The sequence below is a fragment of the Bos grunniens genome, chromosome 27 (assembly GCF_055505025.1).
Source record: "Bos grunniens cultivar Pamir isolate PY7600 chromosome 27, Bosgru_T2T1.0, whole genome shotgun sequence".
In the NCBI taxonomy this organism is placed as follows: Eukaryota; Metazoa; Chordata; class Mammalia; order Artiodactyla; family Bovidae; genus Bos; species Bos grunniens.
The window spans coordinates 43,716,187-43,858,371 of record NC_141191.1 but is presented as its reverse complement, the minus strand read 5'-3'; the positions used below and the strand labels follow the sequence as shown (position 1 = coordinate 43,858,371).

The following is a 142,185-nucleotide window of genomic DNA, read 5'->3' as shown; positions in this document are numbered from 1 at the left end:
TGTTGATTCAATGTCTTTAATAAATATAAGCCTATTCAGAGTGTCTATTTCTTCTTGTGTGAGTTTTGGCAAGTTGCCTCTTTCAAGGAACTGATTGATTTCATCCAGGTTATCTAATTTGCAGGCATAGAGTTGTTCATACTATTCTCAGTCTTTTAGTGTCCATGAGATCTGTAGTGATGTTTCATTTCTCACATTAGTAATTTGTGTGCTTCCTCTCTCTCTGTCTTTGTTAGCCTGATTAGAAACTTATGATTTTTTTTTTTATCTTTTCAAAGAACCAGCTTCTGGCTTCATTGATTTTCTCTATTGATTTCCTTTTTTAAATTTAATTGATTTCTGCTCTAATTTTTGTTATTTCTTTTCTTTGGCTAACTTTGGATTTAACTTGCCTTTCTTCTGCTTTCCTAAAACAGAAGCTTATATAACGGATTTTAAATCGTCTTCTTTTCTAATATATGCATTCAACGCTATACATTTTCTTCTAAGCACGGCTTTTGCTGGATTCCACACAACTTGATAAGTTGTATTTCTTTGAAATTTCTCTTGAGATCGCTTCTTTGACCTACATGTCCCTTAGAAGTGTGTTGTTTAATCCCTAAATACTTGGGAATTTTCCAGCTCTTTTTCTGTTGCTGATCTCTAATGTAATTCCACTGTGGTCTGGGAGCAAACATCATGTGGCTTCCGTTTGTTAAAATTTGGCAAGGTGTATTTTCAGGGCAAAACGCGGCAGATATTGGTGTCTGCTCCAAGTGAGCTTTGGGAAAAAATGTGTATTCTGCGGTCGTTGGATGAAGTAGTCTAGAGGGGTGTGTGTGTGTGTGCTCGTGCTCAGTCGCTCAGTCGTGTCCAACTGGAGACCCCATGGTCTATAGCCAGGCTCTTCTGTCCATGGGATTTTACCTGCAAGAATACTGGAGTGGGTTGCCATTTCCTCCTCTGGGGGAATCTTCCCAACCCAGGGATCAAAGTCACGTCTCCTGCACCAGCAGGCAAGTTCTTTACCACTGAGCCGCCTGGGAAGCCCATAGCTGTCAGGGTATCCAGTCAATTAATGGTGTGTTGAGTTCACATATTTTAGTTTTTACAAAGAGAATATATTCATGTATTTCATGTCTTATTCCTGTAAAGTACCAGTGCAATCAAACAGAAACAACAAATGACGTTTTTGAAAGGCAGCAATGAGCCAGGCAGAATGTGTTTGTTGGGAGTGACATTGTGATCATTGGCACTCAGTCTGCCAGTCTTGCCAGTCCAAATAGGGGTATGGTGGTGCTGACGACCCAAGACCTCAGAGCTGCCACACTGACCAGAGCTGGGGCGGGGGAGTCCCCAGGGGTGGGCTTGGGCTCAGTCTAAGAACTGCTCTCAAACACGAGCTGCCGAAGTCCAGCCAAGCCTATTCATCTGTGATCATAACAAAAGTCATGACATTTATGTTCACACTCCAGCCTCGTTTATAGGATTAAGCAATTGAAGGTGAACGTCATATTTGTCTTGTACTTTGGATCAGACACTAAGCATGCCAGCTCACAGAACTGAAGGGACCTACCTGCGAGAAGGCAGATATCACAGATGAAATTGCATTTCCAGCCTTCTCTTAGGCAACTCTCATTGAATGTGCAACATTTCTTTGAGGTATTTAACTTGTTATTACTCCTCCTTTCCTAACGGACATTAACTGCAAGAAATCTCCAGTTCAACAGGAAACCATATCAACCAAAAACTGTCTAGTAAATAAACAGGGAGAGCCGAATGTACATCACCTAACACCGATGCAAGAGGTTCTACCCAGCGTTCTGTCCGAGTTCTTTCCTCTGTCCCTTTCTTTATGTTCCTCTAGGGGCTCAGATGGTAAAGAACCAGCGTGCAGTGGGGGAGACCCTAGTTCAATCCCTGGCTTGAAAAGATCCCCTGGAGAAGGGCATGGCAACCCACTCCAGTATTCTTGCCTGGAGAATTAATTCCATGGACAGAGGAGCCTGCTGGGCTACAGTCCGTGGGGTTGCAAAGGGCGGGACACAACTGAGCGACTGACACACATCCTTCAGATGGAAGAAGCCCACTTAGAAGGAAGGTCTCAGTGACCTACAAAAGTAGAGAGCCAGGTGCAGCACAAGGCAGAAACGCTGCCTTCCCAGAGTTGACGTGTTCATCTGATGGCATCATTGTTCATCCGATTTTATCAAAATTAGTTCCCAGATACCAACCACAGAGAAACTTGACTTTTATCAATGCAGCAAGCATGAGAAGTTAACTAAACAAGCGGTGCAGAGGAAAAAGGTGTAGGCACATATGTTTCCACAGATCTCTAAAGATTCGTGATGAAATTTCCATGGTCTTACTCAGAGGTGGTTAGAAGTACAGTGAATCAGATGAGACTTCTTTCTCTTGTTTTTAAGTCTTTATTGAATTTGCTACAATATTGCTCCCGTTTTATGTTTTGGTTTTTGGCCACAAGGCATGTGGGATCTTAGCTTCCAACCAGCTATCTGACCCTCACACTCTGCATTGGAAGGCAAAGTCTTAACTACTGGGCCACCAGGGAGTCCCCAGACAAGATTTCTTAATCATTCATTTTTAAAGTTAGAATCATCTAGAATACTCTTAAACCCTTTCAGCCCTACATGAGACTGATTGTGAGAGAAAGAGTAAGTGATTGCTGCAGTGAGTATGTGTGACTTTTTGGAAAATATGTTAGTTTACTGTGGAGACAATGATGTCATGGGTAAAAACAAAGCTATCAAAAAATTCAATATACATACTTTTTTTGTAATACACTCATGGTTCATAGGGAACAAAAATGTTTCATAAATCAGCCCAAGTGTTGTATACAAATTACAGTATTTGGAGGAATAATGACTTTTATTATAGTTATACGACACTTCTCAGCAAATAAATTTCTCTAATCGCTCCTAAATCAAAGAACTTTCAACTTCTGTTTTCAAAAGCAATTTCCTTATTTCTTACTAATTCTGCCAACCATTCAACTGTTAAAAGTTCAAACTTTTATGTAATTGTGCTAGAGATGACCAGCATTTTTAGAAATGTTTCATATGAGATATAGTTGTTTTGTGAACCTACATATAAGTTAGAAAATATAATTTTCCTTTGAAATTGCTTTCCAAAGCCTAGAGAAAATTAATGTGCATAATGACACCTTCCAATGAGCCATAAATTTACAGTCTTTCCAAACACATTTGCCTGGATCTCAAACATAACTAGTTAGGGGTAGGGGGCTAAATTAGGAGTTTGAGATGAACATATACACAATACGGTATATAAAATAGATGATCAACAGAGACCTACTGTATACCACAGGAGCTATACTCAATACTTGGTAATAACCTGTAAGGGAAAATAATATGAAATATATACATAGTTGTTGTTGCTCAGTCTCTCAGTCGTGTCCAACTCTCTGCGAGTGCATGGACTGCAGCGCGCCAGACCTCCCTGTCCATCTCCAACTCCCGGAGCTTAGTCAAACTCATGTCCATTGAGTCGGTGATGCCGTCCAACCATCTCACCCTCTGTTGCCCCCTTCTCATGCCCTCAATCTTTCCCAGCATCAGGGTCTTTTCCAGTGAGTCAGCTCTTCAAATCAGGTGGCCAAAGTATTGGAGCTTCAGCTTCAGCATCGGTCCTTCCAGTGAATACTCAGGATTGATTTCCTTTAGGATTGATTGGTTTAATCTCCTTGCTACCCATGAAATATATATATATATATATATGTACATGAAAGTGATGTCGCTCAGTGGTGTCTGACTCTGCGACCCCATGGACTGTAGCCTACCATGCTCCTCTGTCCATGGGTTTTTCCAGGCAAGAATACTGGAGTGGGCTGCCATTTCCTTCTCCAGAGGATCTTCCCGATCCAGGGATTGAACCTGGGTCTCCCGCATTGTAGGCAGACACTTTACCATCTGAGCTACCAGGGAAGTACATATGTATGTATAAAAAATAGACTTCTTTGCTGCACACCTGAAACAAATAACATTATAAATCAACTATACTCCAATAAAAAGTGGAAAAAAAAAAAACATGAAGTCAGCCAAAAAACGAAAACCTGTAACTAGTTAACTTTTATTTCTCCTCTCACTCCTGTGGCCAGGTGCTTGCTTGGGGCCACTGAAGATCAGAGGACGCACTTGATACATCCTTAAATCAATCCCCTATATTCACTGGAGGAACTGATGCTGAAGCCGAAACTCCAGTACTTTGTCCACCTGATTCGAAGAGCCGACTCATTAGAAAAGACCCTGATGCTGGGAAAGATTGAAGGCAAGAGAAGAAGCGGACGACAGAGGATGAGACGGTTGGATGGCATCACTGACTCGATGCACATGAGTTTGAGTAAACTCCAGGAGTTGGTGATGGACAGGGAGGCCTGGTGTGCTGCAGTCCATGGGGTCGCAAAGAATTGGACACAACTGAGCGACTAAAGGACAAAAGTCCCTACATGTATCCGGATCTACAGGGGCAAGTTACAGGATTCCAAATTTTACTTCCGGTAGTGCCACAGCGCTTCTCTGGGGAGAAGTGTTGCTTTTCCTGGTGTCCTCCTACAAGCGCAAATATGCCTGAGAGCAGGTCCTCCCAGCCCGCTGGCCTCAGTGAATTCTAGGATGAAGAATGGACAGGCCAAGGCTGCTCCATGGATGACTATCAGTGAAAGAAGGAGAAAAGGGAGACCTTGTCTTACGGATCCATGAGGGTGAGATTCAGGTGCATGAAACAGAACAAAATAAGAATGGCTTAGACATGCTAGAAGCCTAGTTCTTCCTTCCACAAAGGCAGTCATTCGAAGCTGGTGGGATGTGGACTCCATATGCATTCTGGAACTGCAGCCCTGCACCTGGCCTCCATCCTCAGGGTTGCCTCGGGGTCCCAGACAGGCTGCCAGAAGAAGAGAAGTAAATGCAAAAGGAGACGCCACCCTGCCAAGTCAGTTCCCTTTAGACCGCCTTCTGGGAAGTCCCACAGACTGCATCACATTGCCAGAGGCAAATCACAAGGACACAGCTGACAAATCGGTACTTCACTCTGGGTCACAATGTGCCCAGTTAAAAATAGGGGCAAACAAAGAGGAAGTGAGGAGTGAGCGGAGCAGGAATGCTGGGGGCGGCGGTCAGCCTGTCTCTGCATTTGGCAAGACGTAAAGGTCACGACTGGCCTTGCAAGATCTGGTCTGACGTTGTTCTCGGCTCTCTTAAGAATGCTTGCTTCCTTTAGGCCTCTCCTGGGTGGGGGACCATCCTAAGGACTGGAAGAGCCCAGTCCTGGCAAGTGTGGTTATTTGTCCAGAAGAGTCAGACATCAAGTCCCACCATATCCTTCCCCCTGGTGGCTCAGATGGGAAAGAATCTGCCTGCTGTTACGGGAGACTGGGGTTTGATTCCTGGGTTGGGAAGATCCCCTGGAGAAAGGAATAGCTACCCACTCCAGTATTCTCGCCTAGAGAATTCCATGGACAGAGGAGCCTGGTGGGCTACAGTCTATGAGGTTGCAAAGAGTTGGACACGACTAAGCATGCATGTCAGGCTGAAGAAAAGACACATGTGCAGAGACCCACTGAGCATGTTGCACGCAGCCCACAGGGGTGCAGTAACGGTCCCTGCGGGCCCAGGAGGCGGGACGCCCTTCCCCAAGTGGCTGTCCGATGGGAAGGCAGCTCGGGACATTGATAGAGACGTGGCTTGCTTCCAGCCCCTAGCGGACTAGCATGGGCTCCTGTCGTGACGACCACAGGAGTTCAACACCCAGCCGAGTGTCCTCCTTGCTGGAGAAGACCCTCAGCACACACGCCTGTGGGTCGCAGTGTCGGCTCTCTGTAAACGTGCTCCGTGTGTGTCTGTTCTGTCTGGGGAGAGCTGGGGGTCGGATCATCCTGCTGATACGGGCAAGTCCATAGAGACAGACTGCTTACACCTTGGTAGGTTTTTATTTTCTTTTAAAACAATGCTTAGGGGCCTTCCCTGGGGGTCCAGTGGTTAAGAGTCCACCTGCCAGTGGAGGGGACACGGGCTCAGTGCCCAGCCTGGGAAGACCCCACACGCTGCGGGGCAACAGATCCCCACCGCCACAAGTAGGGAGGCCGTGTGCTGCAGTTCCCGAAGCCTGCGTGCTCAAGAGCCCGCGCTCGGCACCGAGAGGCCACCTCCCTGAAAAGCCTGCCCACCACCACGGGGAGTGGCCCCTGCTCACCACAAGTGGAGACAGCCCGCGCAGCAGCAGAGACCCAGTGTGGCCAAAAAGAAAGAAAATGAAATTTAAAAAAATAAAACGATGATTGAGATGAGTGGATAAAGAAGGTACGGAATATATATATACACAAAGGCGTGCTGGTCACGTGCTCAGTTGCTCAGTCGTGTCCTGCTTGTTTCGACCCCGTGGACTGTAGCCCGCAAGGCTCTTCTGTCCATAGAATTCTCCAGGCAAGAACACTGGAGTGGGTTGCCACTTCCTTTTCCAGGAGATCTTCCCGACCCAGGGATCGAACCTGAGTCTCCTAGATTGCAGGTGGATTCTTTACCATCCGAGGTACCAGGGAAGCCCGTACAATGGAGCACTGCTGCTGCTGCCAAGTCGCTCAGTCGTGTCCGACTCTGTGCGAGCCCATGGACTGCAGCCCACCAGGCTCCTCCGTCCATGGGATTTTCCAGGCAAGAGTACTGGAGTGGGTGCCATTGCCTTCTCCAATGCAGGAAAGTGAAAAGTGAAAGTGAAGTCGCTCAGTTGTGTCCGACTCTGTGCGACCCCATGGACTGCAGCCCACCAGGCTCCTCCATCCATGGGATTTTCCAGGCAAGAGGACTGGAGTGGGTTGTCATTGCCTTCTCCGACAATGGAGTATTAGTGAGTCTTAAAAAAAGAACCACACTTTGCCCCTTGAAGCAACCTGGATGGACTCAGAGGGCATCATGCTAAGTGAAGTAGGTCAGACAGAAAGAGACAAACACTGTGTGGTCTCACAGCAACAAAACAGTGAAAGTAGCAAATAAGAAGCAGGCGTAGAGCCACCAAGAGCAAACCGGTGGCTTCCAGCGAGGAGAGGGAAGGCGTGCGCTGCCCGAGGAGGAGGCACTCACCAGATGCTCTCTCCATCGCTGCCACCTGCCTGGCCCCACATCCGACACTGGCCTCACCGTTTCTCTGTCTTGGGTCCGAAGGGAACCCCCTTCCAGCTCACCGCACGGTCTTCCTGGCCTTTCCTCAGCTTAGCCGAGCATTACTTTTAAACCCTCATTCTGATCTTTGTTTTGTGTTTACAGAAGTAGATTCCTTTTATTCCTTTCCCCAGACAGGCCTAATCCCTTTGGAATTCGAGCTTTTAAAGAGCAGCTCCTTGGTTATGGAAAGGCAGCCCGCCACCCTGCTGCAGAGAGGAAACACGCCCCACCCCTTCACCGCCCCGGGCAAAGGCACCCTGGCTCCCCCTTCCCTCAGCTTCCCTCCCATTTCTTGTTGGGTTGGCACCAAGGGCAACCTGGAAAAAGAGGAGGGAGGGGTAGGGGGTGCAGGGGGACAGAGAGGCGGAAGCAGGTGGCTCACCCTGGACCCTGAGGCCTGACCGCACCCTGCTGGGGGATCGTCATCGAAGGAAGGGACGCAGTGCCACCACCCCAGCCACCCAGCTGCCAGGAAGGGGGCAGGCAGCCGGGCGTGGCTGCCACAACGGGGAGCCACTGCCACCGGGGCCCTGCCAGGGCGGCCCCACGCAAGAACCAAGGGCGGCAGAGGGCACCTGATGACGCCTCTCACTCCTCCTGCAGCTGCAGGTCCCGAGGGTGCTCCCTGATAAACAGCTGTTCACGAAGCCTCTGAGTTCACTTCCCGGGGAGACCGAGCTGGGAAGCAGAGACCGTTGGCGCAACAGGTGAACACCCTAACACCCGAGAAGACAGTGCGCTACGGTTGTCCTTTCAGGGGACAATGATGAAGTCACTGTTCCATGTGGAGTTGGAGCACACGGCATCAGTGAGTTCCCTTGGGCCTGCATGCACGGCTCCATGTCCATCATGCAGAGATTAAAAGTCCTGAGAGGTGGTTACTCTGTTCCCCCATTTTACAGATGAGGCGACCGAGGACCAGGGAGAACACAGTCCTCGCCCAGGGCACCGCGGCTCGTGGCTGCGCTGCGGCTGACCCTGGAGGCTCATTGCAGAGTCTGTGTTCCCACACCAGGCGCCTCCTCCTCCCCTGCCAATGGGCTAGGTTCTCCTCCAGGGCTAGTCCTCCTCCAGGGCTAGTCCTCCTCCTGGGCTAGTCCTCCTCCAGGGCTAGTCCTCCTCCCGGGCTAGTCCTCCTCCAGGGCTAGTCCTCCTCCGGGGCTAGTCCTCCTCCCGGGCTAGTCCTCCTCCTGGGCTAGTCCTCCTCCAGGGCTAGTCCTCCTCCGGGGCTAGTCCTCCTCCTCCCCTGCCAACGGGCTAGGTCTTCCTCTGGGGCTAGGGCAGGTGGTCTGGTCTCGGTCCCTGCCAGGGACAGGAAGGCAACAAAGAAGGATAGGAAGATGAGACAACGGAAGAGCAGAGCTTGAATAGAAATGCAAATCTCAAAAGACATTCTTTTTTTTTTAGTTAAAAGCGTGTCTCTCGGAGGTCGCTGGTGGGCCAGTGGTTACGAATCCACCTGACAATGCAGGGGACACCGGTTTGATCCCAGGTCTGGGAAGATCCCACACGCCCTGGAACAACTAAGCCCACGGCCCATCTCCTGAAGCCTGTGCCCCAGAGCCTGAGCTCTGCAACGAGAGACACGGATAGGAAACCTGAGCCCCACAAGTGGAGAGCAGTCCCACTCCAGGCAACCGACACGCATGAGCAGCACCAAAGACCCAGCACAACCAAAAATAAGGAAATTAACTATTTTTTGAAATAGCATGACTCAGGTAGAAATATAAAATGAGCATATACCAGACCTCTGTTGAACTGATTGTATTAGTTTTCTAGGGTTAATGTAACAAATTACTACTTAGCAGATGGTTTAAACCAGTATGAAGGTGTTCTCCCCAGTTTTGGGGGCCAGAAGGCCCAGTGAGGGTCCGCAGTGTGGCACCACCTGCCCCCACATCTAGCCTCTAAAGGACAGCCTTCCTCCCAGTCTCGCCTGTCCTCCGCAACGCTACTCATCACTGGATTTCTTTTTCTCTTTTTCTTTTTTTGCTGCAACAGGCCACATGAGGACTCTCAAGCTCTTCAACCAGGGATTGAAACCGCACCCCTGCAGTAGAAGCTTGGAGTCTTCATCTCTGTACGGCCAGGGAAGCCCCCCTCATCACTGGATTAAAGGCCCAAGCGAGGAACCCAGGTCTGTGTGTGGGCTGGAAAAGAATTTCCAGACATGAGGCAGAATGAGAGGAGAATAGAGTTTATCAGAGCGGGAGACGCTGTTAGAACAGCAGGCAGCCTCAAGGGAGAGTCAATGCTTTGGGGGGTTGGAGCCAATTTCTTTTATAGCCGCAAGACAAAGAAAACTCCTGCTGGAAGGATGGCATTAGGCGATGGGCTAGGGGGCTATAGCGTGGGTCACAGGGTGGCTATTTTTACCTAATATGGGGTCGGGGGGCTCATGGCAACGGTTGCTATGGAGCTTGGTCAGTGCCGGAGATGACCTTGGTACAGGGTTACACCTGTGGCCTTGGGACAGGGCCTTCACCTGCCACCATTCAATCCACTAAGCCTGTTAATGATGGAGCCAGCAGGAGAATGAGTTCTTTCAAAGGAAAATTTGAGAAACAGAGGTTTAACCTAGTCAGTTAGCTAAGGTGCATGAAAGAACTTTGCTAACTTAGGGATGAACCGAACGGTTCATATCTCACAGGAAAATAAAACTGGAACCTTGGGGGTTGTCGTTTCCTACAGACGGAAATCTATTTGGACAAGCATGTTCAAGTTAGCATGTGACTCACAAGTTCAGTAGTGAATGGAAAATTAAGCAAAGTTCATCCCTTAGACCATCGTTATCCAATAGAACTTTCTGCAGTGATGGCATATTCCGTATCTGGCTGTCCAGCCCAGTAGCCACATGGGCTACTTGAAATGCCGCCACTATGGCTGAGAAACTGAATTTTGAATACTAGTGGATTGTAATTAAAGTTTAAATAGAAAGCCACCAGTGGCAGTGGGCTGGTGCAGCCCTAAAGAATTCAATAACCACTCACAGGACCTCTAGACAATGGAATATTGAAAGGATACACCGTTATCGCTTATATATAGAATCTAAAACAATGGTACAAATAATTTATTTTTCTACTCAATACTCTGTAATTACCTACATGGGAAAAGCATCTTAAAAAGCATATATACACACACACACACACATATATATATGTCTGACTCATTTTGCTGTACACTTGAAACTTACACAATTTTGTAAATCCACTATATTCCAATGGGCTTCCCAGGTGGCTCAGTGAGTAAAGAATCCATTTGCAATGCAGGAGACTCGGGTTCAATTCCTGGGCTTGGAAGATCCCCTGGATGAGGGCATGGCAATCCATTCCAGTATTCTTGCTTGGAGAATCCTACGGACAGAGGAGCCTGGTGGGCTACAGTCTATAGAGTCACAGAGAGTTGGACACAACTGAAGCGACTGAGCACGCATGCACTATAATACAATAAAAATTAATTTTTAAATAAAGGATATACTGTTGGCTTTTTTTCCAAGTTGGTATCATCTTTCTTACAACGTTAAATGGCAGAACTCAGACCAGGCCAACCACAGGAGGGGTGGGACTTGGGGCGGAATTGGCGGTGGAGTGTCCATGGAGTCAGAAGAGCACTTTTATTTGGTTCTGATCAATCACTGTCCTGTTGCCAGAATTATAGAACATTTGGGGAGGGGCCAGACATGTGGGTATTTATGCAAAATCTCTCAGTGTTTCTTGGTATTCAGAGATTAGCCAGTAGGTGATCTCTGCCCCGGGGAATCAGCCCACATTCATTGTCCTCCCACAACGTGCTTTATTTTTAGTTGCCTTTGTTACAAGGCCATCCAGCTCTAGGCTTCACACGTGTTGGACCCCCTTCCCCGCACCCCAAGCGGTGCAATTCATTTCAGCTCAACAAACATTTACTGAGCACCTACTATCTACAAGGACTGGCCAAAAAGCAGGAAGACTGAACTAAGGAATTCCCTGAAACGAGATGAAAAGCGTAAAAGAAAAGTTGGGAATGTGAAAGAGACTGTCACGTGCTTCCCACGTCCACCTGAACACGTTTCAGAAGGAGGACAGAGTGGATAAATGGGATCAAATATCTCAAAAGAAGAAAAATGTCCAGAGTTAATGAAATGCACGAGTCCTCTGAACAACAGTGCCCCAAAGACCAAAATAGGAGAAAGAAAAGATGCCATGTGCTTAGTGGTGACATTGTAGTGAGATTTCAGAATACTAGGGACAAAGCCTTGATCTCCCTGAGGAAAAAGGAAAAAGCAGATGATTTTTTTTTAATAAAAATAAAACACTATGGTGGGTGGGGGGAAGGAGTATCACCTTGACCTCACACTTCTCATCAATAACAGCTGATGCGAGAAGACAATGAAGCTGCATCTTTAAAATTCTAACGGAAAAGACTTATGAACATTGATTTCAAGTGAAAATATTCTCGTAGGGAAAAGATGAGCTTCCCAGGTGGCACAGTGGTAAAGAACCCACCAGCCAATGCAGGAGATGCAGGAGACACAGGTTCGATCCCTGGGTTGGGAAGATCCCCTGAAGGAGGGCATGGTAACCCACTCTAGCATTCCTGCCTGGAGAATCCCGTGGGCAGAGGAGCCTGGTGGGCTACAGTCCCTGGGGTCACATTGAGACGGACACACTGAAGCGACTCCGCATGCAGGCGTGTAAGAAAAAATGGAGGCATTTCAGACAAGTGAGAACTCAGAAAAGATACCATTCACAGGACCCGTTTAAAAGGATCGCTGGAGATTGTACTCTACAAAACAACAAAAAGGAATTTAGGAAGAGCGAGACTCTAGAGAAACAATCAGGAGCTAAAGAGAAAATAACTGTTAAAGTGTCATGTTAAGAAAAACAAGTATTCATAAGGAGTTCCATCTATGTTTTAAAAATATTTATTTATGTATTTGGCTACATCTGGTCTCAGTTGGCATGTAGGGTCTAGTTCCCTGACCAGGAATTGAACCCAGGCCCCCTGCATTGGGAGTGAGGAGTCTTAGCCCCTGACCACCAGGGAAATCCCCAGGAGTTCCATCTATTGAACACATTTAACTTGTGTCACAAATAGGAAGTTTGCTTACCATCAACTTCAAAGAGTCAAGCCTGCAAACGTTTCTGTAACATCTTACGGAACCTTGCTGGGCACTGGTGCATGCAGAGAGACAGGTCCACCGCAGCCAAGAGGGTGACTGGGTTGATGCGGTGTGACACCAGGGTCCCGCCGGAGCTCCAGACCCGGGGACTTGTCCACTTGGCCCAACAGCCTTCGTGCATTGCCAGGCCATCCTGCACAACACGGTCTCACTGGTCCATATTCTGTCTTCTGAAACCACAGATTTTCTTATTTTCTAAAATAAGAGTGTTTGACTCAAAATGAATTTGTATAATTTGCCCTTCTGGTCTTTCTATTAGAGCGCTTAAATGACTCCACGGAGACCTGCCAAAAGCTTTCAAACCTTTAGCATTGAGTGGGAAGTGAAATTGAATAACAAATGAGCTGGAGTCAGGGGGGAAAGTCTTGTTTGAAAAGAGAGGATGCAGCTGCTTTTGAACCTTTTGCTTCATCCCCCCCCCACCCCTCCCCCATTTATAACACCTCTTTCAGAAGTTTAAAACTGTTTGCTTTTCTCCATGAGTCTGAGCCTCAACCAGGGCCAGCAGGAGGGTGGCCGGCTTTGTGTCCATGGGTGAAGACAGCGGATTTTTTGTTTCCGTATCAGGATCTTCAGTGTCTCCCTCTCCTGAGGGATTAGAGCTCGTTAATTACTTTCTGTGAAAGAGGGAGCCTCAGGCCTGCGGGCTGGCAGGTTGGCTAAAAATAGCAGCTGTAGGTTATTTTTAAAAACCCTCAAGGAGGGATCCGTGACCATGAGTCACGTTTATCTGGAGTTTGCCTGCTGAGGGAAAACCACAGCAGCCACGTCTGCAGGACAGTCACCCCAGCTCACCTGGCAGGAAATAGAGAAGAACGTGAACGCGTGGAAATTGGAAGACCCACTTTAGTGGAGAATAAATATTCCATTTCCAAAGGATGTGCGCTATTTTCTCAGCGCTGGCTCTTAACTGGGGTTTGTCAGCTTCTGTACAACTCTTTCTACTGTTTTCTTTTTTTTCCTTCCCCAGGACTGTTCGTAATCTATTCTCTGAGGAGGAATTCCATGGCATGTGAGGTATCCGTCTTCTCTGAGACGTCCATTTCACTTGCTTACAGAACATTAAAACGAAATTTTAAGTGATAAATGCATTAATCTACAGCTACTTATGATTAGGCTGTTCGGGCTAAAGTGGAATACATTATCTGTGAGACATCTTTCATACTCCCAAGGCACTTTAAAATAATGAAAACATATAAAATAATATCTAAGTAATTAAAGTAATGGCAAATAAAAGCGTAGCATTATACAGAATTGGGGTAATCCATCTCTTTTTATAAGCCCTTTGTGACATTGCTATTAATTTTTAAGTAACAAAATGTTGCTCTTGAACCCAAAATGGGCTCTTAACTAATATGTGCACTATTAATTGCTTTGCAAATGCAAAGTGCTACGTTCTACTTTGTAAAAATAAGCCTTGGAGGTTATCTAATAAAATCTGTACACAGGGCCCACTTCTGAGTCATCTGTGCCTCGAAGGAGACTCCCCATGGCGAAGCCTTAAAAATAACTTCATCAGACCCTATGGCTCTTCTCAGAGCTGATCCGTGAGTGCTGAGAAACCTGAGGACTCAGCTACTAATTCACCTGTCTCCTTTCAGCTAACGGGCTTTAGCTGAGACAAGGACACTTCTTAAAGTGGTGTCGCCTTCTTTCTCTGTCCCCAGACCAGCTGCTCTCCACCATCACGCCGTCTCTAGATGCTCCTGGGTCCCAGGGAGTAGGCCCGACGGCCTGACTTTCCTCTGTTCACCGGAGTGGGATTGACGCAGCACATCCTGAACTGCCCAGTCCCAGGGGCCTCGTGTGTTCTCCCAGGACCACGTTCAATGGCCCCGTGGATGCCTCCCACCCCTCAGAGGCAGGTGAGGGGCCGCAGGGCAGGGTTTCGGGAGGCACTCACACTTGGGCTTGGCCTCTGGCAGCCCAGCTTCCTGCCCTGACGTATCCGGCCGGCTTCTCCAGCCTCCCAAGTTACAAGAAGGATCCGCTAGAAATAACTGGCAACGGGCAGCAAGGGCAGCTAGGGCAGCTAGAAAGGATCATCACTTCAAAGCGGGTCCCGGGCCCCCTTTTCCTCGACTCCCCATTCCACCATTCCCCGCAAGGAACTGGCCTGTTTCTGGGCAACTGGAACTGCTCTAGCGGGCTCCCCAGTTTGTGAAACAAACTGCGTGTCACCCGGTGACCTGCTTCTTACCAGCTCTGCTGTAAACCCTTTCGAGGGAAAACACATGCGTAGAAAATCACGAAAATTTCTAAATGTCACAGGTCACGTCTTTTCCTCTTAAGAGATTCTCGACGTAAACGAATATATTAAAGGTTCTGAGAATTCTTGCAAGAGAGAAAAACAGTTGTTTAAATTTGTTTCAAGCACCCTTCAACCACAGAGCCCCTCCCTGAGGGGGCAAGGGGTGGCATCTATTAATATCTTAGGAAACAGGGGTTCTGAGGAAGCCGAGAGGGAGGGGCTCGGGAAGACGGGGTTGGAAGCCTCAGGAGTAAGGGGACCCTGCGCTCTACTTACCTGTTCGCGGGTCTGTAGAGTGAGTAGGGAGCAGTGGTACATGCAAGGGTCCTGTGGCTCATCCCTTCTCTCCTTCCCTAGTGACCACCCTCCCTTGGTGGGTGCCTGGGAAAAGGGATCTTGGTCTACCAGTATGCCAGTCCCAAGCGGGCACTCGCCATCCTGCTGCTGGAGAATAAACTTTGAAGGGGTATTTCAGGAGAACTCAGGGTAGCAGTCTCAGGCCAGAAATTTGCTCTCCTTAAATAGGTCAGAAACACCAAAGGCAAGAATCAGACAGTGGGGTCCCTGAGCAGAGCCACTCACTCAGCTAGCTCAGAGGCTGACAACAAACACAGACAAGAAAGGCCCATCAATGCTGCAAACCCCAAACCTTTCCGTCATTTTGATAAGGCTCGGGCTTTTGACTCTGTGGCAGAGTTTACTGACTCCAGTTAATTCCAGCTTCAAGTAAACCTTAGATGTTGATACTGATTAATTGTCAGCCTAATCTTTATTCAAATACATCAATACGTTTAAGGCCAACATAAAAAGGCAAATATTTGCCCCTTGTGCGAAAGTAACCAGCTTTTAAATAATAGACTTTGCTGGAATCACTAGCAACCATTCTTTATCTTTTTCTCTCACGTTCCAAGCAATCTGGCCTAGCAAACTATATTTACCAAGTAATTAATTTGTTTCCCCTTAAAAAAAATAAATAAATCCAAACATGTGTCATTTGGCTGTCTTCCCAGATGAAAGCAAAGATACTTGGTATCTGAGTTATATTTAGTCGCTCGGTTTTAATTTGGCATTGATTCTGTCTCACTGTGGTTTATATTTAAGTAGATGCAGAGAACTGTGATCCTGCTGACCCAACTACCTAAAGAATACAAGCGAATGCTGCTGCTGCTCACAGGTCTTGAAGGACTGGAATTGGAGCACGTTTTCACTCATTCACTCGCTTGGTTTTCAGTGGACAATTCTGGGACCTCTCCTCTGGAGAACTGGCGTCCCACTGGAATTTCCTATCCTCCATGTAATAAAACTGTCACCAAGCTCATAAATAGATGCAGATTCATGATGGTTCCGATGACCCCTCCCTACGTGGGGCTCCCCGAGAATGGCTCCCTTCCCCACTCCATCCCTTCCTCCCCAGAACCGGCCCCTCCCCACTCCCCCGGTCCCCTCCGGCAGCGAGGGTGCAGTTGGGAGCCCTCTGGGATTCAGGGTTTCCCATATAAGGCACCAGACCCTGGTTTACTTCGTCCGAAATTCACCAAGGATACACGCAGAGATGCAGACGCAGTCCCAGCTTCCTGGGTGCCCAGCCCTTGGAGCAGAAGGAAACCAGTGAGTTTCATCACGTGGGAGCGGGGGAGCCCTTCTGAGGGGTCCTCTACCCGTTCCTAGTCCGGGCTTCCCTGCCCCCCTCCCACCCCCCAGCACCAGCTCCTGGCCCCAGCAGAGGGCGGTGCCTCAGAGCAGGAGCGTTCCCTGCTTCACCTCCAGGAGCCAGCAAAACGTCTGTAGGAGCGACATGTTCCAGCTGATCCTTGAGGAAAGGAAATTCCTGCAGCTGGAAACAGCAGAGATCTGTGGGCGGGGGCGCTGGAGCGAGAAGCCGCCTGCCTGCCTCCTAGCAGGAGCCGGAAGAGGCCTGAGAGACCCGAGTCGGGTGGGCACCAGCTTCCCTGGGGCCCACACAGGGGGTCAGACTTGGGGGGGGTCCTCCTGCGTGTCTCTGAGGTTCATGCCCCTGACATGTCACAGACACGGCAGATTGAGCTTCCCCTGCCCAGCACAGGACCCGGGTTGCTGGGGGTACAGCTCTGTGCCCTGGGGGTGACCAGGAGAGGCAGCCCCTGGGAACCCCCCACTGTGCCTTGCAGGCTGCCTGTGGCCCTCAGGAAGGCCAAAACTGATTCAGGTTCAGGTTCCAGCACTCTAGGGAGAGTGGAAACTTAAATCAGAGATTAGTGAATCTTCTATAAATTGGGGCTTCCCTGGTGGCTCAGACGGTAAAGAATCTACCTGCAATGCGGGAGACCAGGGTTCCATGTCTGGATCGGGAAGACCCCTGGAGGAGGGAATGGCTACCCACTCCAATGTTCTTGTCTGGAGAATTCCATGGATGGGGATCCTGGCGGACTCTACTCTGTGATATAGCAAAGAGTAGGACACAACTGAGCGGCTGACACACTTTGACTTTTTCAAGTGAGCTGTGTTTGTTTCCCACCAGTTCCCGGCTGCGATTGCATCCACAGCTGGAGCTGGAGGTGAGGGGAAGGGGCCTTGCTTGCTGCCCCCGGAGTACACGCAGGTCCCGTGGGGCCCAGATGCAGAGGCCCCTAGCCCCTTCTCACCACCCACTCCTCCTCCTCCCTACCCATCACTCCAGACTGGGGAAACCCTCGTCTCCTGAGGACCCCATGCTGCCTTCCCCAGCGCCAGGAGCCACTGTCTCAGGGGGTCAATGTGCACCTGTACCTGGGGCTTCGGACAAAGGCTGGCTGGTCTGATGCCAAGGACTTCATGTCAAAGCCGTGAGGCGGGCCAGAAGGGGAGGACCACATTTCTCGTGAGGAGGGCCAGAAGGGGAGGACCACATTTCTCGTGAGGAGGACCACATTTCTCGTGAGGCGGGCCAGAAGGGGAGGACCACATTTCTCGTGAGGCGGGCCAGAAGGGGAGGACCACATTACTCGTGAGGCGGGCCAGAAGGGGAGGACCACGTTTCTGAGCCTGGGCACGCTGTTTGGGTGTGCGTAGTCATGGTGATAGCTGGAGGGGAAGAAAGGCAGATGGCAGAATCTTGTGGCTTTGCCATTCGCCCAGATTCCTAATCTTTTGTTTGTTTTTTCAAGTTTCCAGTGGCAGCAAATTGAGGGTGATACGGACAAAAGATGATGCAGCCCTCAAGCCCATAGCCACTGCAGTTGCCCGCCCCCTTTCCCCAGCTGTGCACCCTGAGGGGATTCACGACAGAGAGAAACAGGATTCTGGCCCTAGATAGCTAAGGTGCATATCGAAGAGTGATTTCAGTGAGCCCAGACTCTTGCATCTTTCCAGAGCTAGAAAAGCTCTGACTTCATTAACTTGGGTTATCTGGTTTTCTTTAACAGAAATCTTTTGTAATCAGTCCTAAAGGAAATCAACCCTGAATATTCATTGGAAGGACTGATGTTGAAGCTGAAGCTCCAGTACTTTGGCCACCTGCTGCGAAGAGCCGACTCATTGGAAAAGACCCTGATGCTGGGAAGACAAAAGGAGAAGGGAGAGGCAGAGGATGAGATGGTTAGATAGCATTGTCGACTCAATGGACGTGAGTTTGAGCAAACTCCAGGAGATGGTGAAGGACAGGGAAGCCTGGTGTGCTGCAGTCAATGTCGTTGCAAAGAGTTGGACACGACTTAGCGACTGAGCAACAGCAAAATCTTTTGATATTCTGATTACCTGATTTTTGTTGCAAAAGCTTGTGTATGTCTTAGCTCCTCCCTTACCTCTTCAGAGCAGTGGATCAGCGCCATCTGGCAAGCCATGTCCCGGGCTTAAACCCTCACAAAGTCCACGAAATAAAACATGATTCTCCACCTCCAGGTGGTGTATTTTTTCCAGTTGATAGTGAGAAGAAAGGCTTAATTTGTCCCACCTTTGAACACATGACCCACCCTAGCCTACAACCTTGATAAGAATTAAGCATACACACCCACCCTGATAAAACTGCAGAGCTGCAGAGGTGAAGCTCCACTTTTTACAAAAATGGGAAACGGAATCCTCAATTAATACTACAGTTTCACCAACCCTGATGGCTCAGTTGGTAAAGAATCTGCCTGCAATGCAGGTGACCCCGGTTTGATTCCTGGTCAGGAAGATCTGCTAGAGAAGGGAAAGGCTGCCCACTCCAGTGTTCTGGCCTGGAGAATTCCGTGGACTGTATAGTCCATGGGGCTGTAAAGAGCTGAGCAACTTTCACTTCACTTCACTTCTTCACTAAAATCCAGTACTCCACAGACAGATTTTGGTAGATTGCTTTTCTTTGGAAAGAAAAGAATGCTTAAAACTCAGAGGTCTTAAACTTAAGCTTTCAGAAACAGAAACACAGGAGAGAACAACGTCATAGACACCAAGGGGGAAAGCGGGGAGCATGAATTGGGAGATTGGGATTGACACCCAGATGCGCCTCTGTATGAAGAACCTCCTGCACAGCACAGGGACCTCTACTCAGCGCTCAGCAGTGACCTAAATGGGAAGGAAATCCAAAAAGAAAAAGGAGAAATATGTATATGCACAGCTGATTCACTTTGCTGTACAGCAGAAAATAATGCAACATTGTAAAGCCACTATACTCCAATTAAAAAAAAAAATTTGCCCTTGTCTGCCTCATCTCTTAGCTGTGTCCGATAGCCACCAACAGTTAAGAGACCAAAGCCAAGAAATGAAGACAAATGAGGTAGAAATGGTGAGATCCGGGGCAACTCTGCCGTGAACTGTCGAGTTGCCCGTCTCCTTGCCTTCGCAAGAGTTTCTCCGGCAGGTCCCAGCTCGGATACCTGTCCTCTCGTTTCCTTTTCTTACACCAGCCTTCTCATCTGAACCAGGTCCCACTTGCCTCAAGTCATTTAAAGTTGGGAAACTTCCTTCCAACTCTCAATAGCCCACCTAAGGAATAACAAACTGTGTGCGTGGAAGCCGGGGATAAGCCACATAATTAATTCAGGTTAGCAGCCAAATAACCAATTCATTTTAGCCTTTCTTCACTGGAAGATTCAAGAACTGCTGAAACATCAGAAACAAATGACTGACCATAGGTTCCCTCCTCACAGCCTGCTGCCTGGGGAAGGCGCCCGCGGGGAGCAGGAACCTCAGGGAGCAGAGTGGAGGTATGGGCCATGGGCCGCTGGGCAGGCACAGGGGGATCGGGCTGGCTTAGACTTGCAGTCAAGTCTGGTCTGGGTTTCATCTCTCCAGGCTTCATCAGTCATTAGAAGTGACAATTAGTGGGACTCCCATGGTGGCTCAGTGGATAAGAATCCGCCTGCCAATGCAGGGGACACGGGTTTGATCCCTGGTCCCGGAAGATCCCAGTGAAGAGTAGCCCCTGCTCACCACAAGGAGAGAAAGCCTGGCCCAGCAACGAAGACCCACTGCAGCCAAAGAATTTTTTAAAAACGACAGAGTCTTCCAGAAAGTATTTCCCTGCTGCCCTCCCCCGTCCTCTCCATTGGTTCCCCCCGCCTGCCTTCCATCCCGCCCCCCAGCAGCAGGGCTGCACGCTTCCAGAGTGCCAGTCACCCCGCAGTTGTACACTGGAATGCCAGGGACCTGAGAGTGGGTGTGGAATTGCCAGTGTTTCTGCCAAGACGTAGAACTCTGGGCCCCTGGTGAACTCCAGAAGGAAAGGACAGCTCACAGTTGGCATCATTTGTCTCTGTTGGGAACTACTATTACTAAACGTCCTTAAATACCTAGAACGCTTGCTCTGACTCCATCTGAGAGCTGAACTTTGTCTCTTTCAATGTGGTCCCTGAAGAATGAGCAGAGTGAAACCATTTTTCAATAAGCAGTTTCTTTAAAAAAAAAAAAAAAGCTCCCTATCCATGAGCAAGAACTTTAAATATAAATTTCTTCACAGGACATAAGTTGAAAGGTTTAAAACCTAAGTAAGTCAGAAAACGCAGAACTAATAATGCATGTAAGAAGCATTTGGAGATTTTGCTCTAGATGTAACAAGTGGAATAATAAGAGATTTGCCTTACTGTGAATCTGTTTCTGTTTTGTAAATAAGTTCATTAGCACCACTTTTTTAGATCCCACCTAAAAGTGATACATTTTATTTGTCTTTCTGTGTCTGGCTTACGTCACTAAGTACGATCATCTCTAGGTCCATTCATATTGCTGAAAATGGCATTCTTTTCTTTCCTTTCTTCCTTAACTAAGTTTTATATGTTTGCCCAGCTTGCAAATGTTTTCCGTGTTTTTCAGATGCAGCATTTCATAACGAATAAGGACTGGGGGGAGAGGCAGAGAAATATAGAAAAGCCCATATTTTCCTCAAGAAAAACCCTTATTTTGATTTCCAGGTATCTGTTTTGATTTCCACCCTAGCACTTTATTATCAGCACCTGTAACTTTGAAAATGTGTTAGAGTGATCTTTTTTGCTTAAGTCAAATACATTTTTCGCTAGAGCGTTGACATAAGAAAAAAATAAGCAATCCTGTCCAGTTTTAGAAGGTGAAGCAATGTTAGTGACTGATTCGTACTCTGAGTGCCTTTTACCCAAATAACATTAAAACCGTTAACTATAAGATACTTGCCTGCTGAAATAAAGGCGAAATGTGGGTGGTATTTGCCTGTCGCTACCAACTAATAGAGTTAGAATGAGGGTCTAGGACACGCAGCGCCGGAAACTCAGGGCCACCACCCAGCAGAACCGGAAATCAAGTCCTCCCACCTCCCACATCCAGCCCATTCCATTCGGTTCTCTGCCTCTACTCCCAGTCCTTATTCGTTATGAAATGCTGCATCTGAAAAACACGGAAAACATTTGCAAGCTGGGTAAACATATAAAACTTAGTTAAGGAAGAAAGGAAAGAAAAGAATGCCATTTTCAGCAACATGAATGGACCTAGAGATGATTGTACTTAGTGACGTAAGCCAGACACAGAAAGACAAATAAAATGTATCGCTTTTAGGTGGGATCTAAAAAAGTGGTGCTAATGAACTTATTTACAAGACAGAAACAGACTCACAGACATAGAAAACAAACTTATGGATAACACAGCGGAAAGGGGAGGAGGGATAGATGAGGAGTTTGGGATGAACAGATGCACTCTACTGTACATAAAATGGATAATCAACAGGACCTGGAGTATAGCACAGGGAGCTCCGCTCAGGATTTGGTAATAATCTACAAGGAAAAAGAATCTGAAAAAGAATATATATATATATATGTATTCTGAGTTGCTATGCTGTACACCTGAAACTAACACAATGTTGTAAGTCAACTATACTCCAATAAAAAAATAAATACAATTTTTAAAAAGAAGGAAATGTCAACTAAAAAGGTGCACAATGTGAGAGTCGCAAGTTAAGCTTTATTGGGGGCAAAGCGAGGACTGCAGCCTGGGAGACAGCACCTCAGAAAGCCCTGACAGTCCGCTCCAAAGAGGTTGTAGGGGAAGGTCGGTATGTAGGATTTCGGTGAAGGGGGAGTTCAGTGCAATCAAGAGCTTACGTTACGAAAGGTTTTCTGCTAGTCACAAGGAGCTGATGTCACCACAAAGGGATTTAGTGCCTTTCTAGGTATGAAGAGATGCAAGGACTGGGATCCTGAAATCAGTTCCTGAAAATATCTAACCATCTGAAGACCTGTCCCACCAGTTTCCCTGGGGCACAGGGTGCCTCACTCTCCACCCTGAATTCCCCTCAGGGGGTGTCGAAGGTCAGCAGCTGCAGCAGCTCAGGGTTCAATCTCAGCAGAGGCGGGAGGCAAATGCCCTTGGCAAGCTCCAATTTGTAGCTGACAGAAGGGAGAAAGAACGCAGACAGCAGAGCAGAAAAAACTCAGCATCAGAGTCAAGGACCCCCTGCGAATCCTGGCCCCGCCTTCCAGCTGCGTGGCCCTGAACAGGCCCCAAAGCGCTTGCAGTGCTAGCTTCCTGCTGTGGAAAATGGAGGCATGTCATTCACCCCACTGGGTTCACTGTGAAAAGTCCAGTGAGATGATGTATATAAAACACGTAGTTGGTGCTCAGTCAACGGTTTTTCCTAATTAGCTCACAGAAGTTATGGTTTAATCGCTGAATAAGCTGTCACTTTTCAGGGGTAATTTTTGCTTTCGCGTTTTTATAAGACTCCGTGATGCGTGAACTCGAAAAAGGAAGCGCCATGGGAATTTCCCACCTTGTGGCAGACCAGTTGAGAAAGACACGCCTGAGACGGAGAGCTTAACCAGTTACGACATGAAGATACCTTTTCCGGCCTTTTTAAAGAGATCCACCCTGAATCCAGGGCTGTCTGAGCAAGTGAGGAACTCCTGGCTCCTCTGTCTCGGTGGGCGGCATCATCTGTGCTGTTGTCGGGCAGGCGGTGGCCTGGGCTCTGGCACGCGGGGATGAGGTCCCCCGGGGTAAGTGCCACGCTTTCCTTCTAACACCCTCCAGGGGGAGTGGAGGGGACTGGGGGTCCATATCCGCCCAGGACATGCCAGGCTACCCCCGTGTAGTCCCTGAATCATTACTAATAGAAGCTCCCTTTCCACTTTTAAAATCATCCCAAGGAGGGTGATAAACGGTATAGTGACCTTGGTCAGAGTCATGCACACATGAGTGAGGACCGTAAGTAACAAAAGGGAAAACGATGATGCACACGAGTTCATAGACTCCAGGACGCTTAGCCCGCATCAGTGTTAAGATCCACCACTATGCCACGCACCGTTGAGAAAGAAAAAGCCCACTGTATTCAAATGCGAAGGCTGCCGTCACCAAGAACCACAGACCAGGTGGCTTAAACAACAGCCCTACTGTCTCCCAGTCCTGAGGCTGGAGGTTCAAGATCAAGGTGTCAGCTGGGCTCTTCTGCAGGCCTCGCTCCTTGTTCGCAGATGGCCGACTTCTCCCTGTGCCTCCACAGGCTTGGGCTTTGCTACGTGTCTGTGTCTGAATCTCCTCTTGTTATAAGAAGCACCAGTCATATCAGAGCAAGACCCACCCTGAAGGCTTTATTTTTAACTTTGTCACTTCTTTTTTTTTTTTTTTAAGATCTCTTTATTATGTATTTGGTTTTCTGCTCTGATGTGTACAGATGTGACTTTTTAACATATGGTACAAGCATTACCCCATCCATTTATCTGTTCTTTTGCTTTTTGGCCAGACGGCATGTGGAATCCTATTTCCTCGACCAGGACTCAGACCCGTACCCCCTGCATCTGCAAGCTCGGAATCTTAACCACTGGACCACCGGGGAAGTTCCAACTTCATTACCTCTTTAGAGGCCTTACCTGCAAATACAGACACATTGTTTTTTATTGAAGTAGATTTATCACGAGTTAGTTTCTGCTGCAGGGTAAGGTGGCTCAGTTACATATGTATCCTTTTGCACTCCGGTTTATCACAGGAAGTTGATAGTTCCCTGTGCTATACTGAGGGACCCCGTTGTTTATCCATTCTACTTATAACAGTTTGCGTCTGCTAACCCCAAACTCCTCCCCCGCACCTTAGGAATACAAATACAGACATATTCCGAGGTGCTGGGGGTTAGGGCTTAAACAGAAGAACTGTGTGGGACATAATTTAGCCCATAACAAACACCAATTAAACTCCAGCATGCCGTGGGTCATTTGATGTATCCTAGCATCAGAGATGTTAAAGTGTAAACTGCAGTGCATGTCAGAGCTGCATGGGTTGCAAGGGGAAGAGCCGCTTCAGGCTGCAAGCCTTGCTGACGGTGAGCATCACCTCCTCCTTTGAAACCGTCGCTTTCCCCAGCAGCGTCCTGAGGGACCCAGGAGAGGAAGGGAGAGCGAAGCCACCCAGATTGTGATCTTGATTGCTTCCCCTCCACGGAGCCTCACTTCCTGCCGATTCTTCTTGTGTCACTGAACCTGTGACAGCCCCTTCCTCTCTCCCCACCCACACCGCACCAGGCTTTCCACGGACCAGTCTGCCCACACACACCCCCTTTGGCCTCCTAATCCACCCTGACACAGGCCCCAATCTGCAGCATGACTTGCAAAACTGCAGGCCCGGTCACACCACGCCCCAGGTAGAAAGCCTTCGCTGGTCCTTCATTCCTGAAGAATGAAGAAAGGATACATAGATGCATTAATTATGAGGGCTTCCCAGGTGGCGCTGGTGGTAAAGAACTGTCTGCCAGTGAAGGAGACATAAGAGACACAGGTTCGATCCCCAGGTCAGGAAGATCCCCTGGGGGAAGGCATGGCAACCCACTCCAGTATTCTTGCCTGGAGAATCCCAAGGACAGAGGAGCCTGGCAGGATATAGTCTTTAAGATCGCAAAGAGTCAGACATGATTGAAGTGACTTAGCACGCATGCAGGCACGCATTAATATACATACAACGGAAGCACTTTCTGTATACCTGACGCTAACACAGTGCTGTTAACCAAGTGTACTCCGGGGGCTTCCCTGGTGGCCCAGTGGCTAAGACTCCACACTCCCAGTCAGGGGACCTGGGTTCAGTCCCTGGTCAGGAAACTAGATTGCGCATGTCACAACTAAGAGTTGTGATGAATATGATCCCACATGCTACAGCTAAGACCTGGTCCAGTCAAATAAATAAATATTCTTGTTAAAAAACCTATATTCCAATATATTTTAATTTTTAAATAAATAAATGTAATTATTGCACGTTATTTATGTCTGACTTTCCAACTAGCAGTCATCCAAACACTCAAGCCTGTAGCGTTCTCCATCAGCCATCCTGGCTGAGAAAGGACTCCTTTCTCCTTGACTCCCCCAGAAAGAATGAAAGGTGTTTCCCCACCCTCTTCACCTGCATCCCTGCAGAGAAGGTAACCAGCCTTTGAACCTGGAACTCTGACTTCCCCGAGCCCCAGAGGAAAAACACAGCCTTTTCCTGTGTTTTCTGTGGGAAAAAGGGAAGCTGTTTGGTGCAATTGCCTCCCCCTATGTTTTCTGAGGTTGAGGCCACAAGTTGAAATTGGAGGCCCAGAAAATCCTTATTTGGCCTTGAAGAATTTAATATGAATTTTAAACATGCATTGCAATGTTCAAACAGTGGGAGATTTCTTATGAAAATCTAAATTTCTGGGTTCTCTTGGAAAACACAAAGATGGAGCACCTCTGGTCCCCTACGTTCACGTGGCAAAAATGGGCAAAATCCAAGTCGCGTGATCCCCTTTAGACAGATCATGTGCTCCCTGGCCTGCGGCAATCCCACCATTCCCTAAGGTCTCATACTGTAAATAGACAGGTTAGGGGTCCCCAGGGAAAGAGAACGAGGCATGGATTTCTTGACCTAAGAGAAGCCGTTTTGGCCTAGGCCTGGTCACTGTGCTTATCCCTTAACAGCTCTCCATAAATAACGATCTTAAAGGAACAAAGGAATGAAGGGACAGAGAAGAGGCAGTCCGAGCACAGTGCAATGATAAAGCAAGTCCTGCTTCCTCCTCAGGGGGAAGGTATTATTATTATTATATCAAACATAATAGTACCTTTGAGTTCTACAGGAACTGAGGGCCCCACCCAAGAGGAGGGTGGGTGATGGTGTTGACCTTGGTGGCTTCCATCAACTAAAACCTGGAGTCTGTCGACCTTTGCCCCAGTTCTATGCTGGATTCTCCTCTGCTCAAGCCCCTTCATGAATATGCATGTACTCATAGTTTAAAACTTTCCCAATTTTGTTGTTCCTGGAGACGCTGTTTTGGGAAAGATCCCTGGTGTTCTCCTTACTGGCTGCAAGTAATAAATTCTCTCTTCTCCCGATCTTTGGCGTGATTGTGTCTTTTGGCTCCGCACTCACCAAGACACACATCCAGTTTGGGGGTAACAATGTCACTGTATCTTTCATTTATGTACGGGCCAGTTTTGGTGAGGGTCTGCATTTTCGTAGCATGCCTAGGCCCACTAAGGGGATTAATCTGAAATATTTGAGGCAAAGGAGATGGTGGCTGTGAGCTTCAAGAGTGGAAGAGAGCATGGTGGCTCTGCAGGCCTTAGAACCTGGGCCTGTTCTAACACCCCTGCCTGAGGGGCAGGACCAGGCATAGAGATGGCTGGGCAGGTGCCCGGGAGGACTGAGCTGTACCTGACTGCACCTTGAGAGTGTTGGTGAAGAGCGCCATTTCTGAGCTTGGGCCTGAAAGAGTGGAGTCACCCTCAGAGCTGCCTGCAGAGATATCCAGCTTCAAACAGACACGGGCAAGGCTCTCCAAGGCCCAGATCTGGGGCTTCCCAGGTGGAACGAGTGGTTAAGAACTTGCCTGCCCATGCAGGACACAGAAGAGACGCAGGTTCCGTCCCTGGGTGAGCCAGATCCTCTGGAGGAGGAAATGCAACCCACTCCAGTATTCTTGCCTGGGAAATCCCGTAGCAAGAATCCCTGTTGGTCTACAGTCCATGGGGTCGCAATGAGTCGGACACAACTGAACGACTGAGCGTGCACGCAAGAAAGAAACGCATCAGGCATCGCATGAAACAGAAGCCTGGCATACTTCTGTTGCAGGAAGAAAATGGGGCAGGAGGAGGCTCACAGCCCAGTCGCAGGAGAGTCCCTGGCACGGGAGGCCAAGCGAGGGTCCCTGGCTTCCTGCAGGAAGGAATGCGAGAGCAAGCGGAAGTGGAGTGGAAGCAGAGTTATCCAGGGAGACACCCCCCCATAGACTGGTTGCAGGCCATTTCAGAGCTAGAGGCCCCACCGAACGGGGTGGTCAGCTTTTATGGACTGGGTAAATTTCATCAGGTGCTGAGTGGGAAGATTATCCCAACTACTTGGGAGAAGGGGTGGAGTTTCCAGGAAGTGGGCCACCACCCGCTTTTGGCCTTTCCTGGTTGGCCTCAGACGGTACTGGTGCCTCTGAGGGTGTCACTCGGATGCTGATGAGTTTCAGTTAGCATGTAATGAGGCTCAAGGTCCACTGGAAGTTGAATCTTTGGCCATCGTGGGCCGGGTCGGTTCTAAGCAGTTTGTTAGGTCCTCAACAGCTACTCATTCTTTTCAAGGCTGTGCCCTGCCGCTTCCCTCGAGTCTCACCTCTGCCTAGCATAAGGCCCACGGTTCTTGCATAACTAACTGGGCATGGAGGGCATCACTTTACAACTCCAGAAAGGGCCACAGCCTGGACTAACTCCCCCCGTGGTTGTCACTGCATATACAGTGACCCTGGCTGGGGATAGTGGTGGTGCACGCGTGTGTCCTCTCAAAAATGACCAGTTTGGACTCTTCACCAACTTCGATGCTGAGGGCCAGAACGTGAACTCAATTTTAAAAAGTGTAACACATCTTGGTCATCATGTGTGGTTTAGCAATTGAATTCTATAACAAAAAAAGAAATACTTTTCACAGAAAGTGTGGTTTAATTCTATGTTCCTCCACAGTGTTTTGCAAAATAAATGTGCTGTCTCGGACTAAGGGTCTCAGCATTGGGTTTCTGTCCCGGTAAAATGTAAATTTCCCATTTTCATGGGTAACCAATCCTGGGCAAAATTGGCTTATGCCCAAACTCACTTGAGGCTCACATGTTCTACAAGGAAGAATCTAATTAGTGAGTGAGTTTCCGCTTATAGAGTCCAGTCTGTGTGTAATATTTTGAAGAGGGAGTTTGAACAAAGCTCTCTGCCATCAACTCTCTGTCCACAGCCTTAAAATTTTGAATCACTTTGATCAGAAATTTCATTTCTAAGAAAATCATCATGAAATGTGAGCCAAGATTCATGGGCTGTTGTAATATTAATTATAGCAGCAATAAAAAAGGACAAGCTAAATGTTCAACCACTGGGGAGTGATGAAATTCACTGGAGCACATTTATGGGATGGGTTACCAGGTAGACTCTGAAAATAGTGTGTTCAGGGTATTGAATGAAATGAGGGCATGGTCACCATATATGTAAGATCTCCGAACACTTCTAAATATGTTAACGTTGGAACATGTGTGGCTATTGTTAAAAATATTCACTCTCCTTCTTTTCCTCGACTGTGGGTTCAGCTGTGAGGTGTGCTTTGACCACAGGGATACAAGTAAATGAGATGCTGGAGGGGATTCCGAAGCACTGGCAGGGTTTGGGTGCCTCTCTTGAGCCAATGCCTTTGCCTGAGAACAACCTAGGTGAGCCCCCTGGTTCTAGAAGAGGACGGCAGATGTGTGCAGCTAAACCAGACCTTCCTTCCAGCTGAACACAGCCTGGTTCAACCCACCCCCAGCAAACCCACAGATCCCTAGGAATAACGTACCGCACACCTACTGGTGGGAGCTTCATCATCCAGCCCTTTTCTGACATCGTTGGCTAATAGAGGAAGAAGGTCTGCTCCGATTCTAGAAAGATCTTTTCTCCAAAGATCCACCATTGGGGGGAATTCCTTAGAGGACCAATGGTTAGGACTCACTGCTTTCACTCACAGGGCCTGAGTGTGATCCCTGCTCGGCGAACTAAGATCCCACAAAACGCATGGCCAAAAAAAATAAAGTGAAAACAAAATTTAAATTCAAAGATACAGCATTTGGGACTTCGCTGGTGGTCCAGCGGTTAAGACTTCACCTTCCAATGCAGGGCGTCCAGGTTGATGCCTGGTCAGGGAGCTCACATCCCATGCTTAATGGCCAAAAAAACCAAAACCTAAAACAGAGACAATCCTGTAACAAATTCAATAAAGATTTTAAAAACGGGGACTTCCTTGGTGGTCTAGTGGTTAAGAATCTGCCTACCAGTGGAGGGGACACAAATTCAATCCCCGGTTTGGGACAATCCCACGTGCGTCTGATCAACTCAGCCTGTGCGACACAACTATAGAGCCTGTGCTCTAGAACCCGAGCTCTGCAGCAGGAGAAGGCACCGCGGTGAGGAGTCCAGGCACCGCAGCTAGAGAGTAGCCCCGCGCTCTGCAACTCGGGAAAGCCCGCACACAGCAATGAAGACCCCAGCGCAGCCAAACATAAATAAACACATATTTTTAAAAAGACTTTAAAAATGGCCCACCTTAAAAAAAAAATCTTAGGAAAAAAAGATACAGCATTTGAAAACTTGCGCAAACGGTCCTTGACTTTCGCCTTCACATGCGGGTTTGATCCATACCGAGTCCTCGCAGGTTCAAGCGGAGGGACCGAAACTCCATTTCTCAATAGGAAGAACACCCAGGTCACACTGTAAGAAGAACATGTAGGACTGAAGATATTTTATGGCCTTTTGGGGAAGATGTAACCCACTGTATAAAATTCTCAGAGCACTGCTTTATAAGCACTATCCGTGAGTTAGCTATTTCCCTTCAGTACGCGTTTACTGAACGCCTATGATGCACCAGCTGCTGTGCTGGGAAGGCAACATCACAGGGGAGGTCCCTGTGTTGGAGGGCTAAGCAAAGGAAAGACGCAGGCTCAGACCCGTTGGAAGAGCTCCCTTAGAAACAGACCAGACCAGCCCAAGAGAATCAGAAAATATCCCTGGCTGGCTCTAGAAGCATTTCGCTGCGGTTGTGTCCATTGTGATGGAAGCTTTCTTGGCAGCTTCTCTGAGTGCCGAATGAGGAGGCCAGAGCTCTCAAAGGGCTTAGAGTCCAATTGCATTTCACTCAAGCCATTCCTATAGCTTTAATGCGAAGCAGGTGCCAGGGCTGTTAAAGAGGAGCTAAAGGCACTGGTTCGGCAGTGTGGCAGCTTGGAACTCAGGGTGGGCTCTTGGCACAGAGCTTGGTCATGTGTCGCCTGCCTCCCCTGGGAGGTTTACAGAAATGCAAGATCTCGAGCCCCACTCCTAAAGTGCTGAATCAGAATCTGCCTATTTTTAAAATGTATTTATTTATTTAAGAATTGTTCTGGCCACCCTGGGTCTTCGTTGCCGCGCGGGGCTCCTCTCGTTGGAGGGAGTGAGGGCCGCTCTCCAGTCATGCCCAGGCTTCTCTCGTTGCCGAGCGCAGGCTCTCGGTGCACAGGCTCAGGAGTTGTGGTGCATGGGCTTAGTTGCCCTGAGCGTCCTGTGGGATCTTCCTGGACCACGGATCAAACCCGTGTCCCCTGCACTGGCAGGCGGATTCCTGGCCACTGGACCACCAGGGAAATCCAAAATCTGGATTTTTTTAAAGAACTTTTAATGTAGTAAAAATACACATCTAAAGTCTTCCCTCTCGGCGATTTCTGAGACTATAATTGAGACCTCCCTGGTGATCCAGTGGTCAGGACTCCCGCTTCCACATGGTCAGTTGGTGGACAGGGAACTAAGATCCCCACGTGCCTCAAGGCCAAAAAAGTAACAGAAGAGTTCAGTGAGATGAAGCCTTTTCACACTGCTGTGCAACTGCCACCACCGCCTCCAGAACTCTGTTCATCTTGCAAAACTGACTCTGCCCACGTTAAAAACTGACTCCCCATTCCTGCCTGCCCAGTCCCTGGCAACCGCCATTCTCCTTCTGTCGTGATGAGCTAGACACTCAGGGACCCCAGAGAGAGAAGCACACACTATCTGTCCTTTGGTGACATCAGGTCTTCGAGGCTCGTCCACGCTGCAGAAGAACCTGCCGGCTCTCCTACGACTAGGCTGAGATGGGGAGACAGCATGTCCAGGGCAGGCCTGCGGAAACTCAGGCTTTCTCTGCTCCCCTCCGCAGCCCCCTCTGCGGTCACCTCCAGGGCCACATGTGCCAAAGCCGACGTGGATTCTCGTGAGCGATCGCACAGGCTCCCCCAGCTGCCAACATACAAACAGCTAGACTGGCCTCTGGGTGTAACGCGAACATCACTCCCACTGCAGCAGGGGCAGGGATGTGTCTGTGGCTGGACTGCTGCTGGGGTTCACACTTGTTGAACTGCACACACTTACACAGTGCTGTCTGTGGTTCCAAATGGTTATCAAGCTTCAGCATCTTTAAAGGGTGGGGGAGAATGAAAAAAAATAAAATAAAATAAAGGGTGGGGGAGGAAAAAAAGCTTCAACAGCTTTAACTCCCATAGTTATCCTAGGAATAGGAGCTAGTATGATCCCCACTTAACTGACAGGGAAACTGAGGCACAGATGGATTAAAGTCCCACGGTCATAGGGCTGGTAAACTGTCCCCTTCCCTCCCCCATACTCCCTCTCCCCTCCCCCATACTCTTCCTTCCCCTCCCCTCCCCATACTCTCTTCCCTTCCACCATACTCCTCTCGCCTCCCCCTGTTCACTCTCTCACCCCCTCCTCACTAAACTCAGTTGCTCTCTTGGCTTCCAAGCAGATAAACCCCAAATTCATGTTGCTCACTGGGATCCTTCTTCCTGTTTCTAGATCATATCTAATTGCTTCCTGGCATCTCTGTGAAAATGTCACACCAGGATTTCAAATGCAGGAGAGGCGGGTTTGATCCCTGGGTTGGGAAGATCCCCTGGAGGAGGAAATGGCAACCCACTCGGGTATCCTTGCCTGGAGAATCCCATGGACAGAGAAGCCTGGAGGGCTCAGAGAGTCAGACTGGACTTAGTGACTCAACCACCACACTGCAGACCCAATGCCTTGCAACTTCAGCACACTTTTCCACATGACATCCTACATGGAGCCCAACCCTTTGAAGAGTTAGGAAATTAACCTGATACATTGCTGCCATGTAACCCTCAAGCCCCATTCAAGTCTTAACAACTAGCTTGAAAACATCCTTTTCCCAGCAGAGGGATCCAATTCAGAGTCACCCATGCGTAGGTCGTCCTGCCTCTCCTGGCTGCTTCATTCTGGAGCAGCTCATTTCCCCTTGTTTTTTATGCCCTTGACACTTTTGAAGATGATGGTGCAGACTTGTATAGAATGTCCCTCCTTTTGGGTTTGATTCGAGGTTTCCCCTGGACTAGACTTGGGAAGGAAGAATGCTTCTTTGGCAGGAATGTTGCGGAGTGAGGCTGCGTTCTCCGAGTCCTGCTGTGTGGGGCGTGGTCTCAGTTTGCCCCGTGCTGGTGACGTTCTGTTGGTCTGCTTGTTTGTTGCCCTGGAGTATCACTGCTTTACAATGTTGTGGTAGCCTCTGCTGTAGGACCCCACCAATCAGCGTAAGTGTACATTTACCCCCTCTCTCTTGCGTCTCCCTCCTACCTCCTGCATCTAGGTCATCACAGAGCTCTGAGTCCAGCGCCCTGCCTTATTCAGCAGCTTCCCACTAGCTATCAGTTTTATACAAGCCATATGCCAGTCTTTCGGTTCTTTGATGGTGTTTCCCAGGCTCCTCAAAAGTGATTCTCTCCTCTTTCATCAGTATTCTGTGGACACCATTGAAACCATGTAAATACTTCATTTCTCATCAAACTTGCAATTGAGTCATTTATTTATTTATATCAGTAGGGACTTGTAGTTTCCTATTTTATTCACTGTTATGTATAACGTTACCATCATGGCTTTTCTGCCCCCTCTCATCCCACACCAAGCACCTGTATAAGGAAGTTTTTAGCTGCATTTCCGGCCGTGGAGCCCTGTGTTTATCAAAACCATGTGCCTCATGCCTACACGGGATATGGTTGTTATTTGAGAATTTGTTGCCCAAGTACCTACAGTTATGACTTGCTTAAGAAGCAAAAGTTGTCGTAAGGTGAAACTCTGTGCTCATGGACCATAACACAGTCTCTCCCTGTTTCACACCAGCAGCCACCCCCACCCATCACATCGACACTTGTGTGGTTTGTAGCAACATCCAAAATTACAATTCAAATTCAATGCAAATCAGTTCATCAGGTGAAATTGCAAATCTTGCAGAGTCTCCGGGTTTCCTGAAGTCGCTGAAACTCACTTAGCAGGCCTGTGAACGACCACCATGACTGAGGCCAGTTAACAATTACCAAAGGGAAAACCCAGAAATAAGACAAGATAGTAGAAATATCAAGGATTCAGGAAAGGCCTTAAAAATTGACCAGGCCTTCAAATATTTTTGTGGGGGGAGGAGGGAAGTACTCCTCTATGAATGTGACATGCCAGTCAAAAATGCAGTAAAGAAGACTATAGTTTTATCAGAAAAAAAGGTTCAGAGTTTTTTGTTGTTCTCAGAATGAGGGCACAGCTGAGACTACACTCTCAGTTTTGTTAGAGGGTAAAGTTGTTTTCATTTGGCCACCTCATGTGAAGAGTTGACTCATTGGAGAAGACTCTGATGCTGGGAGGGACTGGGGGCAGGAGGATAAGGGGACGACAGAGGATGAGATGGCTGGATGGCATCACTGACTCGATGGATGTGAGTCTGAGTGAACTCCGGGAGTTGGTGATGGACAGCGAGGCCTGGTGTGCTGCAATTCATGGGATCGCAAAGAGTCGGACATGACTGAGCGATTGAACTGAACTGAACTGAAAGTTGTTTTCATACTTTTGTGTTTTGTTGTTGTTGCTGTTTTGTTTTGTTTTTTTTTCTTTGGCTCTACCACTTGGCTTGCAGGATCTCGGTTTCCCGATGAGGGATCCGTGAGTGAAAGCTTGGTGTCCTAACCACTGGACCACGAGGGAATAGCCTCTTTTCTTTGGCGAGATAAAATGCCAATCAAGTCTGTTCCTCTCTTCACTGTAAAGTCTCGGTCCCTTGCCTGAATGGCCCCTTAACGCTCTGTTCCAGTTCTCTGGGCCGGGGCCCCTCCTGCACACTCCGCAGGGGACTCAGACTCACCCAGCGCGTGAGTCTCTGCCCCCACGATGCTTCTGGCAATGTGTCACCGGCCAAGTGAAGTGAAAGTCGCTCAGTCATATCCAACTCCTTATGACCCCATGGACAGTAGCCCACCAGTCCCCTCTGTTCATGTAATTCTCCAGGCAAGAATACTGCAGTTGGTTGCCATGTCCTCATCCAGGGGATCTTCCCAATCCAGGAATCAAACCTGGGTCTCCTGCATTGCAGGCAGACTCTTTACCACCTGCGCCACCAGGGAAGCCCTCCCGACCCCAAATCTCCTCTTTCTCACTCCATGACCTCCCCAGCCCCCAGGCTTGTGTTTTCACTTTCTGGTCTTACTTTCCTCCTTCAGCCAAAGAAGAAAATATCTTCAAAAGAAGAAAATGACTTAACGGGGTTATTACAGTCAAATGAGTTCACAGATCCTAACAGCAGTCGCCAACTTGTATTGAAACTTTATTCCACATCTGACCATGAGCTAAGAACTTCATATGATGTGTGTGCACACTCAGTCACTAAATCGCATCTGACCCCTTTTTGCCAACCCCATGGACTGTATTCTGCCAGGCTCCTCTGTCCATGGGATTCTCCAAGCAAGAATGCTGGAGAGGGTTGCCATCTCCTTCTATAAGGGCATCTTCCTGACCCAGGGATAGAACCTGTGTCTAACACGTTGGCAGGTGCATTGTTTTCTGCTGAGTCACCTGGGGAAGCTTTCAAGAGTCTCACATGGACTACTGCAATGAACTTTCTCTGAAACTGAGATCAGAGGCCATATCCTCTTGGAGGTTACAGATAAGCAAATGGAGGCTCCAGGAGGATAATTTATTGAGGTTTCCTCAGTGGAGGAGTGAAGATCTGAGTCCAGTAGCTCAAGTTCTGAACTGCAAGGCTTTACCCTCTGTATAAAAGGGTTCTAGCCTGTGGTTGCCAAGGGGTGGTGGTGGGGAGAGGAAGGGCTGGGAGTCTGGAACTAGCAGATGCATACGATCGAATATTATATCAAGAATGCATAAACAACAAGGTCCCGCTGGATAGTACAGGGAACCGTATTCAATCTCCTGGGGTAGACTACAACAGAAACGCACGTGAAGAAGAATATTTACGTGCGTAACTGAGTCACTTTGCTGTACAGCAGAAAGTAACTATTGAAAGTCAACTACACTTCAATAAAATAAATCATTAAAAATTTTTTTTAATGTCCTGGGGGTCCAGTGGTTAGGACTCCATGCTCTCACTGCCGAAGGCCTGGGTTCAACCCCTGGTCAGGGAACCAGGATCCCGCAAACCTCACAGCACAGCCAAAAAGAAGGAGGGAGCTTCTGAGAACTGAACGAGGCTCCCTGAGTATAGGCATCATGGTCATCGTGGTTATTACGCTTCCCTGTGTATGATCTGATCCCCGAAGACGTCGAATGATAGACATCATGCTTCCTCGTGTGTGTGACAGGTTGTTTAGCCCCCAGAACACTCCACGAGTGGCACCCAGTGGCACCCACCGGCATTGCTTAACCCCACCCAGACCCATGACCCTGACCCATCAGCCTTGGGACACCCGTTTGGCTGTGAGTAGTAAAGTAGAAGCAGACCAGCTCACCCCGAAGGACACTGCGCAGACCCCAGTCCCGCCCAGAGCAGCTCCTCGGGGTCTAATCTTGGCCACTGTGCCCTGGCTTTCCCAGGTCTGAGATGGGCGGGACCAGGCAGAGGGACCCAAAAGGAAGTTTGGTTTCTGTCAGATAACAGAGTCATCAAGATCCTTGTGGAGCTCTGTACTGGCACTAGAATTTGCTATCATTACATGTAAACAGGTGTGTTAAATGCCCACCTATGGGATCTGTATGAATCCATCTGCCCCTCAGGGGCTCCCGGGGCCAGCGGGGGAAGTTGGGGTGTCAGTGTGGCGTCCTGCCCTCCCCTACAGAAAACCCCTGTTTCATGGTCCTCCCTCTGCCCAGCCAGCGAGTGCCCGACCCCACCGGACAGAAGTCCCACTGCTCTGCTTTGCATCCTGCCTCTTCCGGCCCCAGCTTTGTAGGGCCCGTTGGTGAGTGGGCGCCGATTTGCCTAACAGGCAGAAAGGCAGGGTTGTGTGTCATCAGCACAGAGGCGAAGGGAAGTAACACCCCGAGGACGCCCTGGAGCTGCGGGATCTGACTAAGGCAGTAAAACCACGAGGTTCACACATCTGAGGGACGGGGGCCAGCAGGTAGGAGAAAGACTTGCTTCTGCTGATACTGGCTCTGGAAGGCTGGGAGGAAAGCAGAGACCCCCAAACCGCCAGACCTCCTCCCAATCAGGGCTTTGGGTGGGAGGGGGGAGCGTTGGGGAGGGTCCTCCTGTCCCGCAGGGGCCTCCCTGGTGGCTCAGACAGTAAAGAATCCGCCTGCAATGCAGGAGACCCAGGTTTGATCCATGGATCGGGAAGATCCCCTGGAGGAGGGAAAGGCCACCCACTCCAGTATTCTGGCCTGGGAAATCCCATGGACAGAGGAGCCTGGTGGGCTACAGTCCACAGGGTTGCACAGAGTCAGACACGATTGAGCTACTGACACTTTCACTTTCATTTTCTCGTCCCCCTGGGGAGGTTGAGACCCAGAAAAGCATCAGGACAGGAACAGGAAGGCTTAGATGCTTAAGGACAGAACCAGCAACCGAGCCAGGTCTGGCCCGGTCTCCAGCACGCCCCCACCATGGGTTAACCTCACACATTCAAGGCTGAACAAACACGAAGCTGTACAATGAATACTGTGTATGGCCTCGTGCAGAAGCCATAGCTTAAGCCTGTCAGATAAGGACCCTCGGGGGAAGGAGCTCTTCTAAGATGTCTTGGCTGGTTGTCAGGACATCTGCCTACCCAACGGGGCCGCCAAATACAGCTGTTCAGGTGTTGCACTGTGCAAGAGTGTCCGGCTGAGGAGGCCAGTGGGCTGATACCTGGCTTTATCACCACCCACTCAACCTTGTGTCCTGGGCCTGGAGTGGCTTTCCGCCCAAAGGAAGTTGGGTGCCATCAGCCCCCTAAATGGTGGGCGCACCAAGCTGCATTAGCTCACAGGGGGTGCCAGCTGTGGTTCACAAGGGCTCCCATGGAGGGTAGCTACAGTGCTCTGCAGCCATTCACCCTTCTTCTGAAAGGTTTTTTTCTCTGTAGAAACCTCAACCTAAATTCAGTCCTCGGGTTTCGTGGAGCGGACTTCATTCCCATCTCCAGGAATGGACCAGGGACCCACAGCTGTGATCAGTTTAAGGTCGTGCGCCTCACTCAATGAGAGTGTATTCCAGAATCAATCCCGGAAGTCTTGGCAGGGCTTTCCCAGTGGCTCAGTAGGTAAGAATCCGCCTGCCAATGCAGGGAACGTGGGTTTGATTCCTGATCCTGGAAAATCCCACATACCGAGGAGCAATTAAGCCTAGGCAGCGCAGCTACTGAAGTCCATGCTCCAGAGCCTGGAGCCTCAACAAGAGACGCCACTGCTGTGAGAACCCCGCACACCACACCTAGAGACCAGCCCCCACTCATCAAAACTAGAAAGAAGCCTTCGCAGTAATGAAGACCCAGCACAGGGAATAAATAAACAAATAAAATTACAAAAATAAATACATAACATTTAAAAATTTTAATAAATCTTTTTTGAAAAGGAAGTATCCCAGGCAGCCCTTTGATTGGAGTTGTTCTTCTTGGCAGAGTCAAGGGAAGAAAGAAAGCAAATGGCACTGTTTGGTGCTTCAGAATCAACTGTGTCTGGCCAGATTCGCTCTCTTAAACGTCCCAGGTCTAGGAACCAACTCTCTTCTCTGCTTAGGCTGGGTTGTACTGCGTTGTGTCTCTGGCAGAGTCCCGACCACTGGAGTGACTGTCAGAGTTTCACCTTCCAGGGAGGCTCCTGTTGCCTCCTCCACTGGGTCAGTCAAGCCTGAGCCAGTGATCACAGGCACCCCGCCCGCCTGCTTGTTAGGAAGACTGGGCAGTGGGCACGCGTCAGCTCACACCTGTCACTCTGCCCTTCCTCTCCTGGTTCTGGGAGAGGCGGCTGCACTGACTTCTCACGTCACTAACAGGACTGTCAAGCAAAGGCCTGAAATTGAAATTCCATTTAAGCTCTTTCTGCAGAGCTGGGTAACCAAATGAGACAGCCGTGGAAAATATATGACTTTCATTTGACGTGGAAAGCAGAGCTGTCTAATTGCTTTTGTCCACTGGTGTATAAAGATTGAGACCAGATGTGTTAAAAAAATAAATAAATAAAAGGGTGGCAGCGAGCAGGGGAAAGAAAGAAAGAAAGAAGAAGGTTTCTGCTGGCTGTTGCTTGGAACAGTGCAGCCCGATTTCCTCTGTCTCTCTCTTTCTGTCTCTCTCTCTCCGTCTGTCTGTCGTCTCTTTCTGGGTCTCTGGCTCTCTCTGTTTCCCTCTCTAAGGCAAGGGCCACACGTTAAGTCTTCTAACCGCTTGTAAGTTTTCAGAGCCTCGTTGATTTTGCTTTTCACAGAAGATAAAATTGTGACATTGGCCTCAAAAACTTTATTTTCACTTTCCTCAATTCAAAGGGACGCCTGTGGGAGGAAAGGGCTGCGCCGAGGTCGGCCGCCTGCCCCTCTCGGGGGCGGCCCCGCCAAGCGCGGGGGAGGAGCGGTCCCCGCCCGCCCGGCTCAGCGCCAGGAATACAGGCTTCACGTGTAGCTCCACGGGAACGGTGAGATGGTGATCGCCTTTAAATAGAACCACCCAGGGCTCAGCTTTGGGTTTCATTTTGCAGAAGAGCCCTTAAATCTGCTTCCACATTTTTTTTTTTTTAACCTCTCCGGTTATTTATAGCACCTGCAGCCACAGAGCCCAGCAGGCCTGCTGAGGCCCTAGTGACGTCCTGAGTTGGACGGGTGGAGTTCATATCCTTCGCCAAAGATGCATCTGAAGCATTAAAAAAAAAATGTGCAGACTCCAGAGAGAGGTGATGGAGGCCCAGGGTGCACAGCCCTGCTGCTTCTGTGTCTGGTGAGGGCAGCCCACCAAAAATGGAGTTCATTTCATTATTACCTTGTTATTTCCAAAATTAATTATTTTCCTGAAAATGAAGACTGCGTGGGGGTATTGGGAAAAGAGAAGTCTTCCCAAGTGTCATTTCCTGAAGGTCACCGTGAACCTCGCCTGGGAGGAAGGAGAGGCAGACTCCGCCATAAAACCTCCAGGGGCTCCCCCAGCCTCTTCCCGGGCAGTCATCCTATTTCTTGCCTGGCAAAGGCGCCCCTTCCCATTTCTGCATCTGACTCCGTGTAGTTTCATCTCCAAACACAAACAGGGATGTCAGAGCTGCCAGGGGTCCTTCCTGTGCTCTGCTAGAGTCCCCCACCGTTAATCCCTGGCTGGGGGAAGATAAATAACTTTGATTAATTTCCTTCACAAGATATACAGGCATCCAGCCCTCAGTGATCATACTGGAAGAGAAAGAAAAGATGGAGGCAAAGAGGCTGAGGTTCCCAAGGCTTGTGCTGGGGCCGGCGGAGCCCCCACTTCCAGGAGGGCCGGTCCTCTACCCTCACTCCCCTCCACAGGCCTATGATCGTGCCAGATCCGAGCGCCGCAGAATTCAGGCGTCTTTCCTAACAGGGCACCCTTGTGCATGTGTGCTACATCGCTTCAATCGAGTCCGACTCTTTGCAACCCCATGGACTGTAGGCCCTCAGGCTCCTCTGTCCATGGGATTCTCCAGGCAAGAATACTGGGGTGGGTTGCCATGCCCTTCTCCAGGGGATCTTCCCGACTCAGGGATCGAACCCACGTCTCCTGCGTCTCCTGCATTGGCAGGCGGACTCTTTACCGCTAGCGCCACCTGGGAAGCCCATGGCACCCTTGGCGTTAAATTAACGCCAAGCTGATTTCCAAAGGGAGTGACTAATGTGTGGCGTTAACGAAAGCAGTCATTGCTGAGAAGAAGGTGATGGGATGCTGAGAAGAAGGTGATGGGATGCTGAGAAGAAGGTGATGGGATGCTGAGAAGAAGGCGGCAGACTCGTCTGGCTCTGTACTTGGCAGCCAGGTGACCTCGGGCAAGTCATTGAGCGGTTCTAGGCCTCCGTGTCCTCGATGGCTCCATGGGGTTGGGGCAGGGCTGGGGACTCCTGTGCAGTTTTGTTGCAAAACTTCAATGAGAAACGAGAGGGATGATGAATCAGTGGGAGGGCTGCTCTGATTACATCATTACCAGAGCCCCCCTTATAACGTGACCTCAGGATTCAGGCTGACATCTTCCCCAAAACGTGTCTCCCTGTAAAAAGGAGTTTGGCACTTCAACGAATGGAGCTCAGCCCCAGGTACAGTGCGGAACCCAGGATTCCACCATGTTCTCCTCCAAGGGCCCATGCAAGAGCTGTCTACCCAAATACCACGCCACCCCCTCTTAAGGAGATGCTCTCCACCCCCTCAAGGAGCAGGCCTGGGGGACCCTTTCAGAGTCACATGTTTCTGCCATCCCCGCCCCACAGGGCCCTAGGTGACCAGTCCAAGGAAAAGCACTTGAGCCAAGATCAGGCTGTCCCGGGCTGGCCAGCGCCTGTCAACACTTGGGAATCTGAAGGGGAAACCTGAAGGCCCTGGGTGAAGCAGGGGATCCAAAGCTGAGGGTCGGGAAGCTGGCAGGGGGGCGGCGGGGGGCGGGGGTTGCGGGGAGCATGGTGGGAACTGGGAGCATCCAGAGGAATGGAGCATCCAGGCAAGTGGTTCTCAGGCCCCTTTCCCCCCGCTGGTCCCCGACCACGGAGCGCCCTTCTCCCGGGGCAGAGAGGGGAGGCGCACCCCACGCCTGGGGCAGTGGCTGACCTGGGCTCCAGGGAAGACAGGGCCACCTCTTAACGCCTGGAAACTGTGAACGCAACCTTATTTGTGATGGATTAATAATTAAGGAACTGGCCGTGACATCACCTTGGATCATATGGGTGGACCCTAAATGCAGTGACAAGTGTCTTTCCAGGAGACAGAAAAGAAGACATACAGAGAGACACGCAGGGGAAGGCAAGGCCTGGAATTCTGCCCCTAGGAGACAGGGCGGCCTGGAGCACACCCCCTCCCAGGCTGGGGGCGGGCCATGGAGATGCCCCCCTCGAGCCCCTGGAGGTGGGCAGGGCTGCCCACATGTCTATTTCTGACTTCTAGCCTGTCACATTTCTGTTTCCTTTTTTTGATCATTGAGTTTTATTTTTTAATTTAATTTTTATTTCAGGTTGGACTAGAGTTGATGTAAGTGAATCATATAAATATATATATATAACTGAATCACTTAGCCGTACACCTGAAACTAACACATTGTAAATGAACTATACTCCAACATAAAATGAAAATTAAATTAAAAAAATGAAACTCAGTGATGAAAAAAAAAAAGAAACAGAAGTGTGTTCTCTCAGTTCTAGAAGCTAGCAAGCTCCAGGAGCTGGTGATGGACAGGGAGGCCTGGCGTTCTGCAGTCCACGGGGTCGCAACAAGTCAGACACGACTGAACAACAACAAAATCTTTTTTTTCTTCAGGTTCTTTTCCCATACAGACCATTAGAGAATCCTGAGTAGAGTTCCCTCTGCTATCTATAGGTCCTTGTTGATCACCTACTTTATGTACAGTAGTGTGTGTATGTTAATCCCAAAGTCCTTATTGATCCTGCCCACCCCATCACATTTCCCCTTCTGTAACACATCTCTGTTGCTTTGAGTCACCACATTTGCGGTGATCTGTACCAGAGGTCACAGGAAGCTAAAACATCTTGTGAACCAAAACCATCTGACTACAGCTGATGTGTCAGAACTCAGGGACAGTTTCCCTTTGAGGAGCCATGCCCTAAACACCTCCTTAGTTTTCATCCCTAAATTTTGCGTCCTGCTGCAGCTGCAAGAAAATAACAGAAATGGCTCCCATGCACCGAGCACGCATTAGGTACCAGGAAACGTAATGTGTTTTATCCTTAACCCTCACCAAAAGCCTTTTTCTTTAACCCTGCCCTCATGCCATTCCCGTTTCACAGGTAAGGAGATGGAGGTTTGGAGAAGAGAGGGAACCAGGGCTGGAAGCCAGAGGAAGCCCTCCAGCCCCAAGGCCGGGTGTGTTCTCTGCTCCCACTTCTTGGGGCAGAGGAGGAGAGGGAAAGAGGGAGAGGTCCTGGTAGGCTATGCTGACTCATCAGATCGGGTACACGTGCCGGCCCCCTGGCAGCTGGAAAGAAGTTGGTCTGAATCGGGTCCCTCTTCTCCTTCCTGGCTGAGGGATCTCTGGCCACCACTCACCCTCTCAGAGCCTCTGTCCCCTCCTGAGCGATGAGATTAGAAAGCTCCTCATCTGGCGTTAGGATTAAGGCAGAACTCTGTTCAGCAGGGTGCAGAGGTCCAGCGAGGCTTGTATGAGCAAGCAGAAAGCCTCAGGGCCCAGGCTGCTCTGAGACGTGTTAACAGTCTCTCTCCGGGATTTCCCCCTTTGCCTTTAAAACTATGCGTTTCAAGTATTGCTTAGCAGAGTTCTCTGAGCCAAAGACTCACAGGGAGGCTTGGTACAAATGCCCATTCCAGGGCCTCACCCTGGGTGCACTGGATTAACCTCTACTCCCAGGTAGCCTAGGAATCTGAATTCTTTCATAAGCGATCCCAGATGGTTGTTCAAATCAAAAAAGTTAGGAATCTCTGCACTAAGGCAGCACTTTTAAAAAGAATGTTTAATTTTATAATGGTATATAGTTGATTCACCCCTGGAGAAGGAAATGGCAACCCACTCCAGTATTCTTGCCTGGGAAATCCCATGGGCAGAGGAGCCTGGTGGGCTACAGCCCATGGGGGTGGCAAAAGAGTCAGACATGAGTTAGCGACTAAACAACAACAAAATAGTTGATTCACAGTGACGTGTTAGTTTCAGAGTACAGCAAAGTGACTCAGTTATACGTATACATACATATATTCTTTTTCAGAATCTTCCCCATACGGGTCATTACAGAGTACTGGATAGAGGTCCCTAGCTACACAAGAGAGCCTTGTTGATTCTCTGTTTTACATATTTGTTGCTGTTCGGTTGCTAAGTCATGTTTGATATAGTGGGTGCAGAAGCAGTGCTTCTTAAGCTCTAAGTGAAGTGTTGGTTGCTCAGTCATGTCTGACTTTTTGCAACCCCATGGCCTGTAGTCCACCAGGCTCCTTTGTCCATGGAATACTCCAGGCAAGAATACTGGAGTGGTTCCCATGCCCTCCTCCAGGGGATCTCCCTGACCCAGGGATTGAACCCGGGTTTCCTGCACTGCAGACCAACTCTTTACCGTCTGCCCAGGGAAGGCCCTTAATCTCTGGTGAGCTTGCCAAATACCTGCGGATCTTGTTGAAATGCAGATTCTGGTTCCTCCAACTCGGGGGGCCTGAGAGTCTGCATTTCCCCCTCCTGGGGGATCCCCATGGGGCTGGTTAGGGAGCCACAGGCTGAGGGGCAAGAGGAATGACCGAGCAGGATGTGGATGGAATTTACAGGCTTTAGTCATAATCCTCAAGATCTGTCAGCGCCTTCCAGGACTTGCACTGTCTGCTTTAAGTATCGGAGCAGTCATGGGGGGAACTTTACCCTCTTTCTACCCACGAGGGTCCCAGCAGCCCGACACCCAGGCAGCTTTCTGCAGGGGAAACGGCAGTGCCCATGGATGCGCACGGATGAAAGTCCAGTATTGGTGCAAGCTCACTCCTCTGGCGTGCGCCCGCAGGGTGGTAGTGAACCTCCGCCCAGACGGTGGGGCACACCGTGCGCCCTCCGCGTTCCCCGGGCTGGGTTTCTGGTCCTGGAAGTGCTGGGGTAGCACTTTCAGACTGTGTCACCCCTGATAGAAGTTTCCACTCCGGAATCTCCCCTCGAGCTGCCCCACCTGACTCTCACCCTCCCAGTCTCCACGCCTGTCTGCTCGGTGAGGTTAAGCGCTCGGCCCTTCCCACTTTCCTGAATTTTGGTTGCCTTTCCCTTCAGCCTGGGTGCACGCACTAATTTTTGTTTTTTTTTTTAACTTTTTACTTTGAAATAATTTCAAGCTCTGAGAAGAGTTGTAAGAGCAGTAGACATAGTAAAATGACGCAGCCCCTTTGAAAACAGGCTTTGGCAGCTCCTTTAAAAAGTTGCTGCTACTAAGTCGCTTCAGTCATGTCCAACTCTGTGCAACCCCATAGACGGCAGCCCACCAGGCTCCACCATCCTTGGGATTCTCCAGGCAAGAACACTGGAGTGGGTTGCCATTTCCTTCTCCAATGCATGAAAGTGAAAAGTGAAACTGAAGTTGCTCAGACGTGTCCGACTCTTTGCGACCCTATGGACTGCAGCCCACCAGGCTCCTCTGTCCATGGGATTTTCCAGGCAAGAGTACTGGAGTGGGGTGCCATTGCCTTCTCCATTTAAAAAGTTAAGCCCCCATTCACCATCGGACCGGGCAGTTCTACTCCTAGGTATATTCCGCAAGTGAAAACAGGGACTTGAACACGTAGCAGCATTATTCACAGTAGCCAAAGGGGGAAAACAACACAAGCAACCATAATGGACAAGTGGATGAACAAAATGTGGCCTCTATGTACAACGGATATTAGCCAAGACAAGGACTGACGTTCTGATAAATGCTGCAATGGGAATGAACCTCAAAGACACAATAGTAAGAAAGTAAAAAAAAAAAAAAGAAACCAGACATATAAATCCACATATTGTATGATTCCATTTGCAGGAACTCCAGAACAGGTAGATTCATAAATGTAGAAAATATATACCAGCGATGCAGGGAAGATGGACACGCACTGCTTCATGGGTAGCAGGGATTTTTTGGTTGTTGTTGCTGTCGTTTTGGATTTTTGGCCACACCACCTGCCATGTGGGAACTTAGTTCCCTGACCAGGGGCCAAGCCCAAGACCCCAGCAGCGGAGTCTCGGAGTCTGAACCACTGAATGACAGAGGCGGCCTGGAGGTTTTCTTTTGAGATGATGGAAGCGACTTGCAACTAGAGAGAGGTGGTGGGTGCACAGACCCGTGACTCTATTAAATGTCCCTGAATTGTACACTTTTACATGGGCAACTTTATGTCGTGGGAATTTCACCTCGATTTTTAAAAATTGTGCTAAAATTTATGGGATTCTATTTTTTTCTTTCTCTGAACCATTTATGCTAACTAAATAGTTCAGCATGTATCCCCTAAGAACAAAGACAGCTTACATAACTCCAGTAAAATGATCAAATTCAGAAAATTTAATATTATGCCATACTAATACCTAAGCTACAGTCCATAATCAAATTTTACCAATTTCCCGATGATGTCATTTACAGCAATTTTTCTCCCAGTGCTGGATCCAGGATCACGTAATGTATGAGTTGCCAAGTCTCTTTGCTCTCCTTTAATCTGGAACACTCTCTCAACCTTCAAGTCTTTTTAAAAAATTATTTCTTTTTATTAAAGTATAAATTTACAATTTGTGTTAGCTTCAGGTGTATAGCAAAAGGATTCAGTAATAACACATATATATACTTTTTCATTATTTTCTATTATAGGTTATTATCAGGTTACTGCAAAAGTAATTAGGGTTTTGCATTGTTAAACTTTTCTGTTTGGTATTGGATTACATTCTTAAATAAATGTAGTTATGTTATACATCATTTTAATGTGCATTTCTCAATTCATGTTTTTTGCTAATGACTTATTACTAGCTATTTATTTTATATTTATTTTAGACTAGGGAAATGATACTAGACAAAAAGCAAATTGAGAAATTTTCTCGAGTTCAAAATGGGTCGTAAAGCACTGGAGACAACTTGCAACATCCACAGTTGGCCTAGGAACTGCTACCAAATGTATAGTGCAGTTGTGGTTCAAGAAGTTTTGCAAAGGAGACAAGAGCCTTGAAGACTAGTAGGGCAGTGACTGCCATGGGAAGTTGACAGTGACCAATTGAGAGGATCATCGAAGCTGATATTCTTACAACTACAAGAGAAATTGCCAAAGAACTCAGTGTTGACCTTTCTACAGTCATTCAGCATTTGAAATAGCAAATTGGAAAGGTGAAAAGCCTCGATAAGTGGGTGCCTCCTCAGCTGATCACAAGTCAAAAAATCATCCTTTTGAAGTGTCATCTTCTCTTATTCTACAAAACAACTACAAACCATTTTTCGATTGGATTGTGATGTGCGACAAAAAGTGGATTTTACAACAACTGGTGATGACCAGCTCAGTGGCTGGATTGAGAAGAAGCTGCAAAGCACTTCCAAAGCCAAACTTGCACCAAAAGAAGGTCCTGGTCACTGTTTGATGGTCTCCTGCCGGTCTGACCCACTACAGCTTTCTGAATCCTGGTGAAACCATTCCATCTGCGAAGTACACTCAGCAAATCGGTGAGATGCACCGAAAACAGCGATGCCTGCAGCCGGCACTGGTCAACAGAGAGGGCCCGATTCTCTCCATCCAACACTCACCGCACGTAGCACTACCAACGCTTCAAAAGTTGAACAAATCGGCCCACATTCTTGCCTCTTCCGCCATATTCACCTGAACTCTCGCCAACCGACTACCACTTCTTCAAGCATCGCGACAACTTCTTGCAGGGAAATCTCTTTCACAATCAGCAGGAGGCAGAAAATGCTTTCCAAGAGTTCACGGAATCCCGAAGCCCAGATTTTTATGCTCTGGGGAATAAACAAAGTTACTTTTTGTTGGCAAAAATGTGTTGATTGTACTGGCTCCTATTTTGATTGATGAAGATGTGTTTGAGCCTAGTTATAATGATTTAAAATTCACGGTCCAAAACCACAGTGACATTGGCACCGACCTAATACAAGGTGTTGCATACAATCCCTGTGCTAGAGAGTAGGTCCTTGTCGGTTCCCTGTTTTACATGCAGGAGTGTCTGTTCACCCTAAACTTAATCTGTCCCTCCCCGCCTTTCCCCTTTGGTGACCGTAGTTTGTTTTCTAAGTCTGCGAGTCTGTTCCTGTTCTGTACGTTCGTTTGTGTCATGTTCAGATTCCTCATGTTAGTGACGCTAGATTGTCTCTGAGTCACTTCACTTGGTGTGATAACCATCGATAGCTCCTTTTCTCTGTGTGTGGTCTTTGCCGACAGCGCCATTCCTGAAGCGCCTAGATCTGTGTTTGCAGCTGTTCTCTTGATGTGAGTCTCTCACGCTGCCTTGTGACTTGATTCAGGTTGTGCACCTTTGGCAGGAATACCCTGAGGTGATCTGTCCTTCTCAAGGCACCGTGTCAGTTTGTCCCCTTACTGACAGCATCTCCCTTTTTGATATTTATTTATTTGTTTGCTCTGGGTCTGTAGTTGTTCCATGTGGGAGCTAGTTCCCTGACCAGGGGTCGAACCCGGATCCCCCCTGTATTGGGAGCAGAGTCTCAGCCACTGGGCGCCTGGGACGCCCCTGATGTTCCCCTTAATCACGCGTTTCAGGCACTGTCTGCCAGCGCTCTCCATTCTAAAGCTACCATTTTCCTCTGCATTTAATAACACTGTATGGTGTTGTTAGCCTAGAAAAACTACTAATTCACAAAATCAGTTTTTGGTGCCAGGTGCTATTTTCCATTCATTCATTCAGTCTCTATTTAGTCTGCATGTGTGCATGCTTAGTTGCTCAGTCATGTCTGATCCCATGGATGTAGCCCACCAGTCTCCTCTGCCCACGGAATTCTCCAGGCAAGAATACTGGAGTAGGTTGCCATGCCCTCCTCCAGGGGATCCCAAGCATCAAACTCGTCTCCTGCGGCTCCTGCTTTGGTAGGTGGACCCTTCACCACTGAGCCACCTGGGAAGCCCCCTGTTTAGTCTAGGGAGAATATAAAGCCATATATATATAATGATTTAAGGTAGTCCCTGCCTTCAAAGAGCTCATTGTTTTGTTGGGGTGACAAGTCTCAAAGTCTCCAAATTCTGGAGGAGTGATTCTGTCCATTATATTAACTACTTCTTTTCTCAATTTTATAGCTGAAAGCATAAAATGCCCTGATACTGGGAAAGACTGAAGGCAGAGGAGAAGGGGACAACAGAGGATGAGATGGTTGATGGCATCACCAACTCAATGGACATGAGTTTGAGCAAGCTCCGGAAGACGGTGAAGGACAGGGAACCCTGGTGTGCTGCAGTCCATGGGGTCACAAAGAGTCAGACACGACTGAGCGACTGAACAACAAGCTGAAAGCAAGAGAGACCTGCATGAAAACCAAGGACGGATATATAGTCCGGATGGCCATGAAAACCAAGCACTTGTTGAACCTCTTCCAAACAGTAGGACTGTTTGGTTTAGAATATTCCACTAGATCGAGCGAAGAACTGAAATAATCTTAAACAGGCCAACGCACAGAGTTTTATTGTAAAAACCGTCTCAATGTTGTGTGCTTTTAAAATGATCAATACTTTTTCTTTAATATTTTTAGTGGACTGATTCTTTGAACTGTTGGAATAAAACTTCAAAGGAACTGAGAGTCTAGTGAGTCCCACCGAGAGGTGGGTTAAAGGGCTGCCTCGTGCCTATAAGCAGACTTGTTTTCTCCTCATTTCCCCCGTGGGACTCATCTTTCTCGTCCTCCACGTGCATTGTCTCAAGGAGGACACTGACAAAAACACGTTTCTTGTGCTTCTCACAAGTACTTCTCACACTGTGGTACTTTGTTCATCTTGAGGGCTAGAAACACGATGATACCTTGTAGAGTTAAATAACAATATATATATGGCTCAGATATTTGAGAGTTCCCACTCTATTATTTGCTTGATTTTCATAATTTCAGATCGATTTTACTATAAAATTACCTATTTTACTGCATAATATATATGTATGTGTGCATATATAGATAAATCACTTAACAGAATGGAGGCTCAGTGGCTAACGACTGGACAGCAGCTTGGAATAAATGCACTGGTCAGTCATGCTTTCCATGACTTTTTCTAGAAAAGGGCACAACAACCACCACGTACCTGACAAAAGAGACAAGTAAACAGCCCAGAGAAGGGAGGGGTCAATGGGCATTTTAAGTCACCACTTTTCAAATGTAAAAAATGTTTATTTGCTCTCAACCTGCCTTCGCATAGGTCTGGTTACATTTCTAAATCTGTCAGCTTTGATGTCGTTTTGAAAGCAGCCCTTATTTTGTACTATTAAAGTCCTATATACTCACCATAGAAAAGGTAGAATACAGCACAATAAAAGAAACAAATCACTCACTGTTCCCATCCAGAAATCATCTCGTAGGGACTCCCACGGCGGTCCAGGGGTTAGGGCCCCAGAATCGCTGCCTGGGAAACTAAGATCCCACAGGCCCCACGGTGCGGGGGCGGGGCGGGGGACCAGGAGTAATCTCACGGGAGTGACTGCAGGGGGGACGGGCGGGGCGGGGGGGCCAGGAATAATCTCACGGGAGTGACTGCAGGGGTGACGGGCGGGGCGGGCGGACCAGGAATAATCTCACGGGAGTGACTGCAGGGGTGAAACTTTTAAGGCACATTGTGTTCTCTTTCTATGTGAAAGACACATGTGTGTGCAAAACCCATGAAAAGCGAAAGCTCATCTCTCCACCCTCCCATCCTTCTCCCACCAGAACTCGTGCAGGTCCTCGGAGGCCCAGTCAGGGAGCAAGGGCATCTTTCCCTACCCTCGATTCCCAGTATACAAATAGGGACTGTTCCGACTGGCCTCCCCAGCCCCACCTCTCACTCAGGATGGTCTAAGCCTCTGTGCTCCCAGTGCAGGGGTCCCGGGTTCGACCCCTGGTCAGGGAACTGGATCCCACCTGCCGCAGGTAGAGAGACCACATGCTGCAACTAAGCCCTGGCAAAGCCAAAGAAACAAACATTTGGGGAAAAAAAAAGCAGTCACCACCTTCAAGGCTCTCCCAGCAAAGGAGACACTGTTGGTTAGCCCTGATCACACACTTGGCAGGCCACATGTGGTCCCTTTGTCTGTCAAACGAAGCTGCCTGTCCAGGCCTTTCCAACCTCGTGGTACCTGACACCGGGAGCCAGGCAGCCAGAGGGTGTGGAGGCCTGAGGTCACACCCAGGCCCGGGCCTGCTGCAGCGGCAGCAGCAAGGCTCTCTCTGTTCCCAGACAGCCTTCCGGTGGCCTTGGGCTGGCAGAAGCTGGGGCTTTGCCCTCCGTACGGAAGATGGGCAGAAAGTCTGGGCAGTCTCTGGGCCTGGCACACAGCCCCAAAGGACACACAGATGTCTTTGTGGTGGGTGCCAGGGCCAAACCATGCCATGGAGAGCCATGTGATGGCTTTTAGGGAAAAACAAAAAAAAAGAGAGGCATCTTTCCTTTCAAAGGAAAACCCGTGTTTCAGAACCCCTAGGGAGTAAACAGCCAACAACACGAAATCATTATCCTCTGTCCCTCTGGGACTGGGGGTGAGCTTGCAAGGTTCCCAAGGAACGCATGTGACTTTTTTCTCTAAGGCATGATTCATTCCAGAAAAGTCCGCTTTGTTCTCCGAGTGACAGAGTTAGAGTCAGTACCTTAAACATATACCGGAGCAGTGTCCCCTCTTATCACAAAACAGAAGGCACCCAACTCTACAAGACTCTTTGAAAGAGGAAGGGATACGGGGTTCCGGGTTTTGGGAACGTTATTACTCTCTCAGATTGTGGAGAGATCCATTTTAGGTACACATCTCTATTTTACATTAAAATCTGCTTTCGCGTGGGGCATGCCTTGAAGTCTGTTGTGGCAACCCCGACGGCAGCGCCCAGGGACTCTGGATTTGCAGGAAGGACCCAGGTCCGCATGGAGCGGTAGGCAGCCCTCCACAAAGAACCCGCCTGCCAGTGCAGGAGACACAAGAGACTCGGGTTCGATCCCTGGGCCGGGAAGATCCCCTGAAGTGGGAAACGGCAGCCCACTCCAGTTTTCTTGCCTGGAGAATCCCACAGACGGAGGAGCCTGGCAGGCTACATACAGTCCGTGGGGTTTCAGAGAGTCAGACACACACGCAATCCCCAGGTGGGCAGGACGCAGCCCTCCTCTCAGAGGCCAGCAGGTGCCACCAGCCACTGGGCACCTGCACGGACCCCTTCAGGCTAACCTTCAGCAGCAGGGGCTCAGGCCTTGCTGCCAGCAGAGACCACGCCGCAGACAGTCCGGCAGGCAGGCCCCTTCCCGCCCCTCCCAGCGCGCATGCGCTCTCCCACTCTCGGAAGCAGCCCCGTCTCTCCAGCCTAACGCTGTCCTCCCAGCCGCCCCCTGCTTGTGGCCCTTTAGAAAAGCCCACGGGTCCTTTTCACAGCGAGCTCACATCACAGATTGCAGGCAGGTACACGAGGAGGAAGAAGACCCACAGACACGGGAAAGAAGATTTTTTTTTTTTTTTAACCATCATCAAATTACAGAATGGCTCTTGTGAGGATTCAAAAGGGTTTATAGAGGAAAAGTATCCAATCCGAGGAGACAAGAGAAACGGTAGAATTGCAAGGTTGTGATACGGGCTGAGCCAAGCTGAAATGTCTTGGCCACCCCTTTATGGTCCCACACGAGGGGTTAACGCAGAGCCCTCTACAGAAAACATGATGCAAACCACGTCTATGATAAATTGTCTAGCAGCCACATTTTAAAAAGTAAAAAGGAACAGGTAAAATCCACCTTAATGGCATATTTTTAGCCCAATATTATACCTTCAACTTGGAATCAATATAAAAAATTATTGAGACCATTTACCATCTTTTTTTTTTTTCACTAAGTTTTATGGTCATTTTTATGTAGTCATACACAACAAGACCAGATATGTTCAGGTTCCACGGGCTTAACGGTCATGGTCATCTTTTCTTCACAGAGACTCTGAAACCTGGTGTGGATTTTACACTGAGAGCGTGTCCCGGTTCAGACCAGCCGCGTCTGGATAGTGGCTGGCAAACCAGACAGCCTTGGTCTAAGGAGTCTGATTTTATTTCTCCTCTCTGCTGGATGAGGACCAGCACCACTCGCATTGTCCAGGGAGGGGACTGAGGCTCAGAGCTGATAGTGGCCTGTCACGGGATCAGCAGCAACAGTGGTTTGGTCCCTGAACAGGGTCCTGTTTGAGCCCTGATTTTGCCACTTCTGATTTCTGTGACCTCTGGCAGGCTGTTTCAAGTCTCCTAGGCTCAATTTCCCTACAACTGAAGTAAAAGAGAAAAAATAACTCCTACTCTTAGACTGCAAGGATTAGAGAGCATGTTTGCAAAGGACTCTCAAGTGGCTGGCACATAGAAAACGGTTAATAAATGTTGGCGATTCTGATAGCAATGGACCAGGCAGAACCTCTCCACTGGGGGTAAGTGACTCACGGCTTCCCTGGCTCTATAAGCCTGAATGGGCCTCTCCTTTGTCGACCTGCCCTCAGCACCTCATGCACCTGTTTGCCCCCAGCAGACCCTGGCTGCCCTGCCTGCTGGTACCTTCGTCCCTGGCAGCTCCCTGTCCCTCCCCTGGGGCCCAGGAATCCCTCCCCACCACCCCATTTTTTCCCCTGTGAGACCTGTTTTCTCCTGAGTGACTGTGAGGCCCATGGAACCTCAATGTATCTGGTCTCGTTGTGTAAGACTGCATAAAAACGACCATAAAACAGTGGCTTAGAATAACTTTTATTGTGCTCACAAATCTGCAAACGTGGGCATAAATCCAGCTGCCAAATTTGAGAGGTGTTTGTGTTGCCTGTTCAGTGCCAGGCACTCTGCAGATTCTGTGGACGTGGAAACACAAGGCCTCCCCTGGACATGCCTGCCACCTCCGCTCCCGACAGCCATTCTACAAAACTCCTCAGGGAGCTCAGGACTCAGAGATTCTGGGTCTGTTTGCGGGGAGGAGTTTTTAATCCAGGTAGCCCCGTCAGCACTTCCCGGGCTCGGGAAGCCCAGGGTGAGGCTGAGAGGACCGCTGTGTAGGGAGGCTTTGGGTAGGACCTCTGTGTCAGAAATGGACCACCAGGAATTCCCACTAAGTATTTTCATTACTAGAGCTGAAATTTTTTTTTTCCAGTGGTTTAAAAATTTTTTTAATTGAAATACAGTTGATTTACAATGTTGTGCTGGCTTCAGATGTATAGCAAAATGACTCATTTATACATAAATGAAAAAGTGAAGCTGTTAGTCAGTCAGTCGTGTCCAACTCTTTGCAATCCCATGGACTGTAGCCCATAGGCTCTTAAGTTCCTGGAATTCTCCAGGCAAGAATCCTGGAGCGGGTGAAGTGAAGTGAAAGTCGCTCAGTCATGTCCAGCTCTTTGCGACCCTGTGGACTATACAGTCCATGGAATTCTCTAGGCAAGAACACTGGAGTGGGCAGCCTTTTCTTCCTCCAGGGGATCTTCCGGACCCAGGGATCGAACCTGGGTCTCCTGCATTGCAGGCAGACTCTTTACCAACTGAGCCACCAGGGAAGCCCTTATGCACACACACAGCCACATGTATCCATTTTTACATTATCTTCCGTTATAGTTTATTATAAGACATTGAGTAGAGTTCCCTGTGCTACAGAGGAGGTCCTTGCTGTTTACTTATCTTATATATAGCAGTGTATGTTAGTCCCAAACTCCTAATTTATCCTCCCCCTCTCCCCCTTGATAACCATGAGCTGGTTTTTATGTCTGTGAGTCTATTTCTGTTTTGTAAAGAAGTTCATTTGCATTGTTGGGATTTTTTTAACTTAAGAAAACTTCACTGTGTTGTTGAGAGAGAAAACCCTAAGAGTTCTCATCCTATATAAAACAATACACAGCAAGAGAACTACAGACTGTGATGAGCTCTGTGAAAGAGGCAAGAGGGTGTTAAAGAGAGACTGAGGAAGGGAAGGCTTCCCGGGAGAGGGGACATCTTTAGGAGACACAGAACCAGAGAATCATCCAGCAAAGTGAGGAGCTGTAAGAAGACCCACTAAGGTTGAAGAAAAGTAAGAGCAGACACCCGGAAAAGGAAAAGGGCTTGTATGTCCAAGCAAGAGAAAGAAGCAACCGAGCCAAAGGCAGCTGGGGAGAGCGGGAGGGAGGTGTCGGTCTGAGAGCAGGGTGTCTGTGGTTGGGTTGGGTACCGAGACTGGTGCTGCCAAGACAAAGCTGTGATGGGAGATGGATGCTGAGGATGGGGAACAAGTTACTGACAGGTCAGGGAACTAAGAGACCCTGAGGTGTATTGAAATGACCCAGAAGGGGGACAGGAGTCAGATGCAGAGGAAGACAGTAAGCTGAGAGAGTAGATCCTCAGTGAATCAAATGCAGCAGGAAGGCAGCAGGTTGACGGCTGTGTGGAGAGATGCTACGGAGCGGAGTGATGCTGTCCCGACCTTCCAAAGCCATTCAGGTCTTAGAGAAAGGAGGCAGGTTGGTTCGGCCAAAGCCCTGGGGAGCAAAGTGAAAGGGAAAGTCACTCAGTCGTGTCTGACTCTTTGCAACACCATGGACAGTCCATGGAGTTCTCCAGGCCAGAATACTGGAGTGGGTAGCCTTTCCCTTCTCCAGGGGATCTTCCCAACCCAGGGATCGAACCCAGGTCTCCCACATTGCGGGCAGATTCTTTACCAGCTGAGCCACAAGGGAAGCTCTCTGGGGAGCCAGAAAGTGAAAGTGAAGTCGATCAGTTGTGTCCAACTCTTTGTGACCCTATGGACTGTAGCCTACCAGGCTCCTCTGTCCATGGGATTTTCCAGGCAATAGTACTGGAGTGGGGTGCCATTTCCTTCTGCTGGGGATCTTCCCAACCCAGGGATTGAACCCGGGTCTCCTGCATTGTAGACAGACGCTTTCCCGTCTGAGCCCCCAGGGAAGTCTGGGGAGCCAAGTGAACATCTGTTCCTTTCCCTGGCCCAAAGGATATTGTTTTCAACTCTTCAAAACGGTCTGGAATGACAGGACCCAACCTAGAAGCGTGGGGCTCTGTGTATGGGTCTAGCCCAGGGAAGGGGTTGTGGGGATTTTCTGTTTTGACTTATATACTTGTGTTTTGTTTGTTTGAACAAGGAATGTCTGTGCATGATATGTGCATTTTTAAAACAATGAAAACATTTTTAAAACAATTCACGGGGAGAAAGCCAACATAAAGTCTATACCACCCCCACCCAGTAAAGAATCTGCCTGCAATGCAGGAGACCCAGGTTCAATCCCTGGGTCAGGAAGATCCCCTGGAGGAGGGCATGGCAACCCACTCCAGTATTCTTGCCTGGAGAATCCCATGGACAGTGGAGCCTGGCGGGCTACAGTCTATAGGGAAGCAAAGAGTTGGACACCACTGAGGGACTAACAGTTTCCCTTTCTTTCACTCCTAACTGAAGAATTTTCACAGGCTATAGTAGCTCTCAGGGTGTACGGTTTGCAGGCCGTTTCCCCAGACCCCCTGAAATCAGCCACTGGACGTCTCTGATGGAGGAGCTGGGCTCAGCTCCGGGTCACTCTTCTAGCATCAGAAACGAGCAGTAAGAAAGCAGAACGGGTCCAGAGGGGCCGCTGGAACTGATGCGGCAAGTTCAAGACAGTCTCAAATATTAAAAGAAGGTGTCCTTATCAATCTGTCATCTGAAAGCTTGTCTTGACAGGATTAACGAGAATTATCTTTTGATAATTGCCAAAGAGAGTTCACAAAATGTAGGAGGCTTCCAAGTCAGTCTCTATTAAAGTGCTGTATCATGGGGTGTTTGTTTCTCCTCAGGCCCTGGTCTGCCCTCCTTTCTGGGGCGATCCCTCAGTTAGTTCCCGGAGAACATTCCAGAAGAAGAACATTCAGTTCCCTCAGAATCTCTAAGGAGCCCCTGGGTGGAGTCTGTGGCATCAGGCGGTGCCGTCCTCGCCTCCAGGGGTTCCGGGTTCTCTGGGAGCTCTGCTGCACCGCACTCCAGGGCACCAGCTTTACCAGCCCCCTCTCAGCCTCCCCCCACCATAAGGGATCCAGATCTCACTGCGTGGCGCCCAGGAATCCACACACATTGAACAGGACTCCCTAGGTAATTTTTTCCGCCTCATAAAGTTTGAGAAATATTGACCTAGGGGCTTGACTGAGGTTGTGAAGGGTCATTTCAGAGACATAACATCCGCTCGTGAAATAAATACCCTCCCTTTTTCTTGGGCTTCTAGCTTGACGGATGCCATTCATGAAATCAAAAGGTAGACTTAATACATAGAAAGATGGAACGGAAGTTGTCAGGCCAGTGCACTGTTGCATTGTCAGTGAACTTAGACAGTTTTTTAACGCATTTATTTTTACTTATCCGGCTGCACTGGGTGTTAGTTGCAGCACGTGGGATCTAGTTCCCTGACCGGGGATCGAACCCCGGCCCCCTGCACTGGGAGCTCGGAGTCTTAGCCACTGGGCCACCAGAGGTTTTTAAATAGGCTAAACCAAAAGGCGGGCTTTCCAAGTGACACAAGTGGCAAAGAACCCGCCTGCCGATGCAGGAGAGACACAGGGCCACAGGTATAATCCCTGGGGCGGGAAGACCCTCTGGGGAAGGGCCTGGCAACAGGGCCACAGGTGTGATCCCTGGGGCGGGAAGACCCTCTGGGGAAGGGCCTGGCAACAGGGCCACAGGTGTAATCCCTGGGGCGGGAAGGCCCTCTGGGGAAGGGCCTGGCAACAGGGCCACAGGTGTAATCCCTGGGGCGGGAAGACCCTCTGCGGAAGGGCCTGGCAACAGGGCCACAGGTGTAATCCCTGGGGCGGGAAGACCCTCTGCGGAAGGGCCTGGCAACCCACTCTAGTGTCCATGCCTGGAGAATCCCACGGACAGAGGGCTCGGGTGGGCTACGGTCCATAGGGTCTCAAAGAGTCGTACACAACTGAAGCGACTTAGCACACACGAAAACCAAACAACACAACCTATCTGTTATACTGAGTTTTGCACGAATTTGTGAATTTTCAAAGTTTTTTCTTTAAATCAAGTTGAGAAAAGTCATCTCTCAACCCCCTGAATGTTTTGAACCTTTGCATTTCAACTTTAGGCCTCATACCCAGTCTTATAGTCCCACGGCTAAACATGGAAAACAATGCCAGATGCCCTCCTGAACCCAAACTCGGACTCTCTGGCCTTCCTTAAATAACCCAGGAAACCCAGGCGCACAGGGCAGAGTCAGATGGCCACTGTTCCTGAGCCTTGTTTGTGGAGCAAATGGAAAGACTCATTTCATGTTTTATGACATTTCAGAATCGATTTACAACTGCCTACTCCTTCTGAGTCTGGATTTTCCTTTGAAATAAAAAACACTGTAATAAAAAATAATAGGAACATTGAATTGGAAAAATGGTAATGGTACAAAAATAGTATAAAAATAAAAATCCTACCATTGTTCTTTAAGATTCATTCAATATTCACTTAAAAAAACAATTAGAATCCAGGCAAGGTTCTAGGCCCTGGACCACAGCAGTAAACTGAGCAAGCATCCTTGTTCTCAGGGAGCTTCTATTCTAGTTGGGAAAAAGATAAAGAAACAAATATATCAAGTGTCGTGTGGTGAGAGATGCAATGAAGAAGAATAAAGCAGGTTTGGCAGTAGAGAGGGTTTCCCAGGTGGCACTCGTGGTTAAGAACCTGCCAGCCAGTGCAAGAGACTAAGATAGCAGGTTCGATCCCTGGGTCGGGAAGACCCCCTTGGAGGAGGGTACAGCAACCCACCCCGGTATTCACGCCTGGAGAATCCCATGGACAGAAGTGCCTGGTGGGCTACAGTCCATGGGGTCGCAAAGAGTCAGACACGACTGAAGTGACTTAGCACGCATGCATGCATGGGGTAGAAAGTGGGGCAGGGTGTGGGGCAAGGTTCCTGCTTTTGGGTGGACCAGGCAAGACATCTGAGCAGAGACCAGAGAGGAGTGCAGGAGTGAGGCAGGGCGGAGCCTGGGGTGGGGACAGGGCAGCAGGAGCAGAGAGAGCAGGGGGCAAAGAAGCAGGAGATGGCTCAGAAGGCTGGCAGAGAATGCCACGTCACATGGGACTGTGTCGATGTCGGGTCAGATTCTGCTCAGAGGCGGGAGGCCACTGCAGGGCTTGGGGCAGAGCCACCAGCTGATCTGACTCAGAATCTGTAGGTGCAAACGGTCGGAGGCTGCGGGTGGAAGCAGAGGGGTTCATGATGCGGGTGCGCCGCTGGCTGCTGGCTGCAGGGGTGGCGGGGAGGTGGCGGGGGATGTCCCCGTCTTGCTTCCTCTTGGCTGTCAACTGAGAGCTTTAAGATTCTCCCACAAAGACATGACAAGCGGCAAGTCCAAGTTCATGAGCCCTGTCTCAGTTCAGGCGTGTATTCATTCGCTCAGTTCTGCCCGCCACTAGTCCTTCCTAGAGCAAAAGTCTCCAGGTTAGCTATACGTCAACAAAAATTCATTTAAAACTTTTAAAAATAAATAAATACCATTTCCAGGTGCACACACACATACAGACACACACACACACACACACACACACAGTCTCCAGGTTGTAGGGGCCACAGGGCCCTAACCAGATGATTCCATCCTTACCAGGGAACAAAATGTCACACCCTAAGACCTTTCAGTGCAAAGATTCTATGATCTCTCTGCTTCAGACATTCCTTGAGCTTTCTAAGGCAAATTCTCCTTGCTCCTGGAGACAATACCCTTAAAGGGCAGACAATTTATGAATATTCAAAAGAACCAGAGTACTCAGCTTAGGAAGCTGGTTTACATATAGTGTTATTGACTATGGCAAATGGGAGGAAAGCTTTTCCTAAAATCCCACATCAACATATTTGCAAAGGCTGATAAATGTAACGGGAGCCCTCCCAGGGATGCTCCATTGTGAAAGCAGGCCCTCGAAGACTGCTGCAAGGAAGTAATCTCGTGGTGGAGCTTGATGCATAGACAGGCCACACTGGTGTGTGGTGTGTGTGCTCAGTCATGTCTGACTCTTTCGTGACCACATGGACAGAGGCCCACCAGGCTCCATGGGATTCTCCAGGCGAGAATACTGGAGTGGGTTGACATCTCCTCCTCCAGGGGATCTTTCCTATCTGGGGATGGAACTCGGGTCTCCTGCATTGCAGGCAGATTCCTTACCACTGAACCATCTGGAAAGCCCCAACACAGGGCCAAGGGAGAGCAGAAGAGATGCCTCATGTATACCCTTAGGCAGCTGCCCACCTTCTCCACCTCCTTCCTTTATTCATTCACCAGCTCATGTACTGACCCATCCATTCATCCATCAGATTTATTCCATCCCTACCATGTGCCAGGCATATGCTGAGCACTGGGACACAGAGACTTAAAAGCAAAAACCAGACAATTCCTACTTGGAAGGAATTCACACAGTTGGAGCCCCAGGTTTCATTCCTCACCCAACAGGTGGAGGGGCTGCGATGCCCAGAAAAAAGGTGGGCTCCCGCAGGCTCCTACAGTCTCTGGACCTGCCTCCAGCCCCTCACCCCCTTTTCATGAGCTTTTCACTCTAAACCCATGGATTTATCTCTGAAATATTCAAGCACAGGGCAGTTTCAATTTTAATTCTTGAATTGATGGATTTAATTCTTTTTTTTTTAGTGCTCAGAATTTTTTATTAAAAAATTTTTTTTCAGGGTGATGATGGCTCAGCCCATCTGACTTGTGAGAAGCGCTGGATTAAATCATTTGCTTTTGTTTTCCCTTAACATTTTCTTACAAAAGTTTTCAGGCATCCAAGAATGTTAAAAGCCTAGAATATTCCATCTTGATTTACCAGTTGTTAGTATTTTGCCATACTTTGTGTATACTTAACAAAAATTAAGAGTAATCCATAATATGATGCAATATCCTGTGCATATGAAAAGGCACATATATTTCTGGACAGTGAAAATTAACACAACATTGTAAATTAACTGCACTTCAGTAAAACTTACAAAAACAAACAAAACTAGGTGAAAAGAACTTTCTGACCCAGAGTCTGGGCCCCGGAAGGCAGTTTTTGTATTCAAGAGTTTAAAGTAATTTTTAAGTGCTCATCATGTAAATGTGAAGAGACATAAATTCAGGATATGAATGTATACATATAAAATGATCCCTATTTGGGAAAAATAATATATTTAATCATAAACATATACATGGAGAGAAAATACTGGGAAGAAAGTCAACTATATGTTTCCTTGGTGATCTCAGGATTGTGGATTTACAGGAGAACTTTATGTTTTCTCCATTATTATTTTCCAAATCTCCTATGCTGAGTGTGTGTTACTTCTATTGTCATTCAAATGTAGCTTTTTGAAAATCAGGTTTAAATTATTGCTTCCCTTTGCATAGTGCCGTTTACTCAAACTTCAAAAATGCTGCACAGAAACCTTTAGAAAGGGGCTGCTAAGTCCCACTGAATTCTCCACGACAATCATAAGCCCATCTTCATGTTAGAGATAAGCAACTGAGCTTTCTGAGAACCCCAGAGAGTCAGAATAAGAACTGGGCTCAGTGCCAGAGGGGAAGGTGTAGACGGATCGCCCTAGGGGGCTTGTGAAAACACAGATTGCAAATACGGCTGAGGCAGGACCACACAGGAGAAGCAGGGCCTAGGGGCAGAGACCCGTGTCAGGAGCCCCGCTCCAAGATGCGCCTCGGTGTCCTCACCTGGACATCAGGAAGATTCGTTTCTGCCTCGTGGGCTGGTTATGAAGGTCAAACAGGAAGCTCACGTCTTTGGGCTTCCCAGACTGCAGTGGTGAAGAACCCGCCTGCCAATGCAGGAGACACAAGAGACGCAGAATCGATCTTTGAGTCGAGAAGATTCCCTGGAGCAGGAAATGGCAACCCACTCCAGTATTCTTGCCTGGAGAATCCCAAAGACAGAGGAGCCTGTCGGGCTGCAGTCCACGGGGTCGCAAAGAATCGGACACGACTGAACGACCGAGCACACGCACGCACGCAGGGCACCTGGCACAGGGCGTGGTCCTGGGGCACACTCCACGATTGTGAGATCTTTCTCACCACTCCGGGCTTGCTCCCCGGGTTACAGCATCCTCACGCCTCAATGCCCGCCAGCCTTACTGGAAACTCTCAAAGCCTCTCTTATTCAAAGTGCCCGGAGCACAGTCTCCACTCACCCACACGTAGATGTAAATATTGTCTAAGGGGCCTCTGTTTGCAGGAAAGCTTGGGAAAATACTAGGTCATTCTTTGCTGCAGAAACTTACTTGGCACTTTTTTTTTTTTTTTTTTTTAAAGGTAAGGGGATCTTTGGTTGAAATGTTTGCTTGGGGGCTAAGAATTAAAACATGTTCCTGAACCCACCAAAATCATTTTCTGTGACAATCTCAGTCTTGAAAAGGGGTGCCAGGAACCTTGGAGGAAGCAGACAGACTTGTGGGTTTCTGTTTGTTTCGCAGATGCTTCAAGGGGTTTCCTCTGAGACAGACGGAAGAAGAGGGTGGTGACAGGGAGCACGGCGGGGACGGGGCTGCAGGGAGGGGTAAAGAAGACCCAAGGGAGGGGTATCACTGATGCGCAAGCTCCCTGCTCCCTGGGCTGTCCGGTCAGAGCCACGGCTGGGGGTCACACATGCGCAGGGAAACCCAGCAAGGAGGAAAGCGTCTTAGAATGGGAGCCATCTGAGTCTTATTTCCCCCTTCTTGCTCTATAGGGATGGAATTGCCCTAGGTGAAATAGATAACCAGTGCCAGTTCGATGCATAAAGCAGGGCCCCCAAAGCCAGTGCACTGGGTCAACCCAGAGGGATGGGGTGGGGAGGGAGGTGGGAGGGGGTTCAGGACGGGGCAGGGGAAGGGGGACACATGTGTACCCACGGCTGATTTGTGTCAATGTATGGCAGAAACCATCACAGTATTGTAATTATCCTCCAATTAAACTATGTTAATTAAATGCATTTTTTTAAAAAAAGGATGGATGGGGAGGGGAAGGTGGGGCGCTGCCTCCTCGTGGCTCCTGGACCGCCCACCTGGGCAGGTGCTGGGCTGGAGCCCAGTGTGTCTCTCAGCCCTTGCTGTCTCCAGGGTGACCGCACGGCTTAATTACACAGTCAGATTGTTGGCTCCGTCTAGACAGTGAGGGTGGCGAAGGCTGAGATGGAGACGAGGAAGAGCAAGGGGACTCAGGAGGTCTCTGAGGCATCCAGGCGCCGTTTTCTGGGCCCCCTCCAGGTGGGAGCGGGCCGCTGGCCTCCTCTGCTCCTGGATGCACACGCAGGGCCTGGCTTCAGGGACGTCCTAGTCTGGCCCTAGTTAGTTTTGCTCCAGTGAGTGGCATCAGGGAGCCCTGAATTCTCTCCGAGGCACCGCCCCCCGGGCAGACAGGTCACCCACCCCCACTGAAAGCACAAAGGCTGCAGAGAGCCGGCGGTGGTGGGGGGGGGGGCGCGGGGGCCAGGGAACACAGGACAGGCAGCATCAGCGCTCCGGCCCAGGTGCCCTTACGGGACCACCGGGACCACCAGGGCAGTCTGGGGAGGATAACTTTTTTCTATGATACATGGTTTATTTGCTCTTTTTATATTATTATGGAGATATTGGAGATACAAAGTAAATAAGTCACAGTTATCAAAGACAATAACATCATTCTCTTGGTATTTATGATTCCAGATATTTTTAATATGACAATGTACATTTTTTTAAAGCAGGTTTTTTTTTTTTTTAATTTTTGGGAAGGATAACTGAATAGCATCATTTTAGGGGACCTCCCTGGCAGTCCAATGGTTAAGACTCAGCTTCCAATGCAAGGGGCGAGAGTTCGATCCCTGGTCAGGGAGCTGAGATCCCACAAGCCATGTGGCACAGCCAAGAAAATATTTTAAAAAACAATAATCACAACCTCATTTTACAACAGGAAACAAGGAGGAGAGATTAAGTGTCTGGCCCCAAACACACAGAAAGTAACATACAGAATGACATAGAGGGCTTCTCTCGTGGTCCAGTGGTTAAGAGTCCACCTTGCAACGCAGGGACACTGGTTCGATCCCTGGTCAGGGAAGGTCCCACGCGCCGCGGAGATACTAGGCTTGGGCATCACAACTACTGAGCCAGTGCTCTAGAGCCCAGGAGAAACACTGAGCCCACGGGCCACAACGCTTGAAACCCGAGCACCCTAGAGCCTGTGCTCCAAAATGAGAGGAGCCACCGCAGCGAGAAGCCCACATGCTGCAACTGGAGAGTAGCCCTCACTCATCAACTGGAGAAAGTCGTTGTACAGCAACGAAGACCCAGCACAGCCAATAAATAAATAAATGAAATTTAAAAAAGAGTAACGTTGAGGCAGCCAAGTATGCAGTGTGAGTAAATAATATGATATCTAATAAAGAATAGATTAATCTTGCCCAATTTCATATGAAAGTGAAAGTGAAGTCGCTCAGTCATGTCCGACTCTTTGAGGCCCCATGGACTGTAGCCCACCAGGCTCCCCCATCCATGGATTTCTCCAGGCAAGAGTACTGGAGTGGGTTGCCATTTCCTTCTCCACGGGATCTTCCTGACCTAGGGATCGAACCCAGGTCTCCCGCATTGTAGGCAGACACTTTACCGTCTGAGCCACCAGGGAAGTAAGTTTAGTTAAATCTATACTCTGGTCTTCAGACGGTAACAGATCAGCCTGCAGTGCAGGAGACCTGGGTTCGATCCCTGGGTTGGGAAGATCCCCTAGAGGAGAGCATGGCAACCCACTCCCGTGTTCTTGTCTGGAGAATCCCCATGGACAGAGGAGCCTGGCGGGCAGGCTTAGTAGTTGTGGCTCATGGGCTTAGTTGCCCTGAGGCATGTAGAGTCTTCTTGGACCAGGGATTGAACCTGTGTCCCCTGCATCGGCAGGTGGATTCTTAACCACTAGACCACCAGGGAAGTCCCCAAATGATCATGTTTAGTAGCTTTAGAGTAGAAATAGGCTATGTGAAAGTTTCAGGAAACTTTTCTTTTTGGAAACACCCAGGCATGATAAAAGATGCTCTTTCAATTTTGTGACATAGTTATCTTAACCACAGCTTGCTGAGATCTTGTTGTCTCTCTCCCATATTAGGCTGATGTATACACATTTTAAATCTATTTCAAATATCTTGAGTGCGTGTGCATGCTAAGTCGCTCAGTCGTGTCCGACTCTGTGATCCCATGGACTGTAGCCCACCAGGCTCCTCTGTCCCTGGGATTCCCCAGGCAGGAATACTGGAGTGGGTTGCCATGCCCTCCTCCAGGGGATCTTCCTGACCCAGGGATCGAACCCTCGTCTCATACTTCTCCTGCATTGGCAGGCGGGTTCTTTACCACTAGCACCACCTGGAAGCCCTCAAATATCTTATTGGCTTTTATACAAGTTACAGTAAACATTTCCAGGATTGGGATTATTACAGTTATCAAAGTAAACATACTGTTATGTCTGATGTTTGTAGCAGAATGAAAAGGGCGGGAAAAAAACCTACCAGCGTTTTCAGCGGCAGAAATCCGGTGAAGACTGCAGTTTTCACAGCTATCTTTACTGTGTGTGGACGAAAAACGCGACGGCTCTGACTGAGGGTTCTGGGGCTTGAGATGCCTTTTGCCAAGTATGATTTCACACCTTGGAGAGGACAGATGCTCATCTGAGAGGTTTAACCCAGAGGACCCACTGACGGCCGTGCCTTTTAAAATGGACTCAACCACAGCCTTTAAAAGGGAAATTGCATGGTCATTGTGTTTGGGTATAATTGACCAACGAATTTTCTTGATTCAAAAATCCTGGGGAAGAAAAACCTAAACATCTTTTATAGAAGCAGCAGAACAGATCCTTCCAAAAACCCACATGGTGTGTCAATATTGTTTTAGGACCACGTGAAGCTATTTGGAAATCAATATTTAAACGTTTTTATGAAGTGAGCCATACGTCAAATGAGAAAGGACAAAAGGAATAGAATTGGGAAGAAGAAAATACAGAGTGTCTGTTTATGGCATCACTTAATACGTCTGTTTTCCTCTAGGCAAAGTTTCTTTATTATTGTTGATGTGATTCTTTTTATTCCATTTTCTGTACCACGAGCAGAGTGCAGGTAAGTAAGAAATGATTCTGATTGTTATTTTATATCCATGCTGTATGTCTTCCTTCATAAATACCTATTCATACTGTGGTTATACAAGTAATCGGAAAACATCAGTGAAAGTCTGAAAAAAAAGAAAGAAAAAAGCAGAAACAGAAAAACGTCTTCTCCATCTGCTAATGCAACGCCTGATGGTATTTCTGGTCGCTGCTTTGCTACTATATGGCACTTTCATAGCGCGGCTTCCCACCTGGGGCCTTGCGTTCAGGCGGCTTGAGTTTACACTCATCTCCCCTTCTCACCAGCATTTTGACCGCAGCTAAACTGAGTTTGAGCAAGCTCCGGGAGTTGGTGATGGACAGGGAAGCCTGGCATGCTGCAGTCCACGGGGTCCCAGAGTCAGACACGACTGAGCAACTGAACTGAAATTGCTTAAACTTTTTGTGCCTCAGTTTCTCAGCTATACAACGGAGATGATAAGAATAGTACCTCTTGGGTTTTGAATCAGGGGATTCAACCAAGTGCAGAACAGAAATACTCGGGGTGGGGGGGGGGGAAATGCCAAAAAGTAAAACCTGATGGATGGACACCAAGGAAGTGGGGGAGGGGTGGGAGGATGAACTGGAAGATTGGGGTTGACTTATATACACACACGATTGAGATTATGTATAAAATAGATCACTAATGAGAACCTACTACATAGGACAGGGAACTCTGCTCGGTGCTCTGTGGTGACCTGAATGAGAAGGAAATTCAGAAAAGAGGGGATGTGTGTGTACGCACTGCCAATTCACTTTGCTGTGCCCCTGAAACTACCACAACATTGTAAAGCAACTACAAGCCAATAAAAGTTAATTAAAAAAAAAAAGCCTAAATACTAGGTGAAAATTTTTTTAATTAAAAAAAAAGTTTTTAAAAACTTGAATTTGCTGTATCCTGGCAATTATTTACATAGCATTTACATAGCATTTACAATTATATAGCATTTATTTATTATTTATATAGCATTTACATTGCATTAGGTATTACAAGTAATCTAGAGATGGTTTCAAGTGTACGAGAGGATGTGCAGGTTATACGTATATACTACGCCATTTTACATAAAGAGACTTGAGCATCCTTGGATTTTGGCATCAGTGGGGGACCAATCCCCCAGCCGTACCGAGTGCCACCGAGTGCCAAATGTATTGGTTTTGTCTCTTGCAAGAAAACTGAAGATCAGAGAGGCTAAATGAACTTCACAGCTCTGGATTCAGGTCCAGAGGTGTTTTTTAAGACACATGAGAAATGGTACGTGTTTCAGCTGCTCCAGAGATGCCTTTGAAGGAAGAAATCTTCGCCTCCTGATGTCACGCAGCAGGAAGGATCCAGTGTCACCCAGGTCTGGACTGTCTCGCTCCCCATGTTTAACTGGAATGAATCACACCTTTCTAGGGAAACTCAGGTTTACAAGATACAGAAGAGATAAAGGGGTCATGTAAACAGTACCACGAGAAAAACAATCAAGCAAATCTAAAACACATTCTGCAAAACAAACTGGCCGAGTCTTTTCGACAAGCCAGTGCTGCGGTTCAGGGAAGGCAGGAGACGTGGGACAGCTGGGCGCGGCTCTGGGTAAAAAGGGACGAAACAAACCCAGAATGTGTGGCCTTGAAGAGGACTTTGAGTTGATCCTAAAGGGAACTCAGAGCATTGAATATGTACAGAATATTTAGACAAAACTAGGGAATTATTGCTAGTTAATAATGAAAGTGAAAGTGGTTCTGTTGCTGCTGCTACTAAGTCGGTCGTTTCAGTCGTGTCCGACTCTGTGTGACCCCAATAGATGGCAGCCCACCAGGCTCCGCTGTCTCTAGGATTCTCCAGGAAAGAACACTGGAGTGGGTGAAAGTGCTTCAGTCAAGTTCAATTCTTTCTGACCCCATGGGCTATACGGTCCATGGAATTCTCCAGGCCAGAATACCGGAGTGGGTAGCCTTTCCCTCCTCCAGGGGATCTTCCCAACCCAGGTCTCCTGCATTGCAGGCGGATTCTTTACCAGCTGAGCCACCAGGGAAGCCCAAGAATACTGGAGTGGGCAGCCTATCCCTTCTGCAGGGGGTCTGAACCGGGATCTCCTGCATCGCAGGCGGATTCTTTACCAGCTGAGCCACTGTAACTGTAAGTGTAACGACGGTATGTGTTTTTTGTTTTGTGTTTTGAAGAAGAAGCAGGTTGAAGAATTTAGGGTAATTCGTCTTGACATCAGTTTACTTTAAACTGTTTTAGTAAATTAAAAGACAAATATTATCAATTCTTCAATGTGGGTGTTGAGGTGAGTGTAGGGGGATCCTTGTGCTATGCTTTCTACTTTTATGAATGTTCCAAATTTTTCATAATAAAAAGGAAACGAATGAAACAGACAAAAAAGGACTTTTCTAGAAAGCAGAAGCTGTGTGTTAAAGATGTTGCAGAGATGGCCTAGTGCCACACGTGACCAGATGTGCACCACTCGGCCACGGCACACACACACAGCTCTGCCTTCCACGCCTTCCACATCACGCATGTTTCATGAGTGCTGGTCGCTCAGCCCTGTCTGACTCTGTGCGACCCCATGGACTGTAACCCGCCAGGCTCCTCTGTCCGTGGGACTCTCCAGGCAAGAAGACTGGAGTGGGTTGCCATTCCCTTCTCCAGGGGATCATCCCAACCCAGGGAAGGTTTCATAAGGAGAGGACTCGAAGTCCCATTTAAAAAACTAAACTAAAACACCCTATACTACTAAGGAAAACCTCTCCAGCCATTCCTATAAAGGGCCAAACCTAAATTATCTGTGTAGCATTTATGTACAATAAATAAACAATGGAATGTATCAATAATATGTGTTTATGATGCAAATATATTGGAGTGCCAATAATTATTTTCTTTAAATAAGAGGATGACAGAAGATTTTGGTAACGATGGATCCATAAATGGGGACAGAACTAAGAAAATCTCCATAGAATTTGAGCTCCCTATTCTGGCTGGGCTCTGCTCTAAGCCATTCGTTTACAAGTTAGAAAGTCTGAGCAGAGTAAATGTATGCACCTCCAAGTTCATAAAATCTTGATCTTACTCTCAAGCCAAGTTCAAGGAAAATCACAAGTTTTCATTTCATTCTCTAGCAGCTTCCAAAAATAACATCTTAAATATATACCTCTTTAGACCAACCACCATCCCAAGGATTTATTTTAAGCTAAGACACAACTGGAACTAAATAAACTCTAAATATCGGAACATAAATCTCAGGCTTAGAAAGGATCCTTCTCGTTTTCCCCTCTGTCGCTGAAGGACACAGCAGTGCCAAGGGGTGACCCAGAGTTGTGAGTAATGAGCTTTTCCACTGTTGAAGGGTTTCTGAATACAAATTTCTATACAATTATATGGAAAGAAAAATCTGTTTTCAAAAAATGTTATGTTCTCAACTCTGTAATATAGTAAAAATTTAGAACTCGAAGAGGACAAATATTCCCCCCAGTTACCCAGTTCTAAATCTCTGTCTTAGAACAGATGGAACCTAAATAGCTTATAGATGGTGCAAAAAACGACCTTTGCAAACCCAAACTGCTGCTGCTGATGGTGTAATTGCTTCTGGGAATCCAGTGTGAGAATCTGACGCAGAGAAGCATGTGAACAGTGAGCGGTTTCACCACCATTTCCCACACTCGTCCACACTGTGATCCACAGGCTGCCCTGAGACACGTCCTTGCGTTTCAAGCATCTATGAAAACCCCAGCTTGCCCACCGCCAGTTTCCTTTCAGACCTCTTGATTTAACACTTTGAAGGGGCCGGACTAACCTGCCATCTACAAAGAAAGAGAATGAATTCCGCCTAAGAGACACAAATCCTCTGGAATGATCCTTCACCTGACAGCTCTCCAAACAACTGAAGCGAAAGCGTCACATACTCGGCTGTTCTGACTCACTCACTGAGAGAGAGGAGCACTTCTGGGCAAACTCGGATGATTTCTGACTTACCTGTTTGTTCAGCCTCTCAGACTCGTGCTACAATGACCCCCACTCAGCAGGTGGCCACGCGGCTCCCTGGATGCGGCCTTGGGCTCGAGCTAGAATGGGGCAGAGGTCCCCACGGCAGTGTCTCCTGGTGACAGGAAGCAACCAAAATAGTGTACGAGTACAGGGTTGGCTGCGTGTGCTTCTAATTTATTAACTCTGGAACAGCCAAAGGAAGTCTGAGATCGCGGGATTAAGTCCTGAAAAATACTAATTAGACCAGAATAATGTGTTAGATTCAACAATGATAGCTCTGGTCATGCCAGGCCCTGGACTAAGCAGTTTATAGACGTTTCTTATTTAACCTTTAAAAAAAAAATCTTACATGGATAAGCAATAAGTTCCCACCGTATAGCACAGGGAGCTATATTCAAGATTCTACAATAAACCATCATGAAAAAGAATATGAAAAAGAATGTATATATCTGAATCACTTTGCTGTGCAGCAGAAAGTAGCCCGTTATAAATCAACCATGCTATTGCTCAGTCGCTCCGGCGGGTCCAACTCTTCGCGACCCCGTGGACTACAGCACACCAGGCTTCCCTGTCCTTCACCATCTCCTGGAGCTTGGTCAAACTCATGTCCATTGAGTTGGTGATGCCATCCAACCATCTCATCCCCTTCTCCTCCTGCCCTGTCATCCTCTTCTCTTCTTGCCCTCAATCTTTCCCAGCATCAGGGTCTTTTCTAATCATCAACTATACTTCTATAAAAAATGAAAAAAAAAAAAAAAGAAATCAGGTTTATTATTCCAGTTTTACTTAGGCAGCAGCAAAAGTTGGGCAGGTTGAAGAACTTTCCAGACGTCACCATCCATCAGAGGGAGTGTGGGCCTGGGAAGAGGCCTGCCTGTTCCTTAACTGTGTTCCTCCCTGGGATGGAGTCGCGGGGAAGGTCGGAGCCACGGGAAAACCTGGCATGGCTGATTTACAATGCTGCGTTTATTGCTGCTGTACAGAACAGTGATTCAGGTGTTCATACATACACATTCCTTTTTTAAGAAATATATTCTTTTCTATGATGGTTTATCGTAGGACTTCCATGGTGGCTCAGAAGGTAAAGTGTCTGCCTGCAATGTGGGAGACCTGGGTTCGATCCCTGGGTCAGGAAGATCCCCTGGAGGAGGAAATGGCAACCCACTCCAGTATTCTTGCCTGGAGAATCCCATGGACAGAGGAGCCTGGTGGGCTACAGTCCATGCGGTCACAACGAGTTGGAGATAACTGAGTGACTAACACACGAATAGGACTTTGAAGATTCTCCGTGCTATCCAGTGGATCTTGTTGTCCATCCATCCTACACTTTAAAACTTCCATCTGCTGACCCCAACTTCCCACTCCATCCCTTTTGGCAACCACAAGTCTGTTCCTAAAGAGACTTTTCAAGGAGACTGAAGTCAGGGATGAGGCAAGGCAAGCTGGGATATTTGCTTCTAGCTTCACAGTCATGTAGGGCCCACATCCATCCCCACTCCACTGTGAGATTACAGATGGTCTTCCATTCCGTGAGTGTAATTCAGGAAGCAAGTGGTGTGTGTGGGCACGCACACGCAGTGGAGAGGTGAGTCTGTGCCTGGCCTGATGTCTGCAGCGGAGGGTCTGTGAAGCGGATGACTCGGCCCAGTCTACAGAGAGCAGTGCCGACCGGCTAGGACAACGGCACACTCAACCCTTGGAGGTTCCCTCTGGCTGCGAGTGTCCCCACGGGCACCCCACGTTTGAGGCGCAGCCATGTGGATGCCACCAGACCCCACAGTCCACTTGAATTCCTTCAAGGGAAAGTTCTGCAGCTAACCAGTCGCCTGACCTTAGAAAACTCATCCAGCATTTCCGGAGGGTGGCTAGGCGTCATTTCAGGCCTCACCTTGGGGCCACGCGTGCTTTCCTGGGAAAAGCAACACAGACCCCACATGTCCCTTATTGAGAGTTGGATGGCGTCATCCCACACCTGTGAACCATGGGCCACTGGAGGAGGTGGGAGAAGGGAAAGAGGACACTATCAACGCCAAGGATGATGTCCATCCCCTGCCGTCTATGACTGTGTCAGTTCAGTTCAGTCGCTAGTCATGTCTAACTCTTTGCGACCCCATGGACTGCAGCACACCAGGCCTTCCTGTCCATCACCAACTCCTGGAGTTTACTCAGACTCATGTCCATCGAGTCGGTGATGCCATCCAGCCACCTCATCCTCTGTCGTCCCCTTCTCCTATGGCTGTGTATTGCATGCCTACTAAGTGCCAAGCACTGTTCTAGAATACTTCTAAGCAGACGTGTTCTCGGCTATCGCGGGCTTTAAATTCCCAGAGCTTCGGCATTAAACGTGATTAATTAAAATGAGTGCAGAGAATTAGGACTCAGGAGCAGCTTCCCTAAGCCCAGGCTCCCCCAGTGGCTTCCTCATGGTTTGCAGACTTTTTCCTCTTTTTCCTGGCTTTCCTATCAAACTAATCTTCTTAAGACACCCCTTAGGCTAAAATGCCTCTAGTGTCTTTCTCTTGTACTTTGATCCTGTAGTGAAGTCCGGGCTTCTCAGCTCACCTTGGCCGCTGCTGCTAAGTCGCTTCAGTTGTGTCTGACTCTGTGTGACCCCATAGACGGCAGCCCACCAGGCTCCCCCGTCCCTGGGATTCTCCAGGCAAGAACACTGGAGTGGGCTGCCATTTCCTTCTCCAATGCATGAAAGTGACAAGTGAAAGTGAAGTCGCTCAGTCGTGTCCGACTCTTCGCGACCCCGTGGACTGCAGCCCACCCGGCTCCTCGTCCGTGCTCACCGTGGAGCCCTCTGCAAAAGCCAGGGGACTTCTTTTCACCCTTCCAGCCACCACTCACTTCTTTTGAACAAATTTGTCTACTCGTGGTCTCTCCTGTAACTTCCGGAGTTTTTCTGCCTCTATATATTGTTTTTGTTATTTAAAGATATAGCGGTTTGATTTTTACAATGTACTGAAAGAAGGCACGGGCTTCTCAGGTGGCTCAGTGGTAAAGATTCCGCCTGCCAAAGCAGGAGCCTGGGGTTTGATCCCTCGGTCGGGAAGATCCTCTAGAGGAGGAAATGGCAACCCCCTCCAGTGTCCTTGCCTGGAGAAAGAACCCCAGGAGCAGAAGAGCCTGGCGAGCTACAGTCCAAGGTATCCCAAAGAGGCAACGCAACCGAAGCACACAGAGAACGCCTCTCAGACTTCATTTCTGCCACGACACCGGGCGCTGTGCTCAGCACACACAGGCAGTTAATACGTATTTGCTGTTTGACTAATTTGGGGCTGAGACTTGAGTCCTGTCTGCTGCAAAGACAGAACTCATCAAGTAGGCTTAGCAAGTTCACATTGGTATCTTTGCTGCCAACTGCTTCTGGGCCTTGCAGTTACTGAGGTAACTTTTGGATTCAAAAGTGGATCCTTGACTTGAGATTTGCCACACCAGGGAATGGAGGGGGAGTTGATCTTTTTAAAAAAGTTTCACAATAGCTACTTAAGAGCGTGAAATAAAAAACAATTTTCCCGTACTCTTTCATCCCTCCAAATTTCAGGAAACTGAAAATGTGTTCCGTTCAAGAAAAGGTTTCAGAAACTAATGGACCAACCTGCTCAAGCTGCAATCCAGTATGTTCAAATACAGCGTGTCCTTATGTTATCAACGTGTAGGAGGCTGAAAGCTAGTGTGTTTAGAGAACAGGCTCCTCAGAGGAGATGCTAAATTATAAACGGGGAAGAATGCTTCCATACTAAGTGCCAGTCATTTGTCGACATCAAACCCACCTTTTTGCTGTTGCCTGAGAAACCTTTCAACTCTTATCAAATCTTGGTAAATTTTGAAAATCACATGGTTGTTCAATGCCTCCATGTGGTAGAAAAAATAATTTAGCTCTGTCCTAGCTTTGTGATAGCAACCTTCAGGACCAATAGAGTCCTTCAAAGGAATTAGTGTTTTTTTTGGGGAAAAAAAAAAAAAAAGCCTGTGGAAAAGACAACCCAAATTGAAGATAAAAACCCCAGATCTCATTAGGCCTCATGGAATTGATCTTCTTTGCAAACCTTCTTTATCCTTCTATATAAGGAATGACTTTTTCAAGCAAAGGAGCAACATAAAATAAAACAAGTTGAATGAAATCTGCAGTGAGTCCATCTTTTCGGAAAACCTTTAAAGAAATTCTTTTTACGTTCCCAACATAAGAGCTTTTTCCTTTTGACCAAAAAAAAAAAAAAAAAAAGGAAGTCTTTGTATCAAGTCATAAGGTAGCTTTAAAAAGTCATAGTAATAAACGTTAATTTGTTTGACAGTTCTTTGGATGTGACGTTGGCCAAAGAGAACGATCAGCTTCATGAAATATTTGAAGGTCCGTGCAAGCAACAAACCGAAAACAGGAGTACTCGAAAGTTCGATGGGGTCTCTTTCTTTTGAATCAACTATGTCGTTTCACCTCCTGGGGATCAGTCAGTACATTGAACTTCAAGTGCTTCTATTTAAAGATAATTGATACTCTAAAGATGGCTTGAGGAAGAGAATTTGGCTTGAGAAAGAGAATTGGATCATTTTGAGAATCAGAAAGAGGCATTACTAAACTGGAGCCCAATTTTTCAAAGCCCAGGGATGGCCGAGGGCTGCACCACGCGGGCCTTTTGGCTGAATGCATCTTTTAAATGTAGATTGAGCCTTCTTATCAAAGCAGCCACTGTATACATGTGCATTTGCCTGCCCTTGACTTTCAGAGTTGGGGGGAGGGGTGGAGGGAGATTTTCCTGGCACACCCTTTGGTTTCTTCAGGATAATATAGCATGACAATGTAGTACCTACTTAAAATATGCCAATCAATATCAAATAAAGACATAATAAGGATTATTCTCAGAGTGGGGAGCAGGGAACTTCAATAGTGATCATTAATTGGTTCAAGTACAACACATGTTATAAATTCAGCGATTCCCTTCACTTGCTTCCATTTTTTTCCACTTTCCCAACTATGCTGATTGTTTATGTTCTTTAAAATATTATCAAAGTTCTTTACATATTGAATATATTTAATATGTTGTTCTTTAACATAATTGAGACTCTCCCTTCTTCCCCCTACCAAACATTGCCAGAAGAAACAAAATCATCTCCAGACACCATGGACCACAGCCGTAATTCTGCCACAGACTTTCTGCTTGACCTTGGATAAGACACTGGGTTTCTTGGCCTGAATTTCTTCATCTGCAACATGAGGAGTTTGAACTCAAAGATATTATATCTTAGGCCCCATTTGGTAAATAAAATCCTCTGACTCCCCCACTCTTATCTTTCTCCTGAGGAGGTCTCTTATACTATCGTCAATTCCGAGTCATAAAGACCCCGTGTCCTGACAAAATTCCTGAGAAGTAGGATCAGGGTGGGATTATGAATACTTTACTTTAAGCAACAGTTAACAAACCATCTAATTATAGATACATATTTGTTCTTTCTTACAACTCACCGGTCAGTACGGCACAGGTATGGCCCTTCATAGATGAGGAAAGGGAGGCTTAGAGAGGTCAATTTGGCTCCTTAGGCCTTGCAGCTAATAAGCAGAAGAGCTAGATGGTTATAAATGAATTATTATTATTTTTTTATGACAGAGACAACTGTTGATTTAAAATAATCTGACATAAAGAATAGTCTTCCGAGAGCAGCAGATTCTTTTCTTAACATTTTGAGGTTTGTATTCCCCCCTCGGCAGGCAGGTCATTCCTGAACCATAAAGCGCTAATCAGGGTTAGAGATAAGAAAGACTAGGACACAAATGCGAGCTAGTGTCCCTCCGGACTGGTGGTTGGGAAGGCACTCCCCTACAGAGGAGGGGCCCTTCCATGTCATGATTTATTTCCCCAGGGACCAGTCTAATTCAAGCATCAACGAAACACAAAATACCATGTTCGGTTTTTTAAAAAATATATTATTATAGTTAGTCTCCAAACACACGATTTACGCAAACCAAAATTAAAGAAAAAATTCAGCTACCATCCTAGTCATATGAGCAAATCAAACCTTTTATTTTCCTGCATTCTTCACTGGTTGTATTCACACAGTTCAGTTCAGCCGCTCAGTCGTGTCTGACTGCGACCCCGTGGACTACAGAAGGCCAGGCTTCCACGTCCATTACCAAAACTCTCGGAATTGCTCAAACACATGTCCATCGAGTCGATGACACTGACAGTGTGAACATGTATTTTAAATAATCAGGAACCCACATTTTAGTTAAGAGGAAGCCTCAATTTTAATAACTGTCTTCATATTATTTTTTTCATCCCTACTGAGTTCATGTTTGTTTACTGTTTTCCCTTAAATTTATATCTTTTACATCCAAAGTACATGTATATGGCCTGGTTTTAAGCAGATTCTTTTGGATTGTTTTCGTATAACATACAACAGAGAATGTTATTCTTATATGCTCTACCAGGACTCCTGAAATCAGACAGACATGTGGGATCTTTTCAAAATTTCTAAGCATCTGAGTGACTAAGGGATTGCTCTGTCTGGAGATAGGAGGCTGAAATGATGCCCTATATATATTTTCTTTCTCAGCTTTTAGACCCCTTGATACCATGACAATTCTTGGTAGGTACATGTTTCCTGGTACCTCACAATTACTTTATGAGTCGTAGTAAAGTTGGAGTTTCATGTTGAGGGCTAGGAGGGGTTTAGGTGGGTGGTAAGCATGCTTGTTTTCCTGGTTAGTGGATATGCCATGGGCTTTATAAACTGTGTTGTACTGTGGTAACTGAAGCCACACTGTTGCCATGGAAAAGGATGGCAATTTGAATGAGATAATTTAGAGTGGCCCATGGAAATCTGTCTGGACAGTCGCTTAATGTACTACACCTAGTACGTGTAACCTCATACGTATTTCTTCAATTTCCTTCAATTGAGATGAGGAATAAATGAGAAACATAACTGTAATTTGATGGTTAAAAAAAATTAATCTTGGTAAGAATACTAAATGAACAATTCAGAATTAGAGCGACTTTTATAAAAATAGTATGATTATTTGAATGGCATTTGTATTGTAGCTGAAGAATGTACAGCGGTCCCCCAAACTTTTAATCTAAATTCTGACACCAAAAATTCTAAATCCAGTCTAATGTAGTACAGAGTTTATTCCCATTGATTTCTCATATTCATGAGACTGTCGCACGTTGGTTGGTTTTACCTGTAACGAAATCCTTTGTATCACTTTTAGAAAACACCACCTCTGTCTATAAAAATGACTGGAAATATTTAACATTGTAAAATAGCACGTGTCTGGGCAGAAAAGTCCCGTTTCTCACAGGGGAGCCTGCACCGACCTCTGCTCCTAGCAGGTAAACCGTCAGAGGGAGAAGCCAGGTCAGCCCACAAAAAAGCCTGTCGTGGGGCTCCTCATTTCCCCTTAGGCTGATCACTTTTTAGGAGCAGTTCCCGGGGGCATTCTCTCGTCCAAAGTCCTGGCTACCGGATCACTTTTTTTAAACCAGTCGGCCACCCTCGAGTCCCCTTGGCAAAAGCCCCTTGGGAGAGGACTTCCTCAGGTCACCTCCCAACTCCCGGCAGTTCTCTGCACCCCCACCCCCTCCCAGCGCGGGCGGGGGCGGGGTCCCCAGGCCACGCGAGACCTCGGCCCCCGGCTCGGCGCCCGAGGTGCTGAGGTGCGCGGTGTGGGGGAGGGGCGCGGGGCGGGGCCTGCGCGGGCGGGGGCGGGGCCTGCGCGGGGCGGGGCCTGCGCGGGGCGGGGCGGGGCGCGGGCGAGCGTGTGTGGCGGGGGAAGCCATTGCCTGTTTAATAGTTGCTGCTGCTGCACTTCCGCTTCTCTCCCGGCGAGAGAGAGACACGAGTGGCCAGGCCCAGCCGCAGCCGCAGCAGCAGCCGCCGCGGCGGCACGGAGCAGCCAGACACAAAGAGAGGTACGGGGATCCCCCCCGCCGCCCGCCGGCCCCCGGCTGCGCCGCCGGGCCTCGGGGCCGCCCCTCGCCGCCCGGGCGGCCGCTGGGCGCGGGGCCGGGACTGGGGGGCGGCGGGGGGCCGGGCCCGCCCGCGGGGGGATGGGCGGGGACCCCGGGCCGCGTGGGGCGCGGGGGCCGCCCGCGGCGGGGGTCGTGGGGGCCGCCGGGGCTCGAACTGTCAGCGCGGCCCCGGGAGCCCCCCGTGGCCGCCAAGGCCCGCGGAGGGGGAGGGGAGGGGCGCCCCGTGCCCCCGGGGCGGGGGCCCGCGTGGCTACTAGCCCCCCGGGGCGGCCGCGCTCATTGTTACCCCTCCGCCGGGGAGGCCCCGCACCCCTACCCCGGCGGCGCCCGCGCGAGTGCTGGGATCCCCGCCCGGCCGCGCCCCCGGGGGCCGGCCCGGGGCTGGGTGGGGGGCCCGGCCTCGGCGCCCCCGCCCGCCGCCCGCCACCCCCACCCACCGGCGCCCGCTCCCCGCCCCCCGCCCCCGTCCCCCCTTTCGGCTTCCTCCCTCGCCCCTCCCCGGCCTCCCCGCCCCGCCACCTCGCCGAACTCCGCTCCCGGCCCCCGCGACCCCCGGGGGCCGCTGCACACCGCTCGAGGCCGGCGGGCCCGGCCCCCGCCCGGAGGGGAGCCTCGGGGGCGGCGGAGGGGCGGCGCGCCGCGCTCCCGGCCGGTCCCCGCCGCGGCCCCCACTCGGGGCCGGGAATACAGACAAACAGCCCGCGTCCGACTCGCGGAGGCCGTGATGGGCCTGGAGACTCGGGAAAGCGCGTGGAGGGCGGGGGGCGGCCGGGGCCCGAGCCCTCCTGACAGCGCCCGAGTTCCGTGTCTACACCGGCCTTTCTATTTTGTCTCCCTCCCCCTGCAGGGGCTGTTTGCGGGGTGGGGCGGGGGGTTCGCTATGTCGGATGACGATTCGAGGGCCAGCACCAGCTCCTCCTCGTCTTCGTCCTCCAACCAGCAAACTGAGAAAGAAGCAAACACCCCCAAGAAGAAGGAGAGCAAAGTCAGCATGAGCAAAAACTCCAAACTACTCTCCACCAGCGCCAAGAGGTACCGAACCCCACCCCCGCCCCCCAAATCAGGCTTCCTATTGCCCGCACGGCCTCCGGCTGCATTGGGTCCGCCTCCAGTGAGGGTAGCTTACTCGCTCCTCAGGGCTTATGTGTTCATAAAAAGGGAAAAAAGGACCTTGAAAGCCCGAATTATTTCTCTGTTGCTGCTTCTGTTTTTTCTTCTGATCATTGTCTCCATGCAGCTGTTGTGGCTTGCCTTCCCCATATCTTGCTGCAGTTTGTAAGAATCCGCATGAGTGTTGCTAGTGACCTCCAAATCTGATTTCAAATTATTTGTCCTGTTAATCACTAATCTGTGACCCTCCCCAAGACTGTCATCCCACTTAATTACTAATACCTGCCCGGACAGCTCTATCACTGCGATTTCTATCACCGTCTTACTTCCTTCTCACCTGTTGCACATAGGATCTTTCTTTGAATAGTGCTTTCTTCACAAATTGCATAAGGAATAACTAACTCACATTAGCAGAGTAAAAAATTTAATAGATGGAAATGGATGTTTTCAAATGGGATTTAAAGAGGTTTTTCTGATTTAGAGAGTTGAGGCAAATTAATAAACCAATAAATGATGTAAATTAGTTATTCCAGGCTGTTTTGGGGATTCTTTGTTCTTTTTGAGAACCTCCACTTAAATTTCAGGGACGCTCAAATTTTTTTTTCATGCTATTTTCTTTTATGCTATAAACAAAACAAAAACACTTTTGTCAACACAAGTTGAATTCACGCAGTAGCTCTTTTTCTTTTTTCTCTCCCTCTTATGTCTCTGATAGAAGTTGCTTTTAACCTCCATCATCCTTCAGTAGTATCCTCTGATCCTCACAAGCCTTAGTCTACAGCAGATTCCTTGGAGCCCCCTTTCCTTTTCATAAATCCTGCTGTCCGGTGTACAGTCATTAAACTTTAAAGTGGCAAACCAGGAAGATAGTAAGGAATCGAAATGGTAGCTTAGATAAAGATGTCTGTCTTAAAAGAACGTAAAAAAAAGAAAAGGAGGCTTTAGGTTTCTCCACTGAGTAGTGAGCCAGAACTTTGAGTTAGGAAGTTTGTCCTGTCATTTTCCCTGACTTGAAATTTGGAAAGTTGATGAAATGCTTTGGTGACCAAAGCACAGGAGACGAAGAAAAGGCTCTGGCTGCTGTAAACAGTGTAGACGTGTAGAGTTAAGTGGCAAGGTGCCTTGGCAAGATTCTCATTTCAGAGAGGTCGTTTGATCGCATCTCAGCTTCCCAGGAGTCCTGAGCGGCCCTCTGCGGTCAGCCCTGTGCTGGTTCTCCCCGAGCCTGGCGTCTCCCCTGCCCACTTTGGATGGAGCCGTCTCTTTATTCCCCCTCCCTTTCTCTGGGCTCTCTGATCCAAGCTGGGGGCAGCTTTTGGCCCGATCTAAGGCAGAATATTTGTGTTAGTTCACTAGCATTTTTATATTTTGCTGGATTACCCTAGTGTACAGGAATATATTTGGGGATAAAGGCACAGGTGTCAAATATAAAATTGTCTGCTTTATGTAGGCAAATTAGAGACGGTTTTTTTTTCTTCATTAGACACAATTTGTCTATTTATGCTAAGGAAGTTAAAAACTCATTTGGAAATGCCTGGGAAAGAGATGGTAGGTGTAAAATAAATGAAAGGCGGGAAGCTTCCAACAGTAATTTTATCAGGTTAACATCAGCTTTAGCTCCCTGGGAATCTTGCTGAAGGAGTGGCTGTTACCATAAAGCAGAGCTGTGGTTAATAGTAAAGGTGAAAAAACAGGGGGCCTCGTATCCATGAAAGAACAAGGGGAAAAGGGAGGTTGCTGGGACCCTGTAGATGCTGCTCGGGGAAATTGACCTGGAAGGTGGGAATAGAATTGGGGCGGGCACATATACTAGGAGATGGGAAGAAAGACAAGCCTGAGTTGGCCGACAGGAGGTTACTTAACTGCCCATTAGAAGGAAACCACTTGTTGGTTTTTAGTCCACAGCTGAAGGGAAAGCCCCCACTGCAGGTGGACTGGATAAGAAATACTCTGTGGAACATGTGTGGATTACTCTTACAAATCTTTTCCCAGTATTCTGGAAGTAGTGTGAATGTTTGCTGTAGAAGTGAAGTCGATAAAGCTGTCTGGTATTATCTTTTTTAGGTGTTAAAGAAACAGCTCCCTTTTCAGTGAATGTTTTATCAGAGAGATTGGATTGACAAGGAGGATTTATGCCAGTTGTGCTTAGAGGGAGGTGATTTTGCCCCTGTACATAGGCCTTAACATACACAGCCATTCTGGTAGATGCAGGTAAAGAATCGGGAAGCCCACGATCCAAACTGCCTGACATACAATAATGAGTCAGACACCGGGGATGCCAAGGCCCCAGAGCTGATAGGATGATCGCAAAAGAATTGACAAAAGAATTGAGCAGGACGCAGATAAGTAGATACCAGAGATAGCAAAGCCCTTTCACGACGACAAGAAATGTCCTCCAATTGGAAAGTTTAAGGAACTTCCCTAATCACCACCCCAATCCGAAGTAAATTTCTCTTGACTTATAAATGAAAAAAAACTGCTTTCATAAAACCTTTTGCAATCGGAGCTAGCTAGTCCTGTCATCCTACCCTCAGAAAACCTTTGGGAAGAGAAGAGCATCCATTGGGATTGATTGCTTTTAGACTGTGTGTATGTTTTGTACTCCTGTACTGCCTATGTGGGGTTTTTAAATTGTAGCACAGCCCTTTAGGGCTTGATTCGATAGGGTCAGGAAAGGTGATAAAGACACCAGGCTGGGTCTGGAAGGTGGCGGAGGCTTCATGGCCGCAAACTTTGGTCTGAACTGATGCTCTGGGCACCTAGGTAGGCCCAAGACAAAGGCCGGGCCGGCGTGAAGGCCGGGCGGCGTCGGCCCGGGGCGGGGGATGGGCTCCGTGCAGTGGCGGGGCGCTGCGGGGACGAGAGCTCGCGGGTGTGTGTGTGTGTGGGGGTCCCGGGTTCAGAGCCCGTGCGGGGTGCGGGCCGGGGCTGCCGGGAAGTGCGGGGGCCGCCGGGGTGTGCGGGCCAGCGGGGCCCGGCGGCCGGTGCACCTTGCGGGCCGCGGGCGGGGTGTCCGGGCGGGGGCGGGGGCGGGGGCGGGCCTCCGGGGTCCCCGGCCGGGCCGCGGCTTCGTGGGTCGCGGCTTCGTGCGCCGCGGGCGGGGCCCTCCCGGGGGCGCCGCGCGGCCTGCGCCGCCCCCCCCGCCCGACGGTCAGGCGGCAGGGCGGTCAGCGCCCGCGGGACCGCGCGGGGAGCGGCCATGTTGGCTGCGTCCTGGGGACGCGGGCGGCCTGAGGGGGGCGCCGTGCGGGGCGGGGGAGCCGCGGGGCGGCTGGCGGGCGGGCTGCGCTCCGCGCGGTCCGCTGCGGGTCGGGAAACCGGCCGCGGGCGAGGCGCTCCGGAAGGGTCGCGGCGGCGACGGCGCCGAGCGGAGCCGAGGGGCGGTGCGCGAGGCGGGCCTCGAACCCGGGCGGGGGTTGTCAGCCCTGCGCGCGGCCACCCTGACGCGCTGTCTTTCTCTCCCCTCGCCTCCCGATCCAGGATTCAGAAGGAGCTGGCGGACATCACTCTAGACCCTCCGCCCAACTGCAGGTGAGCGCCTGTCCCCTGGTCCCCCTTCTGAACTGTAGAAGTCTCCTCTTCTCCTTGTTTCGAAGTTTTGCTTTTGTTCATTGGCCGGTGATTGTCGGGCGCTGACCCCGAGCTCACGCTGGAATCCGGCCTGGGCGGAGGCTCCGCCGAGTGAGGGGACGCCTGTCCGCGTGCTTCTGGGACACCCCCTCAGGGCTCCCGAGGGTGCTGTGGGACCCAGACGCTTAGGGACATTTCAGTTCAGAAAACTGCCGTCTTTGTTCTTCAAGTTAATGCAGCGGTAACACTGCATCTTCACAAGTTACGTTGTGTGCATTTTTGTGTTGGACTTTGGGCTGACCGATTCAGGATGTAGTTTGTGGCTTTGATAAAGACGTTTTTACTTTATTTTATAGATTTTAACTCTTCCGTAGAGATGTTTTTCCTCAAAATTGCTTTACTCGAACTGTGTGTATATCATGCGTGTTTCAGTTTCAAAACAGCTTGATACACGCTTTTGAAGGATTTGGTGATAACTTGATTTTATTTAAAATGGCCACTTGGCTTTTGTTGGGTCAAGGCGGAAGACTGGATGATTTTACTAAATCAACGTGAAGTGACGAAGGACTTGCTGCTGCTGCTGCTAAGTCGCTTCAGTCGTGTCTGACTCTGTGCGACCCCATAGACGGCAGCCCACCAGGCTCCCCCGTCCCTGGGATTCTCCAGGCCAGAACACTGGAGTGGGTTGTCATTTCCTTCTCCAATGCATGAAAGTGAAAAGTGAGAGTGAAGCCGCTCAGTCGTGTCCGACTCTTCACGACCCCATGGACTGCAGCCCACCCGGCTCCTCGTCCATGGGGTTTCCCAGGCAAGAGTACTGGAGTGGGGTGCTGTCACCTTCTCCGCTGAAGGACTTAGGTACTACAGTAGCGCCGTTTGAGAGAGGTTAATTATTCCGTTCTCTTACTCCCACAGTCTGAGAATTAACTGTAACAGTTAAGCTAAATCTTAGTTCTCAGGATTGATAATTGGAATAGGGTGAGGTGTTTTAGAAGTGTACTAAACTTATATAGCATAGGAAGAAGTTGTTACTAGCGAGTAACAGTGGTGATAAACAGAATTTAAAATGCGCCTGTGGAAATATTCAGGTTGAAAAACGAAAGGGAATATTTTGCTTATGAACACTGAACTTTCTAAGCTGTGGTTAATGGATTAAGTGGGGAAAGCTTTAACACTGCCGTTTTTGTAACATGTTCTTACGTTCGGTCAAGTGTGGGGTGTTGCTTGGTAAAATCTTGTCCTGTTTTCTGAGTTTGAAATGCCCTTAAACTATAGTTTGTAGCCAGTTAATCGTTCTGGAGGATTTCTCTCTTGGCTTTCAAGAATCTTTTCAGACTGTCTTTCTGAACAGTTGAGAAATGGGCCAGGCTTAGGCCTGGGATATTTTCCTTTTTCATCTTGGTGGCAGCTTACTTCGGCTGGAGGCCTGTGGCTCCCTTGGTTGGTTGTAGTGAACCCATGGGCATTCCCCAAGGTATGTCTGCTGCCTGTCCTTATCACCCACATATTTGATATCACGTCTCTTCCATGCATGTCTTGTGGATTCAGACAGCTTTAGCTGATCTAGGTTTTAAAACCAAGCTTTTAAAGCATAGTTTCAAAACTAATAATGTTTATCAAGGCATAAACTTCTTTCTTAAATTTACAGTTTAAAATTGTAAACAGTTTGAAGGTTTTCATGGGATTAATCATTTTCTTTAAGAAACCAGTTGTCAGTACACTTTAGTTTCCTAGCATTTTAGCTGAGCTCCCGTGTGAGAGATTTGTGTTGCTCAACATGTAGAACTTCTTATCCTTGGAAAACCCTCCTAAAGACCCTTAAAGGTGAAACCTCTGACCATCAATCACCTAAAACTGGATGGGTTGTTGGGTTGTGGACGCTGGGGACACAAGCTTTAACATAAACATTTTGAAAAAATTTTTCTTCAGTTTCAGAGAAAACACAAGACATTTTTATTTTGGGAGGGAAATGTGTATTATGTTGACTTTCAAAAGTAAAGACTGCCTTATTTTTCTGAAGACATTTTTCAGTAGGGCTGTTTAAGTGCTGTGAACTGTGATTTCTACTTTTGGTTGGTTCACTAGTGTTACTGATAGAGTGTTATACAGTACCCCAATAGTCAGCTAACATAAATGAGTTTGGTTTTAGGTTTTGTGTTGGTACCTTATAGGATTGAATCATTTACTATTTTAATGTATATTGTTATTTGAGATGGAAATGGGTAATTTGAAGCTACTTTTTGAAGTTCGTGTTCAGCTCTTTGTGATCCCATGGACTGTAGCTCACCAGGCTCCTCTGTCCATGAGATTCTCCAGGCAAGAATACTGGAGTGGGTAACCTTTCCCTTCTCCAGGGGATCTTCCCCACCCAGGGATCCAAACCAGGTCTCCCACATTGCAGGCAGATTCTTTACCTTCTGAGCCACCAGGGAAGCTAGCTTCCAATTAAAATGTGTGAATTAAATGATACATTGAATGTATGCATGTTTATTTCTTTATAATTTTCTTAGTGTTACTCAGCATGAAAACTTGATAGCTTGGTTCTTAAAATTTTTTAATTTCGACAATTGTAAACTATATTTTGAGTGAGTTAAATAATTAGCTTTCAATTGATGTATATTAAGCTTTTGTAGAACTGCCTTTCTTCAGTCACTATTGAGTGTGTGGCTTTAAATTTAGCTACATTACTTTATTAAAGTATAGTAGTTGGCACATAGTAACCTCTCAGTAAACCATTGATTATTGCAGATCAATGGGAGAATTGCTTCTCCTGAAGGTGCACTGGATGTGTTGAGTATTTTTAGCACTTGACAAATATATGTGAACTTACTGAGCTTCCAAACCTGTGTGAAATGCAGTTTCTAACAGTTATGTTTGAGCACATCAAGTTAAATTCTCAGCGTTTCATATTGAGTAGATGTTATTTTGAAGAACAAAATGAGGAATATATTCAGTTGTTGTTCAGTTGTGTGCTACTGTGTGACCCCATGGACTGCAGCACCCCAGCTTCTCTGTCCTTCACTGTCTCCCTGATTTTGTTCAAATTCATGTTCATTGAATCAGTGATGCCATCCAACTATCTCATCCTCTGTCACCTCCTTCTCCTCCTGCCCTCAGTCTTTCCAGTCATCAGGGTCTTTTCCAGTGAGTCGGCTTTTCACATTTGGTGGCCAAAGTATTGGCACTTCAGCATCAGTCTTTCCAGTGAATGTTCAGGGTTGGTTTCCTTTAGGATTGACTGGTTTGATCTCCTTGCTGTCCAAGGGACTCTCAAGAGTCTTCTCTTGCACCACAGTTCGAAGGCATCAATTCTTTGGTGCTCAGCCTTCTTTGTGGTTTAGCTCTCACATCTGTGTATGACTGCTGGGAGAACTGTAGATGGCTTTTACTAGATGGACCTCTGTCTGTTTTTTAAAATGCTGTCTAGATGTGTTACAGTTTTTCTTCCAAGGAGCAAGCGTTTTCTAATTTCACGGCCTCAGTAACCGTCTGCAGTGATTTTGGAGCCCTGAAAATAAAATGTCACTGTTGCCACTTTTTCGCCATCTATTTGCCATGAAGGGATGGGATGGGATGCCATGGTCTTAGTTTTTTGAATGTTGAGTTTTAAGCCAGCTTTTTCATTCTCTTCTTTCATACATTCAGTGACCTCAAAAGTGTTTTAAACTGTGTTTTTAAAATTACTGTGTATTGCCAGTTAAATAAAATTCCTTGGTATCTCTGAATTATTACATTTGTGCATATAAATATGATCATAACTAGTCTCCCAGTTCATGTACTGTGCTTTCGGTTAGGCTTTTTCCCCTGCATTTTGGCGCTCTCTCGTTTAGGAGAAGAGTGCTGTCTTAACTACTGTAATGATTTCCTAAAGCATTGGATTGTAAAACTATGCCTTTTAGATAGCTGGTGAACTCTGGGCCCCTGGAGTCAGTTTTGTAGCTGTTATTTACAGCCTGAGGCTCAAGCTTTGCTAAATTGACTAGTTAGAGCTATATAACTAACCTGTAGCCATAAATGTCTGTAGCCTGTATGTCTGCACATAATAAATGACACATTTTGCGCAAGTCCTTTAAACTTCAGATTTCTCTTATTAGATATATCAGAATTTTGAGTAAATACTCATTTAGTGCCTCAAAACCTAAAAATTAAGATTTGAGGCAGGGTGCTATTTAGGACAAAGTGTCTTAGAGAAGTCATTAAACATTTCAGGCATGGGTGAGAATAATAAAAATTTCCTTTTATATGAGATGACTTTATTACATTTTGAGCATTATTTTTGTGTTTTCTAAATATATGAACCCAACTAAGTCAGTGCTTTTTATTTTGGGGGGAGACCTAGAATGAAACCAGATACAGTGGTTTTAAAGTTTTACAGCTACACTTACCCTTTTTTTAGTATGATACAAAGGCTAATGTCAGGAGCATTAAAAAAAATGTAAAGCAGTTTTCTCAACCTTCTTTTCCTCATTGACTGAAAGGGCTGAGCACCTGGCCAGCCTGCCTTGCAGTGTTGTGAAGCTCACAGGAGAGTAAGAGTTTCCTGACGTGTTAGATGGTGATACTGTTAGAGCTGCCCATTTAGCTGCCTTTAACAGCTCATCATTTTTCCTAACATTGCTGGTATTTTAAGTACAATTTTAGGCTGTTATATGATTATAAGAATGTATGTTTTTGAGAGGCTGAGATGCAGAAGTTGTGGAGTAAAGAGTGAAAGATACTCCTGGTGGTCTCTTCTGACCTTGCCCTTAGAGAGGTGCTCTGGGTCAGCACTGATTGTGTCTGCGACTTTACATTTTGTATTCTGTGGTTTTATAAAATCTCCTGGCATTAGTGGTAATAATAGTGAGATGTCAGTTTAGAAATCCCAGGCTGCTAACCTTGGACTGAAAAGAGATGATCCTCTTTGAATAGTAAAGGCTGATCATTTCATCCAAGCATGTTTTGTATGCTTGCTTGGGTTTAAGAAACAGGTTCAACAGAAGTCTTCCTGTACAAAGCCCTGTCTCACCTGCTGAAAAATAGCCTTCCTTGTATATATCTTTAATTTATCTGTTACCTGTCTAAAAGTGAATTGTTTCCCAGATGAGTAGGAACTCTTGTGGGTGTTGTGCTTCCCAAAAGGACCACATTTGTAAATTGTAAAACTATACTGCTGTTGTTTCCCATAAAGCGGAAAAGAATTCCTGTGTGACCCAGCAATTCTACTCCTAAGTGTTGTCCCAAAAGGATTGAAAGCAGGGACTCTGCATTGAGTCAGTGTTCATAGCTGCTCACGGTAGTCAAAAAGTGCAAATAACCAGGTGTCCATCAGCAGATGAGTGGATGCACAAAATGTGGCCTATCCGTATAATGGAATATTTTTCAGCCCCGAAAAGCTGTCCCCACCCACCGCTGCACTGCACACACAGCACGTGGGATCTTAGTTCCCCCGGGGGGGTGAGGGGTGATTGAACCCTCACCCCCTGCAGTGGAAGCGAGAGTCAGCCACTGGACTGCCAAGGAATTCCCGTGGAGTGAAGTTCTGATTCACGCTCTACACCATGAATGAGCTGGAAAATAAGCTAGACAGCAGGACAGACATTATTACATGATTCCGTTTACATGGTGAGCTAATTAGAACAGGCAGATTGGAGGGTTCCCAGGGGCAGGAGGAAGGGAGAATGGGTAGTTATTTCTTAACAGGGGCAGTTTCTGTTTGGGGGTGATGAAAATTTTGCCAACAGATAGTGGTGATAGTTGCACAATGTTGTCATTGTAATTAATGGTACTGAATTTTACACTTTCAAGTGGTTTAAAATGGCAAATTTTGTATTATATATTTTACCACACTAAAAGAGGGAAAAAGAAAAAGACTATATTGCTGTTAAAATGTTGTTGGCATCTGAAGGGAAAATTGCTTGTGGTTTAGGGGGCAACACTACAGTTTTTTGGATTTGTGTAAAGGAATGTTAGGTTCCTGTCATAAACCTTTAGTGCCTGTCACGTGTAAAAGTCGTTGCCTTCAGGGACTTCATTGTTTCGGAATCTTGGTAAGAAATGCACATATAGATCTTGGGTTGTACTCGGAAGTGTCAGTAGTACTTGCAAAGTAGTAAGTGCATGTGACGTTTTTTTAAAGGTTCAGAGGAGTGCGATATTACCTGGCATGAGGGTTCGTATCTGGGGCCGCGCAGGAGAGCAGAAGTGAGTGGAGAGAGTGAGGGAGCCTGCTGCGGGACAGGGGGTGCCTGTGCAGGCCACGGGGTCACAGGAAAGCAGCCAGGGCACTGCTGGGCGCCAGGGAGCCAGTGTGTGGCCAGGGGCTTCCCGGGTGGCTCAGTGGAGAAGAACCTTCCCGACAAGCAGGAGCCGTGGGTTCCATCCTGGTTGGGGATGATCCCCTGGAGGAGGAAATGGCAACCCACTCCAGTATTCTTGCCTGGGAGCACCCATGGACAGAGGAGCCTGGTGGGCTACGGTCCATAGCGTTGCAAAGAGTTGGACACAACTTGACAACTAGACAATAGCAAACGAGGCAGTGAGAAGGGGTGGGAGAAGCAGCAATGAAACACGTGCTCCTCGGGGTCACCGGCAGGCTTCGGGTGTGACTTCCTGGTGCTGGAGGGTCTCCAGAAACCCTTCAAACCGGAAGTGTGATCCAGTTAGAGCTGAGCATCCAGACAGAGAAGCAAGGGCTGCATGGAACTCCTGCCGCAGAGTCCAGGTGAGAGGGCAGGTGGGCCTGGGATGGGGGCAGGTGGTGGCCTCAGAGTGGAGAGGGGAGAGCGGTGGAGAGTACTGGAGGCAGAGACCTTGGCCACTGATTGAGGTGTGGGCTGCTTGAGAGGGCTCAGGGGTCTGGGGAAGACGGTGGTGCTGTGAGCACAGGCTGGGGAGGCTGGGAGACTGGCTCCCGCTCCCGGGGCGAATGCTTTGTGGACCCTGTACACACAGCGCTGAGCGCCCTGCTGCTCCTTGGTAGGCCGTCAGTCAGGACTTGCATGTTGATGGTACGCTTAGGCTTATTATTATCAGTCATCGAGCTCTCAAATCTATCTCACCTATTGAGATTAGACAAGTTAGACTTACAAACTGCCCAAAGGACAGCAACCACGATTCTTGTTTTTATTCTGATCCTACATATTCTTTTCCCCCAACTTTTTAAATCTGGAAACTTTCAAACTACAGAAGAGTTGAAAGAATATTACAGGGAGCACCAGCCTTCACCCCCATACATCAACTGTTAAAACTGTACCTGTGCTTTGCCTCCATCTCATCTCTAAATACGGAGAAGGCAGTGGCACCCCACTCCAGTACTCTTGCCTGGAAAATCCCATGGATGGAGGAGCCTGGTGGGCTGCAGTCCATGGGGTCGCTGAGGGTCAGACACGACTGAGCAACTTCACTTTCACTTTTCACTTTCATGCATTGGAGAAGGAAATGGCAACCCACTCCAGTGTTCTTGCCTGGAGAATCCCAGGGACAGGGGAGCCTGGTGGGCTGCTCTCTATGGGGTCACACAGAGTCGGACACGACTGAAGCGACTTACCAGCAGCAGCAACATCTCCATATATTTATTTTGCAGAACCATTTGGAAGTGAGTTGGGATGCCTGTGTGTGGGTTTCTGTGCATTGTGTGTGTGGGCTGGCGGGGTGCCGAGGCTGGGGCTGGCCGTGGGCGACTGCGGTAGATGCGCAGGTGGGTAATGAAATCCACCCGATCGCCCCGGGAGGAGGAGAGTTGAGATTTGCACTCTGAGGGATGGGGGAGCAGCGAGGCCCTGGCCAGCACAGATGCCAAGTAGGGGGAGCTCTGAGCTGCAGGGGAGGGAGGGAAGTTTTTCCTGTGGTCGTGAAGTACAAAGCGCAGTCTGTAGACGCAGAGGAAGAGAGTGAGAAGGCAGGAGAGGGAGCGGCAGGGTTCTTTGAACACAGTTTGTAGGGAAGACAATAGGGTCAGAACTGAAATGGGAAAGTGAGCGCTGGTCGCGCCCAACTCTTTGAACCCTGTGGACCGCAGCCCGCCAGGCCCTCCTGTCCACGGGCTTCTCCAGGCAGCGACACTGGGGTGGGTGGCCGTGCCCCTCTCCAGGGGCTCTTCTGGGCCCAGGGGTCAAACCCCTGTCTCCTGTCTCCTGCATGGGCAGGTGGATTCTTTGCCACTAGCGCCACCTGGGAGATGGTGAGTGGAAAAGCGTGTGTTTTGGAAGGCTGCTGCCCCCAACCTGATGGTGGAGTGACCGTGTCTAGAGGACTGAAGCCTCTGTGGCCCTCGAGGAACACTCCACTCCAGCTGCTGGAAAAGCAGCACCCGCCCCCGTGTCCTTCCGTTCGTTCTTTCCTGGGAGACTTGAAGTTCCTTGAGAGCAGGGATTATGTCTTTGCATCCCTACATTGTCCAAGAGAGAGTAGATAAACTACAATACATGTTTGTTAAATTAAAATACAAACACAGTAACCCAATTTGAGTCTGATAGTTTAATGGGATGCCCTCATTACCCTCTTCAGAAATTACTGGAAAGAGCTGGAGAAACGGCCATCGCAGTTTACAGTTGTCCATTGCTGGCTGTCTTTCCAAGATGGCATCCAGTCTCTCTCGGCAATTTTCACCTTCCCGGCATCACAGAGGAACTCTTTGTGGTATGAAAGACGGTGCTACAGCTAGTTTGGGAAGATGTATGCAGAAAATACCAGTACCAGTGTTCACGGGTTTTGACTTCAGAAGATTAGTTTGCCAAGAAGTGAGCATGGGTTTAGGGGTGCTGAGTAAATTGGGCTTCCCTGAGCGGCTCCCTGTGCCCAGAGCCTTTCCAGAGTGGGGTATGTGGAGGTGCTGGCACCTGCTAGAGGCATCTGACAGATTCCCCACCACCAGCGAGTGAGGTAGGGCTGCGTAATGAGCCCGTGCTTGTTCCGCCTCTCCTATGCAGTCGTGCCCTGAGTGAAACAGCAGGCCCAGTACCTGCTGTCAGAGTGTGCTCCTCACCCCTGGGAAACCTCCTCCTCCAGAGGCGGAGGCACTCAGCAGGGCTCCTTGCTGGAGCGTGCCAGTGATGGTGGGCTGTTGTAGAGTCCTGGCCACGCTTTGTTGTCGTTTAATCACGGAGTCATGTCCCACTGCTTGTGACTCTGTGGACTGTAGCCCGCCAGGCTCCTCTGTCCATGGGATTCTCTAGACAAGCATGCTGGAGTGGGCTGCCATTTCCTTCTCCAGGGGATCTTCCTGACAGGGAATCGAACCCACGTCTCCTGCGTTCTGGGTGGACTCTTTACCACTAAGCCACCAGGGAAGCCCTGTGCCACACTACGTAGCTTATGATAAACTTGCAGGAGGCCAAGGTGATGTTTCCGTCAGGAAGGTCCTGTTGACTTTGCATAACTGAGCGCCAGAGAATTGATGCTTTTGAGCTGTGGTGTTGGAGAAGACTCTTGAGAGTCCCTTGGACTGCAAGGAGATCCAAACAGTCCATTCTAAAGGAGATCAGTCCTGGGATTTCTTTGGAAGGAATGATGCTAAAGCTGAAACTCCAGTACTTTGGCCACCTCATGCGAAGAGTTGACTCACTGGAAAAGGCTCTGATGCTGGGAGGGATTGGGGACAGGGGAGAAGGGGACGACAGAGGATGAGATGGCTGGATGGCATCACTGACTTGATGGATGTGAGTCTGAGTGAACTCTGGGAGTTGGTGATGGACAGGGAGGCCTGGAGTGCTGCGATTCATGGGGTCGCAAAGAGTCGGACACGACTGAGCGACTGAACTGAACTGAACTGAACTGAAGTTACCACTGGGTTTTGTTACCTGGGCAGCATACTGTTCATTAATACTGTAATCACAGGGGGTGCAGAGCTCTCCTGGGCCAGGCCTAAGCTGTTTTTTTGGTAGTTCGGCGCATCAGTCACCTTCCCTGGTGGCTCAGACAGTAAAGTGTCTGCCTGCAACACGGGAGACCTGGATTCGATCCCTGGGTCGGGAAGGTTCCCTGGAGAAAGAAATGGCAACCCACTCCAGTATCCCTGCCTGGAAAATCCCATGGACAGAGGGGTCACAAAGAGTCAGACACGACTGAGTGACTTCCTTTCCTTTTCCTGAGGAGGAGCGTGGACTTGAGACACAGAGAGTTGAGATGTGTGCACTTGGGAGAAGCCAGCTTGTAGAGGTTCTCAGAGGCCTCCAGCTCATCTGGAGAGGAAGGCACGAGAAGAGAGTCAGGCTGAAGACTGGGATGCCTTCTAGACAGAGGTGGTGGAGGCTGAAAGAGAAGCCAGAGGAGGACACAGAGAGAAAGGAGGAAAAGGAAGAGCAGGGGGTCAGGAAGCAGCGAGTGGGAAGAGTTTTGAGTGGAGTGGCCATCAGCTCTGAAGCAGTGCTGCTGAGGTGGGAGGCGCGGAGACCGGCAGGTGTGTGTCGGGTTTTACACCTTCTCGCTGTCGGTGACCTCCACGAGACAGAGCCAGTAGAGGGGCTGACTGTGGAGAAGGAAAAGGTGTTTATGTGTGTTACTTTTCCCAACTAGCAGATTTCATTGTGTTTATCCAGGGAAGTGATTCGGTGTTGCCAGATTGTTACACTAGTGTAATTGTTCTTAATATTGTGTATATTATTTCTCTTGGGAGGGGGTCTGTCATTTTCAATGAATTCTCAAAAGGACTGGGGGGGGGGTTCCTTTTCCCTTCCTTCACTAGAAAAGTTCCTGCTTTTCTAGATTCAAGGCCTTTGTGATCGTTGCAGCTAACAACTGTGGCGTGGATGCCGTATGTAAACAGTGCAGAGGTTCATATGTTGTATTTTGATAAATCCCTTCTGCTGGACTTGGTTTGAAAATACTAGGCAGTGGATAAATTGGAAAATCAGTAAATTGCTGCTTGCATCCTTCAACTTTTTTACCTGCTTTGATTTGCAGTGGTTTGTGCTTTTCACACTTGTGAATGCCCTAGAATAAATGGGTTTATGTGTTTACTTTTAACACACCGGAAGTTATTCATCATAGTTGATTTTTTTTCAGCCTTTTAAGGTTGACTGTCACGTTGTTTTACATTGAATGTACCTGGAACTCTTAAAGATCTTACAAGCATCACCTTTCCAATCATCTTCTAGCCCCATTTTATTAATTTGTTTCAGATTATCCCAGGCACTCTTGGGGCTGTGTAACTTGATAATTGAAACTGACCCTTTTTCTGAGGTTGATTCTCCAGACACCTACTTGTAAGTTGCACACCGTATGCCCGGACAGTAAGGCGCCTGGGGTTACTGCTGCGCGTGGGCGATAGGTTGGTCTCCCCTGGCTCCTCCCATCAGAGCCACGTGTTCACGCAGCAGTCACGCAGAGAAGCAGATGCCAGCTTCCCATTCCGGGTGGGAGCAGGGGTGGGGGGTTGCACAGCTGTCCTAAGGGATCTAGTTGGTGTCTGGTTACTCACCTCACAAAAGTTGTCAGTCAAAGCACTACGCTTTTAGCTCCAAAATACACTGTATTTCATTGACATTATTCCACTTTGTTCAAAAATGGAATTTTGGATTATGATTGCTATTTTTCACTTTTTAAAACAGTCAGAGGTCATTATAGTAAATGAGTACTTGGAGGAGAAATTATTTATGATCTCTCTTATTCAAATAATTTTGATAAATTTGTAAGGTAACACTGATGACACAGACTACCTTCACTTGCATGGTGGGGGGCTTCCGACTTGAGTCCCGCTGCTGGCTCACGTGGGGAGATGGAGGCGTCTCATTTAAGACTGGCCCAAATTATTTTCCAGTCTGCTGTTCAGTTACTCAGTTGTATCTGACTCTACGACTCCATGCTTCCCTGGTGGCTTAGATGGTAAAGTGTCTGTCTGCAAGGCAGGAGGCCTCGGTTCGATTCCTGGGTCGAACCAGAGAAGGAAATGACAACCCGTTCCAGTATTCTTCTCTGGAGAATCACAGGGACAGAAGAGCCTGGCCTACAGTCCATGGGGTCGTAGTGAAAGAAAATGAAAGTGAAATCGCTCAGTCATGTCCGACTCTTGGCGACCCTGTGGGCTGTAGCCCACCAGACTCCTCCATCCAGGGGATTCTCCAGGTAAGAATACTGGAGTGGGTTGCCATTTCCTTCTCCAGGGGATCTTCCTGACCCAGGGATCGAACCGAGGCCTCCCGCACTGCAGGCAGACGCTTTACCATCTGAGCCACCAGGGAAGCATTCATTGGGTCGTAGAGTCAGATACAACTGAGTAAGTGAACAGCAGACTGGCAAATAATTTGGGCCAGTCTTAAAATAAACCGTACATTAAGGACACAGTTCTTGTTAGAACCAAAATTTGAAATTGCTTTTTGCTCTTCCTGGCCATGGCTGCGGGATGCTGTGTAGATATAAGAATTTCTTTTACTGCCGTGTACTATAACTGTTTGCATTTAGACATACTGGGAGGAACTCCTGTCTTACAGGGCCTGCAAGTTAAAATCCATGGTTACGAAAGAAACCCTAAACAGTCATTAGGCTCTTGGAGCCCCAGTCAGTTGTTACGATGGAAGTTCTGTAGCTTGGAGGATTGGACGTTCCCTTCTCTGAGTTTCTGTGTCCCGTTTACTGTGAGATGAATGACGTTTCATTCACAGGTGACAGGCACTGTGTGTGTCTTTTTCCAGGGCTTCTCTTGAAACCTTTCTACAGTTAGAGGCTATAGTCCAACCCCCGTGGCTTTCCAAAGGTTAAACTTTAGAACCTGGTAGTAAGCCCCTCAGGTCGGACCAGCCCATGCAGTGCGATGGTAACACCTGTCGTCTGACCTGGAGGTGCCGGAAAAGACATGACGTCTTGTTGTTTAAAGGCTAAGTCAGATCTTGAGTCTTAATGACACGATGCAGGCTTAGTCTGCCACTCCTTTTTGGGCTGAAATCTTTGTCGCTTTGCTCTGGCATTTCTGGCTTCCTTATTCCTTGCTGTGCACTCTCCCTCCCCCCCGCCCCCGTCCCTTCAGAACAAAAAAGTTGGCCAGTTGGGGGAGGTTTTCTGTTTGTTCTGAGCACGTGCACTTGAACCAGAAAGGCTTTGTGACACTGGGCTTGTTGAGGAAGAGATGTAACTGTGAGTCTCTAGACTCTGTGAATTGCTGTTGGCCGGAAGTTTGAAAGTGTGGTTCGTTCCCCAACAGATGCTCACCAGGCCCAGTAGGTTAGTAAATGTTAGTAAATGTTCCTTGAATGACTTTTTAAAACATATGACATCCTGAATACACGTGATTTGCATCAGAAGAATTGTCTGTGATAATGACAGATTTTTGTTTGTTCCAGTTTAATCTTACTACTAGTTTTGCAAGTGTCTTGAGGCCTGGCACGGTTATGAGTGACTAGCTGGGGTGTGCGCGTCACCCTCCCTGCCTGTTGTCCTGGGGCCCGTGGAGCGCTCTGCAAGTCTCTGCTCCGCGTCTGCCGTGGCGTACTAGCCGGCGGCCCTTTGACTTAAAACACAGCTGTGTCAGGCTGCTCTTCACCACACTCAGTTGCTCGTCTAACATTTACTGGGCATTTCCTGTTGTGCCAGGTACATGAGATAGAGCAGTGGAAAAGCGCTCATGGAGCTTACGTGCATGTGGAGGGAGGAACAATTTTAAAAACGTATAAAATTGTTCTTATCACGAGAAAAAAAATGTTTTCTCTTTCTTTAATTTTGTGTCTGGTATGAGATGATGGATGTTCACTTACTGTGATCATCATTCCGTGATGTATTCATACGTCAAAACATTATGCTGTACACCTTAAACTTATGCAGTGCTGTATGCCTATTACTTTTCAATAAAACTGGAAGGACAAGTGTACAAAAGAGTAATTTCAGGTAGCAGCACTAAGAAATTAGAGTAATGGCGTAGTGAGTGACAGGGCCAGTGGGAGCATTGGTTGATGCCAGTTGGGAGAGAGGGCCCTGAGTGAGGACAAGGAGCCAGCCACCAGAGGACATTTTTAAGCCCAAAGACAACAAATAGAAGACTAGACATTATGCGTGAGGGTCTAGAGCAGTAGGAGGTGAGGTGGGCAGCCACCAGATTGTACTGATTTCAGAAGGCCATTGCAAAGTTTTAAACAGAGGAATGATCTGTACCACCGTGATTGGCCTAGTCTTACAGAATTTCCAGCTCATAAAAAGAGAGCTTATGGAGTTACTCTTTGTAAATATAAATATCCCTGTTGTTTTTTGGGGGTTTTTTGCCTTATGAACAGATTCACTGACATTTCTTTATGTAGCTTTCTATTACATCTGGATAGGATAGATCTGTCATACCTACTGTATCTAGATGTCTTATATCTAGAAATTTTATAAAAGTGAAAGATGTGCCGCCCAGAGTCTGTGTCCGAACCCGTGAGGTGACGTGTCACGGCGCTCCGCTCGCCTGTCTGACATACCGGGTGGGCCAGAGTGTGACTGCCCTGTGCCGTCTGCGTAGCTGACAGAAGCAGCTTCCTGGTTGGGTCTCTCCTGCTTGCCCAGCTTCCAGCGGAAGGGCAGGTGGTGCGGGGCTGCTGGGGGGAAGCCTCAGGACCTCGGCCTCTCTCCCCAGCAGAGCAGGGGCCGTGGACAGAGCTGGGCCGGCAGGTGGTGCGGCGGCCCCGGTGGGCTGGGTGCAGCCTGCTGGTCTCCTAGCGGCCCTTCCAGGCTCGATCTCCGCAGCCGGAGGCCTCGCGTCTGTGCAATGGGACTGTGGGGTGTCCTTGATTCGGTAGACTCTTTAGTGGAGTGATAGTTTGCCCTACCTTTAGTTAATGAAAGTGGAAATACTTGGACTAAAAAGGACATGTAGGCCAAACCCAGGGAATATTGCTAATAAATTGATTAGAGTTAAAATCATTCTCAGGTGTGTGTTTGAGGCTTTAGCTACTGAAATTCTGATGTTATAGATATGACCTGTGAAATGTAATTCCAGCCTATCTTAATAAATGATTCCGGGAGGTTTGGCGTTGCATTGGTAAGAAATAACACAATTTCTTACAGAAGAGTAGGTTTTCTTACTGAAGAAATGGTCCTCATGATTTTTTTCGACTGACCTAATAACAGCTAAGTTAAGGGCTTCTAGGAAATTGTTCTTATTTACTGTTAAAGAAAAAATTACACACTTAAAATTTATGCATGTCATCCAAAATTCTTAAAAGGGGGCACAATTTCAGCGCAAATGAAACATGGGTATTTTGCTCGAAGGGAAGCTACACCAGTAATACAAAATAATCAATACAAAAACGCATCAAGTAATTACGTTTGACTTTTAAATGAACTGTAGTAATTATACTGTAAAATGAATGAACGTGTCCGATATTTTGGGCATTCACTTTATGGAAAATAATGAAGGAACAGTGGGAAAGCCTGATTTGTGATACTCTGGACAGCTCTTTTTTTTTTTTCCTTTTTTTAATATTCATGTTTTTGACTGTGCCTGGTTTTAGTTGTGGCACGTGGGATCTAGCTGCCCTGTTCAGGAATCGGACCCCAGGCTGCCTGCATTGGGAGTGCTGGGTCTTAGCCCTTGGACCACCAGGAGAAGTCCCCTGGACAACTCTTTAGAGTTCACATACATATCGTATCTTAATTCAGCTTCTTTCTGCCTCATACTCTGTGCTGTGGGAATTTTGAAAATAGCTTAAAATTTAGTGATGATAGCAGCTAACACATCAGTATGATTTTTATTCCCACTTTAAAGATGAGGAAAGAGAAACTTAAAATGGTCAGGTAGCTAGCCCAAGATCACTTGGCTCTTAACTGGGGGAGCTGGTGTTTAGGCCCTGGCCCATTAGAGCCTCCTCCCTAACCGTCGTCTGAGTTAGACCTCACTTAACGATACTGCCCATTCAGTTTTTACTCAGCTAAACTGTGGAGGTTTAAAAAGACGGGGTTATTCACAAGTTAGCCACTGACTGTGTTTCATCAGGCTGGCCATTTACCCCTCTGTGTGTTCTCCAGCATAGGTTTAATCACCAGTGCATTCCGATTTAAAAACCTGAAGGACTCCAGTTGCCCTTCAGATTAAGTACCCCCCATTCTCTCTGAGGGGTCACGCTGGTTCTTTGTTGTGTCGTGTGGGCCGTCTCTTTGTTTCTGAGTGTGGGCTCTAGTGCCCGGCTCCGTAGTTGTGCATGGCGGTGGTTTAGTCCCAAGTCGTGTCCCGCTCTTGACCCTATGGGCTGCAGTCTGCCAGGCTCCTCTTTCCATGGGGAGTCTCCAGGCAGGAATACTGGAGTGGGTTATCATTTCCTCCTCCAAGGGGTCTTCCCAACCCAGGGATGGAGCCTGGGTCTCCTGCTTTGCAGGCAGATTCTTTACTGACTGAGCCATATAGAAGGCCCTCACGGGCTGGCTCCAGGAGGCCTGGCTCCTGCTCGTTGCTCCCCTCTGTAACTTAGCCATGTTCATCTCACTCCCTGGTGCATTCCCTCTCCAGTTTCCATCCCTACTGTCCTTACAGCCCAGACGGAGGTGAGTCATCCTGTGCGGCGCTCTCATCCGTGCCCTGTGGCACTGTATACTCTCCTCTTTACAACATGGATCACACTCAGTTACCGCCGTTTATGTTTTCTTTAAGACCTGATTGCTTTATTTCTTGGGCTTCTCAGGTGGCTCAGGGGTAAAGAATCCACCTGCCAGTGACAGAGACAAGGGTTTGATCCCCGAGTTGGGAAGATCCCCTGGAGGAGGGCTACAGTCCGTGAGGTTGCTGAGAGTAGGGTGCAATTGCACACGCATGCCTTTTTATTTCTTGAGCCTAACACCAGGAGATGCCTAAAAGGTTGATTTATACAGTATTTGTATAATATTTATACAGTAATTGTATAAATGTTCCTTTAGTCACTGAAGAGATTATAGTCAAGTTGAAGTGATGAAACCACAGTCAATTTTAATCTTTCATGGATGGAAATAGGACTATTTCTGCTACTTCACATAAATGTAATATATATCCCTAAGATTTTAAATATAGGTTTGGTTTTTAAGAAAACACACAGTGTATCCAGTGATTGAAAATTCAGATCAAAATGGGAAAATGGGATCATGACTTGGATACTTAGCAGTGCTGGTCAAAGCATTTGCTGGTGAAGGCATCGAAGTTGCTGCATTATATTAAAAGAGGTAGATGTAAATTACTTTTTGCAATAAAATGTTAAGAGTAGCAGGCACCATCAGGAAAAAAAATGTGAAAAAAAAAATTAAGAACGACATTTCCTTGGCTGTGCGGCGTCTTCGTTGCTTCTGTGTGGGCTTTCTCGAGTTGGCCGAGTGGAGGCCCGTCTTCACTGCTGAGCAGTGGCTTCTCGGGGTGCGCACTTCAGCAGCTGCGGCCCGCGGGCTCAGTGTGGGGCACAGGCTCAGTCGCCCTGTGGCACGGGGGGATCCCATCTGTATCCTCTGCTTTGGCTGGTAGATTCTTAACCACTGTGCCACCAAGGAAGTCCTGAAAGTTATTTGACTAAAATTATAAACTGAGCATTTATTTGTGTCTTTGTACATATAGCAATGAGTTAGATTGTATGGAGATGGATGTTCTCAGCATAAAATGTCATAAAGCAGGTAGTGAGCTGGACACCGTATATAAAGTTCATAGCACAGAGCCATGTTCAGTGTTTTCTCTTCATCATGCCTCCCTTCCATCTAAGCTTTCTGTCCGGTGACGGCAGTGATTCCCAGTTGTGCCTCTAACCAAGCACACCTCGGGGGTGGGGAGCCTGCCTTCAGAGCTGAGGGTGGAAAGGAGAGAAGAGCCCCAGCAGTCCCACAGCCTGAGCCAGGGCGGAGGGGGTCGGCCGGCGGCGTGAGGGGCAGCCCCAGCCTCGCTGCTAGGGGCCAACAGGGAGGATGGGGGGGTTAGGGTTCACGGGCTGGGGCGTCCGTGGAGGGAGGCTGGGGCTCTGGAAGGCTCTGCCCTGCGAAGGGAAGGGGTCTGAAGAGGGCTGACTTGTTTCTTGAGGTTAGAAATGGGGCCTCGCTTGTTCTCCCCACAGACTACATTTACATCCCCACATGTGCTCTTTTGTATAAATAAGATCCATCTGAAAGAGAAGCAGAAAAGGGTGCGGGAGAAACCGCGGAGCTGGGTTCCGGGCAGAGGCGCCCTGGACTTTGCCATCACTCTGGACACACTTGAGCTGTAGAGTAATTTTGAAAACAGTTTTGCCAAGAAAATACCTTTGGAAAAAATCGTGTATTGTTAAACTCGTTTTCTGGCCCTTCAGAACCCTTTGTTTTCTGCGCTTTCCTTCCCCTCCCCGCTCTTAGTCTCTCTCCTGATTTCTTTCTGGGGCGTAATTGACATGCAGCATATTAGCTTCAGGAAGACAGCACAGTGACTGGACGTTGGTGTGTGTTCTGAAATGATCACCGCAGCAAGTCCAGTTAATGTGTTAGCATATGTAGTTCCTGGTGATTCTCCTTGGGATGAGAACTTCTGAGATGTCCTCTCCTAGCAGCTTTCAGTGTGCAGCGGTGGTGACTGCAGCCTCCATGCTGTCTGTGACCCCCCTGTGCATTCTTGCTGAGAACTTGTGCTTTATGACGCCCTCACCCAGTCTGTTCTGTGAGCTTGGTGTTGGGGCGTTCGACTGCACGTGTCAGTGAGGTCATGCGCTGTCTGTCTTTCTCTGACTTGGCTCAGCATCGTGTGCTCAGGTCCATTCACAGGACTGCAGTCTTTTCATGGCAGAGTAATATTCCTCTGTGTGCGCTGACGCATCTTCGTGCATCTCTCAAGGGGGCACTTATGTGGTTTCTGTATCCTGGCTGTTGTGAATAATGCTGCAGTGGACCTGGGGTACATTTAGACAATCCCAGAAGTGGAATTCCCAGATCATAGGATAGTTCTATTTTTAGTTTTTCGAGGAAGTTCCATCCTCAACAACTGTCTTCATTCCCACCAACAGTACACAAGGTGGGACCCTTTATTCCTTTTTTTTTTTTTAATTGAAGTGTGGTTATTCACAATACTATGTTTCAGGTATAGTAGTTCAATATTTTTATAAATTATATTGCATTGAAAGTTACTACATGTAATAGCTTGTTTCCTGTGCCGCCCAGTATATCCTTGGTGCTTATCTCTTTTATACATGGGGATCTGTATCTTAGTCCCACACCCCTAACTTCCCCCATATGCCCCTCCCAACCGGTAACCCTTCACTAGTTCTCTGTACCCGTGAGTCTGTTTTGTTACATGCATTCTTTTTTTTTAGATTTCACATGAAAGTGATAATGTAGAATATTTGCCTTTTTCTGTCTGACTTGTTTCACTAAGCGTAATGCCCTGTGGTCTATCCATGTTGTTGCAAATGGCAGAATTTCATTCTTTCTTACGGCTCAGTAATAATTCCCTTGTGTATTGTACATCTTTATCCATTCCTCTGTTGATGGACCCTGAGGTTGCTTCCATATCTTGACTCTTGTGAATAATGCTGCAGGGAGCACTGGGGTGCATGTATCTTTTTGAACTCTGGGTCTGTGCCTGGGAGTGGGGTTGTTGGGTCTTGTAGTAGTTCTTGGTTTCTCAGGGACTCTCCACCCTGCTCTCTGCAGTGGCTGCCCCAGTTTACACCCACCCACTGTGCGTGAGCATCGCCTTCTTCCACACCCTCACCAGCACTTGTTACTTGTAGACTTTCAGAATGTGGCCATTCTGATGGGTGTGAGGTACTGTTTCATTGTGGGTTTGATTTGCATTTCGCTGATGATTAGTAATGTTGAGCATCTTTTAATGTTCCCGTTGGCCATCTGTATGTCTTTTGAAAAATTTCTGCTCAGGTCTTTGCTCATTTCTTAATAGCATTTTTTGATACTGAATTGTATTAGCTGTTTGTTTATTAGTGCCGTGTATTTCTTAAATGCTTGATCTCTGGACCGTGCTTGGGCCATGCTTTAGTCTAGTTCAGTGAGCCCTGCAGGATGGTATTCAATTTTATTCTCAACTCTTTGCGTCAGGTCTTCTGATATCCCCTTGACAGGACCACGGATGGGTGTAGCGTCCAGTTGTTAGATACTGTAAATAGATTTACGTTTCACAGATGTCGGTAGTCTTATTGCCCAATTCCCATTATATATGCAAAAACAAAATCACAAATAATGAAGTAAAGTTTATACCAGTCAGGGATAATTTGTTTTTGGCAAGCTGAAATCATCTGTTGAATCTGAAAACGTGCTGAAATCTTTAGGTTTAGAAAATGAACAGAACGTAAGGAAGGGCCGTGTGACTGAACGTTGGGGTGGGGCAGTTTGGGTTCTGGTTGTGTGTTACCTGGGGCTGTGGATCACCCCTCACTGCTCCACTCCATTCACTGGCGTGGAACCTGCCCCTGCATGAATGTGGCCCTGCCTTTGTGCGCCCCCCTACCCCCCCCGCCCCTGAGAGCTGCAGGGGTGTGTGATGCCCCCCGCCCCCTGACAGCTGCAGGGGTGTGTGCCCACCCCCCCCCACCCCCCGCCGAGAGCTTCAGGGGTGTGTGGCACGGGCCCCGGTTGGAGCACTGGCTGCCCCATAGGGCTGTGCCACTGGAACAGCAGAAGCAGGAAGTCCTGTGAGGTGGTTGCTGTGGGGCAAGCTTTGCTTCAAATGTAGAGACACCATCTGAAATGTGAAGCGCTGTACTGGGGGTGCTGTCAGGCCCATTTTACAGATGATAGGGTGAAGGCACAGGCTCCAGGTGGCAAGTGAGTGGAGGGCTGAAGAGGAGGCCAGGCCCTCCAGCTCAGGACCCGTGTTCTCCACCATTCTGCTTTGTTACTGCCTAAGGCTCTCTATGTTGCAGGTAACGAGAATTCAGTTTTAATGCATTCAAATAAAAAGGGGTTGTTATAAGGACACGCAGGTGTGTGACTTTACCAGTCTGACCTGAGACGTTCTGGGTGACAGCGGAGGCAGGGTCCTTGCCCTCCGTCTCACCTGCGCTGCTCTCTGCACGCGGGCCTCCTCTTTCTCACACTGCAGGTCGCTGCTGCCTGCCCCCCTGCCTGCAGCAACAGCACCACAGGGACTCAGGGAGAAGCTGCTGTTGTTTTTTTTTTTTTTTTTTTTTGGCCAGTTCCAAAACTTCTGGGTGAGGGCCTGGGTTAGTGCTGTTTGATTGACTCCTGGACCAACCAGCTAATTTGGTCACTGGTCCAAATAACACTAGTGTTGATGATTAATTTAAGAAAATGGAAGGAACCTGTCCATTTGGTTCCTAATAACTGGCCGTTGAGGTTCCTGGGCACTTTGCGCCCTCTGAGGATGGGACTGTGCCAGCCACACAGCCACACAGTGCCTGGAAAATGGTCGGTGCTCAGATGTTTACCAAGTGGGGAAAGGAATAAGTGAATGATCTTCCTGATAAAGGAGCACATCTAAAAATAGACTTCAGTTTTCTGATGGCTGTCCAGGGAGTGCCGAGGATGCAAATAGCCTGTTGGAGCGTTCTCAGCCGGGGAGAAGTGCCGTTTCTCCTGGGCTGGGAGTGGTTGGTCTAACTGCAGCGCTGCCCGTCTTTCCCTTCCTCTCTCTTCCCTCAGTTTGCGTCTCAGGACTGCCTAGTGTAAAGTGGAGACGTTTATTTTTTATTTTGTACTACTTGAAGAGAAGTTTTGTGCTGTTGTTCCTAAGCTAAAAAAAAGTCGTGGGTGTGTTTCCCTTGAAAATGAATCATTTGATTGTCATATATTAAAAAGTAAGAATTTAATAGACTATCCCAGTGGGAGAATTTGTTTCCTAGATACCTTTGGAAGCAACTACATTAATTAATTTACATGCGATACATAAATTACTTATTTGACTTCTTATTTTCGAGAACCTTTGTTTTCCCCATTTTTAGGTGATTAACAGTGATTCAGGCAGCGCTTGCTCTGACAGCCATCCTGAAGCAGTGGTTCGAGTACGAAGTGTCAGCCGTAGAGAAGGGCGCTGCAGAGCAGTGGCCGTGTCGGCGGGGCTGGTGGGAGGGTGAGCTTCTGCGTGCGGCCGCAGACTTTGCTGCCCATAGGAAGAAATTGAGGGCATGAGTGAAGAAAGAGGCTGCCTTAAGATGCCGAAAGTTCTACATCAGACGCTGTCAACTTTTGATGTTGGCGACCTAACAGCTTAACTCTTGTGTACAGATGGTTTTTGCGATGTCTTGGGACAAGAGCCGCACTGCCTCATTATTACAAAGCCAACCTGTTGTCTGTGCTCTGAGGAGAGCTGGCTTTCTAGTCTCACAAAATGTGACTCACATCTTACCTCTGCCCCTTAGCGCTCTAACCTGGGGCAGACCACTCAAGCCCTTACAGCTTGCTCATCAGTGAACTGGAGATAATAACCCCAACCAAGTTATGCGGAGGGCAGGCATTCATCACCGTTTCGGGTGGTTTTTCTAAAACATATCAAGTCGCTTCACTCTGTCTCTTGGAGCCCTTCGGGAACCTCAGGCCCGTCTCAAGCCGCCCCTTTGAAGTCACTGCTAACCTCCTTCCCCTAGTCTGCTGGTCCCTTTGAGATGAGAAACTGGATAATGGTTTTTTCTTACATTTTTCTTTTATGAATGTTTTAACCTACACTATTTTCATGATGGAGAATTCACCTCGGGAATGGTCCTTCAGTCTGGATGTGCCCTGGGTGCTCACTGCACGCAGTGCCCAGAGCCCCACAGTTTTGAGTGCGTGCACGCGTGTCCTCAGTCACTTGAAGTGTGTGCGACTCTGTGGACCCTCTCTGGAGCCCTCCAGGCTCCTCTGTCCATGGGATTCTCCAGGCCAGAACACTGGAATGGGGTGCCATGCCCTCCTCCAGGGGATCTCCTGGGCCCGGGGATAGAACCCGAGTCTAGGTGCATCTCCTGCATTGCAGGCGGAATCTTTACCGCTGAGTCACCGGGGAAGCCCTTTTGAGTCAGTATGTCTTTACCTAATAGGTAAGTGGAAAAGACAGATCAAGGCTGGAACCTATTTCTTTTCTAACGTTGTAGTGTATGAGGAGGACGTGTTTCAGAAACGTAGTTTTAGGAGGGTAATTATGTTAGATGTCGTTAGTTGGCTTTGGGTTTACTAAAGCCATTGACGTTTGCCATATCTCGGAACTTTAAAAAGGAGCTATGTGGTTCCCTTTCCCTTCTTTTAAGTTGAGGAATTTCTTTTAAAAATTAAAGTAAATTTATGTTGAATTTTGTTTTAGGACTTGTGGTATTTCCTGGAATACATACAAATCAGTATGAGGAATCAGTGTTTGAATCAATAATACTTAAAATTTAGAAGACGCTCAGTTAATTACTTGCTCAAAGCAACTGAGCATTAAGTGTGTGTTTTGTTTTAGTATTTATCTATTTGGCTCTGCTGGGGCTTAATTGAGGCATGCAGGACCTAGTTCCCTGAGCAGGGGTCGAACTTGGGTGCTCTGCGCTGGGCGTGCAGAGCCTCAGCTTCCAGGCCACCCGGGAAGTCCCGAGTGGAGTGTGTTTAGTGCCCTGGTTCTCGAACCGTTTTCTGTCTCAGTTATATTTAACATCTTAAAAAATATTCAGAAGCCACAGCCCACCCGAGTGACTTGTCATCGCTGGGGAGTGTTCAGACACTTGTGTTAAGACTGTGCACAGGCCACTCGCCAGCAGGCAGATAGTGTGCGTGTTGCCTGTAGTATACTTCAGTTCTGATTTCTGTTTTCATGGCATAATACATTACTGAACAAAATAAAAAGATGGTTGGTCAGTTTGGGAAACGTTTTTGTCTTCACTCTTTGAACTTTTAGAAGGAAAACCTCAGGGTAACTGTGTAGCTTTAATCAGTTCATAAATAATTGAACCCTGGTGAATCGAGACTGTTAAATTTCAGTGTGTGGTTCTGTGCATCATCAACGAAACAACCCACAAAGTAAACGGTTTATTTCAGCTTGTAGTGGCTTTGTACTCAAAGGCATTCGGCAGAAGGTGAGCAGAGGGGTTCAGCACCTGTTCTCCCTGAGTTCTGAGCTGTGTCTGATGACTTCAGCCGCTGCTTTCGTGGTCTAGTCGTAGCACAGACAAGATACATGTATCTCAGGAAAAAGTTTCTGAGAGTTTACTACTGATGTTATAAGACTATGCTTTATGTTCATAGGCCTTTTGGAAAAAAAGCTGCTTAGATATAGTTGAAATATATTGAGACAGCGAGAACTGAAGCATTTTATTAAAGTCTTGTGAACAAGTTTTTAGAGCAGTTTTTATAACTTAAAATAAATAGATATATTTAAAGTGAACATTCAGCTAATAAAAGTAGCCATCCATTCAAAAAAATTTTGGAAACAGCTGATTTAGAGTTCTCCATAAAAATATTTTTTCATTTCACTTATTGCTCATAAATTTTCACCGATAATGCATTCACTCATTGAACATCAGATACCATCCCTGTAACATGTGTAAATGACACAGGCGAGGCCGAGGCCCCGTGGAAGGTCTTAGTCTGGAGGAGCAAGGAATTTTAAACGAGAAATAAAAGGGCTATAAATTTTACGCGGAAAACTAAGCTGTTTCGATTTTCCTGGTCAGAGGCAACTCTGGTTCTTTCTGCCAAAGCATGATACAGGTTTTTCTTGGAGATTTTAGAGTTCAGTTTTTTCAGTCCAGTTCCTCACTTTATGGATGAGAACATTTGGGTCTGGGGAGGTGGTGTGACCTGCTTGCAGTGGCAGCGCCGAGGACCCGTGTGTTTGGGAGCGAACACCAGGCTTCTGCCTGCTGCCCACGCCCCAAGTCAGTGACAGACAGGACCGTGCGTGCCGCTGCTGGCGGGCTTCACGCTCTCTGTGTGCCAGTCTCGGTTCACTCAGAACAAAGGCAAAGCTCTTACGTTAAATAGTTCATAGTCTAGAGTGAAAGACTGGCAACTGAAAACAGGTTTATAAAGCAGTTATTTGTTTAGCATATGGATTAAGATGATTGGTTCTGAATTAGATCGAATTAAAGTTGTAGCTCCCCACTTAGTAGATCTGTAAATTTGGGAGAAACATAAATCTCTGCACCTCAGTTTCCTTATTTGTCAAATGGAGATAAAAGTGCTTATGACCTCATAGGTTTTTAGGATTTAAGTATGTATTGTACATAAAACACTTGTAACAGTGCTCTATTCATAGTGAGCCCTTAACATGCAATAGCTTCTAATACTAAAAACGCAGTATTTTAAAAAAAAATTTTATTGGAGTATAGTTGATTTACAGTGTTGTATTAATTTCAGGTATAGCAAAGTGAGTTAATCATGCACATATCTCCACTTTTTAAAAAAAATATTTATTTATTTGCCTCTGTCACGTGGGATCTTTTGTCTTTGATATTTCTTTATTTGGCTGTGTCACACGGGACCTTTTGGTGTGGGTGGTATAGGAGCTCTGGTGGTAGTGCACGGGGTTTTGGGGTGGGCAGACTTGGGCTTCCTTACCCCATGGCTTGTGGGAGTTTTGTTCCTTGGCCAGGAATCTGAACCCGTGTCCCCTGCATTGCAAGGCAGAGCCTTAACCACTGGAGCACCAGGGGAGTCCCCACTGTTTTTTTTTGTTTGTTTTTTAATTAAAAACATTTTTTCTATCAAAGTGTACTTGATTTTACAGTGTTGTGTTTCAGATGTCCAAGAAAGTGAATCAGTTTTCCATATACGTATATCCACTCTTCTAGACTCTTCCCGGATACGTCATTATAGAGTTTTGAGTAGAGTTCCCTGTACTATAAATAGACCTTAAATAGATAACTAATGAAAGCATTCTCTTTAAAAGCTATACTATTCTGGTTTTCCTCCAGTTTACAGAAGAAGAAGTTGAAGCATAAAGTTAGATAACTTGCCCATGAGCACACAGCTGGAAGTTTGGGGAGCCAGGACTTACAAACTGGGAATCTAACCAAGTGCTCTCTGTGTAGACCCAGGCCAAAGTGTGTTCCAGACTTACTACCAATACTAGGAAAGTATTTGGTTGGTTGGTTTTGGTTTTGGCTTTTGTTTTTTTTTTTAATAGGGTCGCCTACATCTGATTTGAGTGAGAATGGTTTATTTAATAAATAGCATTTATTTTTTGAGGAACTTTTGAGGATTAAATGTTGATAGTATATAGTATGTAGTTTCAATAGAAGACAGACTCTTGATAATGTGGAAAATTGAAAATTACAAATCTTTGTCCATCTCTTGTAAATTTCCTTTCCTTTCCACCTACCCATTTATTGGTTTTGCTTTTGCTTTATATTACACATTGATATTTTTAAGTCTCTGTGGGTGAAGTGTTTCGTACTGCTAGTATATAAGTGACAGCTGGTGCATGACTTTTAATATTCAATAAGGCTTTCTTTTAAGCAGCCTATGGCTCCCCTGGCGGCTCAGTCAGGAGAGTCCGCCTGCAGTGCGGAAGACCTGGGTTTGGTCCCTGGGTTGGGAAGATCCCCCGGAAAAGGAAATGGCTGCCCACTCCAGTATTACTCTGGACAGAGGAGCCCGGTGGGCTGCAGTACCTGGATCACAGGAGTTGGACACAACTAAGTGACTGACTCTCACTTTTCAGGGCTTCCTTTTAAGCAGGACGGAGTTGGGATTTCTTTTCTAATCTGACAATCTTTGTATTTAAATTGGAATGTTTAGCCCATTTACATTTAGTGTTATTGTTGATGTGATTGGGTTTAAAATCTATTGTCTTAGTATTTGTTTTCATTTTATCCCATGTGTTCTTTATTGCCTGTTTCCTTTTTTATGCCATCTTTTAGGTTCAGTTAATCTTTCAGTGATAACATATGCTTTGTTGGGTTACTGGCTGTAACTCTGTTTTTTTAGTGGTTGTTTTAGAGTTTATAGGATTCCCTTGTGGCTCAGATGGTAAAGAGTCTGCCCACAATTCAGCAGACTTGAGTTTCCTGGGTGGGGAAGATCCCTTGGAGAAGAAAATGGCAACCCACTCTAGTACTCTTGCCTGGAAAATCCCATTGATGGAGGAGCCTGGTGGGCTGCGGTCCACAGGGTCGCAGAGAGTCGGACAGGACTGAGCGACTTCACTTTCACTTAGAGTTTATGAGCCATGTCTTTAGCGTACTTCAGTCTGCCTTCAAGTGAAATTATGCCCTTTATGGTACAGAGTCCTTCAGTGTTTATTCCTTCTACTGATATGCTAGTGTTATCATAAATTTTATTTCTGCAGGTTATAAACCCCATAATACTTCGTTACTATTTCCACTTTAAATAATTACCCTTTTAAGAGATTTAAGAAATTAAAAATTTATGTTTTCCAAATATATTACTGTTTCTGGTGGTGTTTACTCCTTTTTATGATTCCAGGCACACACCTATCATCATTTCCTTCCAGCTGAGAGATTGCCTTTTAACATCTCTTACAATCAGATTTGCTGGTGAGGGATTCTTTCAGCTTTTGTATATCTGAAAAATCTTTGTTTTGCCTTTGTTCTTGAAACATTTTTGCTGGGTATGGAACTCTGGGACAGTTTTCTCTTCACGTATTACACTGTGGCTCCTCTGCTTCCGTCTGGCTTTGTCTCCGGTGAGCAGTCCGCCAGTGGCCTCGTGAGCCAGCCCCGTGCCTCCCCAGCACACGCTCGGTGCTGAGCGCAGTCACCCCGAGCTTGGAGGATGGCTGCGACAGCGCACTGTCTCTCAGCTTTGCTGTCTGTGTCGTTGCTGGGTTTGTTTCTGGTGATTGGTTTCTCTCCTTGCATTTTCAGACTTTTCTGTATCTGGTAGTTTTCTGTTGAATGCCAGACATTGTGAATTTACCGTTTTGGGTGCTGGATATTTTTGTACTATTAAGCACAGTCTGGTTTTTCTTTCTTAAGTATTTATTTTTGGCTGTCTCGAGTCTTCGTTGCTGTGCGCGGACTTCCTCTAGTCATGCTCCGGTTTCTCATTGCGGGGGCTTCTCCTGTTGCAGTGCATGGGCTTGGGCATGTGGGCTCAGCAGCTGTGGCTCACAGCCTCAGTTCCCCATGGCATGTGGAATCTTCTGGACCAGGGATTGAATCTACGTCCCCTGCCTTGGCACGCGGATCCTTAACCACTGGGACACTCAGAAAGCCCTTAAATATATTTTGAGCTTTATGTTGAGGTACAATTAAGTTACTTGGAAATAAACTGATCCTTTCAAACTTTGTTTAAAGTGACAGGGCTTCCCTGGTGGCTCAGACAGTAAAGCATCTGCCTGCAATGCGGGAGACCCAGGTTCAATTCCTGGGTTGAGAAGATCCCCTGGAGAAGGAAATGGCAGTCCACTCCAGCACTCTTGCCTGGAAAATCCCATGGACGGAGGAACCTGATAGGCTACAGTCCATGGGATCGCAAAGAGTCAGAGACGACTGAGCGACTTCACTTTCAGTTCAGTTCAGTTCAGTTCAGTCGCTCAGTCATATCCGACTCTTTGTGACCCCATGAATCACAGCGCGCCAGGCCTCCCTGTCCATCACCAGCTCCCGGAGTTCACTCACACTCAACGTCCATCAAGTCAGTGATGCCATCCAGCCATCTCATCCTCTGTCGTCCCCTTGTCCTCCTGCCCCCAATCCCTCCCAGCATCAGAGTCTTTTCCAATGAGTCAACTCTTCACATCAGGTGGCCAAAGTACTGGAGTTTCAGCTTTAGCATCATTGCTTCCAAAGAAATTCCAGGGCTGATCTCCTTCAGAATGGACTGGTTGGATCTCCTTGCGGTCCAAGGGACTCTCAAGAGTCTTCTCCAACACCACAGTTCAAAAGCATCAATTCTTCGGCGCTCAGCCTTCTTCACAGTCCAACTCTCACATCCATACATGACCACAGGAAAAACCATAGCCTTGACTAGATGGACCTTTGTTGGCAAAGCAATGTCTCTGCTTTTCAATATGCTGTCTAGGTTGGTCATAACTTTCCTGCCAAGGAGTAAGTGTCTTTTAATTTCATGGGTGCAGTCACCATCTGCAGTGATTTTGGAGCCCAGAAAAATAAAGTCTGACACTGTTTCCACTGTTTACTCTTCTATTTCCCATGAAGTGATGGGACCAGATGCCATGATCTTCGTTTTCTGAATGTTGAGCTTTAAGCCAACTTTTTCACTCTCCACTTTCACTTTCATCAAGAGGCTTTTGAGTTCCTCTTCACTTTCTGCCATAAGGGTGGTGTCATCTGCATATCTGAGGTTATTGATATTTCTCCCGTCAATCTTGATTCCAGCTTGTGCTTCTTCCAGCCCAGCGTTTCTCATGATGTACTTTGCATATAAGTTAAATAAGCAGGGTGACAATATACAGCCTTGACATACTCCTTTTCCTATTTGGAACCAGTCTGTTGTTCCATGTCCAGTTCTAACTGTTGCTTCCTGACCTGCATACACATTTCTCACGAAGCAGGTCAGGTGGTCTGGTATTCCCATCTCTTTCAGAATTTTCCACAGTTTATTGTGATCCACACAGTCAAGGGCTTTGGCATAGTCAATGAAGCAGAAATAGATGTTTTTCTGAAACGCTCTTGCTTTTTCTATGATCCAGCGGATCTTGGCAATTTGGTCTCTGGTTCCTCTGCCTTTTCTAAAACCAGCTTGAACATCTGGAAGTTCACGGTTCACGTATTGCTGAAGCCTGGCTTGGAGAATTTTGAGCATTACTTTGCTAGTGTGTGAGGTGAGTGCAATTGTGCAGTAGTTTGAGCATTCTTTGGCATTGCCTTTCTTTGGGATTGGAATGAAAACTGACCTTTTCCAGTCCTGTGGCCACTGCTGAGTTTTCCAAATTTGCTGGCATATTGAGTGCAGCACTTTCATAGCATCATCTTTCAGTATTTGAAATAGCTCAACTGGAATTCCATCACCTCTACTAGCTTTGTTCGTAGTGATGCTTTCTAAGGCCCACTTGACTTCACATTCCAGGATGTCTGGCTCTAGGTGAATGATCACACCATCATGATTATCTGGGTCGTGAAGATCTTTTTTGTACAGTTCTTCTGTGTATTCTTGCCACCTCTTCTTAATATCTTCTGCTTCTGTTAGGTCCATACCATTTTTGTCCGTTATCGAGCCCATCTTTGCATGAAATATTCCCTTGGTATCTCTAATTTTCTTGAAGAGATCTCTAGTCTTTCCCATTCTGTTGTTTTCCTCTGTTTCTTTGCATTGATTGCTGAGGAAGGCTTTCTTATCTCTTCTTGTTATTCTTTGGAACTCTGCATTCAGATGCTCATATCTTTCCTTTTCTCCTTTGCTTTTCGCTTCTCTTCTTTTCACAGCTATTTGTAAGGCCTCCCCAGACAGCCATTTTGCTTTTTCACATTTCTTTTCCATGGGGATGGTCTTGATCCCTATCTCCTGTACAGTGTCATGAACCTCAGTCCATAGTTCGTCAGGCACTCTCTCTATCAGATCTAGTCCCTGAAATCTATTTCTCACTTCCACTGTGTAATCATAAGGGATTTGATTTAGGTCATACCTGAATGCTTTAGTGGTTTTCCCTACTTTCTTCAATTTCAGTCTGAATTTGGCAATAAGGAGTTCATGGTCTGAGCCACAGTCAGTTCCTGGTCTTGTTTTTGTTGACTGTATAGAGCTTCTCTATCTTTGGCTGCAAAGAATATAATCAATCTGATTTCAGTGTTGACCATCTGGTGATGTCCATGTGTAGAGTCTTCTCTTGTGTTGTTGGAAGAGGGTGTTTGCTATGACCTGTGCATTTTCTTGACAAAACTCTATTAGTCTTTGCCCTGCTTCATTCTGTATTCCAAGGCCAAATTTGCCTGTTACTCCAGGTGTTTCTTGACTTGCTACTTTTGCATTCCAGTCCCCTATAATGAAAAGGACATCTTTTTTGGGTGTTAGTTCTAAAAGGTCTTGTAGGTCTTCATAGAACCATTCAACTTCAGCTTCTTCAGCATTACTGGTTGGGGCATAGACTTGGATTACTGTGATATTGAATGGTTTGCCTTGGAAACGAACAGAGATCATTCTGTCATTTTTGAGATTGCATCCAAGTACTGCATTTCGGACTCTCTTGTTGACCGTGATGGCTACTCCATTTCTTCTGAGGGATTCCTGCCCACAGTAGTAGATATAATGGTCATCTGAGTTAAATTCACCCATTCCAGTCCATTTTAGTTCGCTGATTCCTAGAATGTCGATGTTCACTCCTACCATCTCTTGTTTGACCACTTCCAATCTGCCTTGATTCATGGACCTGACATTCCAGGTTCCTATGCAATATTGCTCTTTACAGCATCGGACCTTGCTTCTGTCACCAGTCACATCCACAGCTGGGTATTGTTTTTGCTTTGGCTCCATCCCTTCTTTCTTTCTGGAGTTATTTCTCCACTGATCTCCAGTAGCAATTTGGGCACCTACTGACCCGGGGAGTTCCTCTTTCAGTATCCTATCATTTTGCCTTTTCATACTGTTCATGGGGTTCTCAAGGCAAGAATACTGAAGTGGTTTGCCATTCCCTTCTCCAGTGGACCACATTCTTCAGACTTCACTTTACTTTACTTTAAAGTGATAAGAACAGCTGAAGGTTTAACTTTCTGTCGCCTCTGCAGAGGCAGTACCATTCTGAGTGCCCTGGGGATTAGGAGATTTTTCTTCTCTGACAAGTGGAAACACAGACTCCTCTTAGCCTTGAGGGAGCCCTGGGGCTGTACCCTCGTTCCCTGTGTGTGCGCTCTCCCTGGTGTTGTAAGGTGGCGCCTCTGGTGCGTGTGCCAGACCTCCAGGTTCTCTCCCCGGGCAGCTCTCTGCCTTCCAGCACTCGTGTGCCCTGGCTACCTGAGTTCTGTCTCTGCACCATAGGGAACGTGTGTGTGTGTGTGTGTGTGTGTGTGTGTGTGTGTGTATGCGTGCATTCGTTCGTTCTGGGTCTGCACCATAGGGAACACTGAGTGTGTGTGTGTGTGTGTGTGTGTGCGTGCGTGCGTGCGTGCGTGCGTGCATTCATTCATTCAGGGTCTGCACCATAGGGAACACTGAGTCTGTGTGTGTGTGCGCGTGCGCGCGCGTGTGCATTCGTTCATTCAGGGTCTGCACCATAGGGAACACTGAGTGTGTGTGCGTGTGCGTGCGTGCGTGCGTGCATTCATTCATTCAGGGTCTGCACCATAGGGAACACTGAGTCTGTGTGTGTGTGTGTGTGTGTGTGCGCGTGCGCGCGCGCGTGCATTCATTCATTCAGGGTCTGCACCATAGGGAACACTGAGTGTGTGTGTGTGTGTGTGTGTTTCTTTCTCTGGAAATACTGCCCTGAGCTGCCTGATGGCCAGTGTTTAAAACTCCTTGTTCATGTATTTTTTCTCTGTTGTTCACAGTGTTTGGGAACATTTTGTCCCTGTCTCATCCATGTTGACCAGAAGCTGAAGTGACATAAAAAGGCCGGGATATTTTTTTCATGAATAAAAGTCATTAGAAAGCAGTACTTTTTATGTTGTTCCAGTTTTTATACATTTATTATAGTAATACTTTCAGAAATGTAGGTGAACCGTTTTGAAAAGATACAAAGTTACTGGATTCTTGTTGCAATGATGGAGGGATGGGAATTAAGTTCATCTTAAGTGGCTTGTGTTTCACATTTTGTCTGCTATAAATGAATAAAAGATTTTATTTAAAATTTATCTTGACATTTGGAGACTAGTACTGGTTCTGGCCAGATCAACTGCACGTTGCACTTAGAGAATTTTTAGTTATTTTGGACTGTTGGTTTCTTTTTTACTCCTCCTTTTACTGACTTAAGATTAAGTGTGCTTTGAGAGTATACTAGGTCTAATATGACTGTAGGTCAGATCACATCAGGAAATGTGTGTTGATTATAATAAGACATTGTAAATGGCTACAGTGTTGGAGATTACAGTTCTGTTTTCCACGGATTTCTGTTGGATTTGCAGATGAAGTGTTCTGAATCCGATAGAAGATGTGAATGTCAGATACTCAACTCTCACACTTCTTTCATTTCTAAAACTTGCCTCTTCTGAGCCAGGGCCGTCAGCTTGGGGTTCTGGAGCTCCTGCTGTGGTCGCCAGTAGCCCAGAAGCCACACGACTTCTGCTTTGAACACAGTGTTGCGCATACTCTTCTGACTCAAATTTGAAATCCTATGGGCTGGTGAGTGAAAGAACCGCATGGAGCCAAGAGTCCCAGTTTTATACCACCGTGCCAGATGTGCTTGTTTTGTGGCAGTGTGTTTGTGGGTGGTGGTTTGGGGTTCTGGTAGGAGTGGGCTGAGGGCATTTTGAGGGAGAGCTGCTGTCGGGGGCAAAAAAGAAGACTTCATGTTGTGATTACTCTGGATTGTTACCCTGGACCAGAAAGTTAGTTTACCGGGGAACATGTAACTAGATAAAAGTAAGGATGGTGTGACTTGCAGTTTGGTTGTAACAGGTGGTAAATCTCAGATGTAATAGGCTCTGTTTCTAGGATCAGCTAAGAAGATGGATTCGTGCTCCTTTGGGGAGCTCATTCTGGATTTCCTTTTGTGGTCACCTTTCATGGCTCATTGGGGTTTTTTTCTGGTTTGGGGTGAATAGCAGTTTTTATGACATGAAGTTGAAAAAATTGTAAGTATATTTTTACTTGTTTTTTGAACTTTTCATTTTATGTTGGAGTATAGCCGGTTAACAGTGTTAGGATGGTTTCAGGTGAACAGTGAAGGGACTCAGCTATTCATACGCGTGTATCCATTGTCTCCCAAACCCCCCTCCCGTCCAGGCTGCCACGTAACAGTGGGCAGAGCCCCGTGTGCTGTGGAGCAGGTCCTTGCTGGCGGCCCACTGTGGATACAGCAGTGTGTGCGTGTCCTTCCCAGACTCCCCAGCGTCCCTTCTCCCATGCTCCCCTGATCCGGCGACCGTCAGTTTCTCTAAGTCTGTCGATCTGTTTCTGTTTTGTAAATAAGTTCATTTGTTTCATGTCTCTTTAGATTCTGTGTATAAGGGATGTCATAAAATACATCTGCCTCTTTGTCTGACTGGCTTCACTCAGTATGATGACCGTAGGTCCATCTCTGTTGCTGCAAATGGTGTCATTCGTTTTGATGGCTGGATAGTATATTCCATTGTATATATTTTAGATTTTCAAAATTTTGGTTCTTAAAGTCATGTGTAAGATTTATACTTTTTGAGGGAGGGAAGATCCCTTATCGCAGAGGGCTGAACGGGACAGACGCCTGCCTACAGCTTACGCTTCTGGGGTAGGTGCTCAAAGCTTTCTTTTTCCATTCTTGGTAGTTGGACCTCTGAGGAGACCAGGGGCTTGCTTTACTGAGCAACCCTTCTGATCCTGTGGTTACAGTGAGACAACCATAAAGTGTAGCGTGCATTATTACAATATAGTATATATCGAGTCATATAAATATATAAGTATAATACTTATTGCTCTGGTATACCATAGTATATATACTGTATATGAATATCTATATTATAAAATGTTTTATTAAAATATAAAGTGTGGTATAAAGCTTTTTTTCTGGCAGAAGCATAATTTGAGGACAACTTTCTTCAGATTTCTAAGATTGACTTTCTTTCTGTCACCCCAGGGCAGGTTTTGTTGCGGGTGGGGAGAGGGACCAGAGGGCTTTTCGTGACACCTTGACTTAGTCTGTGGAGTTGTGAGGCCAGTCTTGTCAGCTGTAATCCCTAAGGTGCTGTCTAGCACGTGTGCACGTGCTAAGTCCCTTCAGTCGTGTGTGACTCTTGTGACCCCATGGACTGTAGCCCAGCAGGCTCCTCTGTCCATGGGATTCTCCAGGCAAGAATCCTGGAGTGGGTTGCCATGCCCTGCTCCTCTGGGGATCTTCCCGACCAGGGATGGAACCTGGGTCTCTTGCATTGCAGGCGCGTTCTTCACCACTGAGCCGCCAGGAAGGCCTGTCTGTCACACAGTGGGTGTTAGACGTTTACTGACTGACACTGAGCGGTTCACAGTGCTCGCTCTGACTGAAGGAATGTTAGGGAACTGATTGCACACCTCTGTGGAGCACCATTCATGTCATGACACTGCAGGTCTTCTCAGTTCTTTGATTGCAGAAACTCCTTCAATCTTTGGTGCCTTCTGCTGTTAAAGTAGAATATAGTGGCACATGGACTTAGTTTTTATTGAGTAAATGAGAGCTGTAGTTATTTACTCCCTGCCGCTTCTCGCACTTTTCCATGCCCCCCAGAGCATCCGTATCCTTAGCTCCCCGTATATCTTCTATGCTGTGGTCATCTCTCATAACTCTGGCAGTTAGAACAGCGGTCCATCCAGATGATTCTCAGAATCCATGTCTGGCCATCCTGGACTGCCCTCTGGAGTTAGTGCTTCCAACCAAACATCGGAACTTAAAAGCAGCACGTGTCAAACATACTTCCCCGGCTGCCCCCACGCTCCTTTCTCTCTGCGCTGGTGTCGTGTATTTACCCAGGTTAGCAGGGACTGCCGTCTTAATCCTGTGTGCTGGTTGTTCCAGTACCAGTGCAAGATGGCTTTTTGGTATTTTTACCCTTCATGGTTTCTTATGCTTAGGCTCCTTTATCAAAGGTCCTTTAGATGTAAACCTGGAGTATGTGAGAACACCGCTCGAGCTGTAGTGTGTGCACGTGTGCTGCACTTGGGGTGGGCTCTCCGGGTTCCTTGCTCCAGTAGCTAGTGTGGTGTGTGTGAGCGTTCCCTCCACTCCCAACAGCCGCCCCCCAAGTCAAGAGTTTGTGTAAACCAGGTTCCTTTCCCCTCTTCCCGTCTCGCTTGTTTTAGCCCCATTCCCCTCCTGTTGGCTCCCAGAGCGCCTGTCCTGGTGTGTCTCACTGCGTCATCAGTGCGTGCTCTGTCACTCAGTTTGATTATTTGTTTTGCTTGCGTAGACGCCCATCCCTCCGTCTTTCCTAAGCACAGTGTTTTCAGCTCTAGTCCTTGATTTGGTCTGCTGCGCGGCGCTCCACCGTAGGGCATGCCCCTCTGCACAGGCCCAGCCTCCCTGCGGCTCCATCGCCACTGGCCGAGCCCCGCCAGTGTTCCAGTGAGTGTGTCCGCATGCGGATGGCCCTGTGTAAGAGTTGAGCAAGATTGTGGGGGTCATGGGGGTCGCTTAAATTTCAGTTGTGCCAGGAGTACTGCAGAACGGCTGTACCATCTCCACGCCCCCTGGCTCAGGGCGTGGGGGTCTTCACATCCACGTATCCCCGTGGATTTTGCCAGTCTGCAAGCAGAAGGTGGTGTCTGCAGTTTGGCGTGTGTTTCTCAGGTTAGGCCACTTGTTGGCCTCTCAGCACATCTTCGTCAGATTCCTGTGTGTCCTGTGCTGATCAGCATTTGTCCACTTTTCTACTGAAGTGCTATTTGATATCTTAGATATTAGACCTTTGTTCTAGACTTTACAAATGTCTTCTCTCTGACCACTATTAACTTTATAATACAGTATATCTCTTATATCTATTCTTCCCCATTATAAGTTTAAGTCTGTCTCAATCTGAATTCTAATTGTGTTTTTTTGTTTGTGAGGCAACCCTGTAAACTTACTCTAAACTTATACATGGGGAATATATCCAGGCAGCTAGGTCAGTCTTAGAAAAAAAAGACGTTGGGTGGAGGGCAGGATCTGTTGTTTTGGCAGAGGTGAAGGCATGCCCCAATATTAAACTGTTTTATTGCCCTGGCCTTGTGGTAAGGTAAGGAAATGAAGTGGATTTAGGGTGCTTAGCGATAGAGACGTGTAGGAACTCCCCGGTGGTCCAGTAGTTAAGACTCTGCGCTTCAATGCAGGGAGCACAGGTTTGATCCCTGGTCAGAAACTTAAGATCCTGCATGCCACACGGTACAGCCAAAAAATCAATAAATAAGTAAAAGATACAGCTGTGTGTGTATAGCATTTTAATATATGTTACAGCGACACAGGAAAACAGTGGGAGAAACAGTGGATTGGTTTAATAGATGATGTGGGGGAGACTAACTCACCCTGTGGAGGCAAATAAAAGTGGGCTCCTACTCAGCACCATGTGTGAGGAGATCTGGATGGATTAAAGGCCTGCGGTGGGAGGTAAGCTGGAGAGCCAGAGAAGAGCGTGTAACCCCCAGGCCAGGAAGCACCTTTCCAGCATATATTCAAAAGCGCAGACCTTAAGGTGAAATGAAATAAGGTTATCACATGAAAGTAAAGTGTTCCGGGTCGTGGACTGCGCCTTGCCTCAGGCTCCGACGCCAGGCGGGGTGCACGGCAGGACCCCTGGGGGAGGGCCCGGGTCGGCAGAGCGCGGCCATACTGTGTGCAGCAGGTGGCAGCCTCCGCGCTCAGTTCTGCCATCCTGCGCGGCTCTGAGCCTAGGAGCCTGCACGTGGCGTGCTCCCCTTCCCCTGAGCACCTGTGGAGGAATAGTCCAGATCAGCCTTCTGAACAGTACAAGGTCTGCAGCAGAATTACTTGTGGTGGCTGTTTAAAAGAAATATTCTTCTTTTCTCCGCGTCTCCCTCCCCTGTTGTCTCAGTATGTGGAGTGGAAAGGATCTGCCTTTTTTCTGAAAGCCTCAGAGCAGTGATGGCAAAACTTAAAGAAAAGGTCCAAATGGTAAGTATTTTAGGACTTGGAGGCTGTGTTAAAACTATTCAGTTCTTACCCATAGTATAAAGCGGAAGCGGAGACGTGGGTTTGATCCCTAGGTCCAGAAGACGCCCTGGAGAAGGAAATGGCAGCCCACTCCAGTATTCTTGCCTGGAGAATCCCATGGTGGGCTATAGTCCGTGGGGTCGCAAAGACCTGGACACAATTTAAGCGACTAAACAGCAGTGGTAGCAGCAAAGGAACTGTGATTTGTGTGTGTGCTGTGTGTGGGCTGAAGCCAGTTCTGGTGGTTTTTTCAAAAGCTGTGAATCCTATTAAATACGTAGACTTGTGGTACTGCTTTTGTGGAAGACTGAATTAAGTCCCAAGGTTAAATGAGAATTAACTGAGAAGTACATCTTTTAAGTATCTGCTTTTAATGAATATATGGGTTAATTATTCATTTGACCAACCTCTTGATGGTATTTTATGGGAGAGTTATATGCTTAATAAATGCTTCACATTTATGAAAGCAGTGTTCCCTGAACAGGTTAGAGTTTTTGAGTGTAATTTTTACTACTTTAATTATTTTGTGAGATAATAGCTTGAAATTAAAATAAGGAATACTCTTTTTCAACTTACAGATTCACAGAGCAGTTATTGGGGGTATGTAGCTAGTGCATGATTGGAGCATTCATTCAGTTCCGTTTAGTTGCTCAGTCGTGTCCGACTCTTTGTGACCCCATAGACTGCAGCACGCCAGGCTTCCCTGTCCATCACCAACTCCCAGAGTTCACTCAAACCCATGTGCATTGAGTCGGTGATGCCATCTCACCATCTCATCCTTTGTCGTCCCCCTCTCCTCCTGCCTTCAATCTTTCCCAGCATCAGGGTCTTTTCCAGTGAGTCAGTTCCTCGCATGAGGTGGCCAAAGTATTGGAGTTTCAGCTTCAGCATCAGTCCTTCCAGTGAATATTCATGACTGATTTTCTTTAGGAAGGACTGGTTGGATCTCCTTGCATTCCAAGGGACTCTCAAGAGTCTTCTCCAACACCACAGTTCAAAAGCATCAATTCTTCAGCGCTCAGCTTTCTTTATGGTCCAACTCTCACATCCACACATGACTACTGGAAAAACCATAGCTTTAACTAGATGGGCCTTTGTGGACAAAGTAATGTCTCTGCTTTTCAATATGCTATCTAGATTGGTCATAACTTTCCTTCTAAGCAGTAAGCGTCTTTTAATTTCATGGCTGCAGTCACCATCTGCAGTGATTTTGGAGCCCAAGAAAATAAAGTCTCTCACTGTTTCCACTGTTTCCCCATCTATTTCCCATGAAGTGATGGGACCAGATGCCGTGGTCTTCGTTTCCTGAATGTTGAGTTTCAAGCCAACTTTTTCACTCACCTCTTTAACTTTCATGAACAGACTCTTTAGTTCTTCACTTTCTGCCATAAGGGTGGTATCATCTGTGTATCTGAGGTTATTGATATTTCTTCCAGAAATCTTGATTCTACTTTGTACTTCATTCAGCCCAGCGTTTCTCATGGTATACTCTGCATATAAGTTAAATAAGCAGGGTGACAATATACAGCCTTGACATACTCCTTTCCCAATTTGGAACCAGTCTGTTGTTCCATGTCCAGTTCTAACTGTTGATTCTTGACCTGCATACAGATTCCTCAGGAGGCAGGTAAGGTGGTCTGGTATTCCCATGTCTTGAAGAATTTTCCACAGTTTGTTGTGATCCACAGTCAGAGGCTTTGGCATAGTCAATAAAGACGCAGAAGTAGATTTTTTCTGGAGCTCTCTTGCTTTTTCGATAATCCAGTAGATGCTGGCAATTTGATCTCTGGTTCCTCTGCCTTTTCTAAATCTAGCTTGACATCTGGAAGTTCACGGTTCACATACTGTTAAAAGCCGGTCTTAGAAAAATTTGAGCATTGCTTTACTAGTGTGTGAGATTAGTGCAGTTGCACAGTAGTTTGGACGTTCTTTGGCATTGCTTTTCTTTCTTTTCTTTGGCACTGTTGAGTTTTCCAAATTTGCTGGCATATTGAATGCAGCACTGTCACAGCATCATTATGTGGTGGTAAAAATCAAACATGCTTAAAGCAGTCTTTGGGCTTAAAAAGGTTGATCTCTAAAACATCTCCTTTCCTGTGTTTGGGTAGTTAAAGGGTGTGATATGTAGCCCTCTCTATAGCAATCAGTTCTATGTTCTTACTAGTTTGTCTTTTTTTTTAAATTTTATTGAATTAGTGCATATCTTAATAATTGATGTGAGATAGTCAAGGCTGTGGTTTTTGCAGTGGTCATGTATGCTTGTGAGAGTTGAACTGTGAAGAAAACTGAGCGCTGAAGCATTGATGCTTTTGAACTGTGGTGTTGGAGAAGACTCTTGAGAGTCCCTTGGACTGCAAGGAGATCCAACCAGTCCATCCTAAAGGAGATTAGTCCTGGGTGTTCATTGGAAGGATTGATGCTAAAGCTGAAACTCCAATACTTTGGCCACCTCATGCGAAGAGTTGTCTCATTGGAAAAGACTCTGATGCTGGGAGGGATTGGGGGCAGGAGGAAAAGGGGACGACAGAGGATGAGATGGCTGGATGGCATCACCGATTCGATGGACTTGAGTTTGAGTAAATTCTGGGAGTTGGTGATGGACAGGGAGGCCTGGCGTGCTGCGATTCATGGGGTCGCAAAGAGTCGGACACAACTGAGCGACTGAACTGAAGGTAGCTTTTATTTATTTGATTTCAATATAATGCCTTCATGAATTATGTGGGATTTTACTGTAATTTTGACCTTTAAAGTGAAAAGATTAACTTGATTATTGGAAAGCCAAAATGTAGCTTTAGATTTTTATGGCAGCCGTTAACTGATACTCAAGTAAGCAAGTGAGCAGCCACTATTTCTGTGGAAATTTGATCACTTTATTGCTTTTAAAATACTTGTGTGGGTTCAGTAGTGGTTAAAGGCCCAGAGCCCCTTGATGTAGTTTTCCTTTTCTTCTCAAGGCTCAGTTCAGGGCTGTGTCTCAGCCACACCCTCCAGATGAGGGCCGACTGGGATTGGCACGGGGCTCTGGCTTTAGATCCCTTGTGTGTTTGGTTGTATCATACTGTGAAGGGTATTTGCAAAGCTTTTGAAAGCAGCGCAACCCTTTCTTGAGACAGATTTCAGGGAAGTAAATCATTTACAACAGTGAAGCCTTCTCTCCCCTTGGGGTACAGTTGGAACACCGTTGCTTGCAGTAGGTATTCCCCGTACGTTACCGAGGCCCACTGACTTGCTCTTGTAGGACAGCAGCCTGGGACTCCTTACTGAATTTGGACCAGATTCTGAGCTGCCTTCTCCTCTCTGCTTCCGTTGACGCCCGCTAGAACCGGTCTGCACCTCATAGATGCGCACTGCTGCTTTATTAGACCGTTGGCCCGGGGAGCTCCTGCTGGCTGGGCCCCGGGGCCCCCACAGATTAGCAGGGACGGGGCTTTGGAAAGAGCGGCAGGGAGTTCAGAGGTCAGAGGAGAACAGATAAGTCACGTTGTGATGGGCAAGAGGAAGACAGTGAGAAGCGCCCTTTAGTTTTGAGACTGGCAGCTCGTTGTTCACCGTTAAGAGGGTTTACCGGGGAACACTGAGGGCGAGGCGGGGTTGCATCTCAGGCAGGAGGGTGAGTGTGGGGAGGGCAGAATTAGAAGTCGGCACTGAGGACAGGAGAACGCTGCACTGTAGCTCGTGGGGGACTATTTCAGCCTTTGTCCAAAGAGTTGTTTTTCTTTCTCGGGAAGTTTGAACGGGATTTTTTCCTCTGGCTGTGCCTCGCGGTATGTGGGATCTTCATTCCCCGACCAGGACCGAGGCTGGAGCCTGTGCCCCCTGCAGTGGAAGCGTGGGGTCCTTGGCCCTGGGCCCCAGGGGAGGCCCGGCCTTGTGTTTTAATCACTTGTTGTCGGCCCTTCTCTTGGCTGGCACTGTCATGGGAGCAGGCACCCACTTTGACACTTCTGTGAATCTTGTAAGAATTTTGAACAAATACTCCTGTCTAAATAAGTAGTTTCTAAGTGGCTGATATGTGAGCACACAGGGGTTTATCTTGTCAGGCTCCCCTGCCCCGTGCTGAGCAGCCCCTGCTGCCGCTGAAGCTCTCCTTCCTCCCTGAGAAGTCAGCCGTCCTCCCAGACCGAGGCCTCTGAGCGAGCTCTGCTCGGCCATGTGCCCATCCCCTGAAGAGGAGGGTGGCTCTGGGGGCTCAGGCTCGGGCGCACCCTCTGCCCCAGCAGCCATCCCCGATCGGGTCTCTGTGGGCTTCTTGGCGCTCCAGGGCCGCCACTGCGCCTGCCTCTGGCTGAGCCTGCCGATGGCTCTGGCTGCTTCTGCTTTCTCAGCCGCGTGTGGGTCGCTGCACGGGCAGAGCGTCCTGGTTGCTGCTGCAGTTCATTGTGCCTTGTGCGTACGTGGTGTGGACTGTGCCTGTCTGCGGGTCTCTTACACCTGCTGTCTTGGTTCTTCATCAAGGCCCAGTCCAGCCAAACCATGCTGCCAGATAAACTGACTAAAAGGATCCATTTTGCTCAAAAGTGTTTCCTTCCAGTATTGCTTTACCTGCGGTAAGGCGTAAACCCATTTAAATAAGTGTTTTTAAAAAATGTTAAACCTGATGTGTTTTAAAATTAATTTATTTTTTATTGAAGGATAGTTGCTTTACAGAATCTTGCTGTTTTGTCAAATGTCAACATGAATCAAAACCTGATACTTTTAACTTCTTGAAATAGACAATAACATGTTTATAACTATTGCATAAATAGCAAACAAATCAAGCATAAACCTAATGACATTTTCTGAGCTAAATTCAGGGTATATAGTTTTCTGAAATGTTACTGTCTGAAGCATGCTGGATTATACACATAAACTCAGCATTTCGTTTTTTCACAGATAAAATAATGATGTGTCTGCATGTGCTGGGGCAGGCTCCTGGGATTTGTGCTGGGCACGCTGGGGTTTGTGTGTGTGTGTTGATGTATCCGAGGCTCTCTGCTTTACTGATAACCCTTCGGGGTCGCCGCCGTGAAGTAGCTGTGATTTTCCCAGGGACTGTTCTGTTCTCCCTGTGCCTGCTCTAACCCAGGTTGTTCGGTTTCCATCGTCTCTTGATTAGGCTCTCTGCTCTGGTCATTGAACGTTGAAAGTGTAGCTTCCAGCTTCTGAATGGGCTGACGTTTTCCCTGTTTGGGGTTTTCCACTTCTTAAAACTGTGACAGTGTCTTCACTGTACTCCCGTAGGCAGTACAAAGCCATTAAAATCTAAACAGCTCGCCAGGCATTTAAGGTTCTCTGGGATCTGTTCTCCTTGTTTCTCCAGTTCCATTTTCAACTATATGCCTGCAGGAGATGCCCGTCACACACACGTCGTACCTGTGTTCAGTTGCCCCTTCCCCCGGAAAAAGCCTGTTGGCCCTCCAAGCACGACTTAGATGGCGTGTCACCACAAGCCTTCCCATTTCACTCTGGGACGAGCTTCTGCTCCACGTCTGTTCCAGTTCTCTGTTTCGTAGCCAGTTTATGCTGTACTGCAGTGGTACAGTGTGCATTAAACTATAATGCATACTCTTGGGCCAGTATCTTATGCTTATTTTCTGGGAGCTAAATGGATGATCCCTTGGAAAAATAGCTAATACATACCGTCTTGTACTTGGAGGAACTTGAATTGGTAAAAACGGGTTTGTGTCACGTGGTTTTAAAATGTTAACTTTGTTTCCCTTTCCATCTTTTCTTGGTTTTTGTTTTTATTAAAACTATACACCAGCATAATTTAAAGGATCTAGTATTTCTTTAAGGTTTGTTTCAAAGGAACGACTGTTTCCAGTACCTTTCCCACGTTTTGCTCTCCAGAGGCAGCTGCCTATGTGCTCAGTCGTGTCTGTCTCTGGGTGAGCCTGTGGACTGCAGCCCTCGGGGCTCCTCTGTCCGCAGGATTCACAGGCGAGAACACTGGGGCGGTTGCCGTGCCTCCTCCAGGGTTTCGCCCACCAGGGGTCAGACCCGGCTCTCCTGCCTCAGCAGGCACGCTCCTCACTGCTGGGACGCCCCCAGAGGCAGCTACCCACACTTCTTTGAGTTAGTTGTTTTGCTGTTTACCTCCCTGTTTTTAGGTTGCTGTTTAGTTGGTAAATCGAGTCTCTTTGCGACCCCGTGGACGGTAGCCCAGCAGGCTCCTCTGTCCATGGGGATTCTCCGGGCAAAGAAGACTAGAGCTGGTTGCCATTTCCTTCTCCAGAGGATCTTCCCCAGCAGGGATGGAACCCGGGTCTCCAGCTTAGACAGGTAGATGTGTCCACTGCGTAATGGTCACTACACTAGGTTCAGGTAGCATCCGCCGCCGCACAGAGGGAGGGGTGAGAACCTTCGGAGGCTGCTCTCCCAGCGGCTCTCAGGTGTGCGGAGGTGGTGGCTGTGGTTGCCCTGCTGCCCGTGATGCCCCGTGGCTCGCTTATTGTTGAGGTCTGTGCTCCCTGACCACCTTCACCCATATGCGCCCCCGCGTCTTCTCCCAGTGGCTTCATCTGAGCAGTGTTCTTTGCTGGGTGCAGCATCTTCTGTGTCTCTGGATGTTGATGGTGAGTTTACTCTGGGCTTTTTTGTGATCTCTGTGTTCTCTGGTTCTCCCCCTTCCCGTCTGTCTTGCTTTTTGTTGGCAGTGTTGGAGGAGCCTGCCCCTCGGTCACAGTTCCTCAGGCAAGCCCTGGGATCAGTGATCAGGGTCTTCCTGGGCCATCAGTGCTCCTCTGGTGCCAGGGAGGAGGGCTGGGGACTCAGGGGCGCCCAGGGTGTGCAGACGCCCTCGGCTAGGCTAGGCCCCTGCTTCAGAGCACCCTCAGTTTTAACCTCTTCAGAATGCGAACCCCCAGCCAGTGGGCTTTCTGTCCAGTGTGACAGTGACCACAGCGTCAGCAGCCTGGAAGAGCACGCGCTTGTCCTGCGGTGAGGGGGCTGCTGGGCTCTGGAGGCCGCGGTCCAGGCCCGGTTCTCTTCTGACTCAGAGGCAGGGGGAGAGCTGGGCTCCTGCCCCCCCGGGTTGGCTGAGCCTCGGTCTCGTGCGCTGGGCACACATGGCCTGACCCTGTGGGGTGACTGTCCGGGCGGGGACGGCACTGCCCGGCTCAGCAGCAGCCTCACAGACAGCCCTGGGACGCGGGTCCCTTGGGCGCACTCTGAGCCAGCCCTTCGGCCTGGCTTGGCACTGCCCCAGGCGTAGGCTCCGGGTCTTCAGGGAGTGGACGTGGTCTGACCGCCCGCCTCTCTGGGGTCGCTGGGCGTGGTGTGAACCCTCTTGTGATGGCCGTGTAGGGATCAGTCCTGGACGGCACGTCCTTGACCACTGTCTGCTCGCCTGCCGGCTCCCCCTTGGTGTCGTCTCTTGTCCTGTGTCCCATCTTTGTAGGTTCGGCCGTTTCGGAGCATCCCCTTGCTCTTGTGCAGGTGGCGCCTGGAGGAGGAGGAGCCTCTGGCGCACGTGTTCACACTGCCATCTCACGCACGTGCTCCAAGACGGTTGTTTCCCTCCTCTGGTCCAGGATTCACGTTAGGTTTGGGTTTTCTCTTTTTCCTTAAAAGTGAGAAATTGAAAATGTGTCCTTCATTTTTTGCGTCTGTCTCTTCTTTAGCCTTCCTTTCCAGCTGCATACTGGGCTCTCAGCTGCATCCTGCTCTGAGCCTTGGGCTTGCCACAGGTGTCTCCTTTGCTCGTCATCAGAACTTCTCTTGCCTTTTGATCTTTTCTCTAAAACTTAATCCTGAATAGGCATGTCCTTCAGTAGTTAGTTCTCTGAAAGTTTATCCCATGTACAGTTGGAAGTCACCAGCCGACATTTCTGTTAGGACCCTTTTCTTTTCGGGGAGAATGCGCTTCAGTGTTGAACGATTAGAGTCCTTTTCGGAGGCGACTGATGTTAGCCTGAGGTACATGTGTGTGCGCTGCTTGTGGTGATTTGGGAGCCAGAATGGTGGCTGGCCAGTGGCCCCGGGGCAGAGCCCTGGGTATCTGTCACTGCCGCAGCACTGGCCGCGTGTGTCTCGGGCAGCTGTGAAGCGTCACGTGTGGACGCCACACCTGGGCCACCTCAGCAGCTGCTGCAGCGCCTGAGCCCGAGGAAGCTTGCCTCTGCTCAGCCAGGAGGGCGTGTGTAGGTAGCAGGACGGATCTGGCGATGAGGTTTGGCAGTGAGAAAGGAGCCGGGGGCTCCCCCAGCCCTGTCTGTTCAGTCTCTCAGCCCTTGGCAGACATCAGCGGCCTTCCCCTGTTCACCCCTCACCAGCTGGGACTGAGAAGGAAGCCGGAGATTCCCCAGCGCAGTAAATAGCTCCGTTCACCTCCTGACCTGTGATTTCCTGGTGGCTCTGAGTGGCGATGGAGAGGGAGGGAAGAAAAGGCCTCAGATGCCCGGCTTCACAGAGCGCTGTGCAGGGCACCCCAGGCGGGGCTGCCCCGCGTTTCATCGCAGGTCGGTTCAGCGCTTGCCAGCCCCCCAGCCGCCGGAAGCCGGAGTGGATCTGAGCTCCTGGGACCCAACTCACTTCTCAGCTGCAAAAATAGGTGTCGTGTGCTAACACACCTGCTTTTTAGTTTTGGGTTTTTTTTTTCTATTTCCACCTGAAGAATTGTGTTCCTTTTTTTCTCTTTGCAGTTGAGAAACATAACATTTAGACTGTTAAGTCGGTTGAACTGATGCTCGTTTCTCAAAACCATCTTCGGTTTTCATTAAACTGAGGATTCTTACCATTTTTGGAGTTGTCACATTGTTATAAAAACCCCCTGTCCTCCTCACTAAGTATGTACTGTGTAGGGTGTATGTATTTTCAGTTAATTAATTTCTGCAAATAAAGTGGATCCGTTTTTTAAGAAATTTTAATAACACTTCTTAGCAGATGACAAGATTTTCTTGTTCCTGTTTAGTTCCAGCGTCCATCCCAACGTGGAAGAGAAATGAGATAATTAGGTAGCAGAAGAAGGCAATGGCACCCCACTCCAGCACTCTTGCCTGGAAAATCCCATGGATGGAGGAGCCTGGAAGGCTGCAGTCCATGGGGTCGCCAAGAGTCAGACGCGACTGAGCGGCTTCACTTTCACTCTTCTCTCTCATGCACTGGAGAAGGAAATGGCAACCCACTCCAGTGTTCTTGCCTGGAGAATCCCAGGGACGGGGGAGCCTGGTGGGCTGCCATCTATGGGGTCACCCAGAGTCGGACACGACTGAAGCAACTTAGCAGCAGCAGGTAGCAGAGGCAGGCTGGTGTGATTAGATGAAAGTGGTGTGAGTCCGGAGGCAGTTTTATCAGAAGCTCCGTGATTATAGCGGAAAGAAAACACACAGCAGGAAACGTGTTAGCAGGAAAGCCTAGCTGCCTTTTCCAGAGCCGGAACTTTCCCCTTTAGGACTTCGTCATTCAGGCACATTACTTCACCTCTGGAATCTGTTTCCCCATCTTTAAAATGGGGATAATGTGACTTTTCCTGATCCAAAAGATTTGGGTGAAGATCAGAGAATTCAAAGTTTATGAAATGATACGCTGCTCTGCAAATGTTGGGTATTGTCGGTTGGTTCTTAGAACGATATTTTAAATGTGCATATGTTAGGTCAGAACAAACTGATACCTAATAAATCCTGGAGAATTGAATTCAAACTTTATTTTGCTTATTGTACTTGGAGAAATTTTTATCTAATTTATTGAGGCATAACATTACATAAAATTAAATTCACCCGCTTCAAGTCTTCCACGTTTTGACTCTTCAGCTGAATTGAGTAGATGGGTGTTCGGTGATGTGAGCAGGTCGTCTCAGCTGGCGGTTGACGTTTTTCACGTGTCTGCTGAGTGGCCTGTCAGGTCCCCTGCCTTGATTTGAAAAGGATTCGCTTCCTGCTCTTGGAGCCTCCTGGGTTGGCATGGCACTGAGCCTTCTCTCCACTCCACGTGTGGGGCAGGGTGGGGAAGGGAGCGGGAAGGAGCCCCAGGCTGAGGGGGGAGAGTCCCAGGCTTCCCCAGGCTCCGTGTTGAGAGTCAGGAGGCCTCGTCACAGGGCCAGAGGTGGCAGCGGCCACAGTCACTTCCTGTGAAAGACCGTTTCACGTCGTCACCCAAAGATGCAGCGAGTCAGGAGGTCCCCAAGGAAAACGTATTTAGGTTTTGGCACAGGAATGAACTTGTCAAAATCTCCTCTCCTCCCCTTGGTGACTCTGTTCTAAACCACAGTCTATGAAAACTGGGCTTCCGTAGCCCGGGTTGAGTACCCCCACCCCTGAAACCCTTAAAACGCTGGTTTTCTGCTCAGAAATCCTGTTTACCCAGGACCTCCACATGACTCACCTTCTCTGATACTTTTCTCTCTTAGCGGTGGGTTCGATTCCGTGTTGTCTACTCTTTCTAAAATGGAAACACACGTTATTGTGAAAGTTAAACATGATTGTTTTTTAAATCCCAGTAATTTAGATCTGTTTGAAGGAGAAGGTAAATCCCCTGCCTCATTCTTCAGGTATAACCACTGTTACAGTTTGTTTGTATGGTACGTCTTACAAAAATGAGATTGCTTTACATACCATTACACACCTGCTTTTTCAGTTAACACTACGCTGTGGGTGTCTTTCGTCTTAAGCAGGATGCGTGCTTCATCTCGTTTAAGAGCTGTGGAGTCTGCCTTTATACGGTTGTACCGTGGTCTCTCTAACCTCTCTCCTAGTGGTAATTTAGTTCATTACAAATATTTTTCTATGATACATAAGGTCCTTATAAATATCCTAATACTATAGCCATGCGCACATGTCCATTCATTCCCTTAGGTTAATTTCTGAGAAGCAGAATTTCTGTGTCAAAGGGTATCCTGGATTTATATTTGAATAAGTTGCATCTGATCACAGACTACCAACTCGCTGTCCACAGCAGTGGAGGAGAGCGCCTGTTCCTCCTGCAGTTAACACGGAGCCAGTCAGTCATTTGAATCTTTGCCAGTCCTTACAGGCTGAGATGTGCCTCGTGTTGAATTTGCATTTCCTTGAGTCTGAATAAGATTGGAAATCTGCTTATTGGCCTCACGGGTTTCTTTTAGTGCCTGTGTACTTTGAACGTTTTTCTGAAGTCGAGGTACTAACCCTGTCTTGTACCGGAGGTCTCTGCACCCACCCTTGATAAACTATTCATGACTTCTTTCTCTGAAGGGTCTTCAGTTTTGCCGTCATCACATCTGTTGTCTTTCCCTGTGTAACTTCGTTGGTGTCTCAGCTTTGGTTCCCCGAGAAGGAGGCCCTTGAGAATTGGAACGCAAGCCGTTTCTGTAGCGTTAGGAACGGAGGGAGAGGCGGGAGTCAGTCTGGGAAGGAAGGGCTGTCCACGAAGGATGCCTCCTGGCCAGAGCCCACCAGGCGAGAGTCTCGGGACGCGCCGGGGACACGACCCATCCAGCCGTCAGCTGGTGGTGAGGCGGCTGTTGGAGGGTGTTTCTGCAGTTTATCCCTGCCTGACAGGAACATCCTAAAGGGTGCAAAACCACCTTCACCACGCAGTGTGTCTGGGGCTGGAGTCTGAGGCTCCCTGTCACCACCCGTCAGGGACCAAGGGCCAAGCGGGATGCCGGGGCTGCCCGGGCCCCCCGCACCAGCCATGCGGTCTCTACACAGGGTTCCCCCACCACCACCCCGCTCCAGCCATACGGTCTCTGCACAGGGTCCCCCCCACCGTGCCTGCTGTGTGGTCTCTGCCCAGGGTCCCCCTGCACCTGCTGTGCGGTCTCTGCACAGGGTCTCCCCACCCCACACCTGCCGTGCGGTCTCTATACAGGGTCCCCCCCACCCCACGCCAGCCATACGGTCTCTACACAGGGTTCCCCCTACCCCGTCCTGCGCCTGCTGTGTGGTCTCTGCCCAGGGTCCCCCCGCACCTGCTGTGCAGTCTCTGCCCAGGGTCCCCCCGCACCTGCCATGCGGTCTCTGCACAGGGTCCCCCCACACCTGCCGTAGGGTCTCTGCCGCAGTCAGGTGGCAGTGGGGGAAGGCAGGACCCTCTCCTCTAAAAAGGCCCTAGCTTGGGGAGTCCCGCAGGCTGCCCCCGGTCCACTTCCAGAGGGGTGGGAACCAGACGCCTGGGGGAGGAGTGTCGGGGGTCTGTGGATTGTGCGGTGAGCTCGCTGCAGGGAGCGTCTGCCGCACCTCCTGCCTGTGACAGTCACGAGGAACCTCTCTCAGGCACCACCCAGTGCTGGGAGCTGACCCAGACGAGGTTTGAGGGCTGCCCGGAGGCGCTGGCGGCCTCTGTGCAGGGCTTGGCATGACATGTCCCCACCCTCAGGTAGAAAACCCTCACGCATATTTTCTTCCAGTTCCTGTTCAAACTTCTAAGGTTTTGTTTGTTTTAAATACCTGATGAAATTAAAGATCAAACACTTGTTTTAATGGTTAGCCAGTTGTGTTAATATGATTTTAAAATAATTTCCCCAGCAGTTCTCAAGTTTTTAAAGAAGTTTCAGGACCCCGTTATACCTTTAAAAATTATTATAAGCAAGAGCTTTTGTTCATGTGGTTAATAATTACGGATTTTTATTGCATTCAAGATTAGAGCTGAAACATTAAAAAAAAAAAAAAGCTCATTTAGAAATAACCCAGGACATGTTAACGTGCAAGTCTGATTTTCCAAATCCAAAAACCCAGATGAGGGTCACTGTTTTACGTATTTGCAGATTCCTTCAGTGTCAGACTTAAGGCAGCAGCTGTACTATTCTCTCTGCTTCTGCACTGACTGTCCTCAGATCATCCTGTCGGGAAAGCTCCACGGTGCAGATGCGAGAGCTGCAGAGGGGAAGAGGCAGACGGTGGTTCAGGGCTGTGGGTAGCTCTGACCTGTGGGCTGCCGCAGGGACTCGGGATACTGCTCGTCTGCTTTCTTCCCTGATGGTGTCAGAGCCAGCTCGAGCTCAAGGCGCGTTTGTCCTCCAAATCCCCCTGGGTCTGTGCTGAGGAAAGCGGTAGGGGCTGGACCGAGGACGTGCAGCAGCTGCATGGGGCGTTTGCTCAGAGCCCAGGAGGGGTGCGGGAGGAGAGGAATCAGTAGCCTGGCCGGCCAGCCCCAGCCTGGTGCGGGCATGCGGTCTCAGATCCCCTCTGTGTGGATTAGCCACAAATGAGCCAAACTGGAGTACTTTCAAGGGCAGTGAAAATTTTTAATTATTAAGTAAAAGCTTTATTAAACAATGCAATTAAAATAATTGTAGAATTCACACCACATAATAAGTGACCCAGAAAGTCCGCTGCTGCGAGACAGTTGAGGCAGGTCTTCTTTGACTCGGGAAGGCAAGGCTGGGCCTCGCGCCCCTGCCCACGGCTCCCTGCTCGCCCGCCCGCAGTGTGGAGGCGGCACAGACGGCCAGTGTGAGTGGGGGGAAACCTCAGTGAGGGCTCTGGAGCCAGAGGTATGTTCTAGAGTCTTGTCTTGGAACCGAGTAGAGCCCGGGAAGTTCCTTTTTGAAGATGTTGGTGTCCTGTAAGTAAGTAGCTTCTCCTTGTGGCCCTGTTGCTGTTGAGGGTTAGCACTGAATGTCTGGAGGGTGCACGTATTAACAGGTGTGCCTTACCCCCACCCACCGAAGTCTAAACAGGAGGCTCTGTCTCCACTGGCTGCCTCTCACTGACCTGCAGGGCGGCTATCGTCTCTGTGGACAAGCGGGCTGTGCTCCGCTGCCCCAGGGAGAGCCCGACTAATCGCTGGTTTCTACTTACAGTAGTCCCTGAACAGTGCGGGGATTGGGGGTCCCAAGTACAACTTTGGACTCTTTCCAAAACTTCTAACAGCCTACTGTTGACCGGAAGCCTTACCAATAACAACCATCGATTAACATATATTTTGTATGTTGTATGTATGCTCAGTCATACATACATACATACATACATACATACAGGTGGCTCAGTCGAGTCCGACTCTTCGCGACCCTCTGGACTGTAGCCCGCCAGGCCCCTCTGGCCACGGGATTCTCCAGGCAAGAACACCAGAGTGGGTTGCCGTTTCCTCCTCCAGGGGATCTTCCTGACCCAGGGATTGCACCCACGTCCCTTATGTCTTCCAGCGTTGGTGGTGGCGCGGGCTCTCACCACTAGCGCCACCCGGGAAGCCCGTTGTATGTGTACCTACATTTGTTTTATGCCTTCATGACATACCTGTTTCTTAATTTTTTTGATATTTCTAGGCTCTGCAATTAGGCTGTGAGTTTTTTCAGATTGTTAGAGATCCTCCCAAAATTTCCCAATGTATCTATTGAAAAAAATCTGTGCATAAGTGGACCCCCGCAGTTGAAACTCGTGTTGTTCAGGGGTCAGGAGTCCTCACTCGAATAGCAGTTTTATAGATGCTGATGTGAACACCGCACCTGAAAACTCAGGGCTCCAAGGCTGATACCCTGGCTCTGGCTGCTTCAGTGGAAATAGAGGGGTAACGGCCTGAGAGCCTGACCTGCTCAGACCATTTCTCTCAATTTCTCTGGGAAAAATAAATTAGAATTGTTCTAAGTCAGGCTTGTCTGGTTCCTGCAGAAAAGAGCTATTGTCTGGTCCACCTTAATCCTGAATAGCTACCTGTTTGACACTGTATAGGAACACGGCCTCTGAGAGTCTGGGCGTGCTGATTGTCTAATTCTCCGTGATCCTTCCAATGTGTTGTCCCCCCTGTCCTCCGCAATCTGATTTTTTTTAGGCCCTTCATTTGGGGCTAATTCGTCATTTCACATGCTCGCTGCCTGCCCTCACTCTTTACCCGGTAGTTCAGAGGTTAAAGCCCGATTCTGGGCTCAGTTAACCAAAAGCTCTAAAAACTCAGCTGCCCCTCATTGAGAGGAAGGGACCTCTGAGGGCCTTGATTTCTGAGGCCTGCAGTTCTTTCAGTGTCCCTGCTGGAGTCTCTTTCAAATTGTCTTAAAATAGTTTTCTTTAAAAAGTTGTGTCCTTATTCGGTGTCTACGTTTTTTCAATATTGGAATGTGAATTTCCGGAAGGACTGGATGTTGCTTTTTCCTAAAGCAGTAGCATGTAAGATAAAACTACAGCTGATGGCCAGTTGGGCAAGATTGAGCTTTTGTGGGGTTTTGTTATTTCACCTAACTTGGAAACACTGTCATATAATCCTGAACAGTGGTATATATTTTGACCAGCTAATTCGGTGTTAATTGCTATCAGGCCTACAAACCTGTACTGTATGTAGGAAATTACTCTGTAGAGACTTAGTCTGATGTGAGAGAGGTTGTGCACCCACGTAGCTTGTAGCAGTTTAATCCACAGACAAGGCTTTTCTGATTGGAAACATGTTTCAAAAATGAGCTCTCCAGCTCTGCAGGCCCAGATGAGCCCGTGCTCCGTGGAGAGTGTGTCACGAGTGCCTTTGACAGGCTGGCTGCTCTCCTGCGGGAGACGGGGGGTCGCTGTCCTCAGTGTGGGTGCAGCCAGCCTTGGGCTTTGTGGGAAGGCCCCTCCCTTGGTGGGCGTGGACCGTGGTGGTTTCCACTTGAGTTTGTCTGAGTGAGTTCCCCTTCCTGTGCAGGACAGTGTGTCCCCTGCTTGGACTTACCGTTCCAGAGTGACTGCCTGGGTACACAGATGTGAGCTCCTGCATGGACCCCAGCTTTCCTGGGCAGTCCTTTAGGTGGGTCCTTGGTCTGAAAGTTCTTCCCGAGGGACGGTGCTGAAGGGCACCCCAGGCAGCCCCGCCGTGTGAGCCCGTGAGGAGATCGGCCGGGTGCCCTGTGTCTAGACGGTTACTGTTTTCTGAAGGGGCGCCAGAACAGCATGGTTTTGGGGTCTGTTTTTATAAAATTCCTCTGGATGTGTTCAGTAGCTGTCACCAAGAAGGTTGCTTTCATTCTCTGGAGCGATGTCTATTGGGAGTGATTGTGGGGGATGAGGAGTCCCTCTGGTCAACTAAGAAAAGATTCCTGCTATTTTCTCATATTCATCTTGAATTTCTTAGCATAAGGAGAGTAAATTAAGAATGGACTTTGAGTCATATGTTTGTAGGGAACATAGATTTGATGGCAGATCTCTTCCTGTAAGCACTTCTCAGTTCTGTGTTTGGTTATTGATCTTACAGACTGAACAGAGCTAAGCATCACCAGGGTTGATACTTGTTTTTTTACTGCAAAGAAGTACAGATGGAGAAGGAGAGACCTAGAGAACACAGCAGGTCATCTGAGTCTGTTAGAAGATGGGAAAGTGGAGCTGATGTTTGTTGCCATTTGTGTTCTCCAAGGCTGCCTTCTCAGACTCTGATGTGCTCAGGCATCGTTCGGGGACTGTGTTAAGATGCAGATTCTGTTGCCGTAGGTCTGGGGCCTCAGAGTCTGCTTTTCTAACAGACACTTGGGGGATGCTGATGTTGCTTTTGTTCAGGGACCACGTTTTGAGTAGCAGGGGTCTATAGAACTCTGGGGTATGTGCAAATCTACTTTTTTGGGATCTCAGTTTTCCAACCAGGAATGGAACCCAGGCCGTGGCAGTAAAAGCACCAAATCCTAAACACTAGACCGCCAGGGAACTCCTCAATCCAACTGTGATTGGTAACAGCCGTCTGGATCGCATTTCGCCTGCTTTCTCTGTACTGGGCACTGAGCAGCAGAACAGTGATCGGGAATGGTGGTGGCGTCTGACAGCCCGTGGGGCTGCAGACAGACGTGGTTCTCTTTCCCACTAACGCGCACACTCCTGTCCGGCTGCGACATGCAGAACCCTCCTCAGATGGCGTCACCCACGGAGAGCGCGGCTCTCAGGCTCCCGTCGGGTGTGGGCTCCGCGGCCTGTGTGAGGGCAGCGGTGCCCTGTATGCGGAACTCGTTGCTGTCACGCGCCTTCTGCGGGGAAGAGGAGGAGAGACGGGACCAGCCCGTCCAGTCTTCGCGTTTCCCGGGGGTGTGGGTGCCTCCAGGCGCCTGTCCTTCTGAAACACGGGTCACTGTCCTGTGGGGCGACCCCGCGGGTCCGTGGGGGCTTCTGGGAAGAACGCGCCGCGCCGGGCCGACCCGCCTCTGCCGTCCCGGGACCCGCCTGCCCGTGCGCCCCCACGCCCGGCTGCCCGGCTGCGGCATGCTTGTCGGGTCGTCGTGTCCCCCGCCGCCCATGCATGGTTGACGCTGTTCAGAGAACTGCGACCTGTGGGACTCCTTTCTGTTTAAGATTATGGAGAAAGGGGGAAGAGCCCCCTTCAGAGGGTCAGAAATGACGCTTTCACCAGAGGTGACGCGGCTCTGAAGAGCTCTGTGTGCTGAGAGGTGTTTCTCGTAAGTGTGGTTTGCGTTTCCTGCGGTGCACGGAGGAGAGGGTTTCTGGCTCCTTCCCAGCCGGGCCGGTGTGGAGGCTTCGGCGCCCCTCCCCGTGTTCCTGGACGGAGACGTGTTGGAGGCCCGCACCCGCGGGTCTGGAGGCCGGGGGCCTGTGCTCTGCGGAGCGCCCACGTTAGCGGGGAGGCCGGGAGCGCCCACGTTACCGGAGCGGGCGCAGCGACGGGCCCTCACGGGCTGCGCCGCCGGAGCCGGGCTGCCGGCGCCCTCTCACCGCCGTGTGTTGTCCGCAGCGCTGGCCCCAAAGGCGACAACATCTACGAGTGGAGGTCCACCATCCTTGGGCCCCCGGGCTCCGTGTACGAGGGCGGCGTGTTCTTCCTCGATATCACCTTCACACCGGAGTACCCCTTCAAGCCTCCAAAGGTAAGGGGCTCCCCCGACTGACGCTGAAGTTCAGATATTCCTATGAAAGATGAATCCGGCTTTTAAAATGGGGGTTTTAACCATAAAAAGCAGATCCTGACAAATCTCTTAAGTACATTTGAACATACATAAAACACATCTTTGGGTTGACTGCCTCTTCTGGCAAAGACCATTTCTAAGTAAGTGTGTTTCCATGGGGCTTAAAATCCTGCACATCTCCCCATAAGTAATCTCCTATTTCCCACTCATCAGGAAAAGTTTCTAACCAGTAAAAACAGTGTCACGGTCTCCACACACGGACGAGTACAGGGACTGTTAGCGTGGCCCCAGGGCGCGGATGACATGCAGATCCCTGAAGTGCTCCATATTTAGAGCAAGGCAGCTGGAGACGCTCCTACCGACCAAGCCTCGGACTCCCTCGGGCCCTTCAGACCCCGGCGCGGGCTCTCCTCCAGGGTGGGGGCTGCCAGTCACTGTCCCCTGGGAGGCTCAGGGCCTCTTCAGAGTCCGAAGCAGAGCCAGTGTATTTCACAAGTGAGAACTAAGAGAGCAGACAAAACAACCCTCGTGTGGCTGATGTTGCTTTGCCTGCTGCTGTGGTCCTTACCCGTTTCTGGCTCCACCCCCGGAAACTGTTAAAGTGAATTCTGTGATGTAGGCCTGCAAGACAGCTGCAGGATCTGATGTAAAGGTCAGAAATGAGCAGAAACAAACCGCATCCGCTGATCCATTTTTCAGCCTTTTGGGTGTGTGATTAGTGTTTGCTAAGCTGTTTGTCTTCATGTTCCCACTACGGTGTTTGAATAAAGGTGCTGAAGTCTGCTTTGAGGCCATGTAGTTCTACCAGCTAACACAAGAGGTCAGCAAACGACTAGCTATTCAAACTCTAAAACGTTAGGAAAATATGTACATTAAAACTGCTGAAGATGAATTCAAGAAACATACAGGGAACTATATCCAGTCTCCAGGGGTAAACCATAATAGAAAAGAATATTTTTTAAAAAAAAGACTGTTTTTATGTGTCTGTGTGTATGTATGTATAATTGAGTCACTGTGCTGAAAAGCGGAGATTAACACAAAATTTGTAGATCAACTATAGTTCAGTTTAAGAGGAAAAAAAGGAAAAATTGAAGTTACCTTGCTTTTTGTTGGTGATTACTTCTTAAATGAGATTGTATCTGTGAATACTTTCTAATCTCAATTTTATTAAATCGTCTCTTAACACAGGCCTTTTTAAGTTAAATTGTTACTTTATTCACTTTTTTTTTTAAACCAATGTCTTTCTTTAAAAGTTTTAATTAGAGCCATTTCATTGAAAAGGTTTTTTAGTAAAAAGTTTCATTGTGCTGTTTAAATTTCGTTTAACACTACCTTATTTTTTAGGTTACATTTCGGACAAGAATCTATCACTGTAATATTAACAGTCAAGGAGTTATTTGCTTGGACATTTTGAAAGATAATTGGAGCCCAGCACTAACCATTTCTAAAGTCCTCCTTTCTATCTGCTCACTTCTCACAGACTGTAATCCTGGTAAGCTTATGGCCGTTTACCTTGTTTTATTCCTCCTCACCTGGGAAATAGTGGTTTTTTCCATTAAACTAAGATTTTCTAAAGTTCAGATTTTATTTTTGTACAAGCTTTCAAAGGAGAAAAACTTAATTATTTTTCAAAGAAATATCTAGTCAACAGTTGTTGAAAAACGCAGCCGCTTCCCCAGCTGATGTGCTCTAGGAACAAGGTGTTTTAATCTGCAGGCTTCACATCAGATTGCCTTAGATTTTTACATTTTTAGTCATTCCCTCCTTTATTTATTTCTATTCTGCTTTTGCATATTTCCCACGAAGTTCTAAAACGACACGCTTGTGAGTGTTTTTGCGTCTGACCTGCCCTCTGCCTGCAGGTCCACCCCACAGCTGCCCCTAACTGGATAGTGGTTCCCTGCTGTATACTTAGTGATGACCAGACTGTGGTGCTTTCTGAACCTTCATTTCCTCTAACTAAATTTTTTTCTAGATAAGCCAAATACAAATTTAATTACTAAAGATTCTGTTTAGGTTTCAGAGAAGCACTGCTTAACTGAAAGTACAGGTTTCGACCTGGCAGCTTTGGCCCTTTCTGGGTAAACAGTGGAGAGGTCAATAGTTTGATGTTGCAATAGCCTCGAGGGCCTCACCGTGTTCAGTGTCAAGACCGTGGTGCCGTTGAGCAGGTGGTCCTGTGAACGGAGCTGGGTGTTGACGGTAGTCAGGGCCATGAGCCTCCTGGACCCTGACACGGAGGAGCAAACCCTGTGGTGGGGGGAGAGGAAAGTCTGGAAGGAAAGGCATCCAGAATGGAGGAGGGGTTGGATGACAGCCACCTGTCCACATTCTCCCAGGCTGGCACTGACCTCCTGGCTAAGATTGAAATGTCCTTTTCCTTCCCTCAAAGTAATGTGCATTCTTCTCTTCCAGCCGACCCCTTGGTGGGAAGTATTGCCACTCAGTATATGACCAACAGAGCAGAGCACGACAGAATGGCCAGACAGTGGACCAAGAGATACGCTACATAAACTGGGTTTTCACAGGTCTTCACATTACTTGTCTGTCACAGAGAGAGCTGCTTATGGTTTTGAAGGGGTGGGGGAGGGTGGGAATTGGTAAAGAGTAGGGTATTTCTATAACAGATATTATTCAGTCTTATTTCCTAAGATTTTGTTGTAACTTAAGGTATCTTGCTACAGTAGACAGAATTGGTAATAGCAACTTTTAAAAACTGTCAGTAGTTCTGCAATATTAGCTGAAATGCAGTACAGAGAAGAATAGACATTTGGGTTCAGTTGCTTGTAGACTGTAAATTTAAAACAGCTTAATTTCGTACAGGTTACACATGGCCATTTATGTAAAGTCCTTCCAAGACTACACACTTTTTTGTTTTGAAAAATTGGAATTTGTTTTCCCTCCTTGAAAGGGAACATTGATATTTAACGGCTTTTAGAGACTGTCATCTCATATATAAAATGGACACGTGGCTATAGGATACCAATACAGAAAATGAGTAGTTATGTATTTTATTTTATATGCCAATCTACTTTATTGTGAAGAGAGAGAGGTTTGAATCAGGACTTTTGAAAACCTGTAGTAAAATACCTTAAGCTGTTAACTGTCAGGCGTGGAGTAGGTTGCTCAGTGGATTGGCTCTATGTTGTGGACTACTCAAGTCTGCATTTGTTACTGTGCTAATAAACAATATTACAACAACCACCAGCACTGCTGCATTCATTACTTTCTTCTGCCTTTTTGGTAGTTTTTCTTCTTGCTAGATCTTTTACTATTAAAACAATCTAGAGGTAATGCAGACTGAACACGTTGGTTTCATTTACCCAGCACCAACTGGGCTTGGTATGTTACTCTTAATTTATCCAACAGCCTTGCAGGATAACTACTGAGGTGCCTTAGAAAAGGTTAGATAATCTAAGTCATTTTCTTCCAAAGATAAGAGTTCTGCTACATCTTTTTAAAAGCATTTTCCAGTTTGTAGATGCAGTGGTAGAATTAGGTTGGTGCAAAAGTAACTGTGGTTTTTCAGTGTTGCGCTTTGCCATTTGATGTTGGAACACATTCTTAAATGTGGTTATGTGATACATCATTTTAATGTGCATGTCTCAATTTACTTTTTTTTGTGTGTGTGAATGACTTATTACTTGCTAACAAAATGATGTTTGACAAAAAATAAAATCAATTTTCTTACTCGATCTCAAAATGAGTTGTGAGCAGGAGAGACAACTCGAAACATCAGTGACACACTTGGCCCAGGAGCTGCTAACACAGCGCAGGGGTGGATCAAGAAGTCCTGCAAAGGACACGAGGGCCTTGAAGACGAGGAGCACAGTGGGCGGCCAGCGGAGGCTGACCACAGCCAGCTGGGAAGATCTTCGAGGCTGATGCTCTTACAGCTACACAAGAAATTTCCAAAGAACTCAAAGTGAACCTTTCTATGGTGATTTGGCACTTGAAACAAACTGGAAAGGTGAAAAGGCTCTGTAAGTGGGTGCCTTATGAGCTGACTGCAAACAAAAACTCAATTTCTCAATCCAGTGCAACAGTGACGTGCAACAAAAAGTGGATTTTACACAACTGGCGATGACCAGCTCAGTGGTTGGACTGAGAAGCTACAAAGCACTTCCAAAGCCAAACTTGCACCAAAAGAAGGTCCTTGTCACTGTTTGGTGGTCTACTGCCGGCCTGACCCACTACAGCTTTCTGAATCCTGGTGAAACCATTCCATCTGCGAAGTACGCTCAGCAAATCGGTGAGATGCACCAAAAACGGCGATGCCTGCAGCCGGCACTGGTCCTCAGAGAGGGCCCGATTCTCTCCATCCAACACTCGCCGCGCGTAGCACAGAGTGGTCCACATTCTTGCCTCATCCACCACATTCACCTGAACTCTCGCCAACCGACTATCACTTCAAGCATCGCGACAACTTCTTGCAGGGAAATCTCTTTCACAATCAGCAGGAGGCAGAAAATGCTTTCCAAGAGTTCACGGAATCCCGAAGCCCAGATTTTTATGCTCTGGGGAATAAACAAAGTTATTTTTTGTTGGCAAAAATGTGTTGATTGTACTGGCTCCTATTTTGATTGATGAAGATGTGTTTGAGCCTAGTTATAATGATTTAAAATTCACGGTCCAAAACCACAGTGACATTGGCACTGACCTAATACAAGGTGTTGAATACAATCCCTGTGCTAGAGAGTAGGTCCTTGTCGGTTCCCTGTTTTACATGCAGGAGTGTCTGTTCACCCTAAACTTAATCTGTCCCTCCCCGCCTTTCCCCTTTGGTGACCGTAGTTTGTTTTCTAAGTCTGCGAGTCTGTTCCTGTTCTGTACGTTCGTTTGTGTCATGTTCAGATTCCTCATGTTAGTGACACTAGATTGTCTCTGAGTCACTTCACTTGGTGTGATAACCATCGATAGCTCCTTTTCTCTGTGTGTGGTCTTTGCCGACAGCGCCATTCCTGAAGCGCCTAGATCTGTGTTTGCAGCTGTTCTCTTGATGTGAGTCTCTCACGCTGCCTTGTGACATGATTCAGGTTGTGCACCTTTGGCAGGAATACCCTGAGGTGATCTGTCCTTCTCAAGGCACCGTGTCAGTTTGTCCCCTTACTGACAGCATCTCCCTTTTTGATATTTATTTGTTTGCTCTGGGTCTGTAGTTGTTCCATGTGGGAGCTAGCTCCCCGACCAGGGATCGAACCCGGATCCCTGCTGTATTGGGAGCAGAGTCTCAGCCACTGGGCCACCTGGGACGTCCCCTCCCCTCTTTAGATTAGGGAGAATATAAAGGTGTATATATATATATATATATATAATGATTTTAAGATAGTCACTGCCTTCAAAGAGCTCATTGTTTTGTTGGGGTGACAAGTCCGAATCACATTT

At 48.0% G+C, this 142,185-nt stretch overlaps 1 protein-coding gene and 5 long non-coding RNA genes across 11 annotated transcripts in view; 4 read left to right on the top strand and 2 right to left on the bottom strand.

Moving 5' to 3' along the window:
• The window catches only part of LOC147343901 (uncharacterized), an 11,068-nt gene extending 427 nt beyond the window's left edge, over nt 1-10,641 (top strand). The window contains exons 2-3 of the long non-coding RNA XR_015156398.1: nt 9,174-9,309; nt 10,442-10,641. This is a non-coding gene — a long non-coding RNA (uncharacterized LOC147343901). The remainder of the gene's footprint in view (nt 1-9,173; nt 9,310-10,441) is intronic.
• Nucleotides 5,873-12,504, bottom strand: LOC147343900 (uncharacterized). The gene is made up of 3 exons (XR_015156397.1): nt 12,262-12,504; nt 10,366-10,525; nt 5,873-8,474 (listed from the first exon to the last, which is right to left on the bottom strand). It is a non-coding gene; the product is annotated as an uncharacterized LOC147343900 (long non-coding RNA).
• A 3,556-nt stretch (nt 12,505-16,060) lies between these two features.
• LOC147343899 (uncharacterized) lies at nt 16,061-18,434 on the top strand. The gene is made up of 2 exons (XR_015156399.1): nt 16,061-16,192; nt 17,965-18,434. It is a non-coding gene; the product is annotated as an uncharacterized LOC147343899 (long non-coding RNA).
• A 33,740-nt stretch (nt 18,435-52,174) lies between these two features.
• Nucleotides 52,175-65,188, bottom strand: LOC147343898 (uncharacterized). The gene is made up of 2 exons (XR_015156396.1): nt 64,422-65,188; nt 52,175-54,453 (listed from the first exon to the last, which is right to left on the bottom strand). It is a non-coding gene; the product is annotated as an uncharacterized LOC147343898 (long non-coding RNA).
• Nucleotides 65,189-66,868: 1,680 nt separating this feature from the next.
• On the top strand, nt 66,869-74,306 carry LOC147343897 (uncharacterized). The gene is made up of 2 exons (XR_015156395.1): nt 66,869-67,172; nt 74,120-74,306. It is a non-coding gene; the product is annotated as an uncharacterized LOC147343897 (long non-coding RNA).
• Nucleotides 74,307-76,767: 2,461 nt separating this feature from the next.
• UBE2E1 (ubiquitin conjugating enzyme E2 E1) lies at nt 76,768-140,007 on the top strand. Of its 6 annotated transcripts, XM_086380874.1 has the most exons (7): nt 76,768-76,930; nt 77,838-78,022; nt 81,581-81,631; nt 114,513-114,637; nt 136,629-136,761; nt 138,145-138,292; nt 139,216-140,007. In XM_086380874.1, the coding sequence occupies exons 4-7, from the start codon at nt 114,630-114,632 to the stop codon at nt 139,311-139,313; spliced, it is 387 nt and encodes a 128-aa protein (XP_086237000.1). In that variant the 5' UTR covers nt 76,768-76,930; nt 77,838-78,022; nt 81,581-81,631; nt 114,513-114,629; the 3' UTR covers nt 139,314-140,007. The 6 variants fall into 6 exon arrangements, with proteins under 6 accessions (XP_086237000.1, XP_086236994.1, XP_086236996.1 ...); XM_086380868.1 differs by lacking the exon at nt 114,513-114,637; XM_086380870.1 differs by lacking the exons at nt 81,581-81,631; nt 114,513-114,637.
• Nucleotides 140,008-142,185: the final 2,178 nt, after the last annotated feature.

Excerpts from the sequence above, each read along its gene's own strand:
- UBE2E1 (XM_086380868.1), top strand. The coding sequence starts at position 77,871 with ATGTCGGATGACGATTCGAGGGCCAGCACCAGCTCCTCCTCGTCTTCG. Across the intron at positions 136,762-138,144 it reads ACCCCTTCAAGCCTCCAAAG|GTTACATTTCGGACAAGAAT; the intron begins GTAAGGGGCTCC and ends CTTATTTTTTAG. Across the intron at positions 138,293-139,215 it reads TCTCACAGACTGTAATCCTG|CCGACCCCTTGGTGGGAAGT; the intron begins GTAAGCTTATGG and ends CTTCTCTTCCAG.